The following is a 107,746-nucleotide window of genomic DNA, read 5'->3' on the forward strand; positions in this document are numbered from 1 at the left end:
TAACTCGCATGTTGAATGATTTTCAAACATGGAAACACTTGCCCCTGTCCTACTTAGGACACTGTCACTTAATTAAAATGATTTCTTTCCCGAGACTGCTATATCCCATCCAAATGCTACCTCTATTAATATCGGAGACAGACTTAAAGATCTTAAACAAGGCCTGCAGTGAATTCATTTGGGCACATAAAAAGCCTAGGATCTCCCTGTTTAAACTAAGTCAATCACAAAAATTAGGAGGTGTCAACTTACCTTGCATTAAAAGTTACACGCTAGCCGCGAATTATCGATACGCTATCGATTGGATACATGAGACAGAAACCTTTGCTAAATTCGGCCTGGAGCAGGCTTTCTGCCCTGAGCTCTCTCTTGTCAGTTTACTACACATGCGTCCATCGGCCTTTCCACCCCAGGTTAAAAACAATATACTACTGACATCGACTTGCGCGGCCTGGAGGCAGACACGCTCAAGGATGGGTGTATCCAGCTACAACACGACTTTCCTACCCCTGACTCACAATACTGACTTTCAGGGGACCACAGTACGCACAACATTGACAGCCCTGGCAGGAGAAGGTATCAGGTTGCTTTACCAGATGATTTGTAGAGATACTCGACAGGTCATCACATATTCTCACCTTTGTGATAGTTTCCCACAAGTTAAGATTCCGTTATTCATATGCTTCCAGATACGGAGTTATGTAAACAAATCTATGGCCATTATGACTACAGAGGATTGGAATAATCCACTGGATATCACTTTACAGTCGATGCCAAGGATTCAACCCTACACCGCATTGCTCTACACATACACCAAAAAGTCTATTGATTGGGAATCTACACAGACAGGGATGGTAAAATGGATAACAGATTTCCCATCTCTTGACACCTCCACCATGCTTAAGGCTTTTAACAGGATCAATAAGACTCTTATATCAGCGTCATATGCTGAAATGAACTACCAACTCTTACATCGATCCTACATCACACCTAAGCTAAGGATGCAAATGGGGACAGCGTCTGACTCTAAATGCTTTAAATGCGGCATGATGGACGCAGACATCTATCATTGCATGTGGAGTTGCCATGAAGTGAACAAGTTCTGGGGCTTAATACACACCTTTATAAAAGACAGATTACACCTCACATTAGATATTTCCCCGGAGTGGGTCATGTGGGACATACACCCGACGCATTCTGCTCACAAGCTGACGACAGGACAGCGCCAGTTACTGACCAAAATAGCAGCGGCAGGCAAGAAAACCATATTATCACAATGGATAGCCACTGACTAATTATCCATAGCTTTATTTGTACCAAGACTGTCATACCTGTTCCATATGGAGTGGCTAGAAATGCTTCTAGATAAGGAGAATAAAATAGCTAAATTCTTCAGCGTATGGCTCCCCTACATTCAGATGCTAGACGTGCCGGTTAAAACCCCTCTGCGACAGGCCATATCTCACACTATGTGGTATATCCTGGAAATTTTAGAGCAGGGACATCCACCCTTTTAAAATGGTCACTAGCAGGACGCCTTAAGGCTATAATCGATTTACTTTATCACGGTTGAATTGTTTCAAAATGTAATATGTTAAATGTTGTCCTAACATGTTTAGATATATTTTGCGATAATGTATGTAAATGTTGCACAGTTGTCCAATAAACTATTTTTCAAAAAAAAAAAAAAAAAAAAAAAAAAACAGTATAAATCAAAGGATCTGCATACCTTGCAACATTGACAGCAAAATGATTATCATTTGATTGTTAAAGAATTACAAATACACTTATATGGTAGGTCTTAGTTATTTATATATTATGGGAAGCTTTAGGACTGAGAATAATCAGAACTTCAGCATGCATTGGGGCAGTGCTTAAAGTGGTCCTAGAGAGGTGGTGGAACTCACCCCCCCATGGGTGCCACACCCTAGCTACTCCCACACAGCAGATGCCACACCCCTAGCCCCTCCCACCTGGCAGATGCCACACCCCTTAGATGGGGCACATAGCACACTTGTCCTCCTTCATACATGGGGGAAGGGGGTGGTGGTATCAGCGCACACCACTTCTCCTACAAAACGTCTAATCTTACATCTACAGCAAAACTCCTTGTGGCATGCAAATGAAAATAGAAAACGCATATTTTAAAACATGTCCACAAAACCGGAAACCACTGATCATTTCTCAGGATCGGCCTCTGATGAGATTCTTGGATGTGAAGTGAAATTTCATAGCTTCCCACTTAACACTATCTACTGGTGCCATAACGCGGCAGCTAATAGTGACGTTACCAGCCTGGGGTCTCAGATATTACAGCACTGGAAATATGCAAGTGTGGAGCTACTGGATCAAATAAGGTTTGAGGTAAAAATATGGTAAAAAAAAGTGGCAGACTAGATGGGCCAAGTAGTTCTTATTTGCCGTCACATTCTGTGTTTCTAATGTGTACTCTATTACAGGTTATACTTTCAGCCATTTCACAGACACAACAGACAGCAATTAGGCATTTGTAGAGAATGGTCTAGTGAGGGCTCTGAATAAATAGGGGGTCTCAGGCAGAGGCAGATTGTCCATAGGGCCCACAGGGAAGATTCCCGGTGGGCCGACGCACCCGTGGGGCCTGTTTTGTTTGAGGACATGTGGTCCTATTTATAGAAATAATGAATAAGCTCCAAAATAATTTGCATATATGAAAATGACTTTGCCACTTAGCCTGTGATTGCAGATGATCTAGTGCAGGCCTGGCCAACCTGTGGCTCTCCAGATGTAGTGAAACTATACATCCCAGCATGCCCTGCCACAGTTTTAGCATTCCCTAATAGCAAAACTGTGGCAAGGCATGATGGGACTTGTAGTTTCACAACAGCTGGAGAGCCACAGGTTGGCCAGGCCTGATCTAGTGTATGCTCTGTCTGCCTGCTTGGCTGACATATAAGATTGAGTGAATAGTGATTGGGATACGGTTGGTGTAATAAGCAAGAAAATATATCTTTCTAAAGAATGATATAGTTTCCTAAATTCTGAAGGTGTATCATATAATGTACTCATAATATTTAATTTTATTTCCTTTTAACTCCCCCCTTGATGCTAGACATGCCCACTATCTGGAAAGTCTTCAGGGGAGGGTGCTGCTGCCATGGCCCATGGCTAGACCTTACACCTCTGGTGCTGCCCATGTGGGGCCACTAGTACAAATTTTTCCAGGGCCGCTTTTTGTTCCCAGTCCGCCCCTGGTCTCAGGTACCACCAGCAAGTAAGACTACCTCTGCCTTGTGTCTGTCACTCACTACCTGGCCTAAGATCTGCTCTATACACATCCAATTGTCATTTCATTAATCACAACAAAGACGGTTAAGGTGTTCTGCGCCCTATTCCGGCACCCTGCACAGCTATCTAAGGTTGTCTGGGTGTTCTGTACACCATTCCGGAACATGAAACCGCTATCTAAGATGGTCGGCATCCTGTTCCGGCACCCGGACCGGCTGTCTAAGACGGTTAGAGCTCAGTTCCGGCACCCAGAACAGGTATCTAAGGTGGTCTGCGCCCTATTCCGGCACCCTGAACAGCTATCTAAGGTTGTCTGGGTGTCCTGCACACCATTCCGGCACATGAAACAGCTATCTAAAATGGTCTGTCTCCTGTTCCGGCACCCGGACCAGTTGTCTAAGATGGTTTGAGCCCTGTTCCGGCACCCGGAACAGGTATCTAAGGTGTTCTGCGCCCTATTCCTGCACCCTGAACAGCTATCTAAGGTTGTCTGGGTGTTCTGTACACCATTCCGGAACATGAAACCGCTATCTAAGATGGTCTGCATCCTGTTCCGGCACCCGGACCGGTTGTCTAAGATGGTTAGAGCCCTGTTCCGGCACCCGGAACTGGTATCTAAGGTGTTCTGCGCCCTATTCCGGCACCCTGAACAGCTATCTAAGTTTGTCTGGGTGTCTCGCACACCATTCCGGTACCTGAAACAGCTATCTAAGGTGGTCTGCCTCCTGTTCCGGCATCCGGATCGGTTGTCTAAGATGGTCTGAGCCCTGTTCCGGCACCCGGAACAGGTATCTAAGGTGGTCCGCGCCCTATTCCGGCTCCCTGAACAGCTATCTAAGGTTGTCTGGGTGTCCTGCACACCATTCCGGCACATGAAACAGCTATTTAAGGTGGTATGCATCCTGTTCCGGAACCTGGAACAGGTATCTGAGATGGTCTGCCCCCCATTCCGGGACCTGGTACTGATATCTAAGGATGTCCTATTTCGGCACCCATAGCATATAAGTTTGTCTGGGTGTTCTGCACCCAATTCTACCAACCGGAATGGATATAACGGCGCCCCACCCCACAGGGGCGTAGAAAGCCATGCTGGGCCCCAGTAATGTAATGCGGTGTGGCCTAAATTGGGTGCGTATCTACACCTCTGAAAGATATGATTAATTAAAGTATTAATTGTGTGCAATTTATTCAAAGGGGCCAGGTTGCTTAATCGGAAGCAGGTCCCTCCTCTTCGGCCGACGGCGCCATCTGCCCAGTGACATCTGGGAACATGACGCATGTGCACTACAGGACGCTGCCCAGTACCGCGAAGCGTAAGTATATTTGGGAAGGGGGATGTGGACTCCCCTGTCAGGCCCCTCCAGCAGCCTGGGACAGGGTAATTAATACCTGATTACCCGCCTCTTGGCACCACTGCATGTGGCGCTGCTCATAAATATTAGTTTTAATTATATTTTTTTATAAAGGCGGCGTGGTCACACCCCCTACCCTCCCAACAAAAACAATGGGCAAGTGGTCATTTATTTTTAATTATTAATTTATATATTTATACTGCTCTAAAAAAGAAAAAAACCCTCCCTATGCAGCCAGTGTGTGAAATAATAAGAATTTACTCACCGGTAATTCTATTTCTCGTAGTCCGTAGTGGATGCTGGGAACTCCGTAAGGACCATGGGGAATAGCGGGCTCCGAAGGAGGCTGGGCACTCTAGAAAGATTTATGACTACCTGGTGTGCACTGGCTCCTCCCACTATGACCCTCCTCCAAGCCTCAGTTAGGACACCGTGCCCGGACGAGCAGACATAATAAGGAAGGATTTAGAATCCCGGGTAAGACTCTTACCAGCCACACCAATCACACCGTACAACTCGTGATACTATATCCAGTTTGACAGTATGAAAACAACTGAGCCTCTCAACAGATGGCTCAACAATAACCCTTTAGTTAACAATACCTATTTACAAGTATTGCAGACCATCCGCACTTGGGATGGGCGCCCAGCATCCACTACGGACTACGAGAAATAGAATTACCGGTGAGTAAATTCTTATTTTCTCTAACGTCCTAGTGGATGCTGGGAACTCCGTAAGGACCATGGGGATTATACCAAAGCTCCCAAACGGGCGGGAGAGTGCGGATGACTCTGTAGCACCGAATGAGAGAACTCCAGGTCCTCCTCAGCCAGGGTATCAAATTTGTAGAATTTTGCAAATGTGTTTGCCCCTGACCAAGTAGCTGCTCGGCAAAGTTGTAAAGCCGAGACCCCTCGGGCAGCCGCCCAAGATGAGCCCACCTTCCTTGTGGAATGGGCATTTACAGATTTTGGCTGTGGCATGCCTGCCACAGAATGTGCAAGCTGAATTGTACTACAAATCCAGCGAGCAATAGACTGCTTAGAAGCAGGAGCACCCAGCTTGTTGGGTGCATACAGGATAAACAGCGAGTCAGATTTTCTGACTCCAGCCGTCCTGGAAACATATATTTTCAGGGCCCTGACAACGTCTAGCAACTTGGAGTCCTCCAAATCCTTAGTAGCCGCAGGCACCACAATAGGCTGGTTCAGGTGAAACGCTGACACCACCTTAGGGAGAAACTGGGGACGAGTCCTCAATTCTGCCCTATCCATATGGAAAATCAGATAAGGGCTTTTACATGATAAAGCCGCCAATTCTGACACTCGCCTGGCTGAAGCCAAGGCCAATAACATGACCACTTTCCACGTGAGATATTTCAGATCCACGGTTTTTAGTGGCTCAAACCAATGTGATTTTAAGAAACTCAACATCACGTTAAGATCCCAAGGTGCCACAGGAGGCACAAATGGGGGCTGAATATGCAGCACTCCTTTCACAAATGTCTGAACTTCAGGTACTGAAGCTAGTTCTTTTTTAAAGAAAATCGACAGAGCAGAGATCTGTACTTTAATGGAGCGTAGTTTTAGGCCCATATTCACTCCTGCTTGCAGGAAATGCAGAAATCGACCTAGTTGAATTCCTCTGTTGGGGCCTTTTTGGCCTCGCACCATGCAACATATTTCCGCCATATGCGGTGATAATGCTTTGCCGTAACATCTTTCCTGGCCTTAATAAGCGTAGGAATGACTTCTTCCGTAATACCCTTTTCCTTTAGGATCCGGTGTTCAACCGCCATGCCGTCAAACGCAGCCGCGGTAAGTCTTGGAACAGACAGGGCCCCTGTTGTAGCAGGTCCTGTCTGAGCGGTAGAGGCCACGGGTCCTCTGAGAGCATCTCTTGAAGTTCCGGGTACCACGCTCGTCTTGGCCAATCCGGAACCACGAGAATGGTGTTTACTCCTCGCTTTCTTATTATTCTCAATACCTTTGGTATGAGAGGCAGAGGAGGGAACACATAAACCGACTGGTACACCCATGGTGTCACTAGAGCGTCCACAGCTATCGCCTGAGGGTCCCTTGACCTGGCGCAATATCTTTTTAACTTTTTGTTGAGGCGGGACGCCATCATGTCCACCTGTGGTTTTTCCCAACGGTTTACCAGCATCTGGAAGACTTCTGGATGAAGTCCCCACTCTCCCGGGTGGAGGTCGTGTCTGCTGAGGAAGTCTGCTTCCCAGTTGTCCACTCCCGGAATGAACACTGCTGACAGTGCTAGTACATGATTCTCCGCCCATCGGAGAATTCTTGTGGCTTCCGCCATTGCCATCCTGCTTCTTGTGCCGCCCTGTCGATTTACATGGGCGACTGCCGTGATGTTGTTTGACTGGATCAGCACCGGCTGGTGTAGGAGCAGGGATTTTGCTTGACTTAGGGCATTGTAGATGGCCCTTAGTTCCAGAATATTTATGTGAAGGGAAGTCTCCTGACTCGACCATAGTCCTTGGAAGTTTCTTCCCTGTGTGACTGCTCCCCAGCCTCGAAGGCTGGCATCCGTGGTCACCAGGACCCAGTCCTGTATGCCGAACCTGCGGCCCTCTAGAAGATGGGCACTCTGCAGCCACCACAGTAGCGACACCCTGGTTCTTGGAGACAGGGTTATCAAGCGATGCATCTGAAGATGCGATCCGGACCACTGGTCCAACAGGTCCCACTGAAAGATTCTGGCATGGAACCTGCCGAAGGGAATTGCTTCGTAAGAAGCCACCATCTTTCCCAGGACCCGCGTGCAGCGATGCACTGATACCTGTTTTGGTTTCAGGAGGTCTCTGACTAGAGATGACAACTCCCTGGCTTTCTCCTCCGGGAGAAACACTTTTTTCTGGACTGTATCCAGAATCATACCCAGGAACAGTAGCCGTGTCGTCGGAACCAGCTGTGACTTTGGGATATTCAGAATCCAGCCGTGCTGGTGCAGCACCTCCTGAGATAGTGCTACTCCCACCAACAACTGTTCCTTGGACCTCGCTTTTATTAGGAGATTGTCCAAGTACGGGATAATTAAAACTCCCTTTTTTCGAAGGAGTATCATCATTTCCGCCATAACCTTGGTAAATACAATCGATGCCGTGGACAGTCCAAACGGCAGCGTCTGGAATTGGTAATGGCAATCCTGTACCACAAATCTGAGGGACTCCTGGTGAGGATGGTAAATGGGGACATGCAAGTAAGCATCCTTGATGTCCAGGGATACCATGTAATCCCCCTCGTCCAGGCTCGCAATAACCGCCCTGAGCGATTCCATCTTGAACTTGAATTTTTTTATGTATGTGTTCAAGGATTTCAAATTTAAAATGGGTCTCACCGAACCGTCCGGTTTCGGTACCACAAATAGTGTGGAATAGTAACCCCGGCCTTGTTGAAGTAGGGGTACCTTGATTATCACCTGCTGGGAATACAGCTTGTGAATTGCCGCTAGCACCGCCTCCCTGTCTGAAGGAGCAATCGGCAAGGCAGATTTTAGGAACCGGTGGGGTGGAGACACCTCGAATTCCAGTTTGTACCCCTGAGATACTATTTGAAGGATCCAGGGATCCACCTGTGAGCGAGCCCACTGATCGCTGAAATTCTTGAGGCGGCCCCCCACCGTACCTGGCTCCGCCTGTGGAGCCCCACCGTCATGCGGCGGACTTGGAAGAAGAAGCGGGGGAGGACTTTTGCTCCTGGGAACCTGCGGTTTGTTGCAGCCTTTTTCCCCTACCTCTGCCTCTGGACAGAAAGGACCCGCCTTTTCCACGCCTGTTTTTCTGGGTCCGAAAGGACTGAACCTGATAAAACGGCGCCTTCTTAGGCTGTGAGGGGACATGGGGTAAAATGCTGACTTCCCAGACGTTGCTGTGGAAACTAGGTCCGAGAGACCATCCCCAAATAATTCCTCACCCTTATATGGTAACACTTCCATGTGCTTTTTTGAATCTGCATCTCCTGTCCACTGGCGAGTCCATAAGCCTCTCCTAGCAGAAATGGACAATGCACTTACTTTAGATGCCAATCGGCAGATTTCCCTTTGTGCATCTCTCATATATAAGACTGAGTCTTTTATATGGTCTATGGTTAACAGGATTGTGTCTCTGTCTAATGTGTCAATATTTTCTGACAGTTTATCTGACCACGCAGCGGCAGCACTGCACATCCAAGCTGACGCAATAGCTGGCCTAAGTATAATGCCTGTGTGTGTATATACAGACTTCAGGATCGCCTCCTGCTTTCTATCAGCAGGTTCCTTGAGGGCGGCCGTATCCGGAGACGGTAGTGCCACCTTTTTAGACAAACGTGTGAGCGCTTTATCCACTCTAGGGGGTGTTTCCCAACGTGACCTATCCTCTGGCGGGAAAGGGAACGCCATTAGTACCTTCTTAGGAATTACCAATTTTTTATCAGGGAAAGCCCACGCTTCTTCACACACTTCATTTAATTCATCTGATGGGGGAAAAACTATGGGTAGTTTTTTCTCTCCAAACATAATACCCTTTTTAGTGGTACCTGTACTTATATCAGAAATGTGTAACACCTCTTTCATTGCCTCAATCATGCAGTGAATGGCCTTAGTAGGCATCAGGTTAGACTCATCGTCGTCGACACTGGTGTCAGTATCAGTGTCAACATCTGGGTCTGCTTGTGGTAGCGGGCGTTTTAGAGCCCCTGACGACCCATGCGACGCCTGGGCAGGCACGAGCTGAGAAGTCGGCTGTCCCACATTTGGCATGTCGTCGATTTTCTTATATAAGGAGTCTATACGTGCACTCATTACTTTCCATAAGCCCATCCACTCAGGTGTCTGCCCCGCAGGGGGTGACATCCCTTCTAAAGGCATCTGCTCCGCCTCCACATCATTATCCTCATCAAACATGTCGACACAGCCGTACCGACACACCGCACACACACAAGGAATGCTCCGAATGAGGACAGGACCCACAAAAGCCCTTTGGGGGGACAGAGTGAGAGTATGCCAGCACACACCAGAGTGCTATATAATGCAGGGACTAACTGAGTCATGTCCCCTATAGCTGCTTTTTATATTATATATATATATATATATAGAAACAAGATGTCATAAGGGAGCTACAAGTATTGTATATATATAATATCTTTCCAGATTCTGACCACACAGTGATAAAAACAATAGAATTTATTCACATATTATCTATGTACATTTTCAGTAAACATAGACTATCACATAAAATCCAATATTGGATACAATAAAAAATGCAGTTTATAATTCTGTTGGAGACATGATACAATCAGTATATCCCATCAAGTTGTATAGTTTGCAGGATGCCTGATGTTTTCGCAAGAAACAATACCCGACGCGTTTCGTCCTCACGGACTTCATCAGGGGTTCATGTCAATCAAGAATAGGGGCCAAAGACCAATTTTTTGCGGTATAATTAGTCCCACAACAATTTCAAAATGGTTTAAAATCAAATAATCACGCTGAATGAATCAGTGTTCACAATAGGTCCAGCCCTCATGGGAGTGCAAACCGTAAATTTGTGCTGTTATAATCCCTAATTGTTAAACCACATTAGTAGTGTTCAGCTTTGAGTGGTGACAGGCTCTCCTGAACAGCAGTCTGTCTAGGGATTATAACAGCACAAATTTACGGTTTGCACTCCCATGAGGGCTGGACCTATTGTGAACACTGATTCATTCAGCGTGATTATTTGATTTTAAACCATTTTGAAATTGTTGTGGGACTAATTATACCGCAAAAAATTGGTCTTTGGCCCCTATTCTTGATTGACATGAACCCCTGATGAAGTCCGTGAGGACGAAACGCGTCGGGTATTGTTTCTTGCGAAAACATCAGGCATCCTGCAAACTATACAACTTGATGGGATATACTGATTGTATCATGTCTCCAACAGAATTATAAACTGCATTTTTTATTGTATCCAATATTGGATTTTATGTGATAGTCTATGTTTACTGAAAATGTACATAGATAATATGTGAATAAATTCTATTGTTTTTATCACTGTGTGGTCAGAATCTGGAAAGATATTATATATATACAATACTTGTAGCTCCCTTATGACATCTTGTTTCTGTATTCCCATTTTGTACTCTATCTAACAGGGAGTACGTCATTAAGGTTTGGAGCTTTTACTTAGCGCATTATTAGGTCTACACCACTTCCACATATATATATATATATATATATATATATATATATTGCGCCTAAATTTAGTGCCCCCCCTCTCTGTTTTTACTAGAGATGAGCGGGTTCGGTTTCTCTGAATCCGAACCCGCCAGAACTTCATGTTTTTTTTCACGGGTCCGAGCGACTCGGATCTTCCCGCCTTGCTCGGTTAACCCGAGCGCGCCCGAACGTCATCATGACGCTGTCGGATTCTCGCGAGGCTCGGATTCTATCGCGAGACTCGGATTCTATATAAGGAGCCGCGCGTCGCCGCCATTTTCACACGTGCATTGAGATTGATAGGGAGAGGACGTGGCTGGCGTCCTCTCCGTTTAGAATAGATTAGAGAGACACTTGATTTACAAATTTTGAGGGAGCATTAGGAGTACTCAGTACAGTGCAGAGTTTTGCTGATAGTGACCAGTGACCACCAGTTTTATTTATAATCCGTTCTCTGCCTGAAAAAAGCGATACACAGCACACAGTGACTCAGTCACATACCATATCTGTGTGCACTGCTCAGGCTCAGGCCAGTGTGCTGCATCATCTATTATCTATATATAATATTATATATATCTGTCTGACTGCTCAGCTCACACAGCTTATAATTGTGGGGGAGACTGGGGAGCACTACTGCAGTGCCAGTTATAGGTTATAGCAGGAGCCAGGAGTACATAATATATTATATAGTGAGTGACCACCAGACACACAGTGCAGTTTATTTAATATATCCGTTCTCTGCCTGAAAAAAGCGATACACACAGTGACTCAGTCAGTCACATACCATATCTGTGTGCACTGCTCAGGCTCAGGCAAGTGTGCTGCATCATCTATATATATTATATATCTGTCTGACTGCTCAGCTCACACAGCTTATAATTGTGGAAGAGACTGGGGAGCACTACTGCAGTGCCAGTTATAGGTTATAGCAGGAGCCAGGAGTACATAATATTATATTAAAATTAAACAGTGCACACTTTTGCTGCAGGAGTGCCACTGCCAGTGTGACTAGTGACCAGTGACCTGACCACCAGTATATATAATATTAGTAGTATACTATCTCTTTATCAACCAGTCTATATATTAGCAGCAGACACAGTACAGTGCGGTAGTTCACGGCTGTGGCTACCTCTGTGTCGGCACTCGGCAGCCCGTCCATAATTGTATATACCACCTAACCGTGGTTTTTTTTTCTTTCTTTATACATACATACTAGTTACGAGTATACTATCTCTTTATCAACCAGTCTATATTAGCAGCAGACACAGTACAGTGCGGTAGTTCACGGCTGTGGCTACCTCTGTGTCGGCACTCGGCAGCCCGTCCATAATTGTATATACCACCTAACCGTGGTTTTTTTTTCTTTCTTTATACATACATACTAGTTACGAGTATACTATCTCTTTATCAACCAGTCTATATATTAGCAGCAGACACAGTACAGTGCGGTAGTTCACGGCTGTGGCTACCTCTGTGTCGGCACTCGGCAGCCCGTCCATAATTGTATATACCACCTAACCGTGGTTTTTTTTTCTTTCTTTATACATACATACTAGTTACGAGTATACTATCTCTTTATCAACCAGTCTATATTAGCAGCAGACACAGTACAGTGCGGTAGTTCACGGCTGTGGCTACCTCTGTGTCGGCACTCGGCAGCCCGTCCATAATTGTATATACCACCTAACCGTGGTTTTTTTTTCTTTCTTTATACATACATACTAGTTACGAGTATACTATCTCTTTATCAACCAGTCTATATTAGCAGCAGACACAGTACAGTGCAGTAGTTCACGGCTGTGGCTACCTCTGTGTCGGCACTCGGCAGCCCGTCCATAATTGTATATACCACCTAACCGTGGTTTTTTTTTCTTTCTTTATACATACATACTAGTTACGAGTATACTATCTCTTTATCAACCAGTCTATATATTAGCAGCAGACACAGTACAGTGCGGTAGTTCACGGCTGTGGCTACCTCTGTGTCGGCACTCGGCAGCCCGTCCATAATTGTATATACCACCTAACCGTGGTTTTTTTTTCTTTCTTTATACATACATACTAGTTACGAGTATACTATCTCTTTATCAACCAGTCTATATTAGCAGCAGACACAGTACAGTGCGGTAGTTCACGGCTGTGGCTACCTCTGTGTCGGCACTCGGCAGCCCGTCCATAATTGTATATACCACCTAACCGTGGTTTTTTTTTCTTTCTTTATACATACATACTAGTTACGAGTATACTATCTCTTTATCAACCAGTCTATATATTAGCAGCAGACACAGTACAGTGTGGTAGTTCACGGCTGTGGCTACCTCTGTGTCGGCACTCGGCAGCCCGTCCATAATTGTATATACCACCTAACCGTGGTTTTTTTTTCTTTCTTTATACATACATACATACTAGTTACGAGTATACTATCTCTTTATCAACCAGTCTATATATTAGCAGCAGACACAGTACAGTGCGGTAGTTCACGGCTGTGGCTACCTCTGTGTCGGCACTCGGCAGCCCGTCCATAATTGTATATACCACCTAACCGTGGTTTTTTTTTCCTTTCTTTATACATACATACTAGTTACGAGTATACTATCTCTTTATCAACCAGTCTATATATTAGCAGCAGACACAGTACAGTGCGGTAGTTCACGGCTGTGGCTACCTCTGTGTCGGCACTCGGCAGCCCGTCCATAATTGTATATACCACCTAACCGTGGTTTTTTTTTCTTTCTTTATACATACATACTAGTTACGAGTATACTATCTCTTTATCAACCAGTCTATATATTAGCAGCAGACACAGTACAGTGCGGTAGTTCACGGCTGTGGCTACCTCTGTGTCGGCACTCGGCAGCCCGTCCATAATTGTATATACCACCTAACCGTGGTTTTTTTTTCTTTCTTTATACATACATACTAGTTACGAGTATACTATCTCTTTATCAACCAGTCTATATATTAGCAGCAGACACAGTACAGTGCGGTAGTTCACGGCTGGGGCTACCTCTGTGTCGGCACTCGGCAGCCCGTCCATAATTGTATATACCACCTAACCGTGGTTTTTTTTTCTTTCTTTATACATACATACTAGTTACGAGTATACTATCTCTTTATCAACCAGTCTATATATTAGCAGCAGACACAGTACAGTGCGGTAGTTCACGGCTGTGGCTACCTCTGTGTCGGCACTCGGCAGCCCGTCCATAATTGTATATACCACCTAACCGTGGTTTTTTTTTCTTTCTTTATACATACATACTAGTTACGAGTATACTATCTCTTTATCAACCAGTCTATATTAGCAGCAGACACAGTACAGTGCGGTAGTTCACGGCTGTGGCTACCTCTGTGTCGGCACTCGGCAGCCCGTCCATAATTGTATATACCACCTAACCGTGGTTTTTTTTTCTTTCTTTATACATACATACTAGTTACGAGTATACTATCTCTTTATCAACCAGTCTATATATTAGCAGCAGACACAGTACAGTGCGGTAGTTCACGGCTGTGGCTACCTCTGTGTCGGCACTCGGCAGCCCGTCCATAATTGTATATACCACCTAACCGTGGTTTTTTTTTCTTTCTTTATACATACATACTAGTTACGAGTATACTATCTCTTTATCAACCAGTCTATATATTAGCAGCAGACACAGTACAGTGCGGTAGTTCACGGCTGTGGCTACCTCTGTGTCGGCACTCGGCAGCCCGTCCATAATTGTATACTAGTATCCAATCCATCCATCTCCATTGTTTACCTGAGGTGCCTTTTAGTTGTGCCTATTAAAATATGGAGAACAAAAATGTTGAGGTTCCAAAATTAGGGAAAGATCAAGATCCACTTCCACCTCGTGCTGAAGCTGCTGCCACTAGTCATGGCCGAGACGATGAAATGCCAGCAACGTCGTCTGCCAAGGCCGATGCCCAATGTCATAGTACAGAGCATGTCAAATCCAAAACACCAAATATCAGTAAAAAAAGGACTCCAAAACCTAAAATAAAATTGTCGGAGGAGAAGCGTAAACTTGCCAATATGCCATTTACCACACGGAGTGGCAAGGAACGGCTGAGGCCCTGGCCTATGTTCATGGCTAGTGGTTCAGCTTCACATGAGGATGGAAGCACTCAGCCTCTCGCTAGAAAAATGAAAAGACTCAAGCTGGCAAAAGCAGCACAGCAAAGAACTGTGCATTCTTCGAAATCCCAAATCCACAAGGAGAGTCCAATTGTGTCGGTTGCGATGCCTGACCTTCCCAACACTGGACGTGAAGAGCATGCGCCTTCCACCATTTGCACGCCCCCTGCAAGTGCTGGAAGGAGCACCCGCAGTCCAGTTCCTGATAGTCAGATTGAAGATGTCAGTGTTGAAGTACACCAGGATGAGGAGGATATGGGTGTTGCTGGCGCAGGGGAGGAAATTGACCAGGAGGATTCTGATGGTGAGGTGGTTTGTTTAAGTCAGGCACCCGGGGAGACACCTGTTGTCCGTGGGAGGAATATGGCCGTTGACATGCCAGGTGAAAATACCAAAAAAATCAGCTCTTCGGTGTGGAGGTATTTCACCAGAAATGCGGACAACAGGTGTCAAGCCGTGTGTTCCCTTTGTCAAGCTGTAATAAGTAGGGGTAAGGACGTTAACCACCTCGGAACATCCTCCCTTATACGTCACCTGCAGCGCATTCATAATAAGTCAGTGACAAGTTCAAAAACTTTGGGTGACAGCGGAAGCAGTCCACTGACCAGTAAATCCCTTCCTCTTGTAACCAAGCTCACGCAAACCACCCCACCAACTCCCTCAGTGTCAATTTCCTCCTTCCCCAGGAATACCAATAGTCCTGCAGGCCATGTCACTGGCAATTCTGACGAGTCCTCTCCTGCCTGGGATTCCTCCGATGCATCCTTGCGTGTAACGCCTACTTCTGCTGGCGCTGCTGTTGTTGCCGCTGGGAGTCGATGGTCATCCCAGAGGGGAAGTCGTAAGCCCACTTGTACTACTTCCAGTAAGCAATTGACTGTTCAACAGTCCTTTGCGAGGAAGATGAAATATCACAGCAGTCATCCTACTGCAAAGCGGATAACTGAGTCCTTGACAACTATGTTGGTGTTAGACGTGCGTCCGGTATCCGCCGTTAGTTCACTGGGAACTAGACAATTTATTGAGGCAGTGTGCCCCCGTTACCAAATACCATCTAGGTTCCACTTCTCTAGGCAGGCGATACGGAGAATGTACACGGACGTCAGAAAAAGACTCACCAGTGTCCTAAAAAATGCAGTTGTACCCAATGTCCACTTAACCACGGACATGTGGACAAGTGGAGCAGGGCAGGGTCAGGACTATATGACTGTGACAGCCCACTGGGTAGATGTATGGACTCCCGCCGCAAGAACAGCAGCGGCGGCACCAGTAGCAGCATCTCGCAAACGCCAACTCTTTCCTAGGCAGGCTACGCTTTGTATCACCGCTTTCCAGAATACGCACACAGCTGAAAACCTCTTACGGCAACTGAGGAAGATCATCGCGGAATGGCTTACCCCAATTGGACTCTCCTGTGGATTTGTGGCATCGGACAACGCCAGCAATATTGTGTGTGCATTAAATATGGGCAAATTCCAGCACGTCCCATGTTTTGCACATACCTTGAATTTGGTGGTGCAGAATTTTTTAAAAAACGACAGGGGCGTGCAAGAGATGCTGTCGGTGGCCAGAAGAATTGCGGGACACTTTCGGCGTACAGGCACCACGTACAGAAGACTGGAGCACCACCAAAAACTACTGAACCTGCCCTGCCATCATCTGAAGCAAGAAGTGGTAACGAGGTGGAATTCAACCCTCTATATGCTTCAGAGGTTGGAGGAGCAGCAAAAGGCCATTCAAGCCTATACAATTGAGCACGATATAGTAGGTGGAATGCACCTGTCTCAGGCGCAGTGGAGAATGATTTCAACGTTGTGCAAGGTTCTGATGCCCTTTGAACTTGCCACACGTGAAGTCAGTTCAGACACTGCCAGCCTGAGTCAGGTCATTCCCCTCATCAGGCTTTTGCAGAAGAAGCTGGAGGCATTGAAGAAGGAGCTAAAAGGGAGCGATTCCGCTAGGCATGTGGGACTTGTGGATGCAGCCCTTAATTCGCTTAACAAGGATTCACGGGTGGTCAATCTGTTGAAATCAGAGCACTACATTTTGGCCACCGTGCTCGATCCTAGATTTAAAGCCTACCTTGGATCTCTCTTTCCGGCAGACACAGGTCTGCTGGGGTTGAAAGACCTGCTGGTGACAAAATTGTCAAGTCAAGCGGAACGCGACCTGTCAACATCTCCTCCTTCACATTCTCCCGCAACTGGGGGTGCGAGGAAAAGGCTCAGAATTCCGAGCCCACCCGCTGGCGGTGATGCAGGGCAGTCTGGAGCGACTGCTGATGCTGACATCTGGTCCGGACTGAAGGACCTGACAACGATTACGGACATGTCGTCTACTGTCACTGCATATGATTCTCTCAACATTGATAGAATGGTGGAGGATTATATGAGTGACCGCATCCAAGTAGGCACGTCACACAGTCCGTACTTATACTGGCAGGAAAAAGAGGCAATTTGGAGGCCCTTGCACAAACTGGCTTTATTCTACCTAAGTTGCCCTCCCACAAGTGTGTACTCCGAAAGAGTGTTTAGTGCCGTCGCTCACCTTGTCAGCAATCGGCGTACGAGGTTACATCCAGAAAATGTGGAGAAGATGATGTTCATTAAAATGAATTATAATCAATTCCTCCGCGGAGACATTGACCAGCAGCAATTGCCTCCACAAAGTACACAGGGAGCTGAGATGGTGGATTCCAGTGGGGACGAATTGATAATCTGTGAGGAGGGGGATGTACACGGTGATATATCGGAGGGTGAAGATGAGGTGGACATCTTGCCTCTGTAGAGCCAGTTTGTGCAAGGAGAGATTAATTGCTTCTTTTTTGGGGGGGGGTCCAAACCAACCCGTCATATCAGTCACAGTCGTGTGGCAGACCCTGTCACTGAAATGATGGGTTGGTTAAAGTGTGCATGTCCTGTTTTGTTTATACAACATAAGGGTGGGTGGGAGGGCCCAAGGACAATTCCATCTTGCACCTCTTTTTTCTTTTCTTTTTCTTTGCATCATGTGCTGATTGGGGAGGGTTTTTTGGAAGGGACATCCTGCGTGACACTGCAGTGCCACTCCTAGATGGGCCCGGTGTTTGTGTCGGCCACTAGGGTCGCTAATCTTACTCACACAGTCAGCTACCTCATTGCGCCTCTTTTTTTCTTTGCGTCATGTGCTGTTTGGGGAGGGTTTTTTGGAAGGGACATCCTGCGTGACACTGCAGTGCCACTCCTAGATGGGCCCGGTGTTTGTGTCGGCCACTAGGGTCGCTAATCTTACTCACACAGCTACCTCATTGCGCCTCTTTTTTTCTTTGCGTCATGTGCTGTTTGGGGAGGGTTTTTTGGAAGGGACATCCTGCGTGACACTGCAGTGCCACTCCTAGATGGGCCCGGTGTTTGTGTCGGCCACTAGGGTCGCTAATCTTACTCACACAGCTACCTCATTGCGCCTCTTTTTTTCTTTGCGTCATGTGCTGTTTGGGGAGGGTTTTTTGGAAGGGCCATCCTGCGTGACACTGCAGTGCCACTCCTAGATGGGCCCGGTGTTTGTGTCGGCCACTAGGGTCGCTAATCTTACTCACACAGCTACCTCATTGCGCCTCTTTTTTTCTTTGCGTCATGTGCTGTTTGGGGAGGGTTTTTTGGAAGGGACATCCTGCGTGACACTGCAGTGCCACTCCTAGATGGGCCCGGTGTTTGTGTCGGCCACTAGGGTCGCTTATCTTACTCACACAGCGACCTCGGTGCAAATTTTAGGACTAAAAATAATATTGTGAGGTGTGAGGTATTCAGAATAGACTGAAAATGAGTGTAAATTATGGTTTTTGAGGTTAATAATACTTTGGGATCAAAATGACCCCCAAATTCTATGATTTAAGCTGTTTTTTAGTGTTTTTTGAAAAAAACACCCGAATCCAAAACACACCCGAATCCGACAAAAAAAATTCGGTGAGGTTTTGCCAAAACGCGTTCGAACCCAAAACACGGCCGCGGAACCGAACCCAAAACCAAAACACAAAACCCGAAAAATTTCAGGCGCTCATCTCTAGTTTTTACCCTGTTCTGAAGTGTAGACTGCAGGGGAGAGCCAGGGAGCTTCCTTCCAGCGGATCTGTGAAGGAGAAATGGCGCCAGTGTGTCTGAGGGAGATAGCTCCGCCCCTTTTCCGCGGCCTATTCTCCCACTTTTTCCTGGATTCTGGCAGGGGTATTTACCACATATATAGCCTCTGGGGCTATATATTGTGGTATTTTTGCCAGCCAAGGTGTTTTTATTGCTGCTCAGGGCGCCCCCCCCCAGCGCCCTGCACCCTCAGTGACCGGAGTGTGAAGTGTGCATGAGGAGCAATGGCGCACAGCTGCAGTGCTGTGCGCTACCTTGGTGAAGACTGATGTCTTCTGCCGCCGTTTTTCCGGACCTCTTCTTGCTTCTGGCTCTGTAAGGGGGACGGCGGCGCGGCTCCGGGACCGAACACCAAGGACTGGACCTGCGGTCGATCCCTCTGGAGCTAATGGTGTCCAGTAGCCTAAGAAGCCCAATCCGGCTGCAAGCAAGCGAGTTCGCTTCTTCTCCCCTTAGTCCCTCGCTGCAGTGAGCCTGTTGCCAGCAGGTCTCACTGAAAATAAAAAACCTAAATCTATACTTTCTTTCTAAGGGCTCAGGAGAGCCCCTAGTGTGCATCCAACCTCGGCCGGGCACGAAATCTAACTGAGGCTTGGAGGAGGGTCATAGTGGGAGGAGCCAGTGCACACCAGGTAGTCATAAATCTTTCTAGAGTGCCCAGCCTCCTTCGGAGCCCGCTATTCCCCATGGTCCTTACGGAGTTCCCAGCATCCACTAGGACGTTAGAGAAAGATGAGCTGCAGCACCAGCAGCTATGTCCGATCTCCCCCTCCCTCCCTCTGCCCGAGTGTAGTACCAGCGGGGTAGGTGGGAGGCTGTCAGCCCTGCACAGCGGTTCCCCTGTGTGACAGCAGCGCACAGACAGCGCCACTGTGCAGGGCTGACAGCCTCCTAGCAGTGCAGCAGCTTCGTGCGGGAGCCTGCAGTGATTTCTCCCTCCCCGCTGACAGCCCGTCCGCCGTCCGCGGACCTGCCCCCCGGACGGGGACGCGCTTTCACAGCTCCCCAGCGGCAGAGGTCGCTGCAGGGAGCTGATCCGGTCCGGCATTCCGGAATTTGGTCCGGTCCGGTTTTCACCTAATCCCCAACATCCAGGCCGTGCTGCTGCCCAAGAAGTCCGAGAGCCACAAACCGGCCAAGAGCAAGTGATTTTACAGCTACTTGTCCCCGCAACACAAAGGCTCTTTTCAGAGCCACCCACCCTGACCCCGAAGAGCTGATTCTTTGCTTTGATCTGGGATTCATTAGCCAAGTGTAGCGGGATAGGAGGGAGTGTCATTGTGTGCGCTATAATACTGAAGGGAAGGAAATTAGAAGTAACTTGTAGCATTGCCTTACTGTACCGCAGAAATCTAATAATTTATTTTATGTAGCGATCTTCCTCCAATACCACTCAAGTGGCTAAATAGAATGAAAATAATATAGCACAGAAAAGCTTTTCATACAATACTGAGAGCAGGAGATAGTAAAGGGATGTGTAAGAAGATCGTTTCGAAAGACGGGGAAGTTTCAGAGTCGGAGCGGCACGGCTAAAAGCTCGGCCCCCAGATAAAGTACTGGAGAGCCTAGGCCAGGGGTGGCCAACCAGTCAGAGACAAAGAGCCAATAAATCTTGTTAGGTACGTCAAAGAGCCGACATCAAGCCGAAGGCGTGTGTGCAAAAATGTGGTGTGACCTTGTGCCTGCTAGGCCACACCCCATGGTATAAAATACAATGAAATGGCCAGATCCACATAAAATACATTTTAAAGCCAGAATCAACATAAAATACATTGAAAAAGACACTTCCACATAAAATAATTAAAAAAATCCAGATCCACATAAAATATATTGAAAAAGCCATATTCACATAATACACTTCAGCTCCATGTGTCACTCCATGTGTCACTCCAGCCAGCTCCCCTATGTGTCAATGTGTCACTCCAGCCAGCACCCTCCTTTGTCACTCCAGTCAGCTCCCCATTGTGTCTCTCCTGCCAGCACCCTCCTGTGTCACTCCAGCCAGCTCCCCCATTATGTCTCTCCTGCCAGGATCCTTCTGTGTCACTCCAGCCAGCACCCTCCTTTGTCACTCCAGCCAGCTCCCCATTGTGTCACTCCTGCCAGGATTCTCCTTTGTCACTCCAGCCAGCTCCCCATTGTGTCACTCCTGCCAGGATCCTCCTGTGTCACTCCAGCCAGCTCCCCCATTATGTCTCTCCTGCCAGGATCCTTCTGTGTCACTCCAGCCAGCACCCTCCTTTGTCACTCCTGCCAGCTGCCCATTGTGTCTCTCCTGCCAGGATTCTCCTTGGTCACTCCAGCCAGCTCCCCATTGTGTCACTCCTGCCAGCACCCTCCTGTGTCACTCCAGCCAGCTCCCCCATTATGTCTTTTCTGCCAGGATCCTCCTGTGTCACTCCAGCCAGCTCCCCCATTATTTCTCTCCTGCCAGGATCCTTCTGTGTCACTCCAGCACACCCTCATATGTCCCTACAGCCCAATATCTGGTTCCCCAGGTTTCAGTTGCCGTAGTGCTGCTGTGTTTCTGGTTGGAGTGTACCAGTTTCCAGGATCTGTTGTGGTCAGGTGACTGAGTGTCGGGAGCCACATTTGAATAACGAAAGAGCCACATGCGGCTCAAGAGCCACAGGTTGGCCACGGCTGGCCTAGGCGCTAGATCTATAGGTTGAGTTTTACTGTAGCTACATCTGGACAGTGTGGATGTCTGTGTATAGCAGACTAGTATAGAGGAGGCTCCTTACTGGAGTCAGGGCAGCGGCAAGCTGGAAGGGGCCGGGAGCTGTGTGACTACTAACTATAAGGAGCCCGTGCAGAGAAAGGATTTAACATTCTTCCTATTAAACACCAATATGTAGCTTATGCTTCAGCTAGTTTATAGAAAGATTTGGTGGCTCTGAAGAGCCTTTGTGTTGTTGCGTGTGTATAGGAGTGCCGAGTATCTATGCCCTCTCCCCTCGGATCCTGCGGGCCAGCTGGATGTCTTTGGGCATGATGGTCACCCTCTTGGCGTGGATGGCGCACAGGTTGGTGTCCTCGAACAGCCCCACCAGATAAGCCTCACTAGCCTCTTGTAGGGCCATGACGGCGGAGCTCTGGAAGCGCAGGTCGGTCTTGAAGTCCTGGGCGATCTCCCGCACCAGACGCTGGAAGGGCAGCTTGCGGATCAGCAGCTCTGTTGACTTCTGATAGCGGCGGATCTCTCGAAGGGCAACAGTCCCTGGACGGTAACGGTGAGGCTTCTTCACACCTCCGGTAGCTGGGGCGCTCTTCCGGGCGGCTTTGGTTGCCAGCTGCTTTCGGGGAGCTTTCCCTCCAGTAGACTTGCGAGCGGTCTGCTTGGTCCTGGCCATTTCCCTATACTCTACAGAGCTATAATACAACGAAGCAAGAATGAACAGGCGCTGCCGCTAACGTCTCTATTTATACACGGTGTTGAGTTGTCATTGGATAAGTTAAAGACGCTCAATTTCCTGATTGGTTTATGCATCGGGCGTTGTCATTTAAAAAAAAAACCCGTCAAAACTTTCTGTTGCTCCTTTGTTTTATGTAACCGGCAGGCGCGGGAACGAAATGAGTCACGAGATATCACCACGATTCAGCCATAACGATTACACTGTAATCACAGTAAACCTGGAAGTAATTGCTGATTTGCTGTCAGTCCAGCAAGAAGAGACAACCAGTCAACATACATAGCACACGGCGCTGATACAGGACTCTAGTCTAAAGAGTCTTGGAAAAGAAACGTGATTATAAGCAGTGCTGAATAGCTACCATCGGCGGGATTCGGGAATAGTATTGTTAGGAAACAACAGATGTTCCTTACAAGCTGTACTCAGTCTCACTAATGCCGGGAGCTCATAGTATGTGACTGCAGTAAAAACAGTATAAATCAAAGGATCTGCATACCTTGCAACATTGACAGCAAAATGATTATCATTTGATTGTTAAAGAATTACAAATACACTTATATGGTAGGTCTCATTTATTTATATATTATGGGAAGCTTTAGGACTGAAAATAATCAGAACTTCAGCATGCATTGGGGGCAATATTACACTAATGGGGAACAGTAAATAGTGTTATACAATTGTTATTATTCTATTAAAACAGCAGTGGATACAATCTTTAGCAAAGTATCATTTCAGACCACAAGCTGAATCTCATAACTGAGAAAGACTAATGTACAGTACAGGAAGAACATAGAGGTAAATATCTATCTAGACAGAAAAGGGGTTTACAAGAAAGGGGCTCTTGGTGGAAATAACAATCAAAAATTGATTAATTACTTAGTCTTTTTGTATGACTGAATTTTTATTGATGCACATTTTATTAGTTCATTTTAATTTCCTTTTCACTTTAAACAAAATACTTTTATAAAAAGTATTAGTTAAAAGGTATATTTTATGACACTCCATTTGAGTTAAACACTTATAGGGTATTATATGGCTTTAAGAAAAATGAATCTGTGACCTAAATGTAAAGGAATTAAGAATACAAATGCAATGCAATGCAAACTATACTGATAACCACTCACGTCTTCCTATGGTGCACTACAGTATACTAAAAGATGACTGCTTCTCCTGTTTCTTTCTCTCTGCGTAGGGATCGGCTGTGCTACTACCCAAGACTTCTGGAAATGCAATTATGTTCCTATTGACTGTTGAGGCTGCGTTAAAATGTTTGTATTTATGAAACCTTTAAAGTAAATCTGTAATGGGAATTACTGACATCCATTTTTATATGTCCACACACTTTAACAGCACTGGGGTAAAATAAATGGCATAAAAAGTTATATACTGTGTAAAAGGAGAAAAACGGAAACAGGCAGAAATGGATAGCCTAAATATCATGTAACATGTACACATGCTGCCAAATAAAATGACATCTTATCATACCTCCCAACATGACCCTCTCCAGGAGGGACAGAATGCTCTGCTCCTGGACTTCCCTCTTAATCTATTATTGCCATCACCTGTGGTTAAACACCTTTCTTATCCATAAACCTGTTCAACACAGGTGCCGGCAATCACAAATTAAGAGAAAAGTCCAGCAGCAGAGCATTGTGTCCCTCCTGGAGAGGGTCATGTTGGGAGGTATGTCTTATACAGTATACCACTAGTTTCCATGTGGTTATCATTTTCACTTTCAAGACCAAAGTGAGTTAAGCAGGGGGTGGAAGGAACAAAAGGAGGAAGTTGGAGACAAAACGAAGAAGATAGGAAAAAGAGAGAGAGAGAGAGAGAGAGAGAAACGTTCCTTTCCATTTCCCACTACACTTCTCCCTGTTACTCCTTCTCCTCATGACTTCTGGGCTTTACCTTATTTCTCCAGTCACACCCATTATATTCTATGCTCTGTTCACACACCTCACTATTTTTTGCACCCTTCTCCTTATTTGTATAATCTCTCTCTCTCTCTCCTCCTTTTATCAGCACCCACACTTCCTTCCCCATCCCTCTTTACACAAACACCTTTTCTCAGTACCCATTTGTATACTTCTCTCTGTAAAAAGTTGGTAGTTCTGGAGATATAGTGTGTATGTCTCAATGTCGGTATGGTGCATACATTACAGGCACTATGAAGACTGTCCTTGTCTGGAAATTAAATGACCTTGAACTAACGTTGGGGGGGGGGGATCCTAGAGCTATGAAGGGGTGTGGATGCAGGCTACCCTCATTTCTAGTGAGCAACAGCTAGACCAACAGTCGCAGCTTTATGTACCAGATGTCTGGCACCCTGGTCCTGCCACCGTGGTGGGCACCTCCTTCTGTAACTTTCCCGTGAGCGTCTTGTCCGTATTGGCACTTGGCAGCATGATCAGAGTTTCTGGCACAAGGTAATTATTCTTCACTAGGGGTTTATTTCCTGGCAGTCTGAGAGGAATGGGACCAGGGCACCACAGCCATCTTCCTAGCTATAGGATCGTTGGTGGGAAGTGCCAACCGCACTCTTCACAGCCAGAAAACCCCCAGGGATGAGTAACCAGCAATTGTATCTACTAAGCATACTTACCTTGTCCTAGTAGCTATAATTCATAGACAAGAGCGCCAGCACCGTGTGAGGCATCATGCCTGTGCTATGTACCTGTGTGTTCAAGAGCCAACACGTCATCTTTATGTGTTTTATTATGCACCCTACTCTGCACAGAGTGTGCTGCAAATCACCTTCATTATCTACAGGGCCAGGAGGAGACAGATAGGTCAGAGTGGACATAATAGCCTCACAGTAAAGGAGAGATGTGTTACAGGCCGGGCACTTCCATCCTGCTGTGGGTGAGCTTCCAGTCGCTATGCCTGTCCTTCTTCTCAGCGACTAGGCCAGCAATGGCCATATAGGGTTCGAAGAGACTTGGAGTACGAGTGCGGTACAGAGAGCCGGCTCGCCGCTCTCCTCATGCCCTAGAAAAGACTCTTTTTCTGGGCTAGGGAAACACAAGGTGAGAGCAGATTGTCCCTTACACTCAGACAGGGAAAAGTTTACACGGCTGCTCATTCCGCCAATGGGAGCACAGGAGGCGCCAAGCTCAACAGCCAATCACAGCACAGCAGGCAGTGTATATTAGAGACATCCGGAGCTGAGAGCGTGTTATTTAGTATCTGTATTAAGTATTTTGTTGTACGCTAACATGGCAGAAACTGCACCAGACTCCTCCGCTGTCCCTATATCAGAGGGCGCAGCCAAAAAGAAGAGGCAGCCGAAGAAAGCTGCAGGGGGAGCCAAGAAAAGCTCCAAATCTTCCGGACCCAGCGTCTCCGAGCTGATTGTAAAAGCCGTGGCCGCTTCCAAGGAGCGCAGTGGAGTTTCTCTTGCCGCCCTGAAGAAGGCTCTGGCTGCCGGAGGCTACGATGTGGAGAGGAACAACAGCCGCATTAAAGTGGGGGTGAAAGGATTGGTGACCAAAGGAACTCTCACCCAGGTGAAAGGCACCGGCGCTTCCGGCTCCTTCAAGCTTAATAAGCAGGTGGAAAGCAAGAAACCCGCCCTGAAGCCCAAGAAACCAGCGGCAAAGAAAGTGGCTAAATCTCCGAAGAAGCCCAAGAAAGCTCCGCGTGCAGCTAAGAGCCCCAAGAAGGTGAAGAAACCCGCTAAAGCGGCTGCTGCCAAAAGCCCAAAGAAGCCTAAAGCCGTGAAGTCTAAGAAGGCGGCCAAGAGTCCGGCCAAGAAGGCAGCGAAGCCCAAAGCCGCCAAAAGCCCGGCCAAGAAGGCAGCTAAGCCCAAGAAAGCTGCGGCCAAGAAGTGATAAAAGAGCCGCCGCAGCCTCGCTTCCTTGTTATTCCCACCCAAAGGCTCTTTTCAGAGCCACCCACCCTGTCCAGGCAGAGCTGTAGGCGCACGACGTCACCTGTAGAGTGAATAATAGTCGCCAGATTTGAATGATTTATTGTCTCAGAGAGAATAACAATGGTGGCGGTATTATAGGGCAGATACAGTATCTCAGCGCATGAAGGTCGTTATACCCATCATGCAATTTGTTTCATGTAAGTTCCTAAGGTCTCCATTGAATTGTCTCAGACAGGCAGTGGTCTAATCAGTAGACTAAACTAGAATTCGCATAGACATTATTCATGCCAGCAGCAGAGAGCTATTATTCCTACGATCAGACGCTGCTAGTACTGGACGGGTTATTTCTATGCGTGGCAGCTGTATAATGAGTACAGGAGGTAGATGTATTGCAGCGCTGCTCAGTATGACAGTGTTCAGCGCTAATCACACGCTACATAAGCAATGTGTCTGCTGAGCCGTGGTAGAGAGAGCAGGAGAAAGATCGTGTTACCCAAGATACGCCAGTCACCCGCGCTTATCTACACTACACAAGCTCGCCTCACACAGCGGCAGCTGATATCTCGTTTCCTCTGCCACACAGTCACAAAGCAGGTCCTGTTCAGACCATCTAATTAGGCTTTATGTTCCCAGAGTACAAAGGGAAGGAATCTTATTTACCTCACGTCTAAATATACAATTATGGTAAAGGAAGAACGATACATAGAAGCATTTCTTGATAAGTAGTGACATTTCATCTCTCTAAAATGATAAATAGCGTGTTTCTCGGTGGATACATTGTAATGAAACCTACACTGCCGCCTTGGGATAGGAGGGAGATTATTCAAAATGGACCAATGACAGCCGAGCAGAAATCGGCGGGAGGGGAAAAAATATATTCGCCGGAGTCAGCAATTCAAATCGCAGCCTGAAAAAACCTCCTCTCTCCAATTCTCCCACCGACATTGCCGCTTGTGCCTGGGCCCTATGTGACGGCTAGCAGTATTCCTGGCGCCTGGGTTTGGTTATTCTGGTTAAAGCTCCCAATTGATAAGCGCTAGGGCATTACAGCTGTTGGTCCCTTTTATATCACTGTATAATGCGCCATTTATCCGCATGTGGTATTGTATATGGGGCCAGCTCAATATAAACCTGAGCGCTGCAGCTACTATACTCAGCCGAGTCTCTATCCAGGTCACTGCTGCACAAATAACCCTGGAAGCGGTGTTACTGTTATTCCAGTATAAGGAGCACTCAGAGCAGGTGTGCCTACACAGGAATCACGTGGTGTCATCACTAAACACATTGATACATCTAAATGGATCCTGTTCTCATGAAACTAACTGGGAACAATAGAACCGCAGTAACGCCGGAGTTTGCGCCCTGGTGCTATTTCTGCAATTATTGGAATATGCTGACACAGGTCGTCTTGCAGTAATTATCTCCAACTGTGTGTATCCGAGATGCAGAGTGATCATAATACTGGCACAAATTGTTAGTGTAAAAAGAGACTTTGTAACATTTTAATCAGAGCAAATAATTTTCCAGTTCTACAACTACACGGGCAGAGTATGGCTGTTTTCTGTCAGCACCTACAAGGAACTTTTCTAATGTAAGGAATATAGAGAAACCGGTTCTGTAGGAACAACAAATTATAAACTGCAAGACTCAGTCTATACAGCCCCTGGGGTACTGTGATCCAGCCAAGTAGACATCGCACAAACCATCATAGTCACAGCCCGATTAGAGAGGAGGTGGGTGGCTCTTAAAAGAGCCTTTGTGTTGATGGATCGGAGAAGGAAGGGAAACTACTTGGCGCTGGTGTACTTGGTGACGGCCTTGGTGCCCTCGGACACGGCGTGCTTGGCCAGCTCTCCCGGCAGCAGCAGACGTACTGCGGTCTGGATCTCCCGGGAGGTGATGGTGGAGCGCTTGTTGTAGTGAGCCAGGCGGGAAGCTTCCCCCGCAATGCGCTCAAAGATGTCATTGACAAAGGAGTTCATGATACCCATAGCCTTGGAAGAGATGCCGGTATCAGGGTGCACCTGCTTCAGCACCTTGTAGACGTAAATAGCGTAACTCTCCTTCCTGCTCTTTCTACGCTTCTTCCCATCCTTCTTCTGGGTCTTGGTCACCGCTTTCTTAGAGCCTTTCTTGGGCGCCGGAGCAGACTTCGGTGGGTCAGGCATTCTAGCGTTTCTGTAGAGCACAATGCAGAAAATCTGTGTGTCTGCTTACCACATCTGTTGTATTTATAGGCATCTTATGCAAACGAGGTATCACCAATGCAAGCTACACTATTGGGTAGAAGTGTCATGTGACACTGGTACGCATCGTAACCCCACCCTTCTTTTTGCGGATTGGCCTGTGGATGAAGTTGAGCTGCAATTGGTCTGCTTGTAAGCAGACCAATCACAGAGCAAGCAGCATGTCGCTTCTAGTATATATGTAAGAGGATGTGGATGTTTTGGAGATTTTTCTTTCAGTTGAAATAGAGGTTTTTTTTTTTGTTATTTCATTGAACCTCACAAGCATGTCTGGAAGAGGGAAACAAGGCGGCAAGACCCGTGCTAAGGCAAAGACTCGCTCATCCCGTGCCGGTCTCCAGTTCCCAGTCGGTCGAGTTCACCGTCTGCTGAGGAAAGGTAATTATGCCGAGCGGGTGGGAGCCGGTGCACCGGTCTATCTGGCCGCGGTACTGGAGTATCTGACGGCTGAGATTTTGGAGCTCGCCGGAAACGCAGCCCGCGACAACAAGAAGACCCGCATCATCCCCCGCCACCTGCAGCTGGCTGTACGCAACGACGAAGAGCTCAACAAGCTGCTCGGTGGTGTGACCATCGCCCAGGGAGGCGTTCTGCCCAACATCCAGGCTGTATTGCTGCCCAAGAAGACTGAGAGCCACAAATCGGCCAAGAGCAAGTAACGTGATGCTGGCAGCTTCCACCACAGAACCGATATGTACCTGACACACAACACAAAGGCTCTTCTCAGAGCCACCCACGTCTTCCCAAGAGAGCTGTGTGTACTGCCATTGTCATTGCTGTATCGATAGCCGCGCTTTTATTAACCACACTTCATTCACAGACGGCGGTGCAGGGAACAGGATCATTCTGTATTATACACATGTATGAGCTTTAGCTGCTATATAATTTGCTAATGTTACGATGCTCCCACTTTCGGCGCTCTTATCTATTGTGGTTTAGTCCAGTGAAAGTATAAATGTTCCCTCTGCTATCACTGCATTCTGCCATTGAGGCCCCTTCAGCTTTTCTGGGACGTGCACTGATCGTATATAGCCGGGATTTCCTACCTAAGCTCGGCTTTGTGTGCGAGTGATCTATCTTATCACACGGCGCAATGAGAACTATATCCTCTATCCGTGCGCTCCTCACTGCAGGAGACATGCTGGAAAAGCAGCAATTCTCCAAGGCGATGTATCGGGAACACTGTGCTCTGTCCGTCATGGAATTATTTCATACATACTGTGTAACATTTCTTTATCCCTCTGGCTTTTGTTTATTTCTTCATCATAACGTATACATGTATTAGATTTGTCCAGTCAGTTGTAGCGCGGAGGGTTCGTCACAACTGGATGTTGCTCAGACATTTATAGGTTTATGATTCAGCTAGTTTATAGGAAGATTTGGTGGCTCTGAAAAGAGCCTTTGTGTTGCTGCATATATAGGGGTGCCGAGTATCTATGCCCTCTCCCCTCGGATCCTACGGGCCAGCTGGATGTCTTTGGGCATGATGGTCACCCTCTTGGCGTGGATGGCGCACAGGTTGGTGTCCTCGAACAGCCCCACCAGATAAGCCTCACTGGCCTCTTGTAGGGCCATGACGGCGGAGCTCTGGAAGCGCAGGTCGGTCTTGAAATCCTGGGCGATCTCCCGCACAAGACGCTGGAAGGGCAGCTTGCGGATCAGCAGTTCGGTGGATTTTTGGTAGCGGCGGATCTCTCTGAGAGCAACAGTCCCGGGACGGTAGCGGTGAGGCTTCTTCACGCCGCCAGTAGCTGGGGCACTTTTCCGGGCGGCTTTGGTGGCTAACTGTTTGCGGGGAGCTTTCCCACCGGTGGACTTCCGCGCTGTTTGCTTGGTCCTGGCCATATTTCACAAGAAGCAACTGCAAATACTACTGTACAGCTATAACAATGAGAGAAATGGCTACATGCAAACCTATTTATACACAGTGCTGCACCCTGATTGGATAACGACGCCTCCACCGATTGGTTTTAAATAACCGTTTGAACTATGGGAAAAAAACCGCCATTTCTAGTAGCAGATAATTGTTACAAAAATCGACATGAGAAGGCGTTGATTGTCCTATATATAATTTAACCACTTTAGCCGGACTGCGCAATTTATTTTTCAGTGTGAGCTGGAAATACACCAGCCAGATGTATCCAAGTCAGTTTAGTTCTTTAGTTAATAATGTACACATTGTGTAGGAGGATGTAACAGGGCATTGGATACAATGTGTATATATAATGTATTTCCGCTTATAGCTCATCGGCTCATACCGCTGCAGCTCAGCTTCCAACTCTGCAGCTATTACATTTATTTCGCCTTGACCAGGTCTCATGTATTAGAGGTGTAATGTCCCGGTGATCACACAGTATAGTGCTATGATCATGTAATGATCTATGTTACTGGGGCAAACAGCAGAGTTATTCCTCTCAATTCTGAGTCCATATGAAGGATATATTTTACTATTATTTTTTCACTTCCACAAAATATAGTAGTTCCCCTCCCCAGACCAAGGATTTTTTTTGTGTCTTTGATGAGAACAGGGATTTCTTACATTCAATTGACAAAAGGAACTCAGCGCTGAGAAGACGAAAGTAGTAATTACTACAATATAAATCTGTAGAGAGTTGCGAGCGTAAAACTATACAATCAATAACAACCCGGTGCAAACATCAAATCAATCGATATCAAAGACAAAACAGTTCATTTTGGTGTTGGCACCGATTTGAAATAATGATATTTTAAAGAATTGATAATTTTATTGAATAACTTTTTATTTTATTTTTTTTCCTTCCAGCGCTTATTTTTATGGTAGATTTCTTCTGAAGATTTTCTTAGGGTTATATCTATAGGAGATCACACATTCCTCCTCACAGCTGTGGGTCTATTAAAACACAGAGATCTTGTTATCTAGCAGCGCCCAAAAGGTACCATTGGTTTTAATGCAGATACCTAATTATACATCCCCATAGCAGTCTGTCTCCTGTTGTAGTTACTCCTATTCATCTGAGCAATACTAGTTACAGTAGCTAATACTATGTAGACATCATAGAAACACGATTACAGAACCCGCCCCAGAATAGAACATACACCTTTAGAACAATCTGCACAGCCTGTGCAAGTCTATGGAGCACCACTGATACCTACAAGTAGTTGCAGAATATAACGTTATTAAATGGTGGCCGTATATCAGCTATATATTACATGCATGGAGAGCGGATAGACCGCAACCTAATACAAATAAGGTTCTCTCCCCGGTGTATAGTCAGGAGAAGCAGTGTAGAGTAATACTGGCGCATGGTTATAGCTCTCTCATAGAAGAGATGGGCGGCCCTGAAAAGGGCCTTTGTGTGCGGGTGATGGTATTAGATGCGCCTCAGTGTTTAGCCTCCGAAGCCATACAGAGTGCGTCCCTGGCGCTTGAGAGCATAGACCACATCCATGGCGGTGACAGTCTTCCTCTTAGCGTGCTCGGTGTAGGTGACGGCGTCCCGGATCACGTTCTCCAGAAACACCTTCAGCACCCCGCGGGTCTCCTCGTAGATGAGGCCGGAGATGCGCTTCACACCTCCTCTCCGTGCTAGACGGCGGATAGCAGGCTTTGTGATGCCCTGGATGTTATCCCGCAGCACCTTCCTGTGACGCTTAGCGCCTCCTTTCCCGAGCCCCTTTCCACCTTTACCTCTGCCTGACATGTTCCTTCCTGATCACTGCTGTGACTATAACACAAAGAGAAACCTCTGACAGTCTGACTGTTATGTCACTGCCCTGAGATCCTCCTCTTATAATGTTTGGGCGGACTTAGAAGAAAACCTCTGTGCTATGAGGGCGGGGTCATTTCTAGCGTCACTTCCTGTTCTTTGTGAAACTGTTTCAATAGGGACAACATTTCGAGTCCAAATCCTCCTGATACATATATTGGAGCTTTCCTACAGATCTCACCCCCCAAACATACACTGATTGAATAGCAGCGTCCATGTGTCTAATGATACGCGTGTCCCTATTACATGGTAAATATGACATCACTGTCTCTATGGAGCTGCTGGTTCCCTCCCATCCCCCCTTTCTCATTTTGAAATATCACTTCTCTAGGTGTGAATGTGAACTTGCCTGTGATGGTCAGCAGTCTCTGCGGAGACCTGAGGCTTCTCCTGCGTGTCCATCTCTAGACTGCAGGGTGACCATCATTTCCTGTATACCTGGGTTTAGCCTGTAGTACAGATTTCATCATACGATCAGATAGTCTGTGTGAGTGAGAACCTGTACTGGAGGTGTACTGTAGGGAAGGTGTTGGGAACATGCCCTGCTCCCTCAGCAGGAAGAGGATCCACACGTTGGGAGGGGGCACAGGATTTACAGTACACAAAGGTGGGGACCAGCAGCACAATCACGGGTCATTGTGTACTCAGTTCTTCCAGCCATACAATGCGAATCTCACTAAAATAAAGCAATTAGATAACCCTGCACATTAGATATCAGCACAAACACATACCCCATATGAAAGAGACAGGGAGAGGTGATGTGTAAATCGCACAGGATTACATAGTCACTAGACACAAATGTGCCCCCTACAGGGCATGTCGTGTGCCTACAGCTCTGCTGAGAAAGGGTGTGTAGCAGATATTACTACTCTCAGCCCTCTGTCTCTCCAGCTCTCCAGTACCCATCTAGCTGCTGTCAGCTCTCTTCTGTCTCTACAGCCATCACCTCCCCCTTTTCTCTCCTCTGACAGCCCCTCTCCATCTCTCTCACCATCAAGCAACCCCCACTCTGTATCCTCAGACAGGCCACATCTTTCTGTCTCAAAAGCCCCCCCCCCCCCCCCCCCCCAACAAACACACTTTTCTCCCCAGCTACCCAGTCTTCCCCCGGTCTAACCAGTCATCACTCTACTGTCTTTCCAGCCACAACCCTTCTTTCTCTATGGCCCTGCATTGTTTCCCTAGCCCCATCCAGTCCCTTTCTGTATCTCTAGATCTCTCAGCCAACACCCCTTCTGTCTGCTTTATCTCTCATCTCAAGCCCTAGTGAGCTCCTCGTCATGACTTAGGGGTAAATTTACTAAAGCTTCTAAAACAGAGATTTGGTGAAGTTGCCCATAGCAACCAATCAGATGCTGTCTATCATTTTCTAATAGGCAATAGAGAAATGATAGCCAGCATCTTACTGGTTGCTGTGGGCAACATCACCAATACTCTGTTTTAGATGTTAGTGTAAATTTACCCCTTAACATTCACCTTCTTTTCTTTCTGCTACTCACCCATCTGTCTCATCAGCCGGCACCCCTTCTGTCTCATCAGCCAGCACCCCTTCAGTCTCATCAGCCAGCACCCCTTCAGTCTCATCAGCCGGCACCCCTTCTGTCTCATCAGCCAGCAGCCCTTCTGTCTCATTATCAGGCACCCCTTCAGACTCATCAGCCAGCAGCCCTTCAGACTCATCAGCAAGCAGCCCTTCAGACTCATCAGCCAGCAGCCCTTCTGTTTCATCATCAGGCATCCTTTCTGCCTCATTAGCCGGCACCCCTTCTGTCTCATCAGCCGGTACCCCTTCTGTCTCATCAGCCGGCACCCCTTCAGTCTCATCAGACGGCACCCCTTCTGTCTCATCAGCCGGCACCCCTTCTGTCTCATCAGCCGGCACCCCTTCAGTCTCATCAGCCGGCACCCCTTCAGTCTCATCAGCCGGCACCCCTTCAGTCTCATCAGCCGGCACCCCTTCAGTCTCATCAGCCGGCACCCCTTCTGTCTCATCAGCCAGCACCCCTTCTGTTTCATCAGCAGACACCCCATCTGTCTCATCAGCCGGCACCCATTCTGTCTCATCAGCCGGCACCCATTCTGTCTCATCAGCCGGCACCCCTTCTGTCTCATCAGCCAGCACCCCTTCTGTCTCATCAGCAGGCACCCCTTCTGTTTCATCAGCCGGCACCCATTCTGTCTCATCAACCGGCACCCCTTCTGTCATCAGCAGGCACCCCTTCTGTCTCATCAGCAGGCACCCCTTCTGTTTCATCAGCAGGCACCCATTCTGTCTCATCAACCGGCACCCCTTCTGTCATCAGCCGGCACCCCTTCTGTCTCATCTGCCGGTATCCCTTCTGTCTCATCAACCGGCACCCCTTCTGTCTCATCAACCGGCACCCCTTCTGTCTTATCAGCCGGCACCCCTTCTGTCTCATCAGCCGACACCCCTTCTGTCTCATCAGCCGGCACCCCTTCTGTTTCATCAGCCGACACCCCTTCTGTCTCATCAGCAGGCACCCCTTCTGTTTCATCAGCCGGCACCCATTCTGTTTCATTAACCGGCACCCATTCTGTCTCATCAGCCGGCACCCCTTCTGTCTCATCAGCCGGCACCCCTTCAGTCTCATCAGCCGGCACCCCTTCTGTCTCATCAGCCAGCACCCCTTCTGTTTCAACAGCCGGCACCCCTTCTGTCTCATCAGCAGGCACCCCTTCTGTTTAATCAGCAGGCACCCCTTCTGTCTCATCAGCCGGCACCCATTCTGTCTCATCAGCCGGCACCCATTCTGTCTCATCAGCCGGCACCCCTTCTGTCTCATCAGCCAGCACCCCTTCTGTTTCATCAGCCGGCACTCCTTCTGTCTCATCAGCAGGCACCCCTTCTGTTTCATCAGCCGGCACCCATTCTGTCTCATCAACCGGCACCCCTTCTGTCATCAGCCGGCACCCCTTCTGTCTCATCTGCCGGTATCCCTTCTGTCTCATCAACCGGCACCCCTTCTGTCTCATCAGCCGGCACCCCTTCTGTCTCATTAGAAAGGGTAGACTAGATGAGCCAAGAGTTTATGTGCCATCAAATTCTATGTTTCTATGTGTAAGCCCGCCATTCCCCTTGTGTACAAGTGTGCGACTACAGGTGCAAGGCCTGAGACACCAACATTGTGCAATACTCCTAAATAATTATAGTAACAAACAACATAGATCAATAGATCTGCATATAAAGTAAGATTCAGAATGACAGGTTTATCATTTGATTATTAATGCATTAAGAATACATTTAGATGGCAGGCATCAGTTGTCATATTGTGAGTAGCTTTAGCATTGAGAATGACACCTGCATGAATTGGGGACAATATGATGCAAATGGGAAACAATAAATAGTGTTATACAATTGTTACTATTCTGTTAAAACATTAGTGGATACAATATGTAATAAAGTATCACCTTAGGCCACAAGCTAAACATAGAATGTTCATGTAGGAAATACAGGGCTACATCTGTTTAGTAATTTGGATTACACTACAAATTCTCTTGGTGGAAATATCAATAGTGAGTGCACCGCTTTTCCCCTTATATTTGCACCCAGACTATGCACTTTTTTTAAGAAAGATTAAAAGTCTTGATAGCATTTCTGGCTCAGGTCTGTAAGGGATAGATAGGTACCAGGAAGGATCCTGGTCGTGGTGCAGTGTAAACGGGTAAGCCAGGTCAATGCGACCCGATACCCATTCACTGCAGGATGATGCTACATACAAGTAGCTAAAGGACCCTTGATGTCAGGAGGAGAAGTAAGGCCCAGGGATAGTACTTTCACTACCCACGTCAACAACTACTCCCTTTAGTAACCTTGTGTCAAGCAAAGTCAGGCATGGAGCCCGAAGTGATATCAAGATCCCTAAAGATATCAAGAGGTGCTATCATGCTCAGTGCTATTGGCACTCCTCCCATTCACCATCAGGTGTTTAATTAGCTGGATTCCTGCATTTCAGATCACACACTTATAAGGCCCTATTTAGAGGTAAGTCTTGAATAAATGTATAGAGTGTGATAGTATCAGGAATGTTAGGGACCCATGTGAAGAAGTCACCTGACCGCGGTACATGGGCCCGCATATTTGCCCAAATGTGTGCTAAGAACTTCAATTATACTCCATGTTAATTGTGAGGGTTTATTAAAATTATTTTTACTATCAGTGTTCTTAGTGCTAAGAGTGTGCATCTGCATCTCTCTTCCTCCAGCATAGTGTTTAGGGTTGGACTGGCCCATAGGGGCACAGGGGAAACCACCATTGGGCCCACTGCCTGGGGGCCCACCTCCTCCTCTAGTGATCAAATTCCAGACTGTGCACTAGAATTATACATTATACATATGTATAATACTTATACTATATGCTTATAATTAAACTGTAAAGTATATATTTATCAAGGGGCCCAGACTATGCACTCTCTTATATTTAGTCAAGTCTCCGTGGCAGCTTGCTAACCCCATCTGGAGACTGGCCACCCCCAAAACATGGGCCCCTACCTCCTGCACCTCCGGTGGGCCCTTCATGCCCCAGTCCGACACTGATAGTATTAGAAGCCTCAGCATGATAGCACCTCTTGATATCTTTAGTAATAGGATGTGCAGTGCAGTCCAGGTCCCCCCCACCCCCACCCCACATCTTTCTGGTTTCATTTGGTGCATTTGAAATGTCAGAGCTGAGTCACAGTTTTGCAACTTGTGTGAAGTGACATCCAGTCCAAAAGAGTCCAGAGCAGAAGTAAGGGAGCCATTGTAGATGGAAATGGTTATCAGGGCGAGATACAATGGCAGTGGTAGAGAGAAGAGTTTTTAGCAGTGATGATGAGGTTTTAGAGCCAGACTTCTTACAGACAGCTTTCTTATAGCATGGGGTCAGAGAGGTGGTGTTACTGCAGGATGGAGAATGGGTGCAGGGATAATTATACGCTAGAAAATTATAGTAAAAAAGAGGGACTTCATCAATAGTGGTTGGACACACTTAAGCAGAAATTCAAGACTGTTTCAAACATAATTTCATCCAAACAGACTGTAATGGCAGCAGTGGCAACTGCAACCAGGGCCGACTTAATGGCAGTATTGTAAGCCGTGACCACACAAATAAACTGAGGCCACAACTCAAGCTTATTTACAGGATAGCATGCCAGGAGAGAATAAATAAAAAAAACAACATAATAATAATTACCCTTCCTGCATCTACTCTCCACATGTGTCCATACATTAAATGGCTGTCAGCACTCTTATTGGTGAAAAACTCAAGCAATCCACCAATCAGTATGCTGACAGTCATTACACCGTCTGGCTGCATTCATGGAGGCATTATTATGGTTATTTGTTATTATTGTGTGATAAATGGAGGCACTGTAAGGTCATTTTACACTGTCACAGTCTCCTTTACTTAACAATATCTATTTTGCCAACAAGGTAGGTATCAAGCATAATTTAAACCTGCTTTTGGTTGGTGCAAAGAGATGCAGACTGAGTAAATTATTTGATTATACAGTCCTAATATAGAGTATAGTACACTAAAAGAGGAGTTGTAAGTCCAAGTCAACCTTTTCCAACGTTTATGTAGCCTGGTTCCGGCCTATCATGGGGCCTGCTGGGTGACCTGAGCCTAATGCCCAGGGTCACCATATTCCCTAATGGGCCACACTTACACTAGGGCCTAATGCCCTCTATTACAGGCACAGGTCTAATGCCTGCTATTGGCCCCGTGCCTAGTGCCTGCCTACTGCGCCCACAGGCCTGAGGCCTGATTTATCCCCCACGGGCCTAATGCCCGATCCCTGATGGACTAGGGAGGAGAGGGGAGGGTGACAGATGCCATCTCCAAGGGCCTACCAGTCCCGGTGGGAGAGGCACCGGGAGGAGCTTCGTCAGATCTTTTGGTTTCCACCCTTGGTGACCTCTCCGGTGTGGTCCTTCACTCTTCTGCCGCTGTCCCATCCTGGCCAGCAGCGCCATCACCTCTTCTCCACGTCCAGCCAACAATGGACATCTTCTTTGGTGTGCCCGGCGTCTTCTGGCCTCTTCCGCGGTCTCAGGAACACTTCACGCTCTTCCGTGTGGCCTGCTGCGCTGCTCCTCTTCCTCTGCGGCGTCCACACTTCTCCAGGTCTAGGTGGCATCTGCCATCATGGGGGCGGGGCCCATGAAGTGGCGAGCACTAATTGTCTCGCCACGGCCGTCCGTGATTGGCTGGTGCTGGATTTGAAATGCTGCATCCAGTGCTTCCCATTGGCCGCTTCTGGTCCGGTGCAGGGAACCAATGCATGGTCCCAGCACCGGACACCCGTCACCACTGCACAAGCAGCACTGGGGACAGACAAATTTAGGTTGTGCGAGACATTGCAAAATGGGCATGCAAGCACACTTAAAGATAAAAAGCAGCAATTGTCTATTTTTGGATTACAGAACAGGAAAGGTGCACTGGTCGTGGAAGTACTGCAATATGTGGTTAAAGCATGGAGTGGACATAGCAAGCTCTTTTCCCATCTCCCTGTTCTAAAAATTCATTTAATATATGGCCTCCAGATAGTGGGCGTATCAGATATTAAATTTATGAGAACAGATACAGTACTACACTTGATCTTAGCCAAAAGCATCAGCGGCCTACCTGCCTGCTTGCCAGTCCCTTCTAATGCCCTGTTTGGATTTTGCACACCGACTCCTATCTGCCTAAGAGACAAGCAGGAACAGTCTTGTGTTTGTCACTTGCTAGCTGGAGGCACAATTTGCATGAGCTCCACCTCTTGCACCAGTGGCAGAACTAGCGAGCGGTGGGCCCAGGTGCGACAAAATGCTTTGGGCCCCCCATCCCATCCAAGTCCACCTCCTCACCCCTGGAGAGGATCTGGTGAGGGGGACCTGCTCAGGGCCAGAGAAATGGATACCTAGCAACAGTGCGTAACTAGGCATTTTAGCACTATGTGCAAGAAACGGCATCGGAGCCCCACCACTAGATGCAGAACAGGGGCAGTGCGCGCCGTAGGCGCGCGCAAAAATACATACTGGCGTGGCTTCGTGGGGAAGGGGTGTGGCCACAAAATAATACCAATTCATAAAACGGTGCACAGTAGTCTCCATTATTCAAATTAAGCTGCACAGTAGCACCACTATACCAGGTAGAGACCCTTTTACAACTTACGGCGGACAGATTCCTCTTTTTACACATTACGGCAGACAGCGTCCCCCTTTTTACACATAACGGCAGACAGCGTCCCCCTTTTTACACATTACGGCAGACAGCGTGCACTTTTTACACATAACGGCAGACAGCGTTCCCCTTTTTACACATTACGGCAGACAGCGTCCCCCTTTTTAAACATAACGGCAGACAGCGTCCCCTTTTTACACATAATGGCAGACAGCGTGCCCTTGTTACACATAGCGGCAGACAGCATACACTTTTTACAAATAACGGCAGACAGCGTGCCCTTGTTAAACATAGCGGCAGACAGCGTACCCTTTTTACACATAACGGCAGACAGCGTGCCCTTGTTACACATAGCGGCAGACAGCATACACTTTTTACACATAATGGCAGACAGCCTGCCCTTGTTACACATTACAGCAGAGAGCGTGCCCTTGTTACACATAGCGGCAGACAGCGTCCCCTTTTTACACATAACAGCAGACAGCGTGCCCTTGTTACACATAGCGGCAGACAGCGTACACTTTTTACACATAATGGCAGACAGCGTGCCCTTGTTAAACATAGCGGCAGACAGCGTACACTTTTTACATATAATGGCAGACAGCGTGTCTTTTTTACACATAACGGCAGACAGCGTTTCTTTTTTACACATAACGGCAGACAGCGTCCCCTTGTTACACATTACGGCAGACAGCGCGCCCTTGTTACACATTACAGTAGACAGCATCCCCCTTTTTACACATTGCGGCAGGCAGATTCCCCCTTTTTACACATTACGCCAGGCAAATTCCCCCTTTTTACACATTACGTCAGGCAGATTGCCCCTTGTTACACATTATGTACGGCAGATTCCCCCCTTTTACACATTGCGGCAAGCAGATTCCCCTTTTTACACATTGCGGCAAGCAGATTCCCCCTTTTTACACATAGCGGCAAGCAAATTCTCGCTTTTTATACATTACGGCAAGCAGATTCCCCCTTTTTACACATTGCGGCAGGCAGATTACCCATTTTTACACATTGCGGCAGACAGTCCCCCTTTTTGAAGAAAGAAAGAAAGAAAGAAAGAAAGAAAGAAAGAAAGAAAGAAAGAAAGAAAGAAAGAAAGATAGAATTATACTTACCCTCTCCGCTGGCTCAGGCTCCTCGGTGCAGCTTCTGGTCACGATTCCCGCGCAGGAGAGAAGGAGGAGGAGGGAGGTGGAGGAGGGAGCCGCAGCAGCGCTGTGTTATTGGTGGAGGCGCTGCTGCTGCTGCCCCTCTGCTTTACTATAGGCTGTTCTCGGAAGACAGCCTATAGTGAAGGAGAGGGCCAGCAGCAGCAGTGCCTCAACCAGTAGTAAAGCGCTACTGCGGCTCCCTCCTCCACCTCCCTCCTCCTCCTTCTCCCCCGTGCCGCTGCGCTGTTCTTCTCTCCTGTCCGGTCGGCTGTGTGCTGTGGGTAGCTGTTGCCCGCAGCACACAGCGGCATGTAATGAGTCAGTTTGACTCATTACATGCTTTGGGCCCCTGGACAGTGGCGGGCCCCAGTGCAACGCACTGGTTGCACTGGCTGTAGTTCCGCCTCTGTCTGGCACACATCTACAAGCCGGCTGACAGGCATCCTACCTGGCTCCCTGACTTTTGTCTGTACATTGTGATCCATCAGACATTGTGAAATACTTCAATGGAATATTTTCTAGTTCCACAAAATTCTCATCATTTGAAAGCTGTGGCAAGAGGCTTTAAACAGGCATTTAGTAGTTTCTGGAACTGCAATAGTGTTCTGGAATGTCTGTTCTATGATCCAGGTTCTATGATGTGTGTGCTTGTGTGCTTTCCATTTTGAAATGTCTTGCAAAGGCCTACATTTTTTATTTTGGAAATGGCTTACTTTGGTGCACCTTTACATTCAATGTTTGAGTTGTTCAATGTTTGATATCTCTCTGGTTTTATCTGGTGCATTTGGAATACCAAAGCTGAGTCACAGTTTTGTGACCTGTGTGAAGTGACATCCAGTCCAACAGGGTCCAGAGCAGAAGTAAGGGTGCCATTGTAGATGGAAATGGATTATCAGTGCGAGATACAATGCCAGTGATAGAGAGAAGAGGTTTTAGCAGTGATTATGAGGTTTTAGGGCCAGACTTCTAGCAGACAGCTTTCTTATAGCATGGGGACAGAGAGGTGGTGTTACTGCTGGATGGAAAACGGGTGCAGGGATAATTATATGCAGTGCTTAAAGTGGTCTTAGAGAGGAGGTGGAACTACCCCCCCCCTCCTGGCACCCATGCAATGAAGGTATTGCGCCCCCCCCCCCCCCCCCCCCACAAAAAAAAAAAAAGGGGTGTGGTCTCAAAAAGAAAGGAGTGTGGTCACACAACAGTAATAATGCCCACAGAAGTAGCACCCCTAATACACATAGGGGGTCATTACGAGTTTATTGCTCGCTAGCTTGCTTTAGCAGCCATGCAAACGCTATGCCGCCGCCCACTGTGGAGTGTATTTTAGCTTAGCAGAAGTGCAAACACATGTGCAGCCGAGCTCTACAAAAACAGTTTGTGCAGTTTCAGAGTAGCTCTGAACCTACTCAGCGCTTGCGAGCACTTCAGCCTATTCGTGTCCGGATTTGACGTCATACACCCGCCCAGCGAACGCCCAGCCACGCCTGCATTTTATCAGACACGCCTCCTTTTTTGCAAACACTCCCTGAAAATGGTCAGTTAACACCCAGTAACGCTCCCTTCCTGTCAATCTTCTAGCGGCCGCCAGTGCGAACAAAAACTTTGCTAGAACATGAGCACAACCACAAAGGGCTTTTTACCTGTATGTCACGCGTGCACATTTCCTGGGGCATGCGCAGAAGTACCGTTTTTTCATCTGATCGCTGCGCAGCAAAAATTGGCAGCGAACGATCAACACGGAATGACCCCCATAATGCCCACAGCAGTAGCAACCCATAACACACAATGCCCACAGCAGTAGCACCCCTTATACAATGCCCACAGTAGTATTGCTCTTTATGCAATGTCCACTGTACTGGTAGTGCCCACAGTGGTAGTAACATAGTAACATAGTTAATGAGGCTGAAAAGAGGCAAAAACCCCATCGGGTTCAACCTGTATTCTATATTAAGCAGTGCACATTATAATGCACCAGCTGAAATAATGGTTTCATACCTATTGACAACTATATGTAGTGCCCCTTATATAGAGCCCATAGTAGTGGTGCCCCTTATGCAATGCCCCCAGTAGTAGTGCCCCTTATATAGATACCATAGTAGTGGTGCCCCATATGCAATACCCCTAGTAGTAGTGCCCCTTATGTCCTCAGGAGTGATGCCCCTTATAAAGTGCCCCCTTTACAATGCCCTCATTAGTAGTGCCCCTATTAGTAATGCCCTTAATGGTAATGCCCCTGTGTAGTATTGACCCCAGTAGTAATGTTGCCTGTAGTAATGCACCAGTCATTTAGCCCCCTGTAGTTTAGCCCCAGTAGTTATGCCCCCAGTAGTTTAGACCCCAGTGATAATGCCCCTGCAGTTATGATACCAGTAGTTTACCCCCCCCCCCCCTTTAGTTTAGCCTCCCAGTTGTAAAGCCCCCAGCAGTTTAGCACCTGTAGTTTAGTCCTCATGTAGTTTGCCCCATGTATTTTAGCCCCCAGTGACAATGTCCCCAGTAGTAATGCCACCTTGTAGAAATGCTCCCAGTAGTTTAATCACTGTAGCTATGCCCCCTAATAGTATTGCCCCCTGTAGTTATGCCCCCAAAAGTGATGTCCCCAGTAGTAATGTGCCCCAGTAGTAATGCCCCTGGTAGTAAAGTGCCCCTTTAGTTTGCCCCCAGTAGTTAGCCCTCTTGTAATTTGCCCCCAGTAGCTTGCCCCCATGTAGTTTGCCCCAGTAGCTCCCCCCTTGTACTAAGCCCACCAGTAGTTTGCCCCAGTACTTATCCTCCAGTACATTTCCCCTTATATTTAGCCCCCCAGTAGTTTGCCCCCTTGTAGTTTGACCCCAGTAGTTAGCTCCCAGTAGCTTGCCTCCTTATAGTTTGTCCCCATTAGCTTGCACCCTTGTATTTAGCCCCCCCAGTAGTTTGCCCCCAATAGTTAGCCCTCAGTAGCTTGCTCCCTTGTAGTTTGCCCCAATAGCTTGCCCCCATGTAGTTTGCCACTAGTAGCTTCCCCCTTGTATTTAGCCCCCCAGTAGCTTGCCCCTTTGTAGTTTGTCCCCAGTAGCTTGCCCCTTATATTTAGCCCTTCAGTAGTTTGCCCCGTTGTAGTTTTCCCCCAGTAGTTATCCCCAATGTAGTTTGCCCCCTTGTATTTAGCCCTCCAGTAGTTTGCCCCCTTATAGTTTGCCCCCATGTAGTTTGCACCCAGTAGCTTTCCCCCTTGTAGTTTGCCCCCAGTAGCTTGCTCCCTTGTAGTTTGCCCCAGTAGCTTGCACCCATGTAGTTTGCCCCCAGTAGCCTCCCCCTTGTATTTAGTCCCCCAGTAGTGTGCCCCAGTACTTAGCCCCCCAGTAGCTTGCCCCTTTGTAGTTTGTCCCCAGTAGCTTGCCCCTTATATTTAGCCCCCCAGTAGTTTTCCCCTAGTAGTTATCCCCATGTAGTTTGCCTCCTAATAGTTTCCCCCAGTAGCTTGCCCCCTTGTATTTAGCCCTCCAGTACTTTGCCCCATTTTATTTTGCCCCCTTGTACTTTGCCCCCAGTAGCTTTACCCCTTGTAGTTTGCCCCCAGTAGCTTGTCCCCTTGTAGTTTTCCCCCTTGTATTTAGCCCCCCCAGTAATTTGCCACATTGTAGTCTGCCCCCCAGTAGTTGGCCCCCATTAGCTTGCTCCCTTGTAGTTTGCCCAGTAGCTTGCCCCCTTGTATTTAGCCCCCCAGTAGTATGCTCCCTTGCAGATTGCCCCCCTTGTAGTTTGCCCCCCTTGTAGTGTGCCCCCAGTATTTAGCCCACCTAGTAGATTGCCCCCTTGTAGTTTGCCCCCATTAGCTTGCCCCCTTGTAGTTTGCCCTAGTAGCTTGACCAATTGTAGTTTGCCCCCAGTAGCTTGCACCCTTGCAGTTTGCCTCCTTGCATTTAGCCCCCAGTAGTTTGCCCCCTTGTAGTTTGCCCCAGTAGCTTGCTCCCTTGTAGTTTGCCCCAGTAGCTCGCTCCCTTGTAGTTTGCCCCAGTAGCTTGCTCACTTGTAGTTTGCCCCAGTAGCTTGGCTTGCCCCCTTGTATTTAGCCCCCCCAGTAGTTTGCCCCCTTGTAGTTTGCCCCCATTAGCTTTGCCCTTTGCAGATTGCCCCCAGTAGATTTCACCCTTGTTGTTTGCCCCCTTGTATTTAGCCCCCCAGTAGTTTGCCCTCTTGCAGTTTTGCCCCCAGTAGTCAACCCCCCAGTAGCTTGCCCCCAGTAGCTTGCCTCCAGTAGCTTGCCTCCTATAAATTTTGCCCCCAGTAGCTTGCCTCCTTATATTTAGCCCCCCCCCCAATAGTTTGTTCCTTTGTAGTTTTCCCCCAGTAGTTAGCGCCCTTGTACTTTGCCCCCAATAGTTAGCCCCCAGTAGCTTGCGTCTTGTATTTATTTAACCCCACAGTAGTTTGCCCCCTTGTAGTTTGCCCCAGTAGTTAGCCCCCCTGTAGCTTGCCCACAGTAGATACACACACATACTGTATGTAAAACAAAAAACCCACCATACTCATCAAGCCCCTCTCCCGCGTCCGACCGCTGTGGTCCTTCTGGCGTCCGCTCCTCAGCACTATGAGACATTATGACGTCTCTCCCATAGCATACACTGACAGAGCCGGAAGCCGGAGCTCAGTAGTTAGCTCCTGCCTCCAGCTGCCGCTGTGGAGAGAGAGAGCCGGGAGCCCACTGGTTACACAATCTCAGCATGCACCTAAAATCTACCTGAGGCGGTGGCACTCAGCGAGTTAGGTGAGACGGAGGAAACAGAACTGCTTTCCGTCTCCAAGTGGAACTGACGGAACAAAGTTCCGCCCGTTTTGGCTCACTTTAACCCCTGATTATATGTAAGAAATTATAGTAAAAACGAGGGACTTCATGCAATAGTGGTTGACGCACTTAAGCAGAAATTCAATACTGTTTGAAACATTATTTCATCCAAACAGACTGTAATGGCAGCATTAAAAGCCGTGACCAAACAAACAAACTTGGGCCACATATCAAACTCATATACAGGATAACATGCCGGGAGAGAATAAACTAAAAATATCCCATAATAATAATTACCCTTCCTGCTTCTACTCTCCACATGCGTCCATACATTAAATGGCTTCCAGACCACTAATTACTGAAAAGCTCAAGCAATCCACGAATCAGCATGCTGACAGTCAACCACGGTCTGGCTGCATTCATGAAGGCATTAATATGGTTATGGGTTATAATTGTGTGATAAATGGAGGCACTGTAAGCCAATTTTGCACTGCCCCGGTCTCCTTTACTTACCAATAACTAATTTCCCAGAAAGATAGGTCCCAAGCATAATTTAAACCTGCTTTTGATTGGTGCAAAGATCTGCAGAGTGGATTCTTTGAGTATACAGTCCCAATATAGAGTATAGTACAGTGAAAGAGGAGTTGTAACTCCTAGTCAAACTTTTCCAAAGGGTGTGTAGTCAATATGTTCAGGCAGCATGTTAACATGGTCAGAATTTTTACATTCAACAAGTCAAAATGGTAGAATAATGTATGTTATCTTGAAATACATGTAATCATTTTTTTAAATGCATAGCAAGAGGGATCCAGATGTGACCTTTCCAGCTCATTGAGTGTGTTAGCTCTTTAACTTTGTTTGGGCTTCAAAATTCCTTTGCCATATCCCAGGTCCTGATACCTGGTCCCCTAACCTGATCTACAGTTTCTATGCCTACTCCCTGTGTACCGCACCACGATTCTGTCTTGCCATCACGGGTTGGGTCCCCGGGGGAGATCATATCTTCCAGATGTTCCCGGTTGGACAGGCTCTCATGGCGGCTACCTGGAGTTGTCCAAACCCTACTTCCTGCCCTCCATTCCTCTACGCTGAGCCTCGCTCTCCTCCCAACATGGCTCCAGGAATTACTCGAGGGCACATCTAGGCTGGACATCACTAGTCGCTGCTTCAGCTGTCATTAATGATTAAAATAATACAAAGAAGATGCATATGAGACATATTCTGTGTCATATGCATCCTCTTTATATTATTCTAATCCCTAATCCTCTGAAAGTGGGGTTGGGAGGCACCGATCTTGGTGCCTCCCGTTGTCATTGGGGAAAGATATGGGAGCAGGGGGCGTGTGCGGGCTGGGCCTAGCAACGGGCAGGAAAAGCCCATTGAAATAACATGGGAAACATATAGGGACGTGCTTTCAACCTATGAAAGCACTCCCCTGTCAGTGAGGCCACAGTGATTGGCCGGCGGATCCGTCACTGGATCCGCTGTCAATCACTGTGTGGGCGATGGTGGCGGAGGAGGTGCGAGTGGCGGGATGCGGCGGTGGTGCGGGCGGCGGGATGCGGCGGTGGTGCGGGTGGCGGAAGTTTACCTGTACCAGAGTTTGGCAGCGGAGCTGTACCAGTTTCAAAAATGGTACCTCAGCATAATTTCTGAAATTCTAGATGGCCTCCGAGAGCCAATCACGGCTCGCCATGTCATCGCCCCCTTATACAAGTCAGCAAGAGGGGGAGGCTGTCAGTCCAACGGTGGAGGAGGAGCTGTTTAGAGCGCCTGAAGAAAGAAGACGGCTGACGTCCTGGATGGGCGGCGGCTATGCAAAAGAGCTTAGCAACCGCGACCCACCAGGTGAAGACGCTGGAAACCCTGGGGAAGGCGGCGGCCATGCAAAAGAGCTTAAAGGCAATCGCCTCCCAGGTGAAGACATCGGAAGCCCTGGGGAGGCGGCGCCCCCCCAGGTGAAGATGCCGGAAGCCCTGGGAAGGCGGTGGCCATGCAAAATAGCTTAAATGCTGCCGCCGCAGGTGAAGTTCCTGCACAATAAAATAATAAAACATTAGGTGTTGTGTTTTTATTTTAATATTTTCTTTACAGGCGGACTACGGGTGCCAGTGGGCCCTTTATGTCCAGGCATGCTGGCACTTGTGGTTCTCCAAGTGCCAACATGCTGGGGCAGGCTTCCTGGGACCTGTAGGTTGCCTGTAAAGAACAATATTAACATACAATGAACCCCGCATCCTCCGCAACCAGGGGTGCGGGGTGTAGCACTGGGCTATAATAATAATAATAATAATAATAATAATAATAATAATAATAGCGTATACAACCCTTTTCTTCTAATGCGACACATGTGCTCTCCTTTTCTCCTCTATTTACATATGCTGGATTTAAACAATTTATGCTACGAGGAGAAGGTGTGAGCTTTTGGAGATTGGACACTGCGCATTAGAAGAAAAGGGTTGTATACGCTATTATTATTGTTTATACACCCCCAGATATTACCACTGTATATGAATTGTTTGTCTCAGGCGCCTGGTGGGACCCGTGGTCATAATTTTTTTCTTGTACCAGTGCTGGTTGTTGCTCGGGAGGGGCCCCCTTTCCGAGGAATTCCAGCCCTGGGCTGACTAGTTTGAGGGGTGATTAATGTTATGGCAGGGGGACCCCACACTGAGTGTCTCCCCTGCTATGGCATTACCCCGCCCCCGGCTGGTTCTGCCTGGTGCTGGTTTTAGTGATGGGTGGGGAACAACACTTGTTTTTTTTGCAGGGGTGGTGGTGTTAGCTGCCAGTGCCTCCCCAGCCAGTTACCTCACCGCACGTCACTGGTACTTAGGATTGCTTTTTTCCCTCACAGCACTACATTGAGATGTTAGGTGGGTTAATACTCTATTTCACAATTAATTTTTGGACCAGTTATTGGTCGTTTCACTTGCAGATGTTCAGGGTTTGTTTTTTATCTTACACATTTTATCATCATTTTACTTATAACTCTACTGCCCCCCATCAAAACCATTCCTCCCATCTTCTCTCATCCCTCCCTCTCCCTTTTGTTCCCATCTAAACTTATTATTTTCCTTGTTCCTCCTATTTTGCGTCACCAATCCTATACTTCAAATACTGATTCTTGCCCAGAGAGTGGAGTGGGAGCTACAAGAGTGAGCAACTTCTAGGGGGGGAATTCAAATGTTTAAAAAGTTATTTGGGTGTCTGTGTTTTTCCTATCTAATAGACAGGAGAAAACAGACACCCAACTGACTTTTCAAACAATTGAATGCCCCACCAAGACTAACAATAGCAGCATTATTTAATACATGTCTGGCACCCTGGTCCTGCATCTGTGGTAGGATCCTCCTATCATTGAACCCTGCATATGTTTGCACCTTTTTGGCATCCCAGTCTGATCTGAGCTTCTAGCCCAGGTTAAGCTAAAACGAATTGGATAGAGGGGTGTTTCATAGCAGTCTCAAATACATGCAACCAGGTCACCATAGCCATTTACTGGCACATCTATCTTACATAAATATATAGGAGCATAAATAATACTGCAGAACATTACCAGGCAGGAATAAACTGTACTTGGCTGTGCTAGGTATTAATCTTGTCATAGTAATGTAAGGATGTGCCCTGTGGGCACATCCATGCTGCTGTCCCTAACTGGGGGCCGCGCTGGGGCAGCTTGTCTGTCCCCAGCGTGGAGTGTGCGGCGGCGGGGAGCGGCGCGGCGGCGCTTTGAACTTGGCGCCGCTCGGGCCGCCAATCAGAAGCGCCGCCCGCAGCGTTTGAATCTTGGCGCCCTCCGGGAGCCAATCGCGGCTCCCGGAGCGGCAGCCAATCGTAGAGAGACGCGGCGAGCCAATCGGCGCTCGCCGCGTCATAGGCCCCGCCCCCGGCGTCTGACGCCGGGCGGGACGGGGAGCAGGAGGCCGCGCCGAAGAGCGGCAAAGACAGAAGAGACGCCGGGCGGGAGCCGAAGAGGGCGCGTGCGCAGAAGAGCGCGAAGAGGAAAGAAGATCCCGGCGGCAAGAAGAAAGAAGACGGGCTCGGAGAAGAAGATGTCCAGCGGCGGCTGGACGCGGCGCGACGACGGCGGCGCCGCTGGCCAGGACGGGCCAGCGGCCGAAGATTAAAGAACAGCGCCGGAGGGGTCACCAGGGGTGGGAAGCAAAGGGCTGCCGAAGCTCCCCCCTGGTGCCTCTCCCAGCGGGTCAGGTAGGCCCTTATCAGGCGCCCCTGTACCCGCCCCTCCCTAGACCACCGGGTGTTCGGGCAATAGGCCCGTGGGCACAGTCAGGCCCTCCCGGCCTGTGGGCATGTAGTTGGGCCCTCCCGGCCCGTGGGCATTTGGTCGGGCCTCTCGGCCCGTGGGGGCACATAGGCAGGCACTAGGCCTGGGCGCAGGTTGGGCACTAGGCCCATAAGTATAGTCAGGCCACCGGCCTGTGGGCGCAGTTAGGCGGGCATTAGGCCCGAGGGGCACGGTCAGGCACTAGGCCTGTGGGAGCATTAGAGGGCATTAGGCCCTAGTGGATTTTGGCCAAATAGGTACGATAAGGTGACCCTGGGCACAAGGCCCAGGTCACCCAACGGGCAGCAAGGTAGGCGGGCGCTAGGCCCGTGGGCAAAGTCAGGCCTCCGGCCTGTGGACAGTTAGGGGGCGCTAGGCCCATCGAAGCAGTGTTTTCCCCGAGGTGAGTAAAGGTGACACTGGGCGTTAGGCTCAGGCCACCCTGAGAGTACGGTAGGTGGGTGAGCTGTGCGGTCCCCACTACTGGGTGTTCTGAGTCGGGTAGACAAAGGGACAGCACCGTTTTATGTTGTAACTCCGATAGTGTGATATATGTTGTTACCGTGCAGGGCAAATTGCTGTTATGAGGTTTGTGCTAGTTATGTTGCACCACACCCACAGAGCTAGTTTGAGGGCTCTGCTGTTGTAGTTAGTATAGGGTGTGACACTAGGTCAGAGTTAGGCCCTGCACGGCTGTTTCTCTTTGCCTCCTTACAGGGACCTGTAAGTGGAGAAGATCGGAGTGCAAGACTTGTGACGGTGAGTAGCATCCGTGTACGTCTGTCCCTTGTTTGTCCCCGAGCGCCGGAGTTAGGATTGCTCACGGACGTGAGAATCCCTTTTCATCACACTACGTGCGAAAGCGCGAGTGTGTGAAATCTGGGTGGCTGAGGCTTTGTGCCGGTGATGACCATTCGCCCAACCGGTGAGGGTCGCGGCCACCCCTGGGGTATCCCCTGTTCCAGCGGAAGCAGGGTCGATACCCCCTTTGATGTAAACCATTCTCTCCTCAGCTCGGTCGACGGTCAGCTCCAAGAGGGAATTGCCGTGTCCGGATCCGACTGAAGAATTCCAGGTCAGTTGAAGGTTCCGGTACCTGAAGGTGAGAGAGATCGGCGCCTGGTGAGTACCGCGTCTTCACCTGCACGGCAGCAGGCACCACCACACGCACGCACTCGCAGGCCATCACCACCCTCTCACACTAACAAGAGCTTCTAGACAATACTTTGTGAGGCAACCTGCCTGTGCTTTCCTCCTGAGTGTACATGAGCTCACACATCACTTTTATGTTTCACAACGCCTCCAGCTCTGCACAGTGTGCTGCAGAACACCTCCATTATCTCCAGGGCCAGGACGAGATAAAAAAGCCCCGGTGGGACATATTAGCCTCACAGTAAAGGAGAGATGTGCTACATGCCGGGCAGATCCAGCATGGTGCGGGTGAGTTCCCAGTGGCTATGCCTGGCCTCCTACTCAACCCCTAGGATAGAAATGATACTAAAGAGTTAGGGCAGACCTAGAAGTACGAGTGTGGTGCAGAGAGCCGGCTCTCCGCTCTCCTCATGCCCTATAAAATACTGTTTTTCTGCGCTAGGGAAACACAAGGTGAGAGCAGATCCCCCGTACACTGAGACAGGGAAGAGATTATAGGGCTTACCATTCCGCCAATAGTAGCGCATGACGCATCACTCTCTGCAGCCAATCACAGCACAGCCTGCATGTATATAAGAGACATCAACAAACGTAGTTTCTATACTACTACAGGTTGTAGCCTGGCAGTGACATACAGTCAGAGATTTCTCTTTGTGTTATAGTTACAGTAGTGATCAGGAAGGAACATGTCAGGCAGAGGTAAAGGAGGTAAGGGGCTCGGGAAAGGAGGCGCCAAGCGCCACAGGAAGGTGCTGCGGGATAACATCCAGGGCATCACCAAGCCTGCCATCCGCCGCCTGTCCCGGAGAGGAGGCGTGAAGCGCATCTCCGGCCTCATCTACGAGGAGACCCGCGGGGTGCTGAAGGTGTTTCTGGAGAACGTGATCCGGGACGCCGTCACTTACACCGAGCACGCTAAGAGGAAGACTGTCACCGCCATGGATGTGGTCTATGCTCTCAAGCGCCAGGGACGCACCCTGTACGGATTCGGAGGCTAAAGATTGAGGCGCATCTAATTCCTTCACTCACACACAAAGGCCCTTTTCAGGGCCGCCCATCACTTCTATAAGGGAGCTGCGCTAACTGCATTGTATATTATGCCCCATATCGTTGTCCTGTGAACCCTTTGATAGTGTACATTAAAGTAAACCATTTTTTTTATTTTTTTTTATTATTCGTTTCCTCTGACTTTATTTGTGTTGATGCAAGCAGAAAATCCAATGGCACACAATCATTTGCAGTCACTTATGAGAATCCATTGCTGAGTTGTACTGAGGGTACTGCTATGTCATGGCTAGTTGTAGGAGATACATTGTGAAAGCATAGGGAAACGTATTTACTGAACGACACTTCTCAAACATAACACGCGGTAATATAGGATTACATTAATGGGTATTATTATATAACTGCAGGGGAAACGGCGACTCCACTCACTTCCCGGCTAAATATGTCTGTGCAATCATTTATCCGTGCCAAATAGTCCTGTTATTTTATACTTACAATTAAATAGCACATTGTAACCTACTTCTATCTCACAGCAGCGGTACCACTGCATTGAAAACACACACATATACTTAGGGACTGACGTATCTTGGGTAACAGAATCGTTCTCCTGCTCTGTTTGCTGGCACCGCCGAATAAATCACCGGATTACGTACAGTATGTTCTTAAAAGCAGTTTCTTTACGACTACAATAGATTTTCAGCTACGCTGCCGTCTGTACAACCACCGGGAAGTGTGTGCAGAAGGCGCCGGGCTTTCCCGGCGCTCGCCTAGGTCCGAGTACACAGGACGGAACCATTCAGCTACTGACTGATTTGGAAGCCAACAGTTCACACCGTGCGCGCCTACAGCTCTGCCTGGACAGGGTGGGTGGCTCTGAAAAGAGCCTTTGGGGGGATAACAAGGAAGCGAGGCTGCGGCTTCTATTCCATCACTTCTTGGCCGCAGCTTTCTTGGGCTTAGCGGCCTTCTTGGCCAGGCTTTTTGCCGCTTTTGGCTTCGCTGCCTTCTTGGCCGGACTCTTGGCGGCTTTGGGCTTCGCCGCCTTCTTGGCCGGACTCTTAGCCGCCTTCTTGGGCCTCACAGCTTTAGGCTTCTTCGGGCTTTTGGCAGCAGCCGCTTTTGCGGGTTTCTTCACCTTATTGGGGCTCTTGGCTGCACTCGGAGCTTTCTTGGGCTTCTTCGGGGACTTGGCCACTTTCTTTGCCGCTGGTTTCTTGGGTTTCAGAGACTTCTGGGCGGCCTTCTTGCTCTCCAGCTGCTTCTTATTGAGCTTGAAGGATCCGGAAGCGCCGGTGCCTTTCACCTGGGTGAGCGTTCCTTTGGTCACTAATCCTTTCACCCCCACTTTGATGCGACTGTTGTTCCTCTCCACATCGTAGCCTCCGGCAGCCAGAGCCTTCTTCAGGGCGGCAAGAGAAACCCCACTGCGCTCCTTGGAAGCGGCCACTTCCTTTAGGATCAGCTCGGAGACGCTGGGCCCGGAAGACTTGCCGCTTTTCTTGGCTCCCCCTGCAGCTTTCTTCGGCTGCCTCTTCTTTTTGGCTGCGCCCTCTGATGGCGGGACAGCGGCGACGGCTGGTGCAGTTTCTGCCATGTTATCTCAACGTCACTGTATTCAACAAATAGTAATACTGGTACACAAGCCGCTCTCTGACGTCTTTTATATACGACGCTCGTTGTGCTGTAATTGGCTGCTGAGCCTGGTGCGTTCTGTGCTCCCATTGGCGGAATAAGCAGCCCTTGTAAACCCTTCCCTGTCTGTGTGTAAGGGGAAATCTGCCCTCACCTTGTGTTTCCCTAGCGCAGAAAAATACTCTTTTATAGGGCATGAGAAAAGCAGAGTGCCGCCTCTCTGCACCACACCAGTACTCCAAGGTCTCCCCTTAGCCTATATGGCCATTGCTAGCCAAGGCGCTGCAAAGAGACCCAGGAATAGCCCCTGTCAGCTCATAAACACCAGGCTGGATCTGCCCAGCATGTAACACATCTGTACTTTTCTGCGAGGCTAAAACGTCTGATCGGGGCATTTTTCTCTTTCCCTGGCACTACATGTAACGAAGGTGATCTGGGGCTCAGTCTGTGCAGGGGAGGCAGCAGTTTCAAAGATATAAAGGTGATGTGTGGGCTCCGGTACACCCGGGTGGCTAGCACAGGCAGGTTGCCCCACAGCGTATTGGCACTCTTGTTTAGGAACTCTAGTTACTGTGACAAAAGAGAGATACCCAGCATAGTCAGCCACAGGTTAACCCTGCTTGTGTGAGATTCTCCCCGTCGTGTAGAATGTTGGTGGGTTTTTCCCAAAATGTTTATAAAAATGACCCATACAGAAATGAATGTATATTTATGCAAGAGAGGTGTGTCAGAGTGAGGGCAATGGTGATCTGTTCCCATTACCATCCCTCTTTTAAAAATGACAATGTATGAGACTTTGTCATTTTTAAAAGAGGACATCGGAGCTCTATAAGAGGAATACTTCTATTCCTCTTACATAGAATCAGTATGAATATTCCTAAAAATAGAGGGAAACAGTAGGAATATTTAGGAACATTAGGGGGGATACAGGAATAATAGAGAGGAAGGTATAGGTGAGAGGAAGGGAAGAAAGGAAGAAAGGAAGAAAGGAGGAAGAAGAAGAAGAAGAAGAAGAAGAAGAAGAAGAAGATTGTTTCTGCAAGTATTCTGCAGCACTGTAGACATAAAATCCTTAGCATTGCAGATTACAGTACACAAGGGATAACATCAGAAGGGTAGAAATTCTTATCATAATATGGGAGAGTAGGTAGATTCCCTTGTAAAACTGTTTTCTTCAGCAGGGATACTAAGAGGATAGTCTCATTTTTTTTTCAATGACCAAATACTTTTATTTCATGCAGCTGTTTTCATCCTGATCCTGGCTTTGTTACGTCACACACAGAGAGAATATGGTTTCTCTCATTATTATATACTTTACACGGATCAGCTTCCCACTCCTATAAGCGGAAGGGGCCTCATTTGCAGCATGCAGTTATTGCAAAGGGAATATTCAGACTATCGTTAATAGATTTCTCCACAACCGACCCCGCATCTCTGCGTCCCCTCCCCGGCGCCCCGCATCTCTGTGTCCCCTCCCTGGAGCCCTGCCTCTGTGTCACCTCCCTGCGTCTCTGCCTCCCCTCCCTGCCGCCCCGTGTCCTGTCTCTGCCTCCCCTCCCTGCCGCCCCGCGTCTCTGCCTCCCCTCCCTGCGCTGCGTACAGACATCTGCCGCCTCCTCCACACACCCAACACAACGCTGTCTCCCACCATCCCCAGAGACCCGGACTGCACACCACAGGCCTGGGCTGCCTACTCCACAAGCCAGAGACGGGGGACAGCACGCCTGGTAATGTGGCCGCTGCACCAACTTCACAGGTGAGAAAGAGTGCACAGGCAGAACCGCGTCTCTGCGCCCCCCGCCGCCCCGCGTCTCTGCGCCCCCCCCTGCTGCCCCGCCTCGCTGCATCCCCCCTCTGCCGCCCGCCTCTCTGCGTCCCCTCCCTGGCGCACCGCATCTCTGCGTCCCCTCCCTGGCGCCCCGCGTCTCTGCGTCCTCTCCCTGGCGCCCCGCGTCCCCTCCCTGGCGCCCCGCGTCTCTGTGACCCCTCCCTGGCGCCACACCTCTCTGCGTTCCCTCCCTGGCGCCACGCATCTCTGCGTCCCCTCCGTGCCGCCCACATCTCTGCATCCCCTACCTGCCGCCCACATCTCTGCGTCCCCTCCCCATGCCCCTCCCTGCCGCCCCGCGTCTCTGCGCACCCTCCCTACCGCCCCGCGTCTCTGTATCTCCTCCCTGCCTCTGCGTCCCCGTCCCCTCCCTGCTGCCCCTCGTCTCTGCGTCCCCTCCCCGGCGCCCCGCGTCTCTACCTCCCTTCCCCGCCGCCCCGCGTCTCTGCGTCCCTTTTCCGGCGCCCCGCTTCTCTGTGTCCCCTCCCCGGCGCCCCGCATCTCTGCGTCCCCTCACGGCGCCCCGCGTCTCTGCATCCCCTCCCCGGCACCCCGCATCTCTGCGTCCCCTTCTTGGCACCCCACGTCTCTGCATCCCCTTTCTGCGTCTCTGCGTCCCCTCCCTGCCGCTCCGTCTCTCTGCGTCCCCTCCTTGCCGCCCCGTGTCTCTGCGTCCCCTTCCTGGCAACCCGCATCTCTGCATCCCCTTCCTGGCACCCCGCGTCCGTGTCCCCTCTCTGCGTCCCCTCCATGCCGCTCCGCCTCTCTGCGTCCCCTCCCTGCCATCCCGCCTCTCTGCATCCCCTCCCTGCCGCCCCGCCTCTCTGCGTTCCTTCCCTGCCGCCCCGCACCTCAGCGTCCCCTCTATCCCCGCGTCTCTGCGTCCCCTCCCTCCCCGCGCCTCTGCGTCCCCTCCCTCCCTCCCCGCACCTCTGCATCCCCTTCCTGGCACCCCGCGTCTCTGCGTCCCCTCCCTCCCCGCACTTATGCGTCCCCTCCCTCCCCGCACCTATGCGTCCCCTCCGTCCCTCCCCGCACATCTGCGTCCCCTCCCTCCCCGCACCTCTGCGTCCCCTCCCTCCCCGCACCTCTGCGTCCTCTCCCTCCACGCGCATCTGCGTCCCCACAGTCCCCATGCCTCTGCGTCCCCTCCCTCCCGCTTCTCTGTGTCCCCTCACTGCTGCCCCGCGCCTCTGCGCCCCCTCTCTACCGCCCCGCGTCTCTGTATCCCCGACCTGCCTCTGTGTCCCCTCCCCGCGTCACCTCCCTACCGCCCCACGTCTCTACGTCACCTCCCTGCCGCCCCGCCTCTCTGCATCCCCTCCCTGGCGCGTACAGACATCCGCCGCCTCCTCCGCACACCGAACACAACGCTGCCTCCCACCATCCCCAGAGACCCGGACTGCACACCACAGTCCTGGTCTGCTTCTCCACAAGCCAGAGACGGGGGACAGCACGCCTGGTACTGTGGCCGCTGCACCAACTTCACAGGTGAGAGAGAGTGCACAGGCAGCACCGCGTCTCTGCGCCCCCGCCGCCCCGCGTCTCTGCGTCCCCCCCTGCCACCCCGCCTCGCTGCGTCCCCATCTGCCGCCCGCCTCTCTGCGTCCCCTCCCCGGCGCCCCGCCTCTCTGCGTCCCCTCCCTGGCGCTCCGCGTCTCTGCTTCCCCTCCCTGGCGCCCCGCGTCTCTGCGTCCCCTCCCTGGCGCCCCGCTTCTCTGCGTCCCCTCCCTGGCGCCCCGCGTCTCTGTGACCCCTCCCTGGTGCCCCACGTCTCTGCGTCCTCTCCCTTGCGCCCTACAACTCTGCGTCCCCTCCCTGGTCCCCTCCGTGCCGCCCCTGCATCTCTGCGTCCCCTCCCTGCCGCCACGCGACTCTGCGTCCCCTCCCCACGCCTCTGCTTCCCCCCCTACCGCCCCGCGCCTCTGCGCACCCCTGCCGCCCCGCGTCTCTGTGCCCCCTCCCTAACGCCCCGCGTCTCTGTATCTCCTCCCTGCCTCTGCGTCCCCCTCCCTGCCGCCCTGCGTCTCTGCGTCCCCTCCCTGTCGCCCCACGTCTCTGCGTCCCCTCCCCAGCGCCCCGCATCTCTGCGTCCCCTCCCTGCCGCCCCGCGACTCTGCGTCCCCTCCCTGCGTCTCTGCGCCCCCCTGCCGCCCGTGTCTCTGCGCCCCCTCCCTACCGCTCCGCGTCTCTGCGCCCCCTCCCTACCGACCCGCATCTCAGTATCTCCTCCCTGCCTCTGCGTCCCCTACCTGCCGCCCTGCGTCTCTTCCTCCCCTCCCTGCCGCCCGCGTCTCTGCGTCCCCTTCCCGGTGCCCCACATCTCTGCGTCCCCTCCCCACGCCTCTGTGTCCCTCCCTGCCGCCCCGCGTCTCTGCATCCCCTCCCCGGCGTCCCGCGTCTCTGCCTCCCCTCCCTGCCGCCCCGCGTCCCGTCTCTACCTCCCCTCCCTGGTGCCCCGTGTCTCTGCGTCCCCTCCCTGGCGCCCCGCGTCTCTGCGACCCCTCCCTCGCGCCCCGCATCTCTGCACTCCCTCCCTGCCGCCCCACTTCTCTGCACCCCCTCCCTGCCGCCCCGCGTCTCAGCATCCCCTTCCTGGTACCCCGCGTCTCTGCGTCCCCTTCCTGCGTCTCTGCGTCCTCCCCCTGCCGCTCCGCCACTCTGTGTCCCCTCCTTGCCGCCCCGTGTCTCTGCGTCCCCTTCCTGGCAACCCACATCTCTGCATCCCCTTCCTGGCACCCCGCGTCTGTGTCCCCTCTCTGCGCTCACTCCATGCCGCTCCGCCTCTCTGCATCCCCTCCCTGCCGTCCCGCCTCTCTGCATCCCCTCCCTGCCGCCCCGCCTCTCTGCATCCCCTCCCTGCCGCCCCGCCTCTCTGCGTCCCTTCCCTGCCGCCCCGCACCTCTGTGTCCTCTCTATCCCCGCGTCTCTGCGTCCCCTCCCTCCCCGCGCCTCTGCGTCCCCTCCCTCCCTCCCCGCACCTCTGCATCCCCTTCCTGGCACCCCGCGTCTCTGCATCCCCTCCCACCCCGCACTTCTGCGTCCCCTCCCTCCCCGCACCTATGCGTCCCCTCCGTCCCTCCCCGCACCTCTGCATCCCCTTCCTCCCCGTACCTCTGCGTCCTCTCCCTCTCAGCGCCTCTGCGTCCCCTCCGTCCCCATGCCTCTGCGTCCCCTCCCTCCCGCGTCTCTGCGTCCCCTCACTGCTGCCCCGCGCCTCTGCGCCCCCTCTCTACCGCCCCGCATCTCTGTATCCCCGACCTGCCTCGGTGTCCCATCCCCGCGTCACCTCCCTGCCGCCCCACCTCTCTACGTCACCTTCCTGCCGCCCCGCCTCTCTGCATCCCCTCCCTGGCGCGTACAGATATCCGCCGTTTCCTCCGCACACCGAACACAACGCTGCCTCCCACCATCCCCAGAGACCCGGACTGCACACCACAGGCCTGGTCTGCCTTCTCCACAAGCCAGAGACGTGGGACAGCACGCCTGGTACTGTGGCCGCTGCACCAACTTCACAGGTGAGAGAGAGTGCACAGGCAGCACCGCGTCTCTGCGCCCCCGCGTCTCTACGTCCCCCCCTGCTGCCCCGCCTCGTTGCGTCCCCCCTCTGCCGCCCCGCCTCTCTGCGTCCCCCCTCTGCCGCCCCGCCTCTCTGCGTCCCCTCCCTGGCGCCCCGCATCTCTGCGTCCCCTCCCTGGCGCCCCGCGTCTCTGCGTCCCCTCCCTGGTGCCTCACTTCTCTGCGTCCCCTCCCTGGTGCCCCGCGTTTCTGCGACCCCTCCCTGGTCCCCGCGTCTCTGCGTCCCCTCCCTGGCGCCCCACGTCTCTGCGTCCCCTCCCTGGTGCCCCGCGTCTCTGCGTCCCCTCCGTGCCGCCCGCATCTCTGCGTCCCCTCCCTGCCGCCCCGCGACTCTGCGTCCCCTCCCCACGCCTCTGCGTCCCTCCCTGCCGCCCCGCGTCTCTGCGCCCCCCTGCCGCCCCGCGTCTCTGTGCCCCCTTCCTAACACCCCGTGTCTCTGTATCTCCTCCCTGCCTCTGTGTCCCCTCCCTGCCGCCCCGCATCTATTCCTCCCCTCCCTGCCGCCCGCGTCTCTGCATTCCCTTCCCCGGCGCCCCGCATCTCTGCGTCCCCTCCCTGCCGCCCCGCGACTTTGCGTCCCCTCCCTGCCGCCCCGCGACTCTGCGTCCCCTCCCCACTCCTCTGCGTCCCTCCCTACCGCCCAGCGTCTCTGCGCCCCCTCCCTACCGCCCCGCGTCTCAGTATCTCCTCCCTGCCTCTGCGTCCCCTCCCTGCCGCCCCGCGTCTCTTCCTCCCCTCCCTGCCGCCCGCGTCTCGGCGTCCCCTCCCCGGCACCCCACATCTCTGCGTCCCCTCCCCACGCCTCTGCGTCCCTCCCTGCCGCCCCGCTTCTCTGCATCCCCTCCCCGGCGTCCCGCGTCTCTACCTCCCCTCCCTGCCGCCCCGCGTCCCGTCTCTACCTCCCCTCCCTGGCGCCCCGCGTCTCTGCGTCCCCTCCCTGGCGCCCCGCGTCTCTGCGACCCCTCCCTGGCGCCCCACATCTCTGCACCCCCTCCCTGCCGCCCCACTTCTCTGTACCCCCTCCCTGCCGCCCCGCGTCTCAGCATCCCCTTCCTGGCACCCCGCGTCTCTGCGTCCCCTTCCTGCGTCTCTGCGTCCTCCCCCTGCCGCTCCGCCTCTCTGTGTCCCCTCCTTGCCGCCCCGTGTCTCTGCGTCCCCTTCCTGGCAACCCACATCTCTGCAATCCCCTTCCTGGCACCCCGCGTCTGTGTCCCCTCTCTGCGCCCCCTCCATGCCGCTCTGCCTCTCTGCATCCCCTCCCTGCCGTCCCGCCTCTCTGCATCCCCTCCCTGTCGCCCCGCCTCTCTGCTGCCACGCGGCTGTACAGGCGTTCGCACTCCTGCAAAGCGAAAATACACTCCCCCATGGGCGGCGACTATGCGTTTGCACGGCTGCTAAAAGTAGCTAGCGAGCGATCAACTCGGAATGAGGGCCAATGTTAGGAGGATCCTACCACAGATGCAGGACCAGGGTGCCAGACATGTATTAAATAATGCTGCTATTGTTAGTCTTGGTGGGGTTTTCAATTGTTTGAAAAGTCAGTTGGGTGTCTGTTTTCTCCTGTCTATTAGATAGGAAAAACACAGACACCCAACTGACTTTTGAAACATTTGAATTCCCCCCTAGAAGTGGTTCACTCTTGGAGCTCCCACTCCACTCTCTGGGCAAGAAACAGTCTTTGAAGTGTAGTATTGGTGACACAAAATAGGAGGAACAAGGAGAAGAACAGGCTTAGATGGAAACAAAAGGGAGAGGGAGGGATGAGAGAAGATGGGAGGAATGGTTTTGATGGGGGCAGTAGGGTTATAAGTAAATTGATGATAAAATGTGTAAGATAAAAAAACAAACAAACCCTGAACATCAGCAAGTGAAATAACCAAAAATATATTTCTGGTCAAGCAGGCTCCTTCTAGAGAAAAACATGAATAGTTATGCCTAACAGCTTGCAGTCAAGATGAGAGACAACTGTCAGCCAGGGAGTGTAGCAAATGTGCAGCAAACTTATTTAGATGCAGGGCTGTGCCACAGCAACTGTAGTTAAAAAGGAGAAAGTTGCTGGAGATGGAGCATCGTATTTTATGGAAGAAAAGCAGGTGAAATTAGCACCTGGACCACAAGGTTAGCGCAGAAAGCAGAGGCATTAGACCAGAGAATCAGACCCACAGGGGGAAGGATTGGGCCAGCAATGATCCATAGAAAATGTAGTGCTGTAAGGAAAAAAGCAATCCTAAGTACCATGCCACAGTTGAAGCCTTGAAAAGTGACGGCCAACCTAGATGTGCCCTCGAGTAATACCTGGAGCCATGTTGGGAGGAGAGGGAGGCTCAGCGTAGAGGAGTGGAGGGCAGGAAGTAGGGTTTGGACAACTCCAGGTAGCTGCCAACATGAGAGCCTGTCCAACCGGGAACATCTGGAAGACAAGATCTCAACCGGGGACCCCATCCTTGATGTCAAGACAGAATCGTGGTGCGGTGCGCAGGGATTAGGCATAGAAACTGTAGATCCGGTAAGGGGACCAGGTATCAGGACCTGGGATATGGCAAAGGAATTTTGAAACCCAAATAAAGTTGAAAAGCTGACCCGCTCAATGAGCTGGAAAGGTCACATCTGGATTCCTCTTGCTATACATTTCAAACAATGATTACATGTATTTCAAGATAACATACATTATTCTACCATTTTGACTTGTTGAATGTCAAAATTCTGACCATGTTAACATGCTGCCTGAACATATTGACTAAATACCATTTGGAAAAGTTTGACTAGGAGTTACAACTCCTCTTTCACTGTACTATACTCTATATTGGGACTGTATACTCAAAGAATCCGCTCTTTGCACCAACCAATAGCAGTCTTAAATTATGCTTCAGACATATCTTTCTGGCAAATTAGTTATTGGTAAGTAAAGGAGACCAGGGCAGTGCAAAATTGCCTCACAGTGCCTCCATTTATCACAGAATTATAACACATAACCATAATAATGCCTTCTTGAATGCAGCCAGACAGTGAATGACTGCCAGCATGCTGATTGGTGGATTGCTTGAGCTTTTCACCAATAAGAGGGATGACAGCCATTTAGTGTATGGACGCATGTGGAGAGTAGACGCAGGAAGGCTAATTATTATTATGTTTCTTCAATTTATTCTCTCCCGACATGTTATCCTGTATATAAGTTTGAGATGTGGCCCAAGTTTATTTGTTTGGTCACAGCTTTTAATGCTGCCATTACAGTCTGTTTGGATGAAATAATGGTTCAAACAGTATTGAAATTCTGCTTAAGTGTGTCAACCACTATTGTATGAAGTCCCTCATTTTTACTCTAATTTTCTTACATATAATCAGGGGTTAAAGTGAGCCGGAATGGGGCGGAACTGCGTTCCATCAGTTCCACTTAGAGATGGAACACAGTTCTGCCTTATCCGGCTCACCTAACCCGCTGTGTGCCGCCGCCTCGAGATGCCGGGTGTCTGCTGAGATCGTGTTACCAGTGGGCACCCGGCTTTCTCTCCACAGCAGCAGCATGAGGCAGGAGCTCACTACTGAGCTCTGGCTTCCGGCTCTGTCAGTGCGCGCTACGGGAGAGACGTCATAATGTTTCTCTCATAGTGCTCAGGAGCGGACACCGGAAGGACCAGCGGTCGGATGCGGGAGTGGGTCTTTGTGAGTATGGTGGGGTTTTTTTTACATATGTGTGTGTATCTACTGGCGGCAAGCTACAGGGGTTCAAGCTACTAGGGGGCAAGCTATGGAGGGAAAACTACAAGGGGGAAAACTACTGGGAACTAACTACAAGGGGGCAAGCTACTGGGGGGCAAACTACAAGGGGGCAAACTACTGGGGGGCTAAATACAAGGGGGCAAGCTACTGGGGGCAAACTACAAGGGGGCAAACTACTGGGGTCTGACTACTGGGGCAAACTACTGGGGGGGCTAAATACAAGGGGCCAAACTACTGGGGGGCTAAATACAAGGAGGCAAATTACTGTGGGCAAACTTCAAGGGGGAAAGCTAATGGGGCAAACTACAAGGGGGCTTTCTACCGGGGGGCTAAATATAAGGGGGCAAGCTACTTGGGACAAACTACAAAGAGGCAAATTACTGGGGGCAAGCTATTGGGGTTCAAGCTACTGGGTGCAAATTACAAGGAAGCTAACTACTGGTGGCAAAATACAGGGGCAAATTACTACCGGGGGCATTACTACTGGGGCATTACTTCTGGGGACATTACTACAGGGAGGCATAACTACAGGGGTTAAACTACTGGGGACATTACTACTAGAGGCTAAACTACTGGGGGAATAACTACAGGGGCTAAACTACTGGTTGCATTACTACTTAGGGGCATAACTACATGGGTCTAAACTACTGAGTTATAACTGCAGGGGCTAAACTATAGGGGGCATTACCACTGGGGGCTAACCTACATGGGGCAAACTACATGAGGACTAAACTACAGGGGCTAAACTACTGGGGGCATTACACAAGGAGGCTAAACTAAAGGAGGGGGAAACTACTGGAGTCATAACTGCAGAGGCATTACCACTGGGGGCTAAATTACTGGGGCTAAACTAGCGGGAGCTAAATAACTGGGGCATTACTACAGGCGACATTACTACTGGGGGAAATACTACACAGGGGCATTACCATTAAGGTCATTGCTAATGGGGGCACTACTAATGAGGGCAATGAAAAGGGGGTACTCCTGGGGACATAAGGGTCACTACTTTGGGGGGGCATTTCATAAGCTGCACCACTACTATGGCTCTATATAAGGGGCACTACCACTGTGGGCACTACCAGTACAGTGGACATTGCATAAAGAGCACTACTACTGTGGGCATTGTATAAGGGGCGCTACTGCTGTGGGCATTGTGTATTATGGGGTGCTACTACTGTGGGCATTGTGTGTATTAGGTGTGCAACTACTGTGGGAATTATTACTATTGTGTGACCACGCCCCTTTCTTTTTGAGAACAAACCCCCGTTTTGGGCAGCGTGCCATAGGCACGAGCAATATATTTACTGCATGGGCGCCGGGGGGCAGGGGGGGTGAATTCCACCTCCTCTCTAAGACCACTTTAAGCACTGCATATAATTATCCCTGCACCCGTTTTCCATCCTGCATTAACACCACCTCTCTGCCCCCATGCTATAAGAAAGCTGTCTGTGAGAAGTCTGGCCCTAAAACCTCATCACTGCTAAAACCTCTTCTCTCTACCACTGGCATTGTATCTCGCACTGATAATCCATTTCCATCTGCAATCTACAAATATATAAGGGGACAATACACAGAGCTTGCGCGGGACCTGTTTTCGGTTAGATCAACACAGAGGACTCGTGGACACTCGCTCAGGTTAGAGGAGAGGAGAATTCCCCACAATACGGCGTAAAGGCTTTTTCACGGTAAGGACAATACGTGTTTGGAATTCCCTGCCCGAGGGAGTTGTAATGGCGGAATCTGTCAACACCTTTAAGAATGGGTTAGATAAATTCCTAAAGGATAAGGATATCCAGGGGTATGGTGCATAGTCATGCATTATAGTTACTATAAATAGGGATAAAATGTAACGGCTGACAGCAGCATCAGTCAGAAATTTTAGTCAAATCATCATGCATAGGAGACCACAAATAGGTTGAACTCGATGGACAATTGTCTTTTTTCAACCTCAGATACTATGTTACTATGTATGTTACTTCTGCTCTGGACCCTGTTGGACTGGATGTCACTTCACACAGGTCACAAAACTGTGACTCAGCTTTGGCATTCCAAATGCACCAGATAAAAACCAGAAATATATCAAACATTGAACAACTCTGCTCCATTCCTTTGACAAAGTCACAGATGAAGTAAGGACTGCATTGGTATTTACCTTTTATACCTGCTGCCGGGAAGCATCTGCTAGTTTAAAAAATATATACAGTACATTTTAAAAGATTACCCCAATGAGTGAATGTAAAGGTGCACCAAGGTAAGCCATTTCCAAAATATCAAATTTAGCCCTTTGCAAGACATTTCAGAATGGAAAGCACACAAGCACATACATCATAGAACCTGGATCATAGAACAGACATTCCAGAACACTATTGCAGTTCCAGAAACTACTAGATGCCTGTTTAAAGCCTCTTGCCACAGCATTCAAACACAGAGAATTTCGTGGAACTAGGGTAAATTCCATTGAAGTATTTCATACTGTCTAATGGATCGCAATGCACAGACAAAAGTCAGGGAGCCAGGTAGGATGCCTGTCAGCCGGCTTGTAGGTGTGTGCCAGAGGTGGAGCTCATGCAAGTTGTGCCTCCCGCTAGCAAGTGACAAACACAAGACTGCTCCTGCTTGTCTCCTAGGCAGATAAGAGTCGTGTGCAAAATCCAGACAGGGCATCAGAAGGGACTGGTAAGCAGGCAGGTAGGCCGCTGATGCTTTTGGCTAAGATCAAGTGTAGTACTGTATCTGTTCTCATAAGTTTAATATCTGATACGCCCCCTATCTGGAGACCATATATTAAATGGATTTTTAGATCAGGGAAATAGTAAAAGAGTTTGCTATGTCCACTCCACGCTTTGACTAAGTATTGCAGTACTTCCACGACCAGTGCACCTTTCCTGTTCTGTCATCCAAAAATAGACAATTGCTGCTTTTCATCTTTAAGTGTGCTTGCATGCCCATTTTACAATGTCTTGTACCACCTAAATTTGTCAATTTGCAAACAGATTACTTTGGTTCACCTTTGCATACAGGAATATTATTATCTTTTAAAATGTAACAACTGATAAAGGGGGCTGAACGCTGCTCTGCAATGTAGCATTTTGTGTCTAGTTCCAGGCTGCGGGTATTTTACTCCTTCTAGTCAAAGCATTTTTAAACGCTACAATGGTACTACGTGTGATACCCGGGCAAATAAAGGACAATGTTATTGGGTGAGTAGATGATCTTTTACCTGGGGATTATGTTCGCTTTACACTATCTGTGTACCGGGATACCAACTTAAGATGGAAGTTCGTTCACGATACTTCGGAGAGGTAAGGGATATACTTCTGCACAAGCGGGTTGTTCAGGGAGCAGTCAACTCAACTTCGGTTTATTAAAGGCAGTGGGAAAATCAAACAACTTGAACAATAGTAATACGTTACAGTAAATCATCAAGTACAGATAATAAACAGTTGGTCTTCACACCGTATATTATGCCAATACTGTCATAGACTGTTTAATTATTCAGGTGTTGCATATCCCATCACCGTCCTTCTCAGCAGTTATGCACGTTTACTTGAATTGGTTATATTGACTTATTATACTATTCAAACCTTAACTCAAATATTCAAGCTGTTACCATCAAAATATGCACGCATAAGAAAAACAGTTTGTTACCAGTTTCAATTATCTGATTACCCTTACTGAGTATCCCATGTATTCAGAAGTAAGTATTAGTACAACTTATGTTCTTCCGCCTGTGCACAGGTCTGTAGCCCTCTTTAGAGTGTGTCCACAAGTGGATATATATGCATATATATATATTTAGTCTTTCTTAGACATGTCCCTGTAGTGTAAATAAAGGCCTGTCCTCTCTGTGGCCACACTGAGGGAACACTGATCCACTGCCTTTCCCATTCACTCTGGGTAGTTCTGTTCAGGCCTCCTTTGCCCTGTAACCTGGCTGTCACGGTTCATCTGACGTACAATGTCACTGGTCTGTAAAGCCCGGCAGATAAGCATCGGTGGCACTAGCACTGTGTGTGCTGTCCTTTCTACTAAGACTTAGGGCATGTAATGTAAGAGGAGGCAGTTTGTGCTATTGCTGGCAACAAGTTATGCTATGCCACAGACAAAAGGGTTCTATACTCCTAGAGTAGTGCCAGCTGCAATGTTTGTAGACAGTGTGTGAGCAGGGACCCTGTTTACTTGTACAGAATCCTCCCTGAGGATGGAGTTACCTCTCAGTGCTATCTCTGGCTGCTGTATTCACAGCACTGTCTCTGCATGGATAGGGCATTCTCTGTAGCTGCTACTTCCTCTGTTCTTATATGGGCAGTGAGCTGTTACTAATGAAACCTCACTGATCTCACTCCCTCTCTCTCCAGAGGAGTTCCTTGCTGTTGCTGCTGGGACTTGCACAATGATACTAGTGCTGACAGGACATTTTGGAACTGACACACAGGAACTCAGCCTCTGCAACTCACTCAGGATCCCACTGCTTGGTCTGCTGTCCTCTCTGCTGTCCCAACTTTACAGCACCCCACAGTCCTCACACCAATCTCTCCATCTCTCCACCTTCCCTCTGGGCTCTCTCTAGGGATTGGCCAATCAGATGAGAGGTGTGGGCTGTGTCCTCCATCACACCATCCACTGTTGCTAGGCTCCAAGAAAAAGGGGGGGAAGGGTAAAGCTGCAGGGTATGTCTTTGTTTATATGGCAGCCCAGAGTATACAGCTGTCCTTTTTGGCAAAAAGTCTGGGCTACACAGGTTCTCATAGGGTCCTACATGGAGCACCTGGTACAATAAGGCAATGTACATGTCAGTTGAAGGGAGCATGAGTCCTGTAAGTTCTGGGGGATACCACACTACGTGTATGGTACTACATATACATATACTCAGGATGTGAGGCCTACCTGGGTTTCATGGCTTACTTTTATTTACAAACACACTCGCTTCATTACCTATTCAGAAATGAATTCATTAATGACCTACTTGATTTCTGGAGTGTGGCCTATCGGCCCTCATTGGTGGGCATTTTTCTGTATGTAGACCAGATGTAGGAGTTGCAAATCTGCTATATTAGGAGCCAGCAAAAAAAAAAAAAAAAAAAAAGATACTTCACAAAGAATAACTCCCTCTTCCTGCTGCCTTTCTCCCAACTGATTCCAGCCAGTAGCTGCAGCCCTAGAGAACGCAGCTGCTAATTGTTACATCATGGAACAATGATGTCACCATTACTTGGCAGCATTAATAGGCCTGCACTTGTTCACTGACTTCAGTTGGGGGGAGGGGCAGCAGGAGGAAGGAATTATTCTCCGTGAAGCATATTTTTTTTCTGGCTCCTTCTAATAGAGTAAGTCAGGAAAAGACCGAATCCAGAAATAAAGAAAGTAATTAATTCAGCAGTTAATTTGTGCATAGGGAATAAACTTAGTTATAAATTATAAGTAAAGCACTAAACCTTGGTAGGCCTAGCACCCTGAGTGCCCATTGCAGCCTTTACAAATGTTTAAATAGATTTAGTGCAATATACGCAGACATGAACTAGACACAGAATGTTACATTGCACAACACCTTTCAGGTCCCTTTATCAGTTGTTACATTTTAAAAGATTAACCCAATGAGTGAATGCAAAGGTGCACCAAAGTAAGCCACTTCCATAATACAGGTTGATTATTCCTTATCCAAAACGCTTGAGACCAGAGGTATTTAAGATATCGGATATTTCCGTATTTTGGAATAATTGCATACCATAATGAGATATCATGGTGATGGGACCTAAGTCTAAGCACAGAATGCATTTATGTTTCATATATTCCTTATACACACAGCCTGAAGGTCATTTTAGACAATATATTTAATAACTTTGTGCATTAACATAGTGTGTGTACATTGAGCCATCAGAAAACAAAGATTTCACTATATCAGTATCACTCCAAAAAGTCCGTATTTCGGAATTTTCCGTATTTCTGAATATTTGGATATGGGATACTCAACCTAAATCATATTTAGGCCTTCGCAAGACATTTCAAAATATAAAGCACACAAGCACACACAAAATAGAACCCGGATCATAGAACAGACATTCCAGAACACCATTGCAGTTCCAGAAACTGCAAGTGGCTTGTTTACCTTGCCGTAGTATTCAAATGCTGAGAACTTTGTAGAACTAGAGAACTTTCCGGTGAAGGATTTCACACTGTCTAATGAACCGAATTGTGCAGACAAAAGTCACGGAGCCAGGAAGGATGCCTGTCAGCCGGCTTGTGGGTGTGTGTCAGAGGTGGAGCACACGCAAATTGTGCCTCCAGCTAATAAGTGACAAACACAGGAGTGTGTCTGCTTGTCACCTAGGCAGATAGGAGTAGGTGTGCAAAATGTAGATAGGGCAACAGGAGTTGCAGGGGGACAGGTCTGGACTGTACGGTGGATGACAAAGCTGCTGCATGCGTCCATGGGCCAGAATCCAAAACTTTCCTGGACGTGTGGGCAGGAGCATTGTCATGATGGATTACAAAACAAGTTTGACTTCTTCGATGGTGCCTGGAAATAGCTTACAGCACCTGTGGCAGGCATTGTTTGGCATACTGTACCAGTCCCCAGTGGCAGTGCACTGCTGCATGAGTGGTAGGGTAGCTTCAGGACTAGTTTTGGCCAAAAATGCAGCCACTATCTGTTTTACCACACTGCACTCACGTTGGTACGTCTGTGGCAGCACAAATCCAATTGGGGTCCACTGGTCTGACTGTTTGGTCTCGGGGATGAAACTGTAGATCCAGTGTTCATCGACACTGATGATCTTCAAGACAGATTTTGAGTGACCACCATCAAGCATGGCCAGTATGTTGCAGCACCAAGGCACCCGAGTCTCCTTCTGCTCTTGAGCCAGCTGATGGGGAACCCAGATTGCAGAATCTTTGGTCATGGAAACCTTGCTCAGCCTTTAATGGAGTATCAATCAGGTGGATCCTCTTGATGTGCCTATCAAGTTCTCTAATACCCCATTCACATTGCACTAAAAACCCGGTATCGAAACGGGTCCGTGTGCGATGTGAAAGGTCCTTTGGTGAATTAGCGGGTCGCCTGACCCGGTAATTCAACCCGGTAAAAAAGAAGGGTTATTACCGTGTTGATTACCGGGTCAGGCGCAGTGTGAATGGGAGCCATTCCGATGCGACACGGTTCCCATTCACAGCATAGGCAGAGGCGGCGCAGGAGATGAGCTCATCTCCCGGCGCCACCTCCACCCCGGCCCCTGCTGCTGCTGCGCCCCCGCTGTTATGGCAACCGACCCGGCATATTGCCGGGTCGGAAAGCCAGCAACGGAGCGCAAATGCCGGATCCCACCCGGTAAGTACACGTTTCTGTTACCGGGTAGGATCCGGCATTTGCGATCTGAAAGCAGCATAACTGGGCCATAGTCACCCTGTCATCCACATCAACTGTTAATGGTGAACACATGTCAGCCACAGCGCTCCTTATCTTTCAGGCTCTGTCTCCCGCACCAAAATTCTGCAATTCACTTAAACACAGTAGTTTGGGATGGTGCTTTCTCCTCAAAAGCAACTTGCAGTTGGTCTAATCTCCCCTGCTGTTGCAGACCACTCTTGTAAACGTAAAAGATCAGGCTCTCCAGTGGCCTCTGATAACTTCCATAACAAAAATGTGAAGGATGTGAATATGCTGACTATTTCTTTGTGCAGAGCTGCTTATACACGGTTCTGTTTCTTGACATTTCACAAGCCCTTTCATCAGAGGTTACAGCTAAGTACCAAATAGTGAGATTGTGTCTACTCTGCCTATGCACTGCACATCCAGAAACATATTGTACACCCCTCATAATCTATTCACTCCTACTTACTTACTACTAACATTCTGTATATCTATTTTGAAGTTTGACATTCAAGTTTCATCTGTTTGTGAAATATTGATTTAACCTATAAATACTGTTATTTTTTATAGTAAATGCAACTCACGATTTCTGTACAAATCCTAAAAATAATCAAAATAGTACATCACAGCTAATCAGGAGTGGGGAAGTGGTGGTCTGCCAGTACAGACACATCAAACCCGCTGATAGTTGTCTTTTCAAATCTAATGAGCTATAAATGGTGAATATGCCAACTGCTGGCCTTCTGACCTGGTGGATTTCTATGGGGAGGATGGCTTTAGATATAAAAAGGCTTCACAGAATGACAAGTCCAGGACAAACCTGAACCAGAACAGTGGTCAAGACGTCTGATCTTTCTTGGATGAAGTGTAAAAACAAATAAAATAAAAAAAAAGGAGGAGCACTCACTGTTGTTATAATGCACAATGGAAAAGGGTGAGTTATTAACATTACATTAAATTTTATATTAAGTCTTAATTCACATTCATTCTGGGCTATGAATATACATTGTTCTGAAAATAATATACTGTGTTCCCTTTCAATAGCTGTAAACTCTATTAATCACCATAAAATATGAATTGAATCAATTATTATCTGTTGTTTTTTTCAAGCGTAAGGGAAATGCAAATTAAATACTTGAATTTGCATAAAAAGTAGCAATTAAAATAATAGATAGATAGATAGATAGATAGATAGATAGATAGATAGATAGATAGATAGATAGATAGATAATGTACTGTGCTTTTACTATTGTACCTAATCTGATTGTTATTTCCACCGAGAGAACCTTTTTGTAATCCCCATTACTCTCCCCTCTATTTTCCTCATGAACATTATTAGAATTATGAAGTTTAGCTTGTGGTCTAAGTTGATACTTTGATACTGATAGTTTCCACTAATGTTTCAATAGAATAGTAACAATTGTATAACACTATTTATTGTTTCCTATATTGTCTCCAGTTCATGTACATTTATTTCTGCTGAGTCTAAAGTTTCTCACAATATGACAAGTGATGCCTACCATATAAATTTATGCTTAATGCTTTAATAACCAGATGGTAAATATTAATATTGTGAATGTTGCATTAAAGGCAGATATACTACTCTATTATTTTTATGGTATTTATAATATATTGTATTATTGCACACTGTTGGACTATGAGGCCTTGCACATGCATTTGCTCACTTGTACACCAAAGGAAGGGCTTAAATATAGAAACATTAAATTTGACAACAGATAAGAATCTCTTAGACCATCTTGGACCCCATTTTTATACTTTGAACCTCATAAGCTATGCTGTGCTTATTTCATTGTAAGGAAATCCTTATGTATTTCCCCCAAACGTAATTAATTTCCGTTTTAGATCATGTCTTCAGTGTACTTTTACTTTTATTCCTTTGAAGAATGTTTCCTTCCTGTACCTTGTGTCAGCTCTGCGCTTCAGTCTCTCTTCTCCCTGTAATTATGAGCGCCGCTGATACTGCACTCAGCCAATCCCGCTCCGGAACACTGCTGCTCAGCCACCCCTGTATCTCTGTTACTATAGGGAGCACGGCTGGCATGTGTGCCTAAGCCAGCATTGTATTGTGCGATCATAAAGATCTCCTTTCATTAAATGCAGCTAAACGGAACCTGATGTCTTATAATGGATTCGGTGCAATATACCTGCAGTGATACCGGAGATTGGATCCCGGTGTTACACGTGCAGTGATACAGTAACAATAGCATTCTACACAGGGCATCTTGAAAGACAAACAACCTTTTAGCAACTGTGTTTATAGGAGATTCAAAGTGATACTAACAATGGGACCAATTGCTACAATCTACTGATACTTTGTAACATTGGAATAAGATACAATAATTATCTAGCTCTGCAGCAGCTACACGGGCCTATGGATTGTATTATGTAAGCACTAATGGTGGCATCTGTAATACGATGAATATATATGACCGATCTACATCAGGAACTGAAATACATAAGACAGATTTGCAAGTAGCACATAGAATACCCATCATAGTCACAGCCCGATTAGAGAGGAGGTGGGTGGCTCTTAGAAGAGCCTTTGTGTTGATGTGGATTAGAGGAGGGGGAGATTACTTGGCGCTGGTGTACTTGGTAACAGCCTTGGTGCCCTCGGACACGGCGTGCTTGGCCAGCTCTCCCGGCAGCAGCAGGCGTACGGCAGTCTGGATCTCTCGGGAGGTGATGGTGGAGCGCTTGTTGTAGTGAGCCAGGCGGGAAGCTTCTCCGGCAATGCGCTCAAAGATGTCATTGGCAAAGGAGTTCATGATGCCCATAGCCTTGGAGGAGATGCCGGTGTCAGGGTGCACCTGCTTCAGCACCTTGTAGACGTAAATGGCGTAACTCTCCTTCCTGCTCTTCCTACGCTTCTTCCCATCCTTCTTCTGTGTCTTGGTCACTGCTTTCTTAGAGCCTTTCTAAAGGTCCGTACACACTTAACGATTAAATGAGCGACGTCGCTCATTTTCCCCCTCCTTGAGCGACGTCGCTCATTTAATCGTTCTGTGTGTATGCCGCCAGCGATGAACGATGCGCGGCCCCGCGGGTCGGCAACGATCGTCGCTGTCGGTAGGGCATGCATGAAGGATGTGGACTGTCGCCCACGACCTTCATGCAGCGCTGGCGGGGGCGTGACGTCACTGAGCGATATGAGCTGTCATATCGCTCAGTGTGTACAGTCGGCCGGCCCAAGGGGGAAACATTAGACGATGACATTGTCTAATGTGTATGGGCCTTTAGGCGCTGGAGCAGACTTTGCTGGATCAGGCATTCTGGAGAATTTCTTTGACGACAGTCACGACACAATACAGAAACTCTGTGTGACCACTTCCCACATCTGTTTTATTTATAGGCAGCTTATGCAAACGAGGCATCACCAATGCAAGCTACACTATTGGGTAGACGTGTCATGTGACACTGGTAGGCATCTTAACCCCACCCTTCTTTTTGAGGATTGGTCTGTGGATGAAGTTGAGCTGCATTGGTTAGCTTGTAAGCAGACCAATCAGCATGTCGCTTCTGAGTATATATGTAAGAGGAGGGCGGTGTTTTCACAAAGTGTTTTTGTTAAAAAAAGAGCTTTTAATCTCATTGAATCTCGCAAGTATGTCTGGAAGAGGGAAACAAGGCGGCAAGACCCGGGCTAAGGCAAAGACTCGCTCATCCCGGGCCGGTCTCCAGTTCCCAGTCGGTCGCGTTCACCGTTTGCTGAGGAAAGGAAACTATGCTGAGCGAGTGGGAGCCGGTGCCCCGGTCTATCTGGCCGCGGTGCTGGAATATCTGACGGCTGAGATCCTGGAGCTCGCCGGAAACGCCGCCCGTGACAACAAGAAGACCCGCATCATCCCCCGCCACCTGCAGCTGGCTGTGCGCAACGACGAAGAGCTCAACAAGCTGCTCGGTGGTGTGACCATCGCCCAGGGAGGCGTTCTGCCCAACATCCAGGCCGTGCTGCTGCCCAAGAAGACCGAGAGCCACAAACCGGCTAAGAACAAGTGATTTTACAGCTACTTGTCCCCGCAACACAAAGGCTCTTTTCAGAGCCACCCACCCTGACCCCAAAGAGCTGATTCATTGCTTTGATCTGGGATTCATTAGCCAAGTGTAGCGGGATAGGAGGGAGTGCCAATTGTGTGCGCTATAATACTGAAGGGAAGGAAATTAGAAGTAACTTGTAGCATTGCCTTATTATCCCGCAGACATCCAGTAATTTATTTTATGTAGCGCTCTGCCTCCAGTACCACTCAAGTTGCTAAATAGAATGAATATAATATAGCACAGAAAAGCTTTTCATACAATACTGAGAGCAGGAGATAGTAAAGGGATGTGTAGGAAGATCTTGAGTCTGTTTCGAAAGACACTAGAGTGGGGGCCTCTCAAACTAAGCGGGAAGTTTCATAGAGTCGGAGCGGCACAGCTAAAAGCTCAGCCCCCAGATAAAGTACTGGAGAGCCTAGGTGCTAGATCTATAGGTAGAGTTCTACTGTAGCTACATCTAGACCGTGCCCTGACTGCACGCCGTATAGAGGAGACTCCTTACTGCAGTCAGGGCAGCGGCAAGCTTGAAGGAAGGATGGTGAGGGTTATTGCAGATCAGGGGCCGGGAGCTGTGTGACTAACTATAGGGAGCCCGTGCAGAGAAAGGATTTAACATTCTTCCTATTAAACACCAATATGTAGCTTATGCTTCAGCTAGTTCATAGGAAGATTTGGTGTCTCTGAAAAGAGCCTTTGTGTTGATGCTTGTATAGGAGTGCCGAGTATCTATGCCCTCTCCCCTCGGATCCTGCGGGCCAGCTGGATGTCTTTGGGCATGATGGTCACCCTCTTGGCGTGGATGGCGCACAGGTTGGTGTCCTCGAACAGCCCCACCAGATTTGCCTCGCTGGCCTCTTGTAGTGCCATGACGGCGGAGCTCTGGAAGCGCAGGTCGGTCTTGAAGTCCTGGGCGATCTCCCGCACCAGCCGCTGGAAGGGCAGCTTGCGGATCAGCAGCTCTGTTGACTTCTGGTAGCGGCGGATCTCTCGAAGAGCAACGGTCCCTGGACGGTAGCGGTGAGGCTTCTTCACACCGCCGGTAGCTGGGGCGCTCTTCCGGGCGGCTTTAGTTGCCAGCTGCTTTCGGGGAGCTTTCCCTCCAGTAGACTTGCGAGCGGTCTGCTTGGTCCTGGCCATTTTCCTATACTCTACAGAGCTATAATAAAACGAAGCAAGAATGAAGTGAACAGGAGCTGCCGCTAACGTCTCTATTTATGCACAGTGTTGAGTTGTCATTGGCTAAGTTAAAGACGCCCAATCTCCTGATTGGTTTATGTCATTTAAACACCCCCCCACCCAAAATAAAAAAAAAACCCTCCAAGACTTTCTGTTGCTCCTTTGTTTTATGTAACCGGCAGGCGCGGGAATGAAATGAGTCACGAGTTATCACCACGATTCAGCCATAACGATTACACTGTAATCACAGTAAACCTGGAAGTGATTGCTGATTTGCTGTCAGTCCAGCATGAAGAGACAACCAGTCAACATACATAGCACACGGCGCTGATACAGGACTCTAGTCTAAGGAGTCTTGGAAAAGAAACGTAATTATAAGCAGTGCTGAATAGCTACCATCGGCGGGAATAGTATTGTAAGGAAACAACAGATGTTCCTTACAAGCTGTTCTCAGTCTCACTAATGCCGGGAGCTCATAGTATGTGACTGCAGTAAAAACAGTATAAATCAAAGGATCTGCATACCTTGCAACATTGACAGCAAAATGATTATCATTTGATTGTTAAATAATTACAAATACACTTATATGGTAGGTCTTAGTTATTTATATATTATGGGAAGCTTTAGGACTGAGAATAATCAGAACTTCAGCATGCATTGGGGCAGTGCTTAAAGTGGTCCTAGAGAGGTGGTGGAACTCACCCCCCCATGGGTGCCACACCCCTAGCCACTCCCACACAGCAGATACCACACCACTAGCCCCTCCCACCTGGCAGATGCCACACCCCTTAGATGGGGCACATAGCACACTTGTCCTCCTTCATACATGGGGGAAGGGGGTGGTGGTATCAGCGCACACCACTTCTCCTACAAAACGTCTAATCTTACATCTACAGCAAAACTCCTTGTGGCATGCAAATGAAAATAGAAAACGCATATTTTAAAACATGTCCACAAAACCGGAAACCACTGATCATTTCTCAGGATCGGCCTCTGATGAGATTCTTGGATGTGAAGTGAAATTTCATAGCTTCCCACTTAACACTATCTACTGGTGCCATAACGCGGCAGCTAATAGTGACGTTACCAGCCTGGGGTCTCAGATATTACAGCACTGGAAATATGCAAGTGTGGAGCTACTGGATCAAATAAGGTTTGAGGTAAAAATATGGTAAAAAAAAGTGGCAGACTAGATGGGCCAAGTAGTTCTTATTTGCCGTCACATTCTGTGTTTCTAATGTGTACTCTATTACAGGTTATACTTTCAGCCATTTCACAGACACAACAGACAGCAATTAGGCATTTGTAGAGAATGGTCTAGTGAGGACTCTGAATAAATAGGGGGTCTCAGGCAGAGGCGGATTGGCCATAGGGTCTACAGGGAAGATTCCCGGTGGGCCGACGCACCCGTGGGCCCTGTTTTGTTTGAGGACATGTGGTCCTATTTATAGATATAATGAATAAGCTCCAAAATAATTTGCATATATGAAAATGACTTTGCCACTTAGCCTGTGATTGCAGATGATCTAGTGTATGCTCTGTCTGCCTGCTTGGCTGACATATAAGGTTGAGTGAATAGTGATTGGGATACGGTTGGTGTAATAAGCAAGAAAATATATCTTTCTAAAGAATGATATAGTTTCCTAAATTCTGAAGGTGTATCATATAATGTACTCATAATATTTAATTTTATTTCCTTTTAACTCCCCCCTTGATGCTGGACATGCCCACTATCTGGAAAGTCTTCAGGGGAGGGTGCTGCTGCCATGGCCCATGGCTAGACCTTACACCTCTGGTGCTGCCCATGTGGGGCCACTAGTACAAATTTTTCCAGGGCCGCTTTTTGTTCCCAATCCGCCCCTGGTCTCAGGTACCACCAGCAAGTAAGACTACCTCTGCCTTGTGTCTGTCACTCACTACCTGGCCTAAGATCTGCTCTATACACATCCAATTGTCATTTCATTAATCACAACAAAGACGGTTAAGGTGTTCTGCGCCCTATTTCGGCACCCTGAACAGCTATCTAAGGTTGTCTGGGTGTTCTGTACACCATTCCGGAACATGAAACCGCTATCTAAGATGGTCGGCATCCTGTTCCGGCACCCGGACCGGCTGTCTAAGACGGTTAGAGCTCAGTTCCGGCACCCAGAACAGGTATCTAAGGTGGTCTGCGCCCTATTCCGGCAACCGGAACAGCTATCTAAGGTTGTCTGGGTGTCCTGCACACCATTCCGGCACATGAAACAGCTATCTAAAATGGTCTGTCTCCTGTTCCGGCACCCGGACCGGTTGTCTAAGATGGTTAGAGCCCTGTTCCGGCACCCGGAACAGGTATCTAATGTGTTCTGCGCCCTATTCCGGCACCCTGAACAGCTATCTAAGGTTGTCTGGGTGTTCTGTACACCATTCCGGAACATGAAACCGCTATCTAAGATGGTCTGCATCCTGTTCCGGCACCCGGACCGGTTGTCTAAGATGGTTAGAGCCCTGTTCCGGCACCTGGAACTGGTATCTAAGGTGTGCTGCGCCCTATTCCGGCACCCTGAACAGCGATCTAAGGTTGTCTGGGTGTCCTGCACACCATTCCGGCACATGAAACGGCTATCTAAGGTGGTCTGCATCCTGTTCCGGCACCCGGAGCGGTTGTCTATGATGGTTTGAGCCCTGTTTCGGCACCCGGAACAGGTATCTAAGGTGGTCTGCGCCCTATTCCGGCACCCTGAACAGCTATCTAAGTTTGTCTGGGTGTCTCGCACACCATTCCGGTACCTGAAACAGCTATCTAAGGTGGTCTGCCTCCTGTTCCGGCATCCGGATCGGTTGTCTAAGATGGTTTGAGCCCTGTTCCGGCACCCGGAACAGGTATCTAAGGTGGTCCGCGCCCTATTCCGGCTCCCTGAACAGCTATCTAAGGTTGTCTGGGTGTCCTGCACACCATTCCGGCACATGAAACAGCTATTTAAGGTGGTATGCATCCTGTTCCGGAACCTGGAACAGGTATCTAAGATGGTCTGCCCCCCATTCCGGGACCTGGTACTGATATCTAAGGATGTCCTATTTCGGCACCCATAGCATATAAGTTTGTCTGGGTGTTCTGCACCCAATTCTACCAACCGGAATGGATATAACGGCGCCCCACCCCACAGGGGCGTAGAAAGCCATGCTGGGCCCCAGTAATGTAATGCGGTGTGGCCTAAATTGGGTGCGTATCTACACCTCTGAAAGATATGATTAATTAAAGTATTAATTGTGTGCAATTTATTCAAAGGGGCCAGGTTGCTTAATGGGAAGCAGGTCCCTCCTCTTCGGCCGACGGCGCCATCTGCCCAGTGACATCTGGGAACATGACGCATGTGCACTACAGGACGCTGCCCAGTACCGCGAAGCGTAAGTATATTTGGGAAGGGGGATGTGGACTCCCCTGTCGGGCCCCTCCAGCAGCCTGGGACAGGGTAATTAATACCTGATTACCCGCCTCTTGGCACCACTGCATGTGGCGCTGCTCATAAATATTAGTTTTAATTATATTTTTTTATAAAGGCGGCGTGGTCACACCCCCTACCCTCCCAACAAAAACAATGGGCAAGTGGTCATTTATTTTTAATTATTTATTTATATATTTATACTGCTCTAAAAAAGAAAAAAACCCTCCCTATGCAGCCAGTGTGTGAAATAATAAGAATTTACTCACCGGTAATTCTATTTCTCGTAGTCCGTAGTGGATGCTGGGAACTCCGTAAGGACCATGGGGAATAGCGGGCTCCGAAGGAGGCTGGGCACTTTAGAAAGATTTATGACTACCTGGTGTGCACTGGCTCCTCCCACTATGACCCTCCTCCAAGCCTCAGTTAGGACACCGTGCCCGGACGAGCAGACATAATAAGGAAGGATTTAGAATCCCGGGTAAGACTCTTACCAGCCACACCAATCACACCGTACAACTCGTGATACTATATCCAGTTTGACAGTATGAAAACAACTGAGCCTCTCAACAGATGGCTCAACAATAACCCTTTAGTTAACAATAACTATTTACAAGTATTGCAGACAATCCGCACTTGGGATGGGCGCCCAGCATCCATTACGGACTACGAGAAATAGAATTACCGGTGATTTAATTCTTATTTTCTCTAACGTCCTAGTGGATGCTGGGAACTCCGTAAGGACCATGGGGATTATACCAAAGCTCCCAAACGGGCGGGAGAGTGCGGATGACTCTGTAGCACCGAATGAGAGAACTCCAGGTCCTCCTCAGCCAGGGTATCAAATTTGTAGAATTTTGCAAATGTGTTTGCCCCTGACCAAGTAGCTGCTCGGCAAAGTTGTAAAGCCGAGACCCCTCGGGCAGCCGCCCAAGATGAGCCCACCTTCCTTGTGGAATGGGCATTTACAGATTTTGGCTATGGCATGCCTGCCACAGAATGTGCAAGCTGAATTGTACTACAAATCCAGCGAGCAATAGACTGCTTAGAAGCAGGAGCACCCAGCTTGTTGGGTGCATACAGGATAAACAGCGAGTCAGATTTTCTGACTCCAGCCGTCCTGGAAACATATATTTTCAAGGCCCTGACAACGTCTAGCAACTTGGAGTCCTCCAAATCCTTAGTAGCCGCAGGCATCACAATAGGCTGGTTCAGGTGAAACGCTGACACCACCTTAGGGAGAAACTGGGGACGAGTCCTCAATTCTGCTCTATCCATATGGAAAATCAGATAAGGGCTTTTACATGATAAAGCCGCCAATTCTGACACTCGCCTGGCTGAAGCCAAGGCCAATAACATGACCACTTTCCACGTGAGATATTTCAGATCCACGGTTTTTAGTGGCTCAAACCAATGTGATTTTAAGAAACTCAACATCACGTTGAGATCCCAAGGTGCCACAGGAGGCACAAATGGGGGCTGAATATGCAGCACTCCTTTCACAAATGTCTGAACTTCAGGTACTGAAGCTAGTTCTTTTTGAAAGAAAATCGACAGAGCCGAGATCTGTACTTTAATGGAGCCTAGTTTTAGGCCCATAATCACTCCTGCTTGCAGGAAATGCAGAAATCGACCTAGTTGAAATTCCTCTGTTGGGGCCTTTTTGGCCTCGCACCATGCAACATATTTCCGCCATATGCGGTGATAATGCTTTGCCGTAACATCTTTCCTGGCCTTAATAAGCGTAGGAATGACTTCTTCCGGAATACCCTTTTCCTTTAGGATCCGGTGTTCAACCACCATGCCGTCAAACGCAGCCGCGGTAAGTCTTGGAACAGACAGGGCCCCTGTTGTAGCAGGTCCTGTCTGAGCGGTAGAGGCCACGGGTCCTCTGAGAGCATCTCTTGAAGTTCCGGGTACCACGCTCGTCTTGGCCAATCCGGAACCACGAGAATGGTGTTTACTCCTCGCTTTCTTATTATTCTCAATACCTTTGGTATGAGAGGCAGAGGAGGGAACACATAAACCGACTGGTACACCCATGGTGTCACTAGAGCGTCCACAGCTATCGCCTGAGGGTCCCTTGACCTGGCGCAATATCTTTTTAACTTTTTGTTGAGGCGGGACGCCATCATGTCCACCTGTGGTTTTTCCCAACGGTTTACCAGCATCTGGAAGACTTCTGGATGAAGTCCCCACTCTCCCGGGTGGAGGTCGTGTCTGCTGAGGAAGTCTGCTTCCCAGTTGTCCACTCCCGGAATGAACACTGCTGACAGTGCTAGTACATGATTCTCTGCCCATCGGATAATTCTTGTGGCTTCCGCCATCGCCATCCTGCTTCTTGTGCCGCCCTGTCGATTTACATGGGCGACTGCCGTGATGTTGTCTGACTGGATCAGCACCGGCTGGTGAAGGAGCAGGGATTTTGCTTGACTTAGGGCATTGTAGATGGCCCTTAGTTCCAGAATATTTATGTGAAGGGAAGTCTCCTGACTCGACCATAGTCCTTGGAAGTTTCTTCCCTGTGTGACTGCTCCCCAGCCTCGAAGGCTGGCATCCGTGGTCACCAGGACCCAGTCCTGTATGCCGAACCTGCGGCCCTCTAGAAGATGGGCACTCTGCAGCCACCACAGTAGCGACACCCTGGTTCTTGGAGACAGGGTTATCAAGCGATGCATCTGAAGATGCGATCCGGACCACTGGTCCAACAGGTCCCACTGAAAGATTCTGGCATGGAACCTGCCGAAGGGAATTGCTTCGTAAGAAGCCACCATCTTTCCCAGGACCCGCGTGCAGCGATGCACTGATACCTGTTTTGATTTCAGGAGGTCTCTGACTAGAGATGACAACTCCCTGGCTTTCTCCTCCGGGAGAAACACTTTTTTCTGGACTGTATCCAGAATCTTACCCAGGAACAGTAGCCGTGTCGTCGGAACCAGCTGTGACTTTGGGATATTCAGAATCCAGCCGTGCTGGTGCAGCACCTCCTGAGATAGTGCTACTCCCACCAACAACTGTTCCTTGGACCTCGCTTTTATTAGGAGATCGTCCAAGTACGGGATAATTAAAACTCCCTTTTTTCGAAGGAGTATCATCATTTCCGCCATAACCTTGGTAAATACCCTCGATGCCGTGGACAGTCCAAACGGCTGCGTCTGGAATTGGTAATGGCAATCCTGTACCACAAATCTGAGGTACTCCTGGTGAGGATGGTAAATGGGGACATGCAAGTAAGCATCCTTGATGTCCAGGGATACCATGTAATCCCCCTCGTCCAGGCTCGCAATAACCGCCCTGAGCGATTCCATCTTGAACTTTAATTTTTTTATGTATGTGTTCAAGGATTTCAAATTTAAAATGGGTCTCACCGAACCGTCCGGTTTCGGTACCACAAATAGTGTGGAATAGTAACCCGGCCTTGTTGAAGTAGGGGTACCTTGATTATCACCTGCTGGGAATACAGCTTGTGAATTGCCGCTAGCACCGCCTCCCTGTCTGAGGGAACAATCGGCAAGGCAGATTTTAGGAACCGGTAGGGTGGAGACGCCTCGAATTCCAGTTTGTACTCCTGAGATACTATTTGAAGGATCCAGGGATCCACCTGTGAGCGAGCCCACTGATCGCTGAAATTCTTGAGGCGGCCCCCCACCGTACCTGGCTCCGCCTGTGGAGCCCCACCGTCATGCGGCGGACTTGGAAGAAGAAGCGGGGGAGGACTTTTGCTCCTGGGAACCTGCTGTTTGTTGCAGCCTTTTTCCCCTACCTCTGCCTCTGGACAGAAAGGACCCGCCTTTTCCACGCCTGTTTTTCTGGGTCCGAAAGGACTGAACCTGATAAAACGGCGCCTTCTTAGGCTGTGAGGGGACATGGGGTAAAAATGCTGACTTCCCAGACGTTGCTGTGGAAACTAGGTCCGAGAGACCATTCCCAAATAATTCCTCACCCTTATATGGTAACACTTCCATGTGCTTTTTTGAATCTGCATCTCCTGTCCACTGGCGAGTCCATAAGCCTCTCCTAGCAGAAATGGACAATGCACTTACTTTAGATGCCAATCGGCAGATTTCCCTTTGTGCATCTCTCATATATAAGACTGAGTCTTTTATATGGTCTATGGTTAACAGGATCGTGTCTCTGTCTAATGTGTCAATATTTTCTGACAGTTTATCTGACCACGCAGCGGCAGCACTGCACATCCAAGCTGACGCAATAGCTGGCCTAAGTATAATGCCTGTGTGTGTATATACAGACTTCAGGATCGCCTCCTGCTTTCTATCAGCAGGTTCCTTGAGGGCGGCCGTGTCCGGAGACGGTAGTGCCACCTTTTTAGACAAACGTGTGAGCGCTTTATCCACTCTAGGGGGTGTTTCCCAACGTGACCTATCCTCTGGCGGGAAAGGGAACGCCATTAGTACCTTCTTAGGAATTACCAATTTTTCATCAGGGAAAGCCCACGCTTCTTCACACACTTCATTTAATTCATCTGATGGGGGAAAAACTATGGGTAGTTTTTTCTCTCCAAACAGAATACCCTTTTTAGTGGTACCTGTACTTATATCAGAAATGTGTAACACCTCTTTCATTGCCTCAATCATGCAGTGAATGGCCTTAGTAGGCATCAGGTTAGACTCATCGTCGTCGACACTGGTGTCAGTATCAGTGTCAACATCTGGGTCTGCTTGTGGTAGCGGGCGTTTTAGAGCCCCTGACGACCCATGCGACGCCTGGGCAGGCACGAGCTGAGAAGTCGGCTGTCCCACATTTGGCATGTCGTCAATTTTCTTATATAAGGAGTCTATACGTGCACTCATTACTTTCCATAAGCCCATCCACTCAGGTGTCTGCCCCGCAGGGGGTGACATCCCTTCTAAAGGCATCTGCTCCGCCTCCACATCATTATCCTCATCAAACATGTCGACACAGCCGTACCGACACACCGCACACACACAAGGAATGCTCCGAATGAGGACAGGACCCACAAAAGCCCTTTGGGGGGACAGAGTGAGAGTTTGCCAGCACACACCAGAGCGCTATATAATGCAGGGACTAACTGAGTTATGTCCCCTATAGCTGCTTTTTATATTATATATATATATATATATATATATATATATATATATTGCGCCTAAATTTAGTGCCCCCCCTCTCTGTTTTTACCCTGTTCTGAAGTGTAGACTGCAGGGGAGAGCCAGGGAGCTTCCTTCCAGCGGATCTGTGAAGGAGAAATGGAGCCAGTGTGTCTGAGGGAGATAGCTCCGCCCCTTTTCCGCGGCCTATTCTCCCACTTTTTCCTGGATTCTGGCAGGGGTATTTACCACATATATAGCCTCTGGGGCTATATATTGTGGTATTTTTGCCAGCCAAGGTGCTTTTATTGCTGCTCAGGGCGCCCCCCCCCCAGCGCCCTGCACCCTCAGTGACCGGAGTGTGAAGTGTGCATGAGGAGCAATGGCGCACAGCTGCAGTGCTGTGCGCTACCATGGTGAAGACTGATGTCTTCTGCCGCCGTTTTTCCGGACCTCTTCTTGCTTCTGGCTCTGTAAGGGGGACGGCGGCGCGGCTCCGGGACCGAACACCAAGGACTGGGCCTGCGGTCGATCCCTCTGGAGCTAATGGTGTCCAGTAGCCTAAGAAGCCCAATCCGGCTGCAAGCAGGCGAGTTCGCTTCTTCTCCCCTTAGTCCCTCGCTGCAGTGAGCCTGTTGCCAGCAGGTCTCACTGAAAATAAAAAACCTAAATCTATACTTTCTTTCTAAGGGCTCAGGAGAGCCCCTAGTGTGCATCCAACCTCGGCCGGCACGAAATCTAACTGAGGCTTGGAGGAGGGTCATAGTGGGAGGAGCCAGTGCACACCAGGTAGTCATAAATCTTTCTAGAGTGCCCAGCCTCCTTCGGAGCCCGCTATTCCCCATGGTCCTTACGGAGTTCCCAGCATCCACTAGGACGTTAGAGAAAGATGAGCTGCAGCACCAGCAGCTATGTCCGTTCTCCCCCTCCCTCCCTCTGCCCGAGTGTAGTACCAGCGGGGTAGGTGGGAGGCTGTCAGCCCTGCGCAGCGGTTCCCCTGTGTGACAGGGCTGACAGCAGGGCTGACAGCCTCCTAGCAGTGCAGCAGCTTCGTGCGGGAGCCTGCAGTGATTTCTCCCTCCCCGCTGACAGCCCGTCCGCCGTCCGGACGGGGACGCGCTTTCACAGCTCCCCAGCGGCAGAGGTCGCTGCAGGGAGCTGATCCGGTCCGGCATTCCGGAATTTGGTCCGGTCCGGTTTTCACCTAATCCCGGAGAGCTGTGTGTACTACCATTGTCATTACTGTATCGCTAGCCGCGCTTTTGTTAACCACACTTCATTCACAGACTGTGGTGCAGGGAACAGGATCATTCTGTATTATACATTACACATGTATGAGCTTTAGCTGCTATATCATTTGCTAATGTTACGATGCTCTCACTTCCGGCGCTCTTTCCAATTGTGGTTTAGTCTAGTGATCGCATAAATGTTCCCTCTGCTATCACTGCATTCTGCCATTGAGGCCCCTTCAGCTTTTCTGGGACGTGCACTGATCGTATATAGCCGGGATTTCCTACCTAAGCTCGGCTTTGTGTGCGAGTGATCTATCTTATCACACGGCGCAATGAGAAAACGATATTCTCTATCCGTGCGCTCCTCACTGCAGGAGACATGCTGGAAAAGCAGCAATTCTCCAAGGCGATGTATCGGGAACACTGGTATAACCGTGCTCTGTCCGTCATGGAATTATTTCATACATACTGTGTAAACATTTCTTTATCCCTCTGGCTTTTGTTTATCTCTTCATCATAACGTATACATGTATTAGATTTGTCCAGTCAGTTGTAGATCGGAGCGGAGGGTTCGTCACAACTGGATGATGCTCAGACATTTATAGGTTTATGATTCAGCTAGTTTATAGGAAGATTTGGTGGCTCTGAAAAGAGCCTTTGTGTTGCTGCGTGTATAGTAGTGCCGAGTATCTATGCCCTCTCCCCTCGGATTCTGCGGGCTAGCTGGATGTCTTTGGGCATGATGGTCACCCTCTTGGCGTGGATAGCGCAGAGGTTGGTGTCCTCGAACAGCCCCACCAGATAAGCCTCGCTGGCCTCTTGTAGGGCCATGACGGCGGAGCTCTGGAAGCGCAGGTCGGTCTTGAAATCCTGGGCGATCTCCCGCACCAGACGCTGGAAGGGCAGCTTGCGGATCAGCAGTTCAGTGGATTTTTGGTAGCGGCGGATCTCTCTGAGAGCAACAGTCCCGGGACGGTAGCGGTGAGGCTTCTTCACGCCGCCAGTAGCTGGGGCACTTTTCCGGGCGATTTGGTGGCTAACTGTTTGCGGGGAGCTTTCCCGCCGGTGGACTTCCGCGCCGCTGTTTGCTTGGTCCTGGCCATATTTCACAAGAAGCAACTGCAAATACTACTGTACAGCTATAACAATGAGAGAAATGGCTACATGCAAACCTATTTATACACAGTGCTGCACCCTGATTGGATAACGCCGCCTCCACCGATTGGTTTTAAATAACCGTTTGAATTATGGGAAAAAAACCGCCATTTCTAGTAGCAGATAATTGTTACAAAAATCGACATGAGAAGGCGTTGATTGTTTTATATATAATTTAACCACTTTAGCCGGACTGCGCAATTTATTTTTCAGTGTGAGCTGGGAATACACCAGCCAGTAGTATCCAAGTCAGTTTAGTTCTTTAGTTAATAATGTACACATTGTGTAGGATGTAACAGGGCATTGGATACAATGTGTATATATAATGTATTTCCGCTTATAACTCATCGGCTCATACCGCTGCAGCTCAGCTTCCAACTCTGCAGCTATTACATTTATTTCGCCTTGACCAGGTCTCATGTATTAGAGGTGTAATGTCCCGGTGATCACACAGTATAGTGCTATGATCATGTAATGATCTATGTTACTGGGGCAACAGCAGAGTTATTCCTCTCAATTCTGAGTCCATATGAAGGATATATTTTACTATTATTTTTTCACTTCCACAAAATATAGTAGTTCCCCTCCCCAGACCAAGGATTTTTTGTGTGTCTTTGATGAGAACAGGGATTTCTTACATTCAATTGACAAAAGGAACTCAGCGCTGAGAAGACGAAAATCTGTAGAGAGTTGCGAGCGTAAAACTATACAATCAATAACAACCCGGTGCAAACATCAAATCAATCGATATAAAAGACAAAACAGTTCATTTTGGTGTTGGCACCGATTTGAAATAATGATATTTTAAAGAATTGATAATTTTATTGAATAACTTTTTATTTTATTTTTTTTCCTTCCAGCGCTTATTTTTATGGTAGATTTCTTCTGAAGATTTTCTTAGGGTTATATCTATAGGAGATCACACATTCCTCCTCACAGCTGTGGGTCTATTAAAACACAGAGATCTTGTTATCTAGCAGCGCCCAAAAGGTACCATTGGTTTTAATGCAGATACCTAATTATACATCCCCATAGCAGTCTGTCTCCTGTTGTAGTTACTCCTATTCATCTGAGCAATACTAGTTACAGTAGCTAATACTATGTAGACATCATAGAAACACGATTACAGAACCCGCACCAGATTAGAACATTATTACTCCTTTAGAACAATCTGCACAGCCTGTGCAAGTCTATGGAGCACCACTGACACCTACAGTAGTTGCAGAATATAAATGGTGGCCGTATATAAGCTTTATTATTACATACATGGAGAGCGGATAGACCGCAACCTAATACAAATAAGGTTCTCTCCCCGGTGTATAGTCAGGAGAAGCAGTGTAGAGTAATACTGGCGCATGGTTATAGCTCTCTCATAGAAGAGATGGGTGGCCCTGAAAAGGGCCTTTGTGTGCGGATAATGGTATTAGATGCGCCTCAGTGTTTAGCCTCCGAAGCCATACAGAGTGCGTCCCTGGCGCTTGAGAGCATAGACCACATCCATGGCGGTGACAGTCTTCCTCTTAGCGTGCTCGGTGTAAGTGACGGCGTCCCGGATCACGTTCTCCAGAAACACCTTCAGCACCCCGCGGGTCTCCTCGTAGATGAGGCCGGAGATGCGCTTCACGCCTCCTCTCCGTGCTAGACGGCGGATAGCAGGCTTGGTGATGCCCTGGATGTTATCCCGCAGCACCTTCCTGTGGCGCTTGGCGCCTCCTTTCCCGAGCCCCTTACCGCCTTTACCTCTGCCTGACATGTTACTTCCTGATCACTACTGTAACTATACCACAAAGAGAAACCTCTGACTGTTATGTCATTGCCATGAGATCCTCCTCTTATAATGTTTGGGCGGACTTAGAAGAAAACCTCTGTGCTATGAGGGCGGGGTCATTATCAGCGTCAATTCCTGTTCTTTGTGAAACTGTTTCAATAGGGACAACATTTCGAGTCCAAATCCTCCTGATACATATATTGGAGCTTTCCTACAGATCTCACCCCCCAAACATACACTGATTGAATAGCAGCGTCCATGTGTCTAATGATACGCGTGTCCCTATTACATGGTAAATATGACATCACTGTCTCTATGGAGCTGCTGGTTCCCTCCCATCCCCCCTTTCTCATTTTGAAATATCACTTCTCTAGGTGTGAATGTGAACTTGCCTGTGATGGTCAGCAGTCTCTGCGGAGACCTGAGGCTTCTCCTGCGTGTCCATCTCTAGACTGCAGGGTGACCATCATTTCCTGTATACCTGGGTTTAGCCTGTAGTACAGATTTCATCATACGATCAGATAGTCTGTGTGAGTGAGAACCTGTACTGGAGGTGTACTGTAGGGAAGGAAGAGGATCCACACGTTGGGAGGGGGCACAGGATTTACAGTACACAAAGGTGGGGACCAGCAGCACAATCACGGGTCATTGTGTACTCGGTTCTTCCAGCCATACAATGCGAATCTCACTAAAATAAAGCAATTAGATAACCCTGCACATTATATATCAGCACAAACACATACCCCATATGAAAGAGACAGGGAGAGGTGATGTGTAAGTCGCACGGGATTACATAGTCACTAGACACAAATGTGCCCCCTACAGGGCATGTCGTGTGCCTACAGCTCTGCTGAGAAAGGGTGTGTAGCAGATATTACTACTCTCAGCCCTCTGTCTCTCCAGCTCTCCAGTACCCATCTAGCTGCTGTCAGCTCTCTTCTATCTCTCCAGCCATCACCTCCCCCTTTTCTCTCCTCTGACAGCCCCTCTCCATCTCTCTCACCATCAAGCAAACACCCCCCCCCCCCCCCACTCTGTATCCTCAGACAGGCCACATCTTTCTGTCTCAAAAGCCCCCCCCAACACACACACTTTTCTCCCCAGCTACCCAGTCTTCCCCGGTCTAACCAGTCATCACTCTACTGTCTTTCCAGCCACAACCCTTCTTTCTCTATGGCCCTGCATTGTTTCCCTAGCCCCATCCAGTCCCTTTCTGTATCTCTAGATCTCTCAGCCAACACCCCTTCTGTCTGCTTTATCTCTCATCTCAAGCCCTAGTGAGCTCCTCGTCATGACTTAGGGGTAAATTTACTAAAGCTTCTAAAACAGAGATTTGGTGAAGTTGCCCATAGCAACCAATCAGATGCTGTCTATCATTTTCTAATAGGCAATAGAGAAATGATTACCAGCATCTTACTGGTTGCTGTGGGCAACATCACCAATACTCTGTTTTAGATGTTAGTGTAAATTTACCCCTTAACATTCACCTTCTTTTCTTTCTGCTACTCACCCATCTGTCTAATCAGCCGGCACCCCTTCTGTCTCATCAGCCGGCACCCCTTCTGTCTCATCAGCCGGCACCCCTTCTGTCTCATCAGCCAGCAGCCCTTCAGACTCATCAGCCAGCAGCCCTTCTGTCTCATCATCAGGCACCCCTTCTGTCTCATCATCCGGCACCCCTTCAGACTCATCAGCCAGCAGCCCTTCAGACTCATCAGCCAGCAGCCCTTCAGACTCATCGTCAGGCACTTTTTCTGCCTCATTAGCCGGCACCCCTTCTGTCTCATCAGTCGATACCCCTTCTGTCTCATCAGCCGGCACCCCTTCTGTCTCATCAGCCGGCACCCCTTCTGTCTCATCAGCTGGCACCCCTTCTGTTTATCAGCCGGCACCCGCTCTGTCTCATCAGCCGGCACCCATTCTGTCTCATCAGCCGGTATCCCTTCTGTCTCATTAGAAAGGGTAGACTAGATGAGCCAAGAGTTTATGTGCCATCAAATTCTATGTTTCTATGTGTAAGCCCGCCATTCCCCTTGTGTACAAGTGTGCGACTACAGGTGCAAGGCCTGAGACACCAACATTGTGCAATACTCCTAAATAATTATAGTAACAAACAACATAGATCAATAGATCTGCATATAATGTAAGATTCAGAATGACAGGTTTATCATTTGATTATTAATGCATTAAGAATACATTTAGATGGCAGGCATCAGTTGTCATATTGTGAGTAGCTTTAGCATTGAGAATGAAACCTGCATGAATTGGGGACAATATGATGCAAATGGGAAACAATAAATAGTGTTATACAATTGTTACTATTCTGTTGAAACATTAGTGGATACAATATGTAATAAAGTATCACCTTAGGCCACAAACTAAACATAGAATGTTCATGTAGAAAATACAGGGCTACATCTGTTTAGTAATTGGGATTACACTACAAATTCTCTTGGTGGAAATATCAATAGTGAGTGCACCGCTTTTCCCCTTGTATTTGCACCCAGACTATGCACTTTATTTAAGAAAGATTAAAAGTCTTGATAGCATTTCTGGCTCAGGTCTGTAAGGGATTGGTACCAGGAAGGACCCTGGTCGTGGTGCAGTGTAAACGGGTAGGCCAGGTCAATGCGACCCGGTACCCATTCACTGCAGGATGATGCTACATACAAGTAGCTAAAGGACCCTTGATGTCAGGAGGAGAAGTAAGGCCCAGGGATAGTACTTTCACTACCCACGTCAACAACTACTCCCTTTAGTAACCTTGTGTCAAGCAACGTCAGGCATGGAGCCCGAAGTGATATCAAGATACCTAAAGATATCAAGAGGTGCTATCATGCTCAGTGCTATTGGCACTCCTCCCATTCACCCTCAGGTGTTTAATTAGCTGGATTCCTGTATTTCAGATCACACACTGATAAGGCCCTATTTAGAGGTAAGTCTTGAATAAATGTATAGAGTGTGATAGTATCAGGAATGTTAGGGACCCATGTGATGAAGTCACCTGGCCGCGGTACATGGGCCCGCATATTTGCCCAAATGTGTGCTAAGAACTTCAATTATACTCCATGTTAATTGTGAGGGTTTATTTAAATTATTTTTACTATCGGTGTTCTTAGTGCTAAGAGTGTGCATCTGCATCTCTCTTCCTCCAGCATAGTATTCAGGGTTGGACTGGCCCATAGGGGCACAGGGGAAACCACCATTGGGCCCACTGCCTGGGGGCCCACCTCCTCCTCTAGTGATCAAATTCCAGACTGTGCACTAGAATTATACATTATACATATGTATAATACTTATACTATATGCTTATAATTAAACTGTAAAGTATATATTTATCAAGGGGCCCAGACTATGCACTCTCTAATATTTAGTCAAGCCTCCGTGGCAGCTGGCTAACCCCATCTGGAGACTTGCCACTCCCAAAACATGGGCCCCTACCTCCTGCACCTCCGGTGGGCCCTTCATGCCCCAGTCCGACACTGATAGTATTAGAAGCCTCAGCATGATAGCACCTCTTGATATCTTTAGTAATAGGATGTGCAGTGCAGTCCAGGTCCCCTCCACCCCCACCCCACATCTTTCTGGTTTCGTTTGGTGCATTTGAAATGTCAGAGCTGAGTCACAGTTTGGCAACTTGTGTGAAGTGACATCCAGTCCAAAAGAGTCCAGAGCAGAAGTAAGGGTGCCATTGTAGATGGAAATGGTTATCAGGGCGAGATGCAATGGCAGTGGTAGAGAGAAGAGTTTTTAGCAGTGATGATGAGGTTTTAGAGCCAGACTTCTTACAGACAGCTTTCTTTGAGGATGGGGGCAGAGAGGTGGTGTTACTGCAGGATGGAGAATGGGTGCAGGGATAATTATATGCTAGAAAATTATAGTAAAAAAGAGGGACTTCATGCAATAGTGGTTGGACACACTTAAGCAGAAATTCAAGACTGTTTCAAACATAATTTCATCCAAACAGACTGTAATGGCAGCATTAGCAACTGCAACCAGGGCCGACTTAATGGCAGTATTGTAAGCCGTGACCACACAAATAATCTGAGGCCACAACTCAAGCTTATTTACAGGATAGCATTCCAGGAGAGAATAAATAAAAAAAACCATAATAATAATTACCCTTCCTGCATCTACTCTCCACATGTGTCCATACATTAAATGGCTGTCAGCACTCTTTTTGGTGAAAAACTCAAGCAATCCACCAATCAGTATGCTGACAGTCATTACACCGTCTGGCTGCATTCATGGAGGCATTATTATGGTTATTTGTTATTATTGTGTGATAAATGGAGGCACTGTAAGGTAATTTTACACTGTCACAGTCTCCTTTACTTAACAATATCTATTTTGCCAGCAAGGTAGGTATCAAGCATAATTTAAACCTGCTTTTGGTTGGTGCAAAGAGATGCAGACTGAGTAAATTATTTGATTATACAATCCTAATATAGAGTATAGTACACTAAAAGAGGAGTTGTAACTCCAAGTCAACCTTTTCCAACGTTTATATAGCCTGGTGCCGGCCTATCATGGGGCCTGCTGGGTGATCTGAGCCTAATGCCCAGGGTCACCATATTCCCTAATGGGCCACACTTACACTAGGGCCTAATGCCCTCTATTACAGGCACAGGTCTAATGCCTGCTATTGGCCCTGTGCCTAGTGCCTGCCTACTGCGCCCACAGGCCTGAGGCCTGACTTATCCCCCACGGGCCTAATGTCCGATCCCTGATGGACTAGGGAGGAGAGGGGAGGGTGACAGATGCCATCTCCAAGGGCCTACCAGTCCCGGTGGGAGAGGCACCGGGAGGAGCTTCGTCAGATCTTTTGGTTTCCACCCTTGGTGACCTCTCCGGTGTGGTCCTTCACTCTTCTGCCGCTGTCCCATCCTGGCCAGCAGCGCCATCACCTCTTCTCCACGTCCAGCCAACAATGGACATCTTCTTTGGTGTGCCCGGAGTCTTCTGGCCTCTTCCGCGGCCTCAGGACCACTTCACGCTTTTCCGTGTGGCCTGCTGCGCTGCTCCTCTTCCTCTGCGGCATCCACACTTCTCCAGGTCTAGGTGGCATCTGCCATCATGGGGGCTGGGCCCATGAAGTGGCGAGCACTAATTGTCTCGCCACGGCCGTCCGTGATTGGCTGGTGCTGGATTTGAAATGCTGCATCCAGTGCTTCCCATTGGCCGCTTCTGGTCCGTTGCAGGTAACCAATACATGGTCCCAGCACCGGACACCCGTCACCACTGCACAAGCAGCACTGGGGACAGACAAATTTAGGTTGTGCAAGACATTGCAAAATGGGCATGCAAGCACACTTAAAGATAAAAAGCAGCAATTGTCTATTTTTGGATTACAGGAAAGGTGCACTGGTCGTGGAAGTACTGCAATATGTGGTTAAAGCATAGAGTGGACATAGCAAGCTCTTTTCCCATCTCCCTGTTCTAAAAATCCATTTAATATATGGCCTCCAGATAGTGGGCGTATCAGAGATTAAACTTATGAGAACAGATACAGTACTACACTTGATCTTAGCCAAAAGCATCAGTGGCCTACCTGCCTGCTTGCCAGTCCCTTCTGATGCCCTGTCTGGATTTTGCACACCGACTCCTATCTGCCTAAGAGACAAGCAGGAACAGTCTTGTGTTTGTCACTTGCTAGCTGGAGGCACAATTTGCATGAGCTCCACCTCTTGCACCAGTGGCGGAACTAGCGAGCGGTGGGCCCAGGTGCGACAAAATGCTTTGGGCCCCCCATCCCATCCAAGTCCACCCCCTCACCCCTGGAGAGGATCTGGTGAGGGGGACCTGCTCAGGGCCAGAGAAATGGATACCTAGCAACAGTGCGTAACTAGGCATTTTAGCACTGTGTGCAAGAAACGGCATCAGAGCCCCACCCCTACATGCAAAACAGGGGCAGTGCGCGCCTTAGGTGCGCGCAAAAATACATACTGGCGTGGCTTCGTGGGGAAGGGGTGTGGCCACAAAATTATCCCAAATTCATAAAACGGTGCACAGTAGTCTCCATTATTCAAATTATGCTGCACAGTAGCACCACTACACCAGATAGAGACCCTTTTACAACTTACGGCGGACAGATTCCTCTTTTTACACATAACGGCAGACAGCGTCCCCCTTTTTACACATTACGGCAGACAGCGTCCCCCTTTTTACACATTACGGCAGACAGCGTGCACTTTTTACACATAACGGCAGACAGCATCCCCTTTTTACACATAATGGCAGACAGCGTGCCCTTGTTACACATAGCGGCAGACAGCATACACTTTTTACAAATAACGGCAGACAGCGTGCCCTTGTTAAACACAGCGGCAGACAGCGTACCCTTTTTACACATAACGGCAGACAGCGTGCCCTTGTTACACATAGCGGCAGACAGCATACACTTTTTACACATAATGGCAGACAGTGTGCCCTTGTTACACATTACAGCAGACAGCGTGCCCTTGTTACACATAGCGGCAGACAGCGTCCCCTTTTTACACATAACAGCAGACAGCGTGCCCTTGTTACACATAGCGGCAGACAGCGTACACTTTTTACACATAATGGCAGACAGCGTGCCCTTGTTAAACATAGCGGCAGACAGCGTACACTTTTTACACATAATGGCAGACAGCGTGTCTTTTTTACGCATAACGGCAGACAGCGTCCCCTTGTTACGCATTACGGCAGACAGCGTGCCCTTGTTACACATTACAGCAGACAGCATCCCCCTTTTTACACATTGCGGCAGGCAGATTCCCCCTTTTTACACATTACGGCAGGCAAAGTCCCCCTTTTTACACATTACGTCAGGCAGATTGCCCCTTTTTACACATTATGTAAGGCAGATTCCCCCTTTTTACACATTACGGCAAGCAGATTCCCCTATTTACACATTGCGGCAAGCAGATTCCCCCTTTTTACACATAGCGGCAAGCAAATTACCCCTTTTTATACATTAAGGCAGGCAGATTCCCCCTTTTTACACATTGCGGCAGGCAGATTACACATTTTTACATATTGCGGCATACAGTCCCCTTTTGAAAGAAAGAAAGAAAGAAAGAAAGAAAGAAAGAAAGAATTATACTTACCCTCTCCGCTGGCTCAGGCTCCTCGGTGCAGCTTCTGGTCACGATTCCCGGGCAGGAGAGAAGTAGGAGGAGGGAGGTGGAGGAGGGAGCCGCAGCAGCGCTGTGTTATTGGTGGAGGCGCTGCTGCTGCTGCCCCTCTGCTTTACTATAGGCTGTTCTCGGAAGACAGCCTATAGTGAAGCAGAGGGCCAGCAGCAGCAGTGCCTCAACCAGTAGTAAAGCGCTGCTGCAGCTCCCTCCTCCACCTCCCTCATCCTCCTTCTCCCCCGTGCCGCTGCGCTGTTCTTCTCTCCTGTCCGGTCGGCTGTGTGCTGCGGGCAGCTGTTGCCCGCAGCACACAGCGGCATGTAATGAGTCAGTTTGACTCATTACATGCTTTGGGCCCCTGGACAGTGGCGGGCCCCAGTGCAACGCACTGGTTGCACTGGCTGTAGTTCCGCCTCTGTCTGGCACACATCTACAAGCCGGCTGACAGGCATCCTACCTGACTCCGTGACTTTTGTCTGTGCATTGTGATCCATAAGACATTGTGAAATACTTCAATGGAATATTTTCTAGTTCCACAAAATTCTCAGCATTTGAATGCTGTGGCAAGAGGCTTTAAACAGGCATCTAGTAGTTTCTGGAACTGCAATAGTGTTCTGGAATGTCTGTTCTATGATCCAGGTTCTATGATGTGTTTGCTTGTGTGCTTTACATTTTGAAATGTCTTGCAAAGGCCTACATTTTTTATTTTGGAAATGGCTTACTTTGGTGCACCTTTACATTCAATGTTTGAGTTGTTCAATGTTTGATATCTTTCTGGTTTTATCTGGTGCATTTGGAATACCAAAGCTGAGTCACAGTTTTGTGACCTGTGTGAAGTGACATCCAGTCCAACAGGGTCCAGAGCAGAAGTAAGGGTGCCATTGTAGATGGAAATGGATTATCAGTGCGAGATACAATGGCAGTGATAGAGAGAAGAGGTTTTAGCAGTGATGATGAGGTTTTAGGGCCAGACTTCTCGCAGACAGCTTTCTTATAGCATGGTCGCAGAGAGGTGGTGTTAATGCAGGATGGAAAACGGGTGCAGGGATAATTATATGCAGTGCTTAAAGTGGTCTTAGAGAGGAGGTGGAACTACCCCCCCCCCTCCTGGCACCCATGCAATGAAGGTATTGTGCCCCCCCCCCCCAAAAAAAAAGGGGCGTGGTCTCAAAAAGAAAGGAGTGTGGCCACACAACAGTAATAATGCATACCTCCCAACTGCCCCGATTTTCGCGGTACAGTCCCGTTTTTTGGGGACTGTCCCGCTGTCCCACCCGCGGGCCGCAGTGTCCCGCGGTGGGGGGGGGGGGGCAGTTGGGAGTCTCTGTCACCCGCTGCCCTGCTTAGCAGAGCAGCGGTGAATAGACGCTGTGCGCATGCGCACAGCGTCTATTCAGTGCAGACAGAGGGAGAGGAGGCATGCCAGCGGCTCACAGAGCGCTGGGCATGCCCCCTCAGTGACGAAAACGGGGGCGTGACTCGCGATCGCGGGTCCTCCCGCGAAACCACTCCCCATTTTCGTAGGCCACACCCCTTTTTCGGGAGCGCGCGCGGCAAAGCCGCGCGAGTGTCCCGCTTCCCCGAAGAAGAAAGTTGGGAGGTATGACAGAAGTAGCACCCCTAATACACATAGGGGGTCATTACGAGTTTATTGCTCGCTAGCTAGCTTTAGCAGCCATGCAAACGCTATGCCGCCGCCCACTGGGGAGTGTATTTTAGCTTAGCAGAAGTGCAAACGCATGTGCAGCCGAGCTCTACAAAAACAGTTTGTGCAGTTTCAGAGTAGCTCTGAACCTACTCAGCGCTTGCGAGCACTTCAGCCTATTCGTGTCCGGATTTGACGTCATACACACGCCCAGCGAACGCCCAGCCACGCCTGCATTTTATCAGACACGCCTCCTTTTTTGCAAACACTCCCTGAAAATGGTCAGTTAACACCCAGTAACGCTCCCTTCCTGTTAATCTTCTAGCGGCCGACAGTGCGAACAAAACCTTTGCTAGAACATGAGCACAACCACAAAGTACTTTGTACCTGTATGTCACGCGTGCATGTTTCCTGGGGCATGCGCAGAAGTACAGTTTTTTCATCTGATCGCTGCGCAGCAAAAATTGGCAGCGAACGATCAACACGGAATGACCCCCATAATGCCCACAGCAGTAGCAACCCATAACACACAATGCCCACAGCAGTAGCACCCCTTACACAATGCCCACAGTAGTATTGCTCTTTATGCAATGTCCACTGTACTGGTAGTGCCCACAGTGGTAGTAACATAGTAACATAGTTAATGAGGCTGAAAAGAGGCAAAAACCCCATTGGGTTCAACCTGTATTCTATATTAAGCAGTGCACATTATAATGCACCAGCTGAAATAATGGTTTCATACCTATTGACAACTATATGTAGTGCCCCTTATATAGAGCCCATAGTAGTGGTGCCCTTTATGTAATGCCCCCAGTAGTAGTGCCCCTTATATAGATACCATAGTAGTGGTGCCCCATATGCAATACCCCTAGTAGTAGTGCCCCTTATGTCCTCAGGAGTGATGCCCCTTATAAAGTGCCCCCTTTACAATGCCCTCATTAGTAGTGCCCCTATTAGTAATGCCCTTAATGGTAATGCCCCTGTGTAGTATTGACCCCAGTAGTAATGTTGCCTGTAGTAATGCACCAGTCATTTAGCCCCCTGTAGTTTAGCCCCAGTAGTTATGCCCCCAGTAGTTTAGACCCCAGTGGTAATGCCCCTGCAGTTATGATACCAGTAGTTTACCCCCCCCCCTTTAGTTTAGCCTCCCAGTTGTAAAGCCCCCAGCAGTTTAGCATCTGTAGTTTAGTCCTCATGTAGTTTGCCCCATGTAGTTTAGCCCCCAGTGACAATGCCCCCAGTAGTAATGCCACCTTGTAGAAATGCTCCCAGTAGTTTAATCACTGTAGCTATGCCCCCCAATAGTATTGTCCCTGTAGTTATGCCCCTAAAAGTGATGTCCCCAGTAGTAATGTGCCCCAGTAGTAATGCCCCTGGTAGTAATGTGCCCCTTTAGTTTGCCCCCAGTAGTTAGCCCTCTTGTAATTTGCCCCCAGTAGCTTGCCCCCATGTAGTTTGCCCCAGTAGCTCCCCCCTTGTACTAAGCCCACCAGTAGTTTGCCCCAGTACTTATCCCCCAGTACATTTCCCCTTATATTTAGCCCCCCAGTAGTTTGCCCCCTTGTAGTTTGACCCAAGTAGTTAGCTCCCAGTAGCTTGCCTCCTTATAGTTTGTCCCCATTAGCTTGCACCCTTGTATTTAGCCCCCCAGTAGTTTGCCCCCAATAGTTAGCCCTCAGTAGCTTGCTCCCTTGTAGTTTGCCCCAATAGCTTGCCCCCATGTAGTTTGCCACCAGTAGCTTGCCCCTTGTATTTAGCCCCCCAGTAGCTTGCCCCTTTGTAGTTTGTCCCCAGTAGCTTGCCCCTTATATTTAGCCCCCAGTAGTTTGCCCCGTTGTAGTTTTCCCCCAGTAGTTATCCCCCATGTAGTTTGCCTCCTAATAGTTTGCCCCCAGTAGCTTGCCCCCTTGTATTTAGCCCTCCAGTAGTTTGCCCCCTTATAGTTTGCCCCCATGTAGTTTGCACCCAGTAGCTTTCCCCCTTGTAGTTTGCCCCCAGTAGCTTGCTCCCTTGTAGTTTGCCCCAGTAGCTTGCACCCATGTAGTTTGCCCCCAGTAGCCTCCCCCTTGTATTTAGTCCCCCAGTAGTGTGCCCCAGTACTTAGTCCCCCAGTAGCTTGCCCCTTTGTAGTTTGTCCCCAGTAGCTTGCCCCTTATATTTAGCCCCCCCAGTAGTTTTCCCCTAGTAGTTATCCCCATGTAGTTTGCCTCCTAATAGTTTCCCCCAGTAGCTTGCCCCCTTGTATTTAGCCCTCCAGTACTTTGCCCCATTATATTTTGCCCCCGTGTAATTTGCCCCCAGTAGCTTTACCCCTTGTAGTTTGCCCCCAGTAGCTTGTCCCCTTGCAGTTTTCCCCCTTGTATTTAGCCCCCCCCAGTAATTTGCCACATTGTAGTCTGCCCCCCAGTAGTTGGCCCCTGTGACAGGACGGTACCGTACGGAAGCACTCGCCGCTTGCCGCGTCCCGTCGACTGCGCACAGACTGGTAGGTCAAGCCGCACGAGGCCTGACCACATAGGGGATTCCCGCTTACCGTCAGTAACCGCCTGTTACTGACTCCACCCACTGCGTTGTGGGCGGGTTCTCGTTGCCACCACCAAACTCCTAACCTGCCGTGGCGTTTGGAACCACGGTTCTGCTCTGTATGTGCCGACGCACTGCCTTACCACAGCTGTGTGGTGCTGACGAATCCCCACTAGCCACTTGCTAGGCCTCTACCGGTAGCTGGCGGAAGGCGGAGCTTGGAGACGCTAGGTGCTTCCCTGGACAGCCGGAGGACGGGGCTAGGTTTGGCCTAACCCTGTTGGTCACAAGATGAAGCAGTCTTCTTGAGGCAAAGATGTTTATTTGCTCAATAGTTCTAAAGAGAACCCTTCCCTATTGCTAGGGGCAACAGCATACAATCAGATGTTTCAGCAGAATAAAGATGGTACAACTACCTGGAGGCACGCAGGTCTCCTTTTTATCTCAGTTCTACACACAGTACCACAGGGGGGTAAGCCCTCCCTGTCTTCTCCAACCAATCAGGTTATCGCAGAAAATATAAAGAAATACAAGTTTACATTTCAAAAGTTAAGACTTAGATAAAGCACATTCCTGCTCCTCTTCATATATAACCAGACCAGTGGCTTTCCCAAACACAATCTGATTATCATCTTCCTGTCTCTTTCACAAATGTAAATGTAACTTGTTTTTCAATTGCATTCACCCTCTCACACATAGACAACGTTCTTATATTGTGAATGAAACACAATCTGCATCACACATAATGCAGCCTAAGAAATGTTAGATCAAACTGTTGTTGAATGAAACCCACTAGTTTGCATTTGTAAAACAATCTGATCAACACATGTTCCTGTCTCTCTAACATCTCCATGCAAACCCAGTTCACACAATATTCAGAGAAGACAGCAACAAATCCTTTCACCTGCATGTGTCTATAAAGTTACACAGGGACACATCTCAATCTCAAACAAATGGCTTGTCCATACACCCCTTTCCAGGTGCCAGGGTCATCAGCATATCAATTCCTAGGTGAGAAGCTTCCAAGCCATTTGTCCACAAACGTAAATGCATTTTAAAACCAACACAACTTACACATTCCTTCTAAGTGCTGGCATTTGCTGCAATGTAAATGTGCAGTCTTACAACTGTGCCTATTGCCTTAAATATAACATTGGTGAAAACACAGTACTAAATATATTTTTAAATACCCGGTGCCTAGCACCCACACTACATTTAAAGATGGTGCTTAGCACCAGTGCACAGTTTTAAAGTGGCGCCAAGCGCCCATTGTCCCTTAATATGGCGCCGGGCACGAGGATTAACACCTTCAGTGCCGCAGCCGCCATTACACGTGTGGCTGGTTGGTCTCTCCGGCCACATTCCTCCCCCCCCCCATTCAAGCGGGTCAACCAGGGACCCATGTCCCAACGATTTGGGTCCTGGTCCCGCAGTCCGTTGGGGTAAAGGGGACGCTACCTGGGATGTGTAGGCTCTGGCCTAGACAGTTCATCCATAGTGTAGTGGGCCTCTCTTCGTGTGTGCACAATGTTCAAATAGTCCACCTGAAGTCCAAGTTCAGGGCTCCACCACAAAAGTCTGTCCAATTTCCCCAAGGTAGGTTGCCGCCACCTAACAGGTGGGTGGTAAGTCACCACGGCGGGGGGCTGGTTACAAACAAGTGCCACCCACGGTGTCCCAACTGTGGCATACCCCACCTCCCACCATAGCAGTATACTGCTCAACCAGGCCACAGGGTGCTCCTGCCCATATGGCTCTTTCTGGCTCGGTACAGCTCCCAGTCCGTGCAGTGGCGCAATAGTTCGTAACACACAGTCCTGGTCAAGAATGTGCGCCATCAGCACTGGAGCGGGTACCCGAGCCTCCTTCAATGACTGGAATGCCAACTCGCAAGCGGGTGCAAAGTCCACTGACTTGGGAATGCCCTTCCTAGCCATCTCTGTCAAGGGGTTCACTACAGGACTAAAGTCAATGACAACATGTCCGTAGGGCCTTACAGGTTCTAAGGTCAGTACCGGTCTGGGTGATGGGGGTCGGGGACAGCCTCTGGTTGCCTCCACCCCCTCTGGTTTGGGCCTAACCCTGTCTCCTCCCACATGGTGCCCCAGGCACTGCACCTCCGTCATACCTATCTGGCAACTGTCTGCCCTAACTGTCAGACCTGCCCTCCAATCCTCTTCTGTCGACCTATGACTCGGGAAACCTACCCTGTCACCTAGGCCTACTCCTTCCTCCTCGTCCGCTACCTGTGCCACAGTGATGGCGGCCAGACCACCAGCCTCTGGATCCTGTGTGGCATCCACTACAGGGAGGCTGTGTGTCTTCCCCGATCTACTGCGCACAGGCAGGGGACCTGCTATGTCAACAGCAACTTGCTGCAAGGGTTCTCCTATGGGCAGAGGCCCAGAGACAACACAAACGCTGGAGTGCCCCGGCTGCCAACGCATGGCACCAGCCTTACAGTTGGTCTGGGCGTCATCCGACATTCCAGACCAGGGTAAGCTCTGTGTCAGGCACTTCAGGGTACGGTCTGTCTCCGGGTTACTGTCCAAAGGGGTTTCGCTGGCAACCGACACCGGTTGCACAGGAAAGTTCCCTGGGGGGACCAGTTGGACACATTCCCTATCTGGTCTATCCCCTCCCACTTTCCTGTCTACCCTGTACCTTAACCCTTCCCGCCAGGTCAAACTTCCTGCCCCAACCCTGTCAAGGCCGCTGCCAGAGTGGCGCCTCATGCCTTTCGGGGATGGGTCAGAGAGTTGAGCCTCCCTAAACTCCTGCCTGTGGCCCTCAATCTCTCCTAAATTGGGACACTCTACAGGGGGATCTAGGTGGGGACTACTAGGGTCAGTCTGGTAGGGGTCAGTCATGGAAAAATCAGTGTGGTTTCTCATACTCACCGCCGGAGTTGGCAAACCACTTGGGTCAGGAGCATCATTGGGCACCCCCACAGGATCAAACGAGCTGTAACCGACATCCTCTGCGTTGCTAGTGGACGTGGGCATACCAGAGGCAAAAGGCATGCGGGGTCGATGTGCTGATCTAGCCGCTGTAATCTTTTCCTCGGGGCTGGTTGAAGCTGTGGTTGGCTGTGCTGGCAGTTGTCTAGCAGCTGTAGTCTTTTCCTCTGGGCTGGGCTGTGCTGGAGTAGCTGATGTCAATGGTGGTTTTGGAACTTGACTCCGGGGAATGGCGCCAACAAACGTAGTGACGATCCCACCACCCAGATCATTTCCTAGGACCACATCAGTTGGGAGACCATCCATGACGGCAACTTCTCGCAACTCTGGTCCAGCTCCCCAGTCCAGGTAGACTCTTGCCATGGGAACCGCCTTTTCTGTTCCTTCTGCCAGGGTGACCGTGGCAGTGCGACCCTGCAATACTGCAGCAGGATCTATAAGGTGGGGGCTCACCACAGTGATTGAGGCCCCAGAGTCTCTTAGGCCTTCTCCCTGCAGGGGTCCCACGTGGACTGGCTGCAGGTGCCTCCACATGTTGTGTAGGGGCTGTTTGGCCATGCAGGTGACTCTCTCCGCAGAGTGCACCTGTCTCTCGCCACACTCCATCGGACTGACTGGAGGGGGAACAGTCTCTGTAGGCTCATCTCCTCTCGTCAAACAAGCGAGCCGGGCTCCAGCACTCGGATTTGGGGCACGAGTCTGGGGTGCTTGGGATGCAGGACAGTTCATCCTCAGATGTCCGATTTTCCCACAGCTGTAGCACTTCTTCTCCAGTCGTGGCACCGATGATCTCTGATCAGTTGCAGGGACGCTGCGGTGCGGTTGCTGGCCAAGAGCACCCGGGTTAGAAGATGCTTGTCTTTGGGGTTGATGAGCTGAAGAGGGGGGTCCCCTTGGTGGTACAGTCTGTTGGAGCTGGCTGCTGGCGGGGCGCTTCTGCCCCCGTGGCCGAATTGCCACATATTTGTCGGCTAATTGGGCAGCCATTTTTAAGCTGGGTGGCTCCCGATCTAGCACCCACTCCTTCACTTCTTGGGCGCACCTGCGGTAGAACTGCTCCCTGCAGATCAGGTCGATCAGTGCGTCCCATGTAGTGGCTTCCGAATCCTTCACCCACTTCACCACGTACTGCCGCAGCTGGGTGGCGAAATGCTCATGGGTGCTGCTAGGATTCTTGGGCAAGTCTCTGAACTTCTTCCTGTAAGACTCTGGAGTGATGAAGAATCGCTGGAGGAGGGCCTTCGCGACTTCGTCGTAGTTCCCACAGTCCTCCGTCGCCACTCCTCGATAGGCCTCCAAGGCCTCTCCATGCAGAGTGGGCACAAGGTGTCTCACCCACTCTGACTTGGGTAGATCGTGTAGTTTACAAGTCCTTTCAAAAACTTGCAAATGTCCATCAATGTCCCCATCACTGTCTGCAAACTTGGCAAACTGTATACGTCCTGATCTGTGTACAACAGCTGACAACGGCTCCCGGGGTACCACGGCCTGTGGTGCCCGCTCATCACGCCACATCTGGATGATGATCAAGCGCTCTTGCTCCGTTGCCCTTTCCCCCAATTCCGCTAGCCGATCTGCTAGGGTATCCGGTCCGCCCCCCCTGGGACGTTGGGATCCTGGCCCTGCTAGGGATTGCTGGGAAACATTGCTGCTGTGAGAGAGGGCGGGGCTTGTGGTTCTCACCGGTTCCTTACAAAGGTCCACTGTTGGGCCGTCCTCTGCGATGCTGACGCCGTCAGTGCTTTCCACCTCCGCCCGATGAGACTCCTCCACATTCCTGAGCGCCGCCTTCATGACGCTTCTGGACGCGTTGGAAGGGATATCCACACCCTTCCCCTGGCATACGATCTCCAGATCCTCCTTGGACATTCCGCTGAATTCCGCCATCTTGTGCGTTCTCCTGCGCTGCAGTTACTCCTCTCCTGAGTAACTCGGCTTCTCCAATCGGGTGATGAAAAGCCGCCTGGGAATATCCCACCACTATGCCACCAATTTCTGTGACAGGACGGTACCGTACGGAAGCACTCGCCGCTTGCCGCGTCCCGTCGACTGCGCACAGACTGGTAGGTCAAGCCGCACGAGGCCTGACCACATAGGGGATTCCCGCTTACCGTCAGTAACCGCCTGTTACTGACTCCACCCACTGCGTTGTGGGCGGGTTCTCGTTGCCACCACCAAACTCCTAACCTGCCGTGGCGTTTGGAACCACGGTTCTGCTCTGTATGTGCCGACGCACTGCCTTACCACAGCTGTGTGGTGCTGACGAATCCCCACTAGCCACTTGCTAGGCCTCTACCGGTAGCTGGCGGAAGGCGGAGCTTGGAGACGCTAGGTGCTTCCCTGGACAGCCGGAGGACGGGGCTAGGTTTGGCCTAACCCTGTTGGTCACAAGATGAAGCAGTCTTCTTGAGGCAAAGATGTTTATTTGCTCAATAGTTCTAAAGAGAACCCTTCCCTATTGCTAGGGGCAACAGCATACAATCAGATGTTTCAGCAGAATAAAGATGGTACAACTACCTGGAGGCACGCAGGTCTCCTTTTTATCTCAGTTCTACACACAGTACCACAGGGGGGTAAGCCCTCCCTGTCTTCTCCAACCAATCAGGTTATCGCAGAAAATATAAAGAAATACAAGTTTACATTTCAAAAGTTAAGACTTAGATAAAGCACATTCCTGCTCCTCTTCATATATAACCAGACCAGTGGCTTTCCCAAACACAATCTGATTATCATCTTCCTGTCTCTTTCACAAATGTAAATGTAACTTGTTTTTCAATTGCATTCACCCTCTCACACATAGACAACGTTCTTATATTGTGAATGAAACACAATCTGCATCACACATAATGCAGCCTAAGAAATGTTAGATCAAACTGTTGTTGAATGAAACCCACTAGTTTGCATTTGTAAAACAATCTGATCAACACATGTTCCTGTCTCTCTAACATCTCCATGCAAACCCAGTTCACACAATATTCAGAGAAGACAGCAACAAATCCTTTCACCTGCATGTGTCTATAAAGTTACACAGGGACACATCTCAATCTCAAACAAATGGCTTGTCCATACACCCCTTTCCAGGTGCCAGGGTCATCAGCATATCAATTCCTAGGTGAGAAGCTTCCAAGCCATTTGTCCACAAACGTAAATGCATTTTAAAACCAACACAACTTACACATTCCTTCTAAGTGCTGGCATTTGCTGCAATGTAAATGTGCAGTCTTACAACTGTGCCTATTGCCTTAAATATAACATTGGTGAAAACACAGTACTAAATATATTTTTAAATACCCGGTGCCTAGCACCCACACTACATTTAAAGATGGTGCTTAGCACCAGTGCACAGTTTTAAAGTGGCGCCAAGCGCCCATTGTCCCTTAATATGGCGCCGGGCACGAGGATTAACACCTTCAGTGCCGCAGCCGCCATTACACGTGTGGCTGGTTGGTCTCTCCGGCCACAGCCCCCATTAGCTTGCTCCCTTGTAGTTTGCCCAGTAGCTTGCCCCCTTGTATTTAGCCCCCCAGTAGTATGCTCCCTTGCAGATTGCCCCCCTTGTAGTTTGCCCCCAGTATTTAGCCCACCTAGTAGATTGCCCCCTTGTAGTTTGCCCCCACTAGCTTGCCCCCTTGTAGTTTGCCCCAGTAGCTTGACCATTTGTAGTTTGCCCCCAGTAGCTTGCCCCCTTGCCGTTTGCCTCCTTGTATTTAGCCCCCAGTAGTTTGCCCCCTTGTAGTTTGTCCCAGTAGCTTGCTCCCTTGTAGTTTGCCCCAGTAGCTAGCTCCCTTGTAGTTTGCCCCAGTAGCTTGCTCACTTGTAGTTTGCCCCAGTAGCTTGCCCCCTTGTATTTAGCCCCCCCAGTAGTTTGCCCTTTGTAGATTGCCCCCAGTAGATTTCACCGTTGTTGTTTGCCCCCTTGTATTTAGCCCCCCAGTAGTTTGCCCCCTTGCAGTTTTGCCCCCAGTAGTCAACCCCCCAGTAGCTTGCCCCCAGTAGCTTGCCTCCTATAAAGTTTGCCCCCAGTAGCTTGCCTCCTTATATTTACCCCCCCCCCAATAGTTTGTTCCTTTGTAGTTTTCCCCCAGTAGTTAGCGCCCTTGTACTTTGCCCCCAATAGTTTGCCCCCAGTAGTTAGCCTCCAGTAGCTTGCGTCTTGTATTTATTTAACCCCACAGTAGTTTGCCCCCTTGTAGTTTGCCCCAGTAGTTAGCCCCCCTGTAGCTTGCCCACAGTAGATACACACACATACTGTATGTAAAACAAAAAACCCACCATACTCATCAAGCCCCTCTCCCGCGTCCGACCGCTGTGGTGCTTCTGGGGTCCGCTCCTCAGCACTATGAGACATTATGACGTCTCTCCCATAGCATACACTGACAGAGCCGGAAGCCGGAGCTCAGTAGTGAGCTCCTGCCTCCAGCTGCCGCTGTGGAGAGAGAGAGCCGGGAGCCCACTGGTTACACAATCTCAGCATGCACCTGGAATCTCCATGAGGTGGTGGCACTCAGCGAGTTAGGTGAGACGGAGGAGACAGAACTGCTTTCCGTCTCCAAGTGGAACTGACGGAACAAAGTTCCGCCCGTTTTGGCTCACTTTAACCCCTGATTATATGTAAGAAATTATAGTAAAAACGAGGGACTTCATGCAATAGTGGTTGACACACTTAAGCAGAAATTCAATACTGTTTGAAACATTATTTCATCCAAACAGACTGTAATGGCAGCATTAAAAGCCGTGACCAAACAAATAAACTTGGGCCACATATCAAACTCATATAAAGGATAACATGCCGGGAGAGAATAAACTAAAAATATCCCATAATAATAATTACCCTTCCTGCTTCTACTCTCCACATGCGTCCATACATTAAATGGCTGCCAGACCACTAATTACTGAAAAGCTCAAGCAATCCACGAATCAGCATGCTGACAGTCAATCACGGTCTGGCTGCATTCCTGAAGGCATTAATATGGTTATGGGTTATAATTGTGTGATAAATGGAGGCACTGTAAGCCAATTTTGCACTGCCCCGGTCTCCTTTACTTACCAATAACTAATTTGCCAGAAAGATAGGTCCCAAGCATCATTTAAACCTGCTTTTGATTGGTGCAAAGATCTGCAGAGTGGATTCTTTGAGTATACAGTCCCAATATAGAGTATAGTACAGTGAAAGAGGAGTTGTAACTCCTAGTCAAACTTTTCCAAAGGGTGTGTAGTCAATATGTTCAGGCAGCATGTTAACATGGTCAGAATTTTTACATTCAACAAGTCAAAATGGTAGAATAATGTATGTTATCTTGAAATACATGTAATCATTTTTTTAAATGCATAGCAAGAGGGATCCAGATGTGACCTTTCCAGCTCATTGAGTGTGTTATCTCTTTAACTTTGTTTGGACTTCAAAATTCCTTTGCCATATCCCAGGTCCTGATACCTGGTCCCCTAACCTGATCTACAGTTTCTATGCCTACTCCCTGTGTACCGCACCACGATTCTGTCTTGCCATCACGGGTTTGGTCCCCGGGGGAGATCATATCTTCCAGATGTTCCCGGTTGGACAGGCTCTCATGGCGGCTACCTGGAGTTGTCCAAACCCTACTTCCTGCCCTCCATTCC

General features: G+C 49.1%; 10 protein-coding genes, 1 long non-coding RNA gene, 3 other non-coding genes and 1 pseudogene across 14 annotated transcripts; 6 read left to right on the forward strand and 9 right to left on the reverse strand.

The window, feature by feature from the left end:
* Positions 1-20,426: 20,426 nt before the first annotated feature.
* Positions 20,427-22,478, reverse strand: LOC134936416 (histone H3). The gene has a single exon (XM_063931445.1). It carries the CDS (start codon positions 22,424-22,426, stop codon positions 22,016-22,018), a length of 411 nt encoding a protein of 136 aa, XP_063787515.1. The 5' UTR covers positions 22,427-22,478; the 3' UTR covers positions 20,427-22,015.
* Positions 22,479-22,628: 150 nt separating this feature from the next.
* On the forward strand, positions 22,629-23,796 carry LOC134936426 (uncharacterized). The gene is made up of 2 exons (XR_010180491.1): positions 22,629-23,047; positions 23,679-23,796. It is a non-coding gene; the product is annotated as an uncharacterized LOC134936426 (long non-coding RNA).
* Positions 23,797-25,277: 1,481 nt separating this feature from the next.
* On the forward strand, positions 25,278-27,155 carry LOC134936413 (histone H1B-like). The gene has a single exon (XM_063931444.1). It carries the CDS (start codon positions 25,702-25,704, stop codon positions 26,314-26,316), a length of 615 nt encoding a protein of 204 aa, XP_063787514.1. The 5' UTR covers positions 25,278-25,701; the 3' UTR covers positions 26,317-27,155.
* Positions 27,156-28,093: 938 nt separating this feature from the next.
* Positions 28,094-28,546, reverse strand: LOC134936422 (histone H2B 1.1-like). Its single transcript, XM_063931451.1, has one exon. It carries the CDS (start codon positions 28,523-28,525, stop codon positions 28,145-28,147), a length of 381 nt encoding a protein of 126 aa, XP_063787521.1. The 5' UTR covers positions 28,526-28,546; the 3' UTR covers positions 28,094-28,144.
* Positions 28,547-28,827: 281 nt separating this feature from the next.
* Positions 28,828-29,339, forward strand: LOC134936419 (histone H2A type 1). Its single transcript, XM_063931448.1, has one exon. It carries the CDS (start codon positions 28,870-28,872, stop codon positions 29,260-29,262), a length of 393 nt encoding a protein of 130 aa, XP_063787518.1. The 5' UTR covers positions 28,828-28,869; the 3' UTR covers positions 29,263-29,339.
* Positions 29,340-29,981: 642 nt separating this feature from the next.
* LOC134936418 (histone H3) lies at positions 29,982-30,559 on the reverse strand. Its single transcript, XM_063931447.1, has one exon. It carries the CDS (start codon positions 30,446-30,448, stop codon positions 30,038-30,040), a length of 411 nt encoding a protein of 136 aa, XP_063787517.1. The 5' UTR covers positions 30,449-30,559; the 3' UTR covers positions 29,982-30,037.
* An 830-nt stretch (positions 30,560-31,389) lies between these two features.
* LOC134934338 (uncharacterized) lies at positions 31,390-87,911 on the reverse strand. Its single transcript, XM_063929795.1, has 4 exons — positions 87,563-87,911; positions 74,874-75,273; positions 42,497-42,508; positions 31,390-32,287 (listed from the first exon to the last, which is right to left on the reverse strand). Exons 1-4 carry the CDS (start codon positions 87,867-87,869, stop codon positions 31,972-31,974), a joined length of 1,035 nt encoding a protein of 344 aa, XP_063785865.1. The 5' UTR covers positions 87,870-87,911; the 3' UTR covers positions 31,390-31,971.
* Positions 38,778-38,970, reverse strand: LOC134938193 (U2 spliceosomal RNA). Its single transcript, XR_010180806.1, has one exon. It is a non-coding gene; the product is annotated as a U2 spliceosomal RNA (small nuclear RNA).
* LOC134936425 (histone H4-like) lies at positions 51,566-51,934 on the forward strand. The gene has a single exon (XM_063931453.1). It carries the CDS (start codon positions 51,566-51,568, stop codon positions 51,875-51,877), a length of 312 nt encoding a protein of 103 aa, XP_063787523.1. The 3' UTR covers positions 51,878-51,934.
* On the reverse strand, positions 52,751-53,503 carry LOC134936411 (histone H1C-like). The gene has a single exon (XM_063931442.1). It carries the CDS (start codon positions 53,476-53,478, stop codon positions 52,813-52,815), a length of 666 nt encoding a protein of 221 aa, XP_063787512.1. The 5' UTR covers positions 53,479-53,503; the 3' UTR covers positions 52,751-52,812.
* Positions 65,333-65,525, forward strand: LOC134938180 (U2 spliceosomal RNA). Its single transcript, XR_010180798.1, has one exon. It is a non-coding gene; the product is annotated as a U2 spliceosomal RNA (small nuclear RNA).
* LOC134933492 (histone H2B 1.1-like) lies at positions 72,585-73,401 on the reverse strand. The gene is made up of 2 exons (XM_063928735.1): positions 73,363-73,401; positions 72,585-72,945 (listed from the first exon to the last, which is right to left on the reverse strand). Exons 1-2 carry the CDS (start codon positions 73,399-73,401, stop codon positions 72,601-72,603), a joined length of 384 nt encoding a protein of 127 aa, XP_063784805.1. The 3' UTR covers positions 72,585-72,600.
* On the forward strand, positions 73,605-74,120 carry LOC134936421 (histone H2A type 2-B). Its single transcript, XM_063931450.1, has one exon. The coding sequence runs from the start codon at positions 73,634-73,636 to the stop codon at positions 74,024-74,026; it is 393 nt and encodes a 130-aa protein (XP_063787520.1). The 5' UTR covers positions 73,605-73,633; the 3' UTR covers positions 74,027-74,120.
* Positions 85,596-86,095, reverse strand: LOC134936414 (histone H3-like; annotated as a pseudogene).
* Positions 87,912-93,238: 5,327 nt separating the features above from the next.
* On the reverse strand, positions 93,239-93,433 carry LOC134938191 (U2 spliceosomal RNA). Its single transcript, XR_010180804.1, has one exon. It is a non-coding gene; the product is annotated as a U2 spliceosomal RNA (small nuclear RNA).
* Positions 93,434-107,746: the final 14,313 nt, after the last annotated feature.

This window comes from Pseudophryne corroboree, chromosome 6 (genome assembly GCF_028390025.1).
Source record: "Pseudophryne corroboree isolate aPseCor3 chromosome 6, aPseCor3.hap2, whole genome shotgun sequence".
Lineage (NCBI taxonomy): Eukaryota > Metazoa > Chordata > Amphibia > Anura > Myobatrachidae > Pseudophryne > Pseudophryne corroboree.

What these genes read in the sequence shown, in the direction of transcription:
- LOC134936416 (XM_063931445.1), bottom strand. Translation starts at nt 22,426, where the DNA reads ATGGCCAGGACCAAGCAGACCGCTCGCAAGTCTACTGGAGGGAAAGCT.
- LOC134936413 (XM_063931444.1), top strand. Translation starts at nt 25,702, where the DNA reads ATGGCAGAAACTGCACCAGACTCCTCCGCTGTCCCTATATCAGAGGGC.
- LOC134936422 (XM_063931451.1), bottom strand. Translation starts at nt 28,525, where the DNA reads ATGCCTGACCCACCGAAGTCTGCTCCGGCGCCCAAGAAAGGCTCTAAG.
- LOC134936419 (XM_063931448.1), top strand. Translation starts at nt 28,870, where the DNA reads ATGTCTGGAAGAGGGAAACAAGGCGGCAAGACCCGTGCTAAGGCAAAG.
- LOC134936418 (XM_063931447.1), bottom strand. Translation starts at nt 30,448, where the DNA reads ATGGCCAGGACCAAGCAAACAGCGCGGAAGTCCACCGGTGGGAAAGCT.
- LOC134936425 (XM_063931453.1), top strand. Translation starts at nt 51,566, where the DNA reads ATGTCAGGCAGAGGTAAAGGAGGTAAGGGGCTCGGGAAAGGAGGCGCC.
- LOC134936411 (XM_063931442.1), bottom strand. Translation starts at nt 53,478, where the DNA reads ATGGCAGAAACTGCACCAGCCGTCGCCGCTGTCCCGCCATCAGAGGGC.
- LOC134933492 (XM_063928735.1), bottom strand. Translation starts at nt 73,401, where the DNA reads ATGCCTCGTTTGCATAAGCTGCCTATAAATAAAACAGAT. An exon ending in TGCCTATAAATAAAACAGAT is followed by an intron (nt 72,946 to 73,362) that starts GTGGGAAGTGGT and finishes ACGGACCTTTAG; the next exon opens with AAAGGCTCTAAGAAAGCAGT.
- LOC134936421 (XM_063931450.1), top strand. Translation starts at nt 73,634, where the DNA reads ATGTCTGGAAGAGGGAAACAAGGCGGCAAGACCCGGGCTAAGGCAAAG.
- LOC134934338 (XM_063929795.1), bottom strand. Translation starts at nt 87,869, where the DNA reads ATGTCAGGCAGAGGTAAAGGCGGTAAGGGGCTCGGGAAAGGAGGCGCC. An exon ending in CACTCTGTATGGCTTCGGAG is followed by an intron (nt 75,274 to 87,562) that starts GCTAAACACTGA and finishes GTGCATAAATAG; the next exon opens with AGACGTTAGCGGCAGCTCCT.